The sequence below is a fragment of the Cupressus sempervirens genome, chromosome 3 (assembly GCF_028749045.1).
Source record: "Cupressus sempervirens isolate cs-2001-9-10 chromosome 3, ASM2874904v1, whole genome shotgun sequence".
NCBI lineage: Eukaryota > Viridiplantae > Streptophyta > Pinopsida > Cupressales > Cupressaceae > Cupressus > Cupressus sempervirens.
The window spans coordinates 657,654,311-657,776,206 of record NC_143120.1 but is presented as its reverse complement, the minus strand read 5'-3'; the positions used below and the strand labels follow the sequence as shown (position 1 = coordinate 657,776,206).

General features: G+C 35.9%; 1 protein-coding gene, 1 long non-coding RNA gene and 1 pseudogene across 4 annotated transcripts; 2 read left to right on the top strand and 1 right to left on the bottom strand.

Annotated features, from left to right (window-relative positions):
- Positions 1-2,522: 2,522 nt before the first annotated feature.
- LOC149568421 (calcineurin B-like protein 4) lies at positions 2,523-72,420 on the bottom strand. 3 transcript variants are annotated; one of them, XM_089821338.1, is made up of 9 exons: positions 72,202-72,420; positions 69,499-69,664; positions 68,117-68,199; positions 67,858-67,917; positions 48,873-48,981; positions 48,468-48,520; positions 47,171-47,251; positions 46,307-46,419; positions 2,523-2,915 (listed from the first exon to the last, which is right to left on the bottom strand). In XM_089821338.1, exons 2-9 carry the CDS (start codon positions 69,575-69,577, stop codon positions 2,849-2,851), a joined length of 645 nt encoding a protein of 214 aa, XP_089677464.1. In that variant the 5' UTR covers positions 69,578-69,664; positions 72,202-72,420; the 3' UTR covers positions 2,523-2,848. The 3 variants fall into 3 exon arrangements, with proteins under 3 accessions (XP_089677464.1, XP_089677465.1, XP_089677466.1); XM_089821339.1 differs by lacking the exon at positions 72,202-72,420 and adding an exon at positions 71,285-71,309; XM_089821340.1 differs by lacking the exon at positions 2,523-2,915 and having other exon boundaries at positions 46,303-46,419.
- LOC149568423 (uncharacterized) lies at positions 12,627-15,164 on the top strand. Its single transcript, XR_016362561.1, has 2 exons — positions 12,627-13,878; positions 14,447-15,164. It is a non-coding gene; the product is annotated as an uncharacterized LOC149568423 (long non-coding RNA).
- LOC149568422 (3-isopropylmalate dehydratase large subunit, chloroplastic pseudogene) lies at positions 15,904-16,665 on the top strand (annotated as a pseudogene).
- Positions 72,421-121,896: the final 49,476 nt, after the last annotated feature.

Genomic DNA, 121,896 nt, shown 5'->3' with positions numbered 1-121,896 from the left:
TATACACATGCAGAATTAAAAATATCACAGCATATGAATCATGTATACATATGTGTGTGTGTGTGTGTGTGTGTGTGTGTGTGTGTGTGTGTGTGTGTGTGTGTGTGTGTGTGTGTGTGTGTGTGTGTGCAAATTGACTATATATATATATATAAACTTTAGTTTTCAGAATTTCTCCATAAATCTTTGATCTCAAAATTTTCAATAATTAATCTAATGGGTTTGACTTATGAATCTCAACCTTAGCCCCGTGTTCTTTTCAGATCTATGCATATAAAATCCTCAAATAAATTAAACCACCCATATTAAGAATGCATACAATAAAAATATGAAATTCCTCAGAAGACATATGGAAGACACGAAAAAAACAGGGAATGCATGATGCGGAAATAGCATAAGTAAAATCACAAGAATCTACTCGGATTCTAATACTAATTCACTCTTCCTCAGAAAATCCACAGAGCAAGCTCCCTTCTTCAGAATTCTCGAATCCTCCAATGCTCCAATTGCACTCCAAACGCTATGTCTAAGCTTCTAAGAATACCTGAATATAAAGAACTCTCAGGAAACATCTAAAATGCCTCTAGAAACAGCTAGAAGGTGTCACCAACTAAGCATGGGTCTTTTCCAACCTTCTAGATGAGTCATAGGGTTGTAGACACCATGTGCTTAATTGATGCACTAACCCCCGTGTTGTTGACATATGAGAAATAGAAAAGGTGCGTTAACTCTCATGCAAACTTATAACTCCAATTCACTTTTTATATAATTTTCTATTTAAATATTTATAACTTTCATTTTAATTTTTATAACTTTTATTATTATTATTTATTTATTGCTTTATTATTATTAATTTTAATTTCTAATTTTCTTTTATTTAATTTTTTTTTCCTTAATTAATTCTCATTTAATTAACTATAATCAAAATATCAAATAACATGATATTTTATATTAATTTTCTCAAATAATTAATTTATTAATTAAATCTATTTATTAAAACTTAATTAATAGAAAATTCACCATAGACCTCCAAGATAAAATATGAAAACCCATCATAGAACAAATCACTCAAAATCAGTCTAAAGAGTTAAAATCACGAATTATGTCATCCGACACATTCGGTGGGTAAAATATACAGATACTTGTCCTACCTCACTAGGACAATTGGTTTAAAGGTTTGGGATTTGGACTTGAGAATTTATCTCCCTTCTCTTATCATTGAGATAGTGTAATAAGGTACGCTCATCTTGGCAATTCAGGGAAGTCAACACCCGATACCTACAACCTGCAGAAAAACCATGCATGTTCGTACAATATATATAAAGCTAAGCTTAACAGACAATGGCAGGAAGTGGTGCATCGTGTAGATCTCCACTAAGCAGGTGACTACGACTCATTTCCTTAACCACATCAGAAACGCCATACAATAAGAAAACACGCACACCATACACATGCAAGTATGGGGTAAGTATCCATAATAAAACACATGAGATAATAAACCATCTAACTAATCATCAACAATAACTGAAAGCAATGTAATGATTATCAGGTATGCATGAAATGTAAAGTCTAAATGATCTCATCACATAACCACTGAATCCATAACATAATGTCTGATAGTGTCAAAACAATACCACTAATTCATCAACCATAAAACTAATCTATCATAGTCTGATAATAACAACAACAATGTCTAGAAAAGATGTGAACGAGGGCAGGCACTACATTTCTGCAATGAGTGAGGCAAGAAATGAGAGGTTCCCTCGTAGAGATACCAAATTTGTCATATAACAGTTCAATTGTCAGTTATGAAAAGTGACGAAAAAATTACTATGGTAATGTTCTCAACGTATGAAAAGTACTTGTGGAAAAATGCTTAACAAATCCATTCAATTGACACAGACATCTGTACAAATGAGTGATTCGATAGCTTTTAGTATCTTCGCACTTCATGTTCCTGACATTATGATGATTTACCCTTGTCAAAGTTATCTTCTCATTTTTCTTTTCAATGCTCCTTGTGATAGATTGTTAGAGTTCTCTCACTAAGCTTTGACTGAAATTCAATACGCTGGTCCCAAGTATAAAGATGTAAAGACAAATTTCAGAGAGTTATCTTACAAATGTTAAATTCATTCTTTTCTGGAGAGCAAATTGTGTCAGATCCAAAACAAAAGGTTTTGAAGTTGAGGATAACTCAAAAAATTACGATGAATTTTCAATGTCTTTTACAATCAACAAAATTGATACCTATGTTTTCCATTGGTTTTTAAACACAAAGTCGACGAGAGAGGATCTACAAATTTCAATGGGCACTGTAACTAAGATAGTGTTACAAATGCTAAAAGCAAACATGAACCACAATGAATCTGTAATCTAGATTTTACCAAGTTATTTCAACTTTCACAATTTCACTAAAAGTTACCAGTTGTGGAAGATCAAGAACAGTGATTGGGCAAATTTTTTGCATGATCAAATAGAATTGTAAGAAAAAAATATAAAATGAATTTCATCCAGATACATGATATAAAATGCTGATTTTTTAATTATTTTTGCTGGAAAATCGTGCAAGACACCAACTTTGAGCACTAGATTTCATGAAAAATTCTGAACTTTACAATAGGATAAGTCTCTCAGAGAATAGTGTAAGAAAAAAAAATTATATTAGCAACATTTTAGACAAACACATTCCACAATTTATGCTTGAAGGTTTATATATATTTTTCCATAGAACACCTCAGAAGAAGAACAAGAAAGCTTTCCAAAAGTGCTCACAACTCTGGCGGCAAAAATGTCTATTGTTGGGCATGACTATCGTTGACTCATTTGGAATGAATGCCCCAAGAAACTACCAACTTTCAACCTCATCCACTTCAGACTTGAAGACAAAACTCGGAAAAGCAACCGTAATGCTTCTGCAAACAAAAATAGGTTGTCGTTATGGTGTTGTTAAGTTTGAATCAATAGTGATACTAAGAAATCAAAAAGGCAAGAAATTATTGTTGCAAACCAAAAGTAACCATTCCATTAATTAAAGACATGAAATCAAGTACATGATAATAGCTTTCAAAATTTCTCAAGTAGAATATGTAGACTTATTTTCTTTCTCAACATTTGGAATAGCTCTTCATCATCAGGATGAGGTAGAGAAAAGAGAGAGATGACTATATATATATATATATATATATATATATATATATATATATATATATATATATATATATATATATATATATATATATATATATATATATATATATATATATATATATGAAATATAAGTTGCCAGTTCAGATTTTGGTACTGGTTTAGGTTCAAGATTTGTGTTTGAAATTCGTTCAAATTTGTTGGGGTTGGGTTCGGATTCATTTTGGGTTCGTCCAAACAAGAATATATGTTTTAGATATATATGTGTGTGTGTACATAGATGCAATAGCAAATAAGTTTTTACACAACTATGCTAATATTAAACTAACATAGCAAAATATACCACCTTATCAATGTTTCAGTTCAAAAACAATAATGTCGACATTAATAATTAGCCATCATTGATCAAATATCATAAAAAACCATCAAGTAAATCATCATCTTTCTACTGTTGCAAATTAGAAGTACAAAAAGTAATGCTATAGGCCTATTTAAGGTCAAGGTTGTGATTTTTGCCACATTGTAAGCTTCACACATTAACTATCATACTGGATGATTCAAAGAAAGAAGGTTTGGAGCAAACTAAATGAAGCCAAGAAAGCAGGTTTTGCATCCAGAATTATCCACAATATAGATCTCTGTAGATTTTGTTCAATCCATCATTTTCTATACATGTTAGGCTATATGCACAAATTATGTTATTACCTACATTCCATAATAGATGTGTGACACGTTTATACATCTCGATTCCTCTTCTCAAGCAGCATTGAATTCAAATTAAATATGATTAGTAATTTGAGCCTAATTTGGCAAAAAAACTTTTCGAAAAAGTAAACAAAAGGGTGTATTTTGACCAAATTCTCTCAAAATTCAGCTAAACTCTATTTGGGTTCCTCTGTTGGAAACCAAAGTCGTTTAAATTCTGTCAAGAATCCTCTTAGAAAATTTCCAGCAAAATTTAGTCTCTGCAGCAGACTTTTGACAAAATCTGACAAGGACCAGACTTTTGAGAGAATTGAACCAGGAATTCCTAGGTCCCGGAGAGAATCTGGTAACTTGGTATGAAGTGAAGTATGAACAAGAAGAAATTTAAAAAATTAAAAATGCATACTTGTGAGAGAATTTTTATTACAAGAGGTTCAAGTAATTACTAATTAGAGCCTTCACCATGTGTGCACCAGCACTCATTAGCATCTTTTTATACTTGTCTCAAAATGTGCAAACATCATGATTCCTTGAAGATGTGACCAAACTCACTCAAAATAACACTTTGGATATCTACATTTAGAAATACTGTTCTAAATGCAGTCTTATAGCCTGTAGCAACATCTTCATCTCTATATGGTACCAGCATCCTCAACAATTGAAAATATCTCTTTGCTACAACACTCAAGCAAAGAAAATGCTAGGAGATGTAAGATCATGGTCATCTTGTTCCAACAATCAACAATGACTTTTTTCTTCTATCATGGTTTTTATTTTTTCAACCATGGAGTTCATGTCATCATAAATTTCACCCTAACATAGGTATAATATATAACACCTAATCATAACATGCACAAACTCACCTCCATACAACTTCAAAGATTGTTGATGTCCATAGCAATCAATCCATCTTACACCTTCACAATTCATTTCAAGATGATTGTGATGCAAATCAAGTTTTGGTAACCTACCCTAGTGTTTAAACACAAAATAAAATATTAAAAAACAGATGACATGTCATATATGCTTTTTAAACTGTTAAACTCCGCTGGTCCTAAGGGTTGGATCCCTAGGACTTTTAATTACCGTTATTCTGCTACTTTTTCTTTTTATGTAAATTGTTAAAGGTGTTTTGTGTGGTTGTCTATTGGTTGTTGGTTGGCTTTCTATTGGTTGTGCCACTATTGTTGTAATAGGCCAACCCCCTAGTTTTAGTTGCTTTTATATCAAAAACAATTAATATCAAAAATCAAAAAATAAATTTAACTACTTTTGATAATTCCAATTTGGAGGATGTCCTTAAGATGCATGAGAAATATGATGATTAGTCACAAACATTCAAATCTCCCTGACCTCCATATAAATTTCTTTGATCCACTCAATTTTTACTCCAATCTTTTGCAATATCAAATTCTGCGAGTGGACCACACATTTTGTCCAAAAAATGTGACCATATGTTCCCTCCACTAGAAATCAACTGCCATACAAATTTAGGATTGTCCATTGTGTGACTTGGACAACATTTTCAAGGCCCACCAATCACTATTTCATTGGATTCTATGAGAATATTGGCAATTAGAATTACATCTTTCACTTGCCCTGTTATAATCCATTATGTTTAGAGACATTGCCACTTTAGGGGCTGCTACAATAACAGTGACAAAATTGTCTATTTTTGCAATCTTTCCATTTATTAGAAATGATGGATGTTCCTATTAGGTAAAAATTTATCCTCGATTTCTCTCAATGATGCCTCTACTAAAACTTTTTTCTTTGCCAATCAGGTGATTCACACCATTTTAGACCCATGGCTAACATAATCTAAAGATATGTTGGTAATAGCTATCATCATATCCCACCCATATGGTAATTTTATGAGATTAAAAGGAATCCCACTACCATAAATACAACAAACAATTCTATCCTCCACAACCTCTCCTGCCAATTCTTGAGGCCTTTTCTAATGGGTCTCTTTTAGGTAAAACATTCTCTTCTTGACCCATTGAGTGAAAGTGCACAACCAGGACTCTTGGTCCGCAACTAGGACTCTTGGGGTTGTCTCATTCAATCATACAAATAACAAGGAAGCAAAGGTGCGCAAAATCACTTCCTACACTAATCTTTGAGAGAACAATTATGCAAATTCAACTAACTATTGCAGAGATCTCAAGAAATGCATAATAATATAACCAAAATAGTAATGAACGCATAACACAATGATTACTGTGGGGAAACCCTTCCAAGAGAAAAACTCCACCCTCCAAAACCCGCACAATGTGTTTTCAAATCAAGAACATTACAATACACTTGCAATGCAAGTTCTTACAAGAGCGCATCACCACAACTCAAACTTGGACTTGGACTCAGAGGGACTCCTTCTAGACCTAGTCTTGCAAACAAAAATTGATGATTCAAACACCTCCCCAAGCCCTCCTTTTATAGTGATTTACAACTTGGAAACCATTTGTGGTCTTACAAAACCATGGGCCAAAACCATGGGCCAAACAACCATGCCACATGTTACCCACTTGTCATTTGCGACTCCAAGAATAGCATTTTCGTCCATAATTTTGTCCTCTAGTTTAGACCCCCATTAAAGTCATATAATGAGTTGTTTATACTCTAAAAATAGTGCTCCTATATTGTACTAGAGACTAGACACATTTTAACAACTCATACACCATTTTCCAACTCATAAACATGTGGAAAACTACCACAAACAAATTCTAGAATTTTTTACAATTTTTCGGAAAAAGCTTTCAAGGTTGAGACAATTCTCAACATTCTCTCACTTGTTGAACACCTTGCAAGAGTCAAGGGATCCAAAGTGTCATGGACTTAATTACTAGGGGTCAAAAAGCCCATAGACTCCAAACCCCATCTGAACTTCTTTGTGCTCACAAGCTTAGTCAATGCATCAGCAACATTCGCCAAAGTCTCTACCTTCTCTAGCTTCACTTTGCCATCACCGACCATATCTCTCAGAAAATGATATTGTACATCAATGTGCTTAATCCTAGTATGAAATGTCAGGTTCTTTGCTAGGCAGATTGCACTTTGACTTTCACTATAAATTGTCACTGCACCCTGTTTGACCTCTATATCTAAACACAGTCTCTTTAACTAGATAGCTTCCTTGCAGGCATGAGTAGTTTCCATATACTCTGCTTCTATAGTGGACAAAGTGACCATAGCTTGTCACTTGTTCGTCCAACTGATTGCACCACCAAATAATGTAAACACATATGCATTAGTGGATCTTCTTCTATCAACATTGCCAGTCCAGTCTAAATCCACATAGCCTTGAATATCCAAGGAATGCTCATTTCCTGTTCCATGGAAACATATAGAGTACTCTAAGATACCCTGCAAGTATCTGAAAACTCTTTTTACTACATCCCAATGTGTTCTTCTTGGATTAGACATGTAACAGGAAAGTACTCCCACTGCTTGGGCAATGTCTGGTCTTGTATAGACCATAGCATACATCAAACTTCCAATAGCACTCTGATACGGTACTTGACTCATCTCTTCCATCTACAATGGGGATGTAGGACATTGTGAGCTAGAAAGCTTTGTTCCCATAGTAACAAGAACACTCAATGGTCTGGAATCCTACACATTGAATCTTCTCAGAATATTACCAACATACTTACTCTGACCTAGCCAAAGCTTTTTGTTTTGTCTATCTCTTATAATCTTCGTTCCCATAATGCATCTTGCTACACCAAGATCTTTGATTTCAAACTTTGTTGAGAGCTAAGATTTTAATTCTGCAATCAAATCTTTTCATTTGCCAATAAACAACATGTCATCAACATATAAGGCAATAACCAGGAAATAATTACCATTAGACTTGTATATACAATGACCAGATTTGGATCGCACAAATCTCAAACTCAATACATATGTACCAAACTTCTGGGTACCACATCCTAGGACTTTGTTTTAAACCATACAAGGATTTCTTCAATTTACAGACCAAATGACCTTTACCTTTCACCACAAAGTGCTCTAGTTGTGTCATATAAATTTCTTCCTCCAAATCTCCATGAAGGAAAGTTGTCTGCACATCCATCTGCTCAACTTCTAGATCATAAGCTGCTACAATAAAAAGTAAAAATTGAATGGTGTTATTTTTGCTACAGGAGAAAAAATTTCACCATAATCAATTCGTGCAACTTGGGAGTAACCTTTTGCAACCAATCGTGTAATATACTTCTCAATGTTTCCATCTGAAACCATCTTCCTTTTAAACACCCATTTACAACCAACAGGCTTTCATCCTTCAGGAAATGGTACAAAGTCCCATGTGTCATTCCTCTTAAGAGCTGCCATCTTTTCTTCCATGGCTATTTTCAAAGACTCTGAATCATTTATACCAAGAGCCTCTTCTACAGATTTCGGTTCATCAATATTAGCATTCAAAGCAAATATACACCTCCAATCATCAGGAGAATATCCATACCTTTCTGGTGCTTTTCTCTGTCTACTAGACCTTCAAACAAGATTTGGTTCAGGTTCAGGTTCATGATCAAGTTCTCCCTCTTCCTCTGATGATTCGGAACTCGTAGAGCTCTCTTCAACATCTCATCTTTCTAAGGGCCTTGATTCAACTTTCTCAAGTGTAGTAGGAAGTTGAATCACATTTTTCTTTTCTTCCATCTATTCTAGTTGTACTATAACAGAAGAAGGCTTAGTTTCTCTAAATATAACACTTCTGGAATAGAATACCTTTTGTGCATCAGGAATCACAAAGCTTGTATCCTTTTACACCATAACTATATCCGATGAAAATACATTTGTCAGCTTTGTGTCCATTTTTGTCCGCTTCTCCTTTGGCAGATGAGCATATACCTCACAACCAAAAACTCTCAGGTATCTAAGTGAAGGCTCGTGGCCCGACCATGCTTCCATTGGTGTCTTATCAACAAGAGCTGATGTAAGAGACATTTTTATCAAGTAGCAGGCAGTGGCTACAGCTTCAGCCCACAACTTTTGTTCTAGTCTAGCTCCACTCAACATACTCCTAGCCTTCTCCATCAAGGTCCTATTCATTCTTTCTGCAACTCCACTTTGTTGTGGGAAATACGAAGTTGTCTTCTCTCTTTAAATACCACAATCTTTACAAAATGTGTTGAAATCATTGAAGCAAAATTCACTGCCATTATCGGTTCTCAAACACTTTATCTTCTTTCCAGTCTGCAACTCAACCATTGCTTTAAATTCTTTGAAACAATAGAAAAATTCAGCTTTACTCCTAAGGAAATAAACCCATGTTCTTCTACTGAAATCATTAATGAAGGAAACATAAAAAACTGATCTACCAATAGAAGGAACATCAAATGGACCAAATACATCCGAATGAATTAGATCCAAAATACACGAGGATTTATGAGAACTTGAGTAAAACTAAACACGGTTTTGTTTACCATAGATACAATGCTCACAAGAATCAAACTCAAGATTGCAATCATTCAACCCATCAACAAGATTTTCACTTTTTAAGGTTTGTAGACCTTTCTCACCTATGTGGTCAAGTCTCCAATGCCATAACATAGTCTTCTCTATAGGCAACTTTGGTTCAGTAGATAGAGCACCCTTGGGTACCCAAAAGCCACGACCATCTATTGAAAGAGAAACCCTCTCCTTCTCTAACAAAGTAGTCCTCTTCACAATCTTATCAAAAGTACTATTGTACTCAACCGTGCATGCATCAAGCTCGTACAATGTATCCAATCTGCTTACTCTTGCTATTACCATAGCACCTCTCACCATTTTCACACCTGCTTCAAAAAATTGTACATGCACACCCACATCTATTAGTTTGCTAACAGATAACAAATTCTTCACTAGTCCTAGGATATGCAAGACACCATCAAATCTTCTAATTCTACCATCAAAAAATTTCACAATAATACTTCTACGACCAACAATATCAAGAACTAAGTTATCATCCAAATACACCTTACCATCATCAAACATTTCATACTTACTAAACCAATTTTTATTAGGACTCATGTGAAAAGATGCACCTAAGTCTATCAACCATGCATTGTCACCTGCATGAGTGGCCAAGGCTGCGATGAAAACATCTCCATCTTCCTTCTCGAACTCAGAATCAGAATCTTGCTTCTTTTTCTTTCCCTTCTCCTCTTTGCAGTCCTTTCAGAAGTCTCCAAGTTTGCCACAATTCCAGCAAATCGCCTTGGACTTAGCAGGAGATCTTGATCTCCCCTTATTCTTGGACTTAAAACGGTTATGTTGCTTTTTGTTCTTGCCTCTTTCTTTTGGTCTTCCTTGAACACTGAAATTCTCTTTGGCATTCAGAGAGACCTTCCTTCTCATCTCCTAAAAAAGTAGAGAACCAACAATGTCCTCCATTTTCAAGACAACTGAAGTGCTCCATATGGCCATGACAAGGCTGTCCCATGAGTCTGGTAACAAACATAGCAAGATTTGGCACCTTTCTTCTTCATCCATCGACACCCCAACTAAGGTCAATTGAGTCACCAACATATTAAAACTTTCAAGATGCTCAGAAATCCGTCCACCTTCTTCCATTCTCAAGGAATACAACTTCTTCCTCAAGAAAATCTTGTTCACAAGTGATTTCGCTTGATAGATCTCACTTAGCTTCTTCCAAAGCTTCTTCATGATAGGTTCTTCATGGACGTTAATCAGAATTGAGTCTACAAGACATAATTTGATTAGGCCTTTAGCTTATCTGTCTGTCTCATCATATTGTGCGACTAAAGTCAGATCTGCGGGCCTCAGCTTATTCTCATCAATCGCATCCCATAGATCCCAATCAATCAATAGATATTCCATCTTCAACTTCCACATCTCAAAGCTTGTGCCAGAAAACTTCTCTACATCAATCCTCCCTGATATGCTTGCCATCTTTGCAATCCTACAAAACAGAAATGAAAACCTCCACACAAGCTCCCACTCAAATCTTGATTAGCTCAGAAAACCCTGTACCCAACAAATAGAACCAAAACTGGTCAGGCTCTGATACTACTTGTAAGGAAGCAAAGGTGCGTGAAATCGCTTCCTACACTAATCTTTGAGAGGACAATTATGCAAATTCAACTAACTATTGCAGAGATCTCAAGAAATGCATAATAATATGACCAAAATAACAGTGAACGCATAACACAATGATTACCATGGGGAAACCTTTCGAGAGAAAAACCCCACCCTCCAAAACCTGCACAATGTATTCTCAAATCAAGAAGATTACAATACACTTGCAATGCAAGTTTTTATAGGAGTGCATCACCACAACTCGAACTCGGACTTGGACTCGAAGAGACTCCTAGCACCCAGTCTTGCAAACAGAACTCGATAATTCAAACACCTCACCAAAACCTCCTTTTATAGTGATTTACCACTTGGAAACTATTTGTGGTCTTAGAAAACCATGGGCCAAAAGCATCGGCAAAACAACCATGCTACATGTTACCCACTTGTCATTTGTAACTCCAAAAATAGCATTTTCGTCCATAATTTTGTCTTCTAGTTTAGACCACCATAAAAGTCATATAATGAGTTGTTTATATTCTAAAAATAGCCCTCCTATATTGTACTAGGGACTAGACATATTTTTAACAACTCATACACTTTTTTCCAACTCATAAACATATGAAAAACTACCACAAACAAATTCCAGAATTTTCTACAATTTTCTGGAAAAAGCTAGCAAGGTTGAGACACAATTCTCAACATCATATACATTGCAAAATTTATTGTTTCATTTGGAATACTAAGCATTCAATTCTGCATGATGAAGTGTTTATAAAACTCAAATTAACACCCTTCATGTTGCATCATTCTCTAAAATGGGAATAATTAAACCATTAATATTGGATGAACACATTAAATAGTACATCCTAAGCTATGAGAAAGTACATGTACATCTAAGTATGAGAAGCAATAGTAGAGCTAGCCTTATTACATCACTTTACCTTCATCTACAAATAGGGGCAAAGTGTCAAACACATCTACCCAATGCAACTAAGGCTAGGTAGTAAAACATCTACCCAATGCAACTAAGGATAGGGACTAACACATCTACCTAAGGTATTACATCATGACTGGATAGGGACAAACACATCTCTCCCATATCAAAGTCATGAACAAGGACACACATCTACTCACAAAAATTATAATTGGGGACAAAGACGTCCAATCATAGTCAGCAACTCTTGTGACTAGGGACAACCACTTCCAATCATAATCAACTACTCCTATGACTGGGAAAATACTTCTAAACACAACATCTTGTGAATGAAGACAAATACATCCTTTCACAAATAAATAGGCATTGTGATTGGGGACTTGCACATCCAACCACAACATACAAAGCTTGAGTAAGAATTCCTCGTTACATATGCAGCCACCATTACAAATCATTGCCATTCTAATCACAAATGATATGGGATAGTTAGCACTGCCACCTGGAAACCAATCTTGGCTTTGGTCATTTTGGCTCAAACAGTTTTGTCCCCAATGTAATTTCATGGCCCCATTGCTAGTGACTGACAAAAGATCGTTCAATATCTTCCAGCCTCATGTGCATTGATCCTCTAGTTGATTTGCAAATTACTCAACAAATTTGGATATTGAGGCCACCTCAACAGATTCAACAAAATTATCAAGGAAGTTGAGACTAGTCCCATAGGGAATTCTAAATTTTGATAAAAACAAGATCAATAGTTGTTTTGATGGCATCAATAGTTCTTTTGATGGCACAGGCAAAATGTATGCAATTATTAATAAAACCCAAGATAGAAATTTTGGCAAATTGATTTTCTCATTTTCCTGAACCCCTTTCAATGTAACCACAAGTGAATTTGGAAGAGTGTGATGGAGCCTAAATTTTTGGCCTCCATTTATGAAATGCTATTGGAGATAATCATAGATGTCAAAAGCCAAGGATAACATGGAACGAAGCTTCAATGAGTTCAATAAGATGGGTGAACACAACTCTGGAATTGATGTTGTTATTGATAACATATGAATTCTCAGGACATAGAAATCCCTGATCCAGTAAATCCACGGGATATTATTGCAGATATGGAAACTTGTTCATGCACCTTTGATTAGTTTGGCAAATAGACTTTTGCAAATGATACCACCAACATTGAGATTTATTTTAGATGGAGAGATGCCACATTACCTGCTTTCAAAGGACCTTATTTTGCAGATTATTGGTGGAATAACTATAGCTGGAGGAAAATATCGAGCAATGGAATTTACAGGTTCTGATGGAGCCCAGAAATTTGTTATTCTATTTATATGAACGATGTTGTGAATTGGTTTCTTTCTTATATCTTGGTGAAGCAATGATGTGTAAAAGAAGCAAGTTATTGATATTTAATCAGCCACTTATATGAACATTATATACGGAGTATGCAGCGAGGAAACTTATTTTATTGGTCTGAGAAGTTTCAAGTGTGTTCTGATTTGCTCATATATTTTTCTTCAAATAAGGAAATATTCGGTGTCTTTATTTAGTAGCGGCTGGGAGGGTTAGATCTTCTATAATATGATAAACTAGAATTGCAAAAGGTCTGCAAATGCCTTTCAAAGATAGAGACGATACCTTTTTCCAAGCTATTGATTATTTGCTGGTGAAGATACAGTGATGGAAATCATGAAATGAAATTTAAATAGAAACCATGAAGAGCCAACATACCATTTGATTGATTGAGGGACTGGATCAATACAGAGCATGATGGCAAGTATGCATAAATAGAAATATGTGATTATGAAGACAGGAAATTTTCAAAACCATGAGCTTCATTATCTTTGGGTCTGCAGATTGTACTCATACCGTATTGGGCATAACACAAACTGAAGAAGACCATGAATGACAGAGTTTTGTATTTTGGAGAGGCAATAGTAATAATACTGAAAAATAGCAATCTGCAGCACACGTTTTTCACTCCTGCAATCACATTGGAAGGACTGTTCGAATCCATCTCCATAAGGGACTGCTCTGAAGATTGAAATTACGCAGTATGCACTATAACAGACAAGAATTTTCATCTGGGCAATTAGTGAGAAGAACTTACCTTTTTGCATGCTTTAGAAAGTATTTTGGTGTCTGCGATAACCTCAGAAGCATACTTTTTCTTGTATCCCAATTGTCATGCTCTTTTCAAGGGAAATTCATTTCATTTGATTCAATTATTGTTTTAAATTTTAAATCTTTATTTGACATCGCTTTGGTTCTATTTCAAAATCATTCAGCACGTAAGAAGAAGCAAAATGCTTGTGAGAGGGAGTTTCATAGAAACAAAACTGATAATGATGGTCGGGCCAATGGAGGGTAAATTTTTTAACAAGTAGATTCTATTAATCGCTCCTGCGTGCTGTAGCGTAATCTACCCGATGGCATCGTGCGATGGAGGAATATGTGTTAAGTATGGCCTGAGAAAAGCAAAAGAAATCGGGCACATGCCGGAGATGCTTTCTATGCTGAAGAGTCTGGAAGTTTTCACACACAGAGAAGGCGCCCACATAGATTCGCAGTAAATGGGATATTTGTGACATACATCTTATGTTTGTTCGTTTTTTGTTGCAGGTATACGCACTCCATGAAGACCGGCTCTCAGTAGATAAAGAAGTGCTGCAGAAAAGGCCCACGGGAATTGAAGATGTCGTGTCTAATGTGCAAACCATGGAAGGAGCGATTGGAGTTTTTATGCGCAAGAGATCCAGTCTAAGCAATGAAGAAGAAGTCTGAATAGAGCAGGCACTGGAACATAAATGCCATCAAATTTAAATATTCAGAAATAAATATGAAGGCAGACAATGACGCCAGAAAGGAATCCATTAATACAGATTATTTATGCAACGATGTCCCATAACTCCATCGCATATCTGAGATGTCAAACAAACGCCTGATAAATTTTAGTTAGCGGTTGGAGTTTTTATGTATTGTTATGGGCGAATGTTAACTTCACAAATTGTTTGGTTAAAGCCCGATTAGGTAATGTGAAGGGAGGTGACCTTTTATAAGCACCTTTTCATCCTTTATAAATATAAAGCGTGGAAACTGAATAGGGACACATTGAGGCTGTTTTCATTGTAAACTAAAAAAAAATTTCATCAATACTGTGGAATCTTTCTTTCTAAAGGAGAAGTTGGAGATCTGAACAAAGCAAAGGAGATTCAGATTTTTGAGTATTAATTCCAGACATTGTATGAATCGTATTATGTTGAATAGAGCATCAAAAGATTGACTGTCTTCAACACAATCTGTCCAGCAATAAAATCAGTAAGAAATTTTATTTGTTTTAGAGTTGAAATATATAGAACCCGTCTTTTATGGTTTTGTTGTCCATTTGTTTATAATTTACTGATTCGATAAGTACATTAAATTGTTCATTGCTATTTAGATTTGACCAATACAAAAAATGCAGGATATAATTTCTTTTCCATTATTTGTAGCTATTGTGCCCACATGATGGTTAAATCATAATAGACTAATCTAAATACGCTAAAGTGTGGCAATTTGTGGCATCAAATTTATTAAGTTATTAACAAATATTATACCATAAATATTGTAAAGTTGTATGTAAGAAATGTATGTTTGATTCTATTACCCAATTAGAATTTGGCACTGATCATAAACCTGCTCATAAATTTTGATCCAATGCTGGCATTTCTCTATCTTTTTTCTTTGAAGATTTGATTTCATTTAGTAATTCGTTTTAACTTTTCTATTTCAGCAAAACACAAATTTAATAAAGTAATCAAAGTCGGAAGATAGATAATTATTAATCACAATCTAGAGAGTCTCCTTGATTTTTGCCTGTTGAGGAGTTTGTTTTATTGCTATAATCTGCTATAAATATATTTTGGATCTGAGTTTTATCATCCAGGATTTAGCTAAACAGGCCTTGGTCCAGGGGAACCAAAAGCGCAGAGGATTTGATTCAATCCTATTACGTTGGCCAAAATCAGTTAGATACCCACCATCGAGCAGGCAAGGCTCGTAAGTTTCTAACCAGCGATTTTGATAACCAACAAGTTCCACAGTTGAAAGATTGACTATGGAAGATGGAATGACATTGTACAACATGGTTGTTGAAGTGGAAGGGAAGAATGGTGTTGTTCCAGTAGATCAGATAACTTTTGATTATCTTGAGGGAAAGGCAACGTCCAGTTTTGAACCACAGTATAGTGATGAAGCAGCCAGATATTTCAAAGCATATAGGTTTGATGTTTTAGAACCCTTAGTTGCAAAGCCTCACTCGCCCAACAATTGTGCTTTAGCAAGGGAATGCAAGCATGTAAAGATAGACAGAGTCTACATTGGTTCGTGCACTGGTGGAAAAACAGAAGACTTTTTGGCTATTGCTAAACTTTTCTCTTCTGTGGGCAAAAAGGTCAAAGTGCCAACCTTTTTAGTACCTGGCACACAAAGGGTGTGGATGGATGTACCTGCCACACAAAGGGTGTGGATGGATCTTTACACTCTTCCTGTACCAAGAGCCAATGGCAAGACGTGTGACCAGATTTTTGAGGAAGCGGGTTGTAATACTCCAGCAAGTCCAAATTGTGGAGCTTGTCTCGGGGGGCCTAGAGATACATTTGCTCACATGAATGAACCTCAAGTTTGTGTTTCCACTACAAATCAGAACTTTCTTCGGAGAATGGGTCATAAAGAAGGTCAAATCTATTTGGCTTCTCCATACACAGCAGCGGCATCAGCTCTCACTGGATTTGTTACTGATCCAAGAGATTTCCTATAAATATAAATGAAATCTTTATTATACAGATGATTTTAATGTGTTTCAGCCACGAGATATAATTTAAGATGACTATAGTGATCATTAAAAATCAAAATGTTTATTTATATACAGTGACAAATGATTTGGACGGCAGAAGTTCCAGAATTCATGCACATCATTTATGTTGGAAATAAATACTTTGAGCCTTGATACATTTAAAAACAGAAATCTGGAGCCGCTGAGTATAGGAAGCCACGAAATAAGTGTGATGGTCGATTCCATAGCATGTACTGATATCAAAAAACCTAGTGATGAAATGTTGCGTTTAATATCTTACGCATTCATGGCAATGAGATATTTCGTATGGAACATACCCAAAAATAAATAAAATGATACTACAAAGGTCATATTTCACAAACCGTACTTGAGACATTACACATTATGGAGAGTTTATGCTTGACAGGATTCAGTAATGAAATTTTATTAAAAGAAAGCATGATTCACACAGTTTCATTTCCGACAGAAACAAGAGTTTTCAGATGCCTAATACGATTTTCCAGAAGATTTTATTGTCTCTTATCCACATCCAAGAAAGTTCAGTGCTTGAATGATTGAATCAAAACAACACTTGATGCCGTAAATATAAAAGGAGAGCTATTCATTTTGTGGAAGATATTCTAACATACACATCATATTCTTGGAAGAAGCATTTTTATATTTATATATTTTGTAAGGAGGAATAAGGGCTCAATATGACTTTGTAATGTAAATTCTATTATTTTATTTTTAAAATAAAATAAAATGTCTTTTGTTTATTTTTAAATGGCGTGGAGATTTAAACTACAAGCGAATCGTCCTTTGTAATTATTTTTGGAATTCTCTATACAATTTTGATATCAGAAAAGTGGACATGGTCAATTAGCATTTTAGATTTGATCATCATAGGTGTTGTGAAATATTAAATTGTTTTTGTGCCTCTGTCCAATTTGTCTCCTCAGCAGAGTTTTAAAATTCAATCTGGACTAATTTAAGATTGCATTATAATTGGTCTGTCGCATCTAGATTATTAAAATTGTTGGCAGTACAAGTGCATTGAACATTATTAAGTTGTATGTGAAAGTTCACCGAAGTTGACTTTATCGCCCAAATTAACAAAGCACTAGTCTTTTGTTATTAAAGTCAAAAAATTTAAAATATCCTTCTTACAAAAAATCAAATTCATTATTATTAAAATTTTATCCAAATACTCAGCATCCAGTTTCATTCTGATCAAGTTCAAGGACCTTGCCAGCTGAGGAACTCACAAAGTTTAAATTCGCTATAGAAAACCCTTGAATTGAGTACTCTATGTTAAGGTAAAGGTTTACCCACCAGGGTGTAGCGGAGCCCGAAGTGCAAGGGAATCAAAAAGTATTCTCATTCGTTGACTAGAACTGATTGAGAAGTCCTATTGGAGAAGTGGCAGACTCTTAGATTTCCAATCTACGGTTTTGGGAACCAACAAAGTGAACATTGACATCAAAGTTACAACATACTAAGAAAGCTAGCCAAGTGAGAAACGTGGCACAAAATGAAGTGGATTTAAAGTCATGAATGTGACCATCCACCTTACAAGGTCAAACTAAAATCATGTCAAGAGAAATTTGGAGCAAATTAACCCAAATAGTATATTTGTTTCAACCACGCCATCTTCATCAATGAAAACAAATGAAGGAGAAAGATTATAAGTGACTCAAAATAACTCATATCCAACTTTGGATTTTTATGTATAGCATATCATGAGTTTTGATATAGATTAAGGGATGAGGCGCCGCAAAACTGTTGCACTGTCATGAAAATCATTGTGTCAAATAACTTATCATTTTGCCTTCCAACACCATTTGAATTATTTCTACTACTGATCCACAACTTAATTTAAAAGCAAGTAAATGTTACAAAGATCAATATTTGTGCAAACACTACACAAAACCTCTCATTGTTCTTCCTTTAAAATGTTCTTGAAAATTTCCTAAATGGATACAAAAACATAAAATAAAATTTACTATACTCTCCTAAACTACCAACTACCCTACCTGCCAAAACTTACACCACAAACTCTCATCTTCCTAGGTATTCCCGTGAGGGAATTACACCCAGCCCTACTCCAACACCATATTAGAAAAATAGAAATAGGAAACAAGCACACAAATAATTATATATATTATTGTTCCCTCACATTTCGTTGAATACATCTTTATAGGATTTTTTAGAACCTATTTGGGAACAACTCTCCAAATATTAGTCATTTTAATAACTCGTATTAACTAAAGGAGGTGCAATGGTTGCACTGGATGTAGCATATAAGTAAATAATGTTAGAATGTATGGCTTAAAAATCACTTGGAATATGACTTAAAACACTAAGCATTGCAAATTTTATACATTTTCATAATATATTAGTTTTGGCATGCTCTTCAAATAATATGCACTCATTTTGGCTACTCTTGAGGTACTAAAGGCTGAACTTGCTCAAGTGTAGAATAATCTTATATGAAGTATATTATATTGAACATGTACGAAGTCTTTCCCAATAAATATATGCTCCTCTAATGAAGTTGGTCTTTTGGACATCCAATTTACAAGACTCAAGAAGCTTACCTTGTATAAAATTTGAAAATTTATACTCAGGAGCTGATTGTGCTTCTAGGTCTTGTACTTGGTAAGAAAAGTTTCAATTGCTCTATTGTTGGAATTATCTCCCTTAAAATATTCTCCTCATATTGCCCATTTTCTTTTTATTATTTGCATGTTTCTTTTCTAGATATATCTCTGTTATAAACTCTATAAGACTGCTTTGTTCTTTGTTAATAACCATCCAATATTTTACTAATTGTCCATCTAATATGGTATCATAGCGAGATTTTCAATTTTTCTTTTGAAATTTTTCTCATTTCTAAAATCTTTCTATTGGTGTAATTAAATAATACTAATTGCAGTTACTTAAGTTACTTCAGATAATGCATTTTCATATTAGTTTTCATGTAGACACATAGGAGTTGGCATTTTATTTGAGCACATGTTGTCTCACACCTCTCTATGTGATACACCTTTGTGTTCTTATCCTCTCATTGTTGTACATAATTTCATGTACAATGGAGGATAATCCACCTTCCTTCGGTGGACATGTGCTTAGTTCTTGTGCTTATCACTTGCATGACTCCTAGTTATCTTGTGTTTCCTATATATTCAAGCACATTTACTTGTATTGTATCCGATTATCTATTATTAATTATCTATCAATCAAGTCATTTGAGGATCATATCATTTTGTCTCTCTTGTGTTATCAAATGAGCTTCTAGATCTTAGCATTTTTATTCATTGCCTTACACAAATTCTTACATGGTATTAAAGCCAAAGGATTTTCATTACATAAGCCATTGGAGAGCATCAATTCACATTTTGGACGGTCACGATTCAGATTTAGCGTATCAGTGGTTATTGGGAGCATCTAGAGCAAGATTTGACCTCACCATTGCATCTGAGTGGTCATTTCTATGAATTTTGGCCATAAATTTGCTTATATTAGGTGAAAGTCAAAATTAAGGGAAATTTTTTTTGCAAATCGGACTTGGATGCCTGATTTGCAAAATTGGGTAACTATTTCCATTTTCAAAACTCATTTTTTTAGATCTAAAAACATTATTCAATTTTTTATTTTCGGAATATTTGTGTCAAAATATTTGAGACCTAGTTTTTATCAAATATTGGTCGGCGATATCATACCCAACACAACGGTCAAATTCTTTCTTCCATACTGGTGACAATTAGACAACTGGGACAAACACTAGCAGTCTACTTTATCTACACTGTTGATGCTCATTGTTTATAAAGAGTTTTAATATCTCCACATGAGGAATGTGGGATTAAATCCCACACCCCCCGCCCTCATCACTACATGTTTGCAACCCAATTCACCCACGTGTTCTATCACTTCACCCACAGGCCTGCTACGAAGGTGATGCCCACCCATATCTGGCATTCGCTGTAGTTTTGATTGCAGACATTTAGAGCTTCAAATGTAGCAACCCCAACATCAATCTCGCTAGCGAGATCATCTACATAAGATCTATTGTCTCATATTCCACGCGGTCGCACTAGTGAATCATTAAAACCCGATAGTGCAATTCATGCCCACAAAGGTCATTGTCGCTCTCCTTGATTTGAATTGATCTTCCCACATTGCAAGTGTCGATCCACAAATTGGGCATGATACATAGCCTTCCAAGAGGCATCCGCATTGCAATCCAAGCCCCATGCTCGACAATCTCAGCAACCCTTGACATTGTTGATATGCTGATTTGCAGCATCTGATTTGGCTTACATTCAATATTGCAGTTGTGATCATCAAATGTTACAGTGCATAAGCCATTGGTCATCACCCAGGACCTTGATCTCTGATCTTCAATCCCAAATCGGTGGCATCACTTATCTTCCTGATCGGCATTAAGCATGCAATCTCTATGATTTGAGCAGCGATTCAAACTTGAGCAGATATGGGTCTTCATTTCCACTCAGCATTCAAACTTGTCAAAATTTTCTCAGTGTGCCTAAGCAAACAATCCAGCTTGTTGAAGCCACACAAGCATTTGACTAGGCGATTCATCCAATAGATCCAACGTGTCAGATTTTCCCTTGCGACTTGTTTGGACTCTAACTTTAGTGACCTGATTGCCAGTGATCCGAATGCAACACAACTCAAGCCAATTTGATTCGAACTTGGCATTGAATCAACAAACAGAGATAAACATCAGGTTGGATATTGTTGCAAAAAGGCCACGTCAACATTTGAAAAGTCAAATGGGTATTTTTTCTTCTTTTTTTGCAATTTTTGCAGATTATTGCTCAGCTAAAGTTTGAAGACTATCTTAGTGTCTTTGGGTGCATTTTCTTTTTTGATTTGACGGGTTCCAAACTGTCGATTTTATTCTCCTAGTTTGTCAATGTCATCATCTATGCAACATTCCAACCCCTCACAAACTATATTTTCAATTTGTGAGGCTATTTTCAAATGCCCATAACTTGGTCGTATGAGCTTCAAATCAGGAACAATTTTTTTTTTTTTAACTTTGGCCTACATTTCCTGAATCTTTCAGTGGTGCTATTATTTTTTAAATTTGGTTGTTGGAAGTCTTATTGGGAAACAAGATACTGAGAGGGGGGGTGAATCAAGAACTATAAAACTTTTATCCTTCAAAACAACTTGACTGTATTCACCATATTAACCATCCTATCTCTAGTTTATGCATAACATCACATGAAATATCAAATGCTGAAATAAATCCAAGTATCACATCCATGAAACATAAACACAACATAAAAAGATTTGGTAACCCAAAAACCCTCCAAGGTGAAGGTAAAACTAGGGCGGAGATGACACCCACAAATCTTCACTATTGCACTAACAAAGTTAGCTTGTTATGACTACAATTTTGATCACTTCTAATGATCTACCCTATGAGGGGTCTGCTATGTTAAAAGCTTTACAAGACTGTTAGGTCTTACCTTGATTGAATGATTTTACACTTACAATGAAGTAAGGACTTAGTTAAGAGATATACAAAGGTCTGTTAAAACCATTCTAGTAAGGGATTTGCCCTAATTCAACCTATCAAAACTGATTTAGTAGTTGATCCTTTGATCTGCACTTACAATGCTGATTACGGATCTCCTCCTTCCAATCTTTGATCTAATATAGCTTTGCTCTATCCTTCACTGCCTCATTAGGTCGCTAACTCTGTTTCTTTCGCAAATTTCTCTTGCAGCATCTAAAACTTAACTCCTTCGCACATTTGCACTATCATCTCAATATCTCATTCCGTATATGTTGAAAATAAGGTTTGGATCTACCTATTTAAAGACATTTGTAGTCTTTTAGAATAAGATCAACGATCTAGATGTTTCCCTTTTTGCCACTTCATCTGATTGGTTGTTCATCCCCCATAGGGAACAGTGATCCACGTCAGAATGCGTAACAACCTTTATAACAAACTCTACAATCATTAAATGTTATTTACATGTCGGCTTGAAACGGTTTACCTTAAAGTTTGTACCATTCCAAATATTTTTGTTCACTCTGTGTTGCTTGGCACACACTGTCTCTAATGCTCAATCATAATTGTTCTACATGCCGTTGCTCGGCCTTAAGTAGCTCTGCTCCTTCTGTATGACTCAGCATCTATGTGCTCAATCTGCTCGGCATTAATTGTACTCGGCATAAACTGAAAGTACTCAGCGACCAAAGACTTGCCTGGGTCCTATAGAGCTTGGCTTATACATGATTATTTACAAGTCTTTACATGACTCAACCTATATAGAGTAGCTCGGTCACAGTAATGACCGACTGACTCTGCCTTATTTATGAATAAGTGTTTGACACTAATAGATAACAAAACTTAGACATAGGTTTCCAGATTTTGTAGAATCGACAAATTTTGATGATTGTGCTTATTCAATACTGGTTTTGGCAACTTCAGAGGCTTCATTCGGGCTCATAAGGACACATTTTCAAGTGCCATTTTTTTTTAAGTGCATGATTTTTTGTTTACTTTCCAAATATGAAACAATTTTGAGTAATTTTGAGTGTACATAGTACTTTTGGCATTTGGTCAATTTTGATCTATTTTGGCACATGTAATTGATTAGATCCTTGAGAGGTCTTGTATCTTATCTTATTGAGTCTACTATAGCTTCATATTTATGTTGTAATCATCAAAATCAAAAGTCCACTTTGGTTCATTTTGACAATAGGCTTCTATACATGCACTAAATATAAAGTGTCAAAGCATCTAGTTTAGGGGGGTTCTTTGATTGAGTGATTTGGTGGGGGGGTGTCTTGAGTGATTGCTCCTCTTTCTCTTAATTTTTTTCATTTTGCGCCATGGGGGCACCTAGATTTCTAATTTTAACTCCACATAGTTATGCTACATGGAAAATAAGAGCATGGAGTAAAATGATGGAAAAATGTTTAATTGGTTATATTGAAGTAACGAGACTCACCGCGACTCAGGCGAGTCCTTCGGATCAGCGAGTCAGGTTACTCTAGCTAGGTCAAAATGACTTGTAACCCTAGCCCGATAGGTCACCTTGGGTGAACCACGTGACCCTCCTAACTCGTGGGTCACATTTGTCATGACAAAGTCGCGGCTAGGCAAAACCGGATGCCAGAAAACATAAAATTTGCTCATTTTTTGTTTTTTTTATGGTTCTTTTCCTAATAACACTAAAAGGGCTTTCATAACACTCTTATGTGAGAAAAAGAAAGAAAGAGAGAGGAAGAAAGAGAAATAGAGTGTCATTGTTTTGCAACCAGCTGAAAGAAAGAGGACAAAAGCTTGCATTTGTGACATTGGAGCAGCTATGTACTTGCATTTAGATCATCAAGGAGTTTATAGGAGCTCTTTTCAACACTAATCAACTCATTTGAAAAAGGTAAGAGTTGATTTTTTGGATTTAAATGATTTTTTTCTCTATGTTTATGAATTTTTTGGATTAATTTTGTTTCTATGTTCATGGGTTTTCTTTTAGTTTCAATCTTCATAAAATACAATGCTTAAATAGTAATTTTTCGTTAAAAATGTCTTATTGCAGCAACCTTAACGCTTTCAAAAGATTTTTTCCTTACTCATAATGACTCCTCTAGCTAGAAAACCCAAGCTCTCTAAAGGCAATAAAAGAGATGAGTGTTGGAGGTACACCATAGACTTTCTGGGTAGAGGAAGAAATCAAACAAAATGCTTATTTTGTAAGACCATTAATAGTGGAGGGATAAATAGATTGAAATACCATATTGCTAGCATACGTGGACATGATGTTGAGCCTTGTATGTTGCAACTGTTGAGGCTAAACGTTTTTGTTATGTTGCCTTAGAAAAATATAAACAAGAAAAGGAATTAAAACAAAAACAATTAGCAGAGTTAGCTCAAATTGGTTCCACTTCCCGTCCACCCTCATCTGGAACTGCATATGTATCTAGTTTTACACCCCTAGGTTCAATAGGTTGTGTTGGAGAAGGTTTTTCCTTCATATCGTCTTAGTGCTTCTACTACTGCTATTGCTTCTACATCTATTCCTGGTAGTGGTGTTGCCCCTAATAGTAGTACTAGCATTACCTTTCTTCCTAGAATCAAAAAACCTAGGTTGAAAAAAAAAATTGTACCACATTCCACTCTTGGTGCACAGCCCTCACTTGAGAGCTTGGATTGGAACAACGAGATCTATGAAACTAGAAGAAGAGCAATTTGCAAGTTTTGGTTTTTCTGCAGCATTCCATTTATTGCAGCTAGGTAATTCATTTATATTTGATTGTTTTAACTTTCATTTTCAATTTTTAAATTAAACTTTGAAAATAAAATTTTATAATTTTAGCTTGATGTTGAAATATGTTAATTTAAATATTTTTATAAATGTAACAGGACTCCTTATTGGCAGGGCATGACTGATGTCGTTTCCCTCTGTGGTGCGGGGTTTAAAGCCCCCACTGAAGTTGAGTTGAGTGGCCCCCTCTTACTAGAAATGGTTAAGGAAATGAAACTTGAGTTGGAGGACCATAGAAAGATTTTGAACCAAAGGGGTTGCACCATTATGATAGATGGATGGACAAATAAGAGAAATAGGACTCTCCTATACTTATTCCTCTCCTATATTTTCTTGTTTCTAGCAGAGGTAATTCATCATCCTCTACTTCTCAAAGTCTAAAATTTAAGGTATTAAATTATTAATTGATTATTGAATAACTAAAATTTTGTATTATGGATTGGTCAATGATAATTATTTTGTATTAATTTCACTTTCAAGATCCACCATGTTTTTTAAGTTCTATAGATGCTTCCTCAAATGTCAAAAATGCGACATACTTATGTGAGGCTATTGAGGTCATAAGGGAGGTTAGGGAAGAGAATGTTGTCCAAGTGGGTGACTGATAATGCAGCTAATTTTGTTGTTGCAGGTAAAATTTGAACTTCTAAGTTTCTAAATTTTTAATTTTAGTATTTAAAAATGTTGCAGGAAAACTTTTGATGGAGAGACACAAGAGTCCTTTGGATTCTATGTGCGGCCCATTGCCTCGACCCAATGTTAGAGGATATTGGCAAGATTGAATGGGTGAAATCATGTGTTGATAAGGCCAAAAATCTTTGCAAGTTCATCTATAATCATCTTAGTTACCAGATTTGTCCAAACAGCGTCAGATCCAGATTCGGATCTGGATCCACGTATGGATCCGTGAGGATCCGGGGCAGCGGATCCTGACGGATCCACAGGCAAGATTACTGATCCTGCCCGGATCCTCGAGGATCCATGCACGAATCTACGCGAATCCGTTTCAGAGCCCAAATGAAGAAACAAAAAAGTGGGCCCAACAAGGCCCTAAACCCTAAAAACAACCCTCTAAATCACAATGCAAGTTCATTTACTTTCTATTTTGCTCTCTCATACTTGCTAGTTTGAAGTAAAGTGCTTGGATTCGAAGGGGATCAGTTGTGGAGCTCCAAATACCTTGCAAGAAGTGTTTAAGGTATGCATTTCAACCATATTCTTGAGTTCTTTCATAGATTATTGATTTATTTTTTATTTTTCCAAATTTTCAAGGTTTTGTGTAAGTGTGAAGCATGGTCTTTTATTTATTTTTTCTAGATTGCAAGAATAGAACAATAAGTAGTCAAGGCTCAGTGGGTGGGGGTGGAGCTACATCACCAAGCTTCAAAATTGGAGACACACAACAAAAGTCGCACAATGTCCTAGGGGTGGGACATACATATGGAAATGTAATTATTGCAATGTACAACATAGAAGCTCCTATTCTCGAGTGAAAATACATTTTTTGGGCCTTCCGGATGAAGGAATCAACATGTGTCAAGGTAGTGATAAGAAGGGATTACCAGTTGCACAAATAGCAGCATTAGCAAAAGAGCAAGAGGATGTTGATAGAGCAGTTGCAAAAGCAAAATGTGGTGCTTCCAAAAAAACAAATACACCAACACCATCATCCAATCAAACAAACACAAGAACACATCCTTTTTTGCCTATGCCAACTAAAAATTATGAAGATGAAGACCCATCTCCACTCACCCACAAGAGAGGCCCACTAGATAGGGCATTCCAAAATGAAAAGAGAGACATTGTTGATCACAAAATTGGATGTTGTTTAATTGCAAATGGTGTTTCATTTAATTTTGTGAGATCACCTTATTTTAGGGAGATGGTGGAAGCAATAAATGATGCACCCCATGGTTACAAACCGCCTGGTTATGAGAAGTTGCCCACTACCATATTACATAATGAGAGGAAATATGTAGAGGCTCAACTTCAACCAATAAGAGATTTTTGGGTTCAATCGGGTGTATCTATTATTTCGGATGGGTGGAAAGATTGTAGCAACCGTCCATTGATCAATGTTATTGATGTATGCCCTAAGGGGGCAATATTCTTGAAGGCAGTTAATTGTGAAGGGCAAGTAAAAGATGCAGAATTTATTTCACGCATTCTCATTGATACCATAGAGTTAGTGGGTCCTGATAATGTTGTCCAAATGGTCACGGGCAATGCAAAAGTTTGCAAGGCTGCAGGGATAATTGTAGAGTCTAGATATGAACATATCTTTTGGACACCATGCACCGTCCACTCTCTCAATTTAGTGATGAAAGCAATTGGCACCGAAATAGATTGGGTGAAAAGGATATATGAGGAAGCTGAAGAGATTCAAATGTTTGTGACAAATCATCACATGTCACAAGCAATTTTTAGGAGTTTCTCGAACTTGGAGTTATTGAAGGTAAATTTGTATATTTAATATATAACTGAATATTATTGGATTCCATAATTATTAATTTTTGTTGTTGTTTACATTAACATGTTTTAATTTTTAAATTTATTACTGACTTGAGTTTAACATGTTCTTAGATTGCTGAAACCCACTTTGCCTCTCACACAATCGTCTTCAGACGACTTGTGAAGGTAAAAAAAGCATTGAAACATATGGTCATTAGCCCCCAATGGGGCGTTTGGAAGAATTCCAATACAGCAAGGGCCATAAATGTGAGAAGAATGATACTAGATGAGGATTGGTGGGGTCTTGTGAGTTATGTGTTGGAAATCACCGATCCAATAATGGCAATGCTTCACTTCGCAGACAATGATGAGCCATGCCTTGGGGATATTTATGATTCCATAGATAGTATGCTGAAAAAAATTAAAATGGTAAGTTTTACGCTCTATTACAACAATTTTTTATTTGAGAGATATCTAGATTCTAAACTTTAAATTGAAATATTCACTAATTATAATTATTATTCATATTTCATATCCTAGGTCATACAAAGAAGGAAGAATGATCCTGAGGACACCCTTTACAAGAAGGTGGAAAAAATTGTTCATCATCGATGGAACAAGATGATCACACCTTTGCACCTCCGTGCATATGCTCTATCCCCGAGGTACTGCAGTTCTTATCAAATGCTTGTGCTTATTTTATCCAATGTTTGTGCTATTGATATTTGATAGTGTTCAATTGTCTTTTGTTATCCCCAGGTACTATAGTGTAGAGGTACTTCGCCTTCCAAGTAGAGTGCCACCATTTAGAGATGCATAGGTTGCAGATGGGTATAAGAGGGCACTAGCTAAGATATTCCAAGATCCAGAGATTGGTGCAATTGTGAGGAGTGAATTTACTGCCTTCAACTCAAGTGAGGATTTCCACCCTATTGCCATAGCAAACTGAAGTAGGTGGGTGCTATCAAATGGTGGTACCTTCATGGGCAAGCCTTCACGTACCTCCAACCTCTTGCCATAAAGGTCCTATCCCAAGTAAGTTTGTAAAATTAAGCTTAAGGTTAACACTCTCAATTCCTTGAATTTATTATTTAATTTATTTATCTTTATTGTTGTATTGATAATTTTTAATTTCTCTTTAGGTTGCCAACTATTCTGCAGTTGAGCAGAATTGGAGTACTTACTCCTTTATCCACTCAGTCAAATGCAACCGGTTGGCTCCAAAAAAAATCAGAAGACCTTGTGTTCATTCACAACAATTTTCACTTGATGTCACAGAAGGATCCTAAGTACAAGAAAGGGCCTGAAAAGCTTTGGGATGTAGCACCCGAGACTGCTGATTTAGATATGACCATCCAGGATCTTGCTAGATCCACTTTGATTGATGTGGATGATGAGGAGGGGGATTATGAGTTAACAATCCCCTCTACTAGTAGTACTGGTGGTTTGGGTTCCTCTACTGATATAGATGCAGCATTTGCAACTCATCAGTACCCCTCTGATACGGATTTTCTTGAAAATCCATTTGATGATTAAATCAAAAACTTTAGTCTTGACTCTTGACTCTTTTATGAGTAAATCATGTTACAAACTTTAAGTTTAATGATCTATATTTTGAATGTTACAAACTTTCACTTTCAGTAATTCAATGTGAATGTGTTGATTTTCTTTATAATCATGAAAATAGATTAATTATCAATGTCATTGATCAAGTATACTAGATTCATAGATGCATACTATGAAATGATTTAGTTTTAGAATTATGTATATTTCTCTTACTTTTTAGTATATATAATGCATATATATATTTTATATGTATTATATATATATATATATATATATATATATATATATATATATATATATATACATATATATATATATATATATATATATATATATATATATATGCACGAATCCTCCATGAATCATAATTGGGAAAAAAAAAATCCTGAATCCACGGATCCGATTCACATGCCCGAATCGGATTCATGTCACGAATCGGCAACTAAGATAATCATGCCTTGGTCCTCAACATTATGAGGGAATACATGGAGGGAAAGGAGTTGACTCGTCCTGGTATCACAAGATTTGCCTCTAATTTTATAACATTGAAATCCTTGCTGAATTCAACATTACCTTTGAGGTGCATGTTTGTTGGTCCACAATGGACTTCCTCATCCTATGCTACCACCCCTACAAGGATAGATGCAACAAAATGCATTTATGCTGAATAAGGTTTTTGGACCCCTTGTAAGAAGATTGTGGAGATAATTTGAAATCATAAAATTTATAAATTAATTTATGTAATGCATATTTTTGTTTTATTTTCATTGAGCAACTTTGCGAAGTTTCATATTTCAAATGATCGTATCATCATTCACTCAATTGTTTTTTTGTTTAATTGTTTTGTAGGTCATTAAGCCCCTTGTATCCCTTCTATGAGTTGCTGACAGGGAGAACCCTGCTACGCGCTACATATATGAGGGCATGGATAGGGCCAAAGAGGCCATTAGAGCCAAATATGTAGGAGTTGAGGACAAGTATGGGCCCATTTCGGACATGATTGATAGGAGATGGAAACATCAACTTCATAGACCCATCCATGCAACTACCTATTACCTCAATCTAACATTCCATTTTCGTAATGATTTCAAGGCAGATGAGGAGGTTCTTAGTGGCCTTTATATTTTGATATCGGAAATGGCCACTAATCTCACAAATATATTGCTTGAAATGAATGCCTATAATAATGCAACAAGGCCCATTTTTTCAGGCCAAATCTACAAAGGTGGTCGTACAAAATTGCAGCCAAGTAAAAATTGCAGCTTATGCACATTGCATATTAATTTTATTGTCTTGTTTCTAACTTTCTAGCTTTAAAGGTGGAAATGAGACTAATCTTTTTTTCTTTTCCCTTTTTTAGATAGATGGTGGAAAATGTTTGGCCTTCAACCAACAACCTTCAACAAATCACCATCCGCATATTGAGTCAGCCATGTAGTACTTTTGGATGTGAGCGCAACTAGAGCATGTTCGAGCACATCCACTTGAAGAGGCATAACAAGTTATCTATGAAGAAAATGAATAAACTAGTCTTTGTGCATTACAACCTACGCATTAGGACCAAAGAAATTTTGGATAGTGACACCTCTCTAATTACTCTAGAGGAGGTTGATCCAGAGTCTGAGTGGATTACTAAGGCTATTGATCCTATCTTTGATGATGAGGACCTAGAGTGGGTTGACGAGGTAGACAGAGAGGCTAAGGTCGTGGCTATGGCAGCAAAGGAGCAGAGAGCTACCGTTGATCCTGGTGGCACCTCACAGGCACTAGCAAAGACTATAGTAGTTGATCTTAGTGGTACCTCATAGGCAGAGGCTATGGCTAATTAGTCATCTAGGACCTACCTTAGACACCTTAGTAGGAGGCATATTATAGATTATTCTAACGATGAGGATGAGGACTAGGAGCTTTAGCTATAGACTTGTTTTAACTTTTTGTTTATCTTAACATATGTTTAAAACATTTGATGATGACTATTGATGTGATGGATTTCATAGATTTGGCATGCAATTTGATGGATTTTATATATCTATGTTTGTTATTTCCTTCAACTACAATTTAGTATTTACATTTGTACTTATCATTTATGTAATCATGTATGTTTATGTGATCAAATTAACTTCTATTTCATGATGTTATTGTATCTTTAAGCTTTATTCAATAATGGGTGCATGGAATGTTCTTTAAATCCTAAAAAATCTCTAAATTTCAAGGGTTTTGTCACTTTGCCAAATCACTGCCAAGTCACAGGCAAGTCTAAGCCGAGTCAAGGTCGGGTCTAAGTCTCATTACATTGGGTTATATTGATAGAACATGGTTGCACTATCTGATCCTGATAAACTAAAAGAATGGAATCATAACAATAATGTTGTTGTTGACTCTAAGGAATTATGTACATGATGATCTTATCTTCCATATTGAAAAGAATCAAGGAAGCATGGGATAAGTTTGCTAGCTTGTATGCAAAAGTAGACAAAGCTAGGGGATTTGAACTTGATGAAAATCTCATGACATTAGATCCTAAAGATTTTTGATGCAGGAGCATCCAATGGTGTAAGGGATATCCTGTATCACCCAAATATATGCTTAGTGTTAGTTTTTGTTTAATGTGTTTTCATTTTTAAATACCCATTTGGGTCAAATAAATATTCCAACTCTCATAGTTCCACTATTAGTTTTCTGGGTTAGAGTTTTTGAGCACCTTATGATACATGCCAATGCAAAAAATAGGTTATTCTGTAATTGAGCCATAATTAGAATGAGTTAGAGGGTGTAAGTTGGAGGGATGATTATACTTGTAATTTAAAGCACTCCAAAAAAAGAATTAGGTCAAAAGGCTTTACGTGAAAGTTATTGTAGTTTTAAATTGCCTGGACACCTCCTAAGAGCACTTCAAAATCAGATTTGAGGCACTAAACGGCCTCATACGAGCCCAAAAAATGGGGAACTAGCAAAGCTCATCTACAGGGCTATAGAGTGCTTCGAGAGCTTTCCAAAAATGTAAACGGTTCGTCAATCGGAGTCCCAGATCAAAATTTATGCCTTCCAGAAGTTGGACTACCATTTCTGGATTCTTCTAATTTTACACCGACTTCTGACGTGTTTTTTAAAACCTTTTATTCTGGCGGTGGATGTCAAATGGCATATTCTAAATTGGTTTACTTAAGGACATTTCAGGCATTGTAAAGGCAGGTTTCAATGGAGTTTGGGAGAGGGTACTATGAGAAGGGTTTTCTCTAGAATCTGATAACATTGTAAGCCCATAGGGCATGTCGTGGAGTCTATTTTCATTGTATTGAATGTAGTAGCATATCATTTCTAATAATAATATTTCCCCTTTCCTATTGTGTTCAATTTTGTCTCCCCATCAAGTGGTATCGGAGCGGGTTTTGATACAAGAAGATGCCTCCATGAAGGGAGCATGGTGGGAGGGCCAAAGTTGTTACTCTTGAGGTTAGAGCTCTCTAGAGACAAGTCCAGGCATTGTCGGAGGAGATTCATAGAGGGATGAATGTTGCCGTAGGTAACAAAAGTGAGGAAGAAAATGAAGAAGGAAATATTGGACGAGAAGGGGAAGGAGACGGAGAAGTCCTAAACCAGGTGGAGGAGAGGCTTTTTAAGGCCATTCCCAAGCTTGGAAAAAGACCTAAAACTAACATCGGCATGTTTTCGGGAAATCTAAACCCGGATGAGTTAATGAACTGGATCAATGAGCTAGAGGAATATTTTGAGTATGAGGATATTGGGGACCCTGATAGGGTTAAGTTTGCGAAGGACAAAATGAAAGGCCATGCCAAAATCTGGTGGCAAGAGATTCAATTGGAAAGAAATAGAAGAGGAAAGGAGAAAATCACAAGATGGGATCGCATGGTGGACAAACTAAAGAAGCAGTTCATTCCTGTTGATTACGAGCTTGATTTGTTCAAAAAGATGCAAGGGTCAAAGCAAGCAGGAAAATCTATCCAAGAATACACAGAGGAATTTTTCTGAGTCTTTATTAGGGCGAGGCATGCAGAAGCAAACAAGGAGAAGGTTGCTCGTTACCTTAGTGGGTTAAGACGTAGCATTCAAAAGGAGTTAAGTCTGATTAGAATGACTAGCATTGAAGAGGCATACCAGTTTGCCTTACGAGTTGAAAAGTTAAACAAAAAGTTTGATGGAAGGCAAAGAGGGCGCAGTCAAGGAGGAAGGGGCAGTGACAGGTCATGTGGAAGCCGAAATGAGAACCAGAAGTAAAATGAAGATGTGGGTACTAACCGAAATCAAAGGAACAAGGGTTTCAATCGCTCCCATGATCAAAACTTTAGAGATCAGAGAGGAAGAGGTAGAGAACATGGACAAGGTTCAGGAAGAGGAGGCTTGCACAGTCAAGGAGGAAGGGGCGGTGGTAGGTCATTTGGAAGCCGAAATGAGAACCAGAAGAAAAATGAAGATGTGGGTACTAGCCGAAATTAGAGGAATGAGGGTTTCAACTGCTCCTGTGATCAAAACTTTGGAGATCAAAGAGGAAGAAGTAGAGGACGTGGACAAGGTTCAAGAAGAGGAGGCTTTCATGCTACCTGTTTTCATTATAATGAAGAAGGTCATCGTGCCTTTGAATGCCCTCAGTGCCAAGGAAGGATAGATAGGAGAGTTGATGGTCAAGCAAGGGTTGCTCATGTGGATGATGATGCACAGTCATCACATTCAGAGGATGCAGAAAGAGGAGAGGTTCTAGTGAATGAAAGGGTCTTGCTGAGCGATGAGACTGACTAGACAAAGGAGTTTGTTTTGTACCAAGTGTAAGTGTGAGGGTAAATGTTGTGATGTGATTGTTGATGGTGGAAGCACTGACAACTTGGTGTCAGAGGAGATGGTCTCAAAGCTAAAGCTCAAGAGGGAGAAACACCCCCAAACCTATCGGATTGCTTGGTTGCAGGATGATCATAAGGTCCTGGTTAGTGAGCAATGTTTGGTAAAGTTCAAGATTGGGAGTTACCATGACGAGGCTCTCTGTGAAGTCATTCCAATGGATGTCTGCCATTTATTGTTGGGAAGGTCGTGGCAGTTTGATAGGCATGCTATACATGATGGTCATGCAAATACATACTCTATGACAAAGGATGGAGTTTGTCACAAATTGAAGCCCTTGATAAAGGAGGGTGAAAAGGTATGCATTAGTGCGAGGGTATGTCTTGTTGATGGAAGAAAATTTCTAGATGGCATGAAACATCAGCATATGTGTTATGCTTTAATTCCTAGAAAAGATAAGAAAGGTAGTAGTGAAATTCCACTTGAAGTTTCAAGTCTATTGAGTGAGTATGGAGATGTCATCTCTGATAATGTTCCAGAAGGGTTGTCGCCAACAAGGCAAATCAGTAATCGAATAGATTTAGTCCCTGGAGCTAGTTTGCCTAACAAGGTTGCTCATAGGATAACTCCTACTGAGACTAAGGAGCTAAACAGACAAGTTCAGGAGCTATTGAGGAAAGGTTTAATTTGAGAGAGTCTAAGTCCATGTGCAGTACCTGCAGTGTTGGCACCAAAGAAGGATGGAGAATGGAGAATGTGTACAAACTCTCAGGCTATAAATAGAATAACCATCAAGTATCGGTTTCCTTTGCCAAGAATGGATGATCTTATGGATTGTTTCAGTGGAGCTCAATACTTCACAAAGATAGATCTCAAGAGTGGCTATCACTAGATACGGATAGGAGAAGGAGATGATGGAAGACTACATTCAAGACCAAGGAGGGTCTATATGAGTGGTTAGTCATGCCCTTTTGATTGACCAATGCGACAAGCACCTTCATGCGGCTTATGAATGAGGTACTAAAGATATTTTTGGGAAAATTTGTTATTGTCTATCTAGATGATATTTTGATTTTCAATAAGTCTTTGGATGAACATTTATTGCACATTCGTAGAGTCCTTGAAAGGTTGAGGGAAGAGAAATTGTTGATTAATTTGAAGAAGTGTAGCTTTGTCAAAAGGGAGTTAGTCTATTTGGGGTTTGTTGTATCAGATGAGTGTCTCAAGATGGACTCAGGGAAGTTGAAGGTCATCTTGGAATGGCATACTCCAACGTCTGCCACTGAGGTGAGGTCATTCCATGGCCTGGCTAGTTTTTACAAGAAGTTCATTAGGAATTTCAGTAGTATATGTGCACCTCTAACTGAAACAATGAGAGGGGATAGAAAAGAGTTCAAGTGGACTACAGGAGCTGCAATGAGTTTTGAATTGCTGAAGAAGAAGGTGACAGAGCAACCAACATTGGCACTTCCTTATTTCAACAAAGTGTTCCAGGTGGATTGCGATGCTAGTGGCAGTGCTATTGGGGTTGTATTGAGCCAAGAAGGTAAACCTATTGCCTATTTTAGTGAAAAATTGAATGATGCAAAGAAGTATTCCGTTTATGATTAGGAGTTATATGCAATGGTTCAAGCCTTAAAGAAATGGAGGCACTATTTGTTGCCAAAAGAATTTTTCTTGTATACCGATCACTAGGCATTGCAGTACCTAAATAGCCAAGGTAAATTGAATCAGAGACATTTGAAATGGGTAGAGTTCATGCAAAGCTATACATTTGTATTGAAACATAGAAGCAGAAGGTCTAATAGGGTTGCAAATGCATTAAGTAGGAGACAGTTGTTGTTGCAGTAATGCAAGTTGAAGTCGTTGGGTTTGATGAACTCAAGAATCTGTACCCTAAGGATCTTGACTTTACAGGGCTTGGAAGGCTTGTAAAGAACCTGTTACTGTAGACAGGACCAGGTGGTTAGATTACATGATTCAGGATAGTATGTTGTTCAAGGGAAGTCAATTGTGTATCCCAAGAAGTTCCATAAGAGAGAACTTGATCAAGGAGAAGCATAGTGGAGGGATGGCAGGACACTTTGGTTGAAATAAGACCATTATCATTATTAGAGAACATTATTTTTGGCCTCAATTGTCACAAGATGTGAAGAACTTTGTCCAAAGTTGTCAAGTATGTCAAACAACCAAAGGATTTAGTCAAAATACTGGCTCTATCAGCCATTGCTTATTCCATCGAAGCCTTGGGAGGACATAAGTATGGATTTTGTTCTTGGATTGCCAAGGACACAAAGGGGTAATGACTCAGTATTTGTGGTGGTTGATAGGTTCTCCAAGATGGCACATTTCATTCCATGCCACAAGACTCATGATGCAGTGCATATTGCAGATTTGTTTTTTAGAGAGGTGGTGAGGCTACATGGTCTCCCAAAAAGTATTGTTTCTGACAGAGATACTAAATTTGTTGGGTATTTCTGGAGGACATTGTAGAAGAAGTTGAAGACAGAATTGAAGTTTAATTTTGCACATCACCTGTAGACTGATGGACAAACAGAAGTAGTGAATAGAAGTCTGGGTAATTTGCTGAGGTGTTTAGTAGGAGATAAGCCCAAGGGATGGGATTTGATTCTACCACAAACAGAATTTGCTTACAATAATTCTGTGAACAGGAGTATCAGTAGATCACCATTCCAAATTGTGTATGGGAGTAGTCCAAGGACGGCACCAGAGCTGAGGAAAATGGAGCGAGGAGAGAGGACAAGTGTTGAGGCAGAAGACTTTGCTGAACATGTCAAGAACCTACATGAGGAGGTGCGAGCACATATTACCAAGTTGAAACTACAATATAAGGCTAGGGCAGATCAAAAGAGGAGAAATAAGGAATTCCAAGTTGGAGATCAAGTTATGGTATACTTGAGGAAGGAACAATTTCCAATGGGTACCTACAACAAGTTGAAGATGAAAAAATTTGGCCCCTACAAAATTTTGAAGAAACATGATTCAGGAAATGCATATGAGGTGAATTTGCCAAATAGGACTCACATTTCTCCTATTTTCAATATTGCGGACTTAACAAAATATCATGATGATGGTGTAGATGAGGAGTTGATGTTGGAGCCATGTCCAATTCTTACCTCTACGAAGGAAGAGATTGAAGAAATTCTAGATAGTCGTGTGGGTCGAAGTACCAGAAACAAGTAGTATGAAGAATGCCTGGTGAAGTGGAAAGGATGACCAATAGAAGACTCAACTTGGATATCTACAATGGAGGTTGCCCATTTGGGTTTTCCTCTACTAGCTATAAAGTGACAGGGTCACTTTTCAATCTACCCTCGGTGTTTGATACAAGAGCATCCAGTGGTGTAAGGGCAATCCTGTATCACCCAAAAATATGCTTAGTGTTAGTTTTTGTTTAATGTGTTTTCATTTGTGGATACCCATTTGAGTCAAATAAAGAGTCCAACTCTCATAGTTCCACTATTGATTTTCTAGGTTAAGAGTTTTTGAGCACCTTAGGATATGTGCCAATGCAGAAAATAGGTTATTTTGTAATTGAGCCATAATGAGTTAGAGGGTGTAAGTTGGAGGGATGATTGTACTTGTAATTTAAAGCCCTCTAGAAAAAGAATTAGGTCAAAAAGCTTTAGGGTTTGAAATTTATTGCAGTTTTAAGTTGCCTGGAGACCACCTAAGAGCACTTGAATATCAGATTTGAGGCACTAAACGGCCTCGCATGGGCCCGAAAAACGGGGGACAAACAAAGCTCATAGATAAAGCTATAGAGCGCTTCGAGAGCTTTCTAAAAATATAAACGGTTTGTCAATCGGAGTCCCAAATCAAAAGTTATGCCTCTCGGAAGTTGGACTACCATTTCTAGATTCTTCTAATTTTACACAGACTTCTGACGTGTTTTCTAGAACCTTCTATTTTGGCGGTGGATGCCAAATGGCATATTCTAAAATGTATTCCTAACCCTAAACCTAATTTGGTTTACTTAAGGACATTTCTGGCATTGTAGAGGCAGTTTTTGGTGGAGTCTGGGAGAGGGTACTATGAGAAGGGTTTTCTCCAAAATCTAATAACATTGTAAGCCCATAGGGCATGTCATGGAGTTTATTTTCATTGTACTGAATGTAGTAGCATATCATTTCTGATAATAATATTTCCCCTTTCCTGTTGTGTTCAATTTTGTCTCCCCATCAATTTTGACACAATTCAAGACTATATCACCAAGGCACATGAGCTAAGGTCAATGGTTAAAGATTGTGGAATTACCATAGAGGATTAAAAATTGATCCACAATTAGATGAGAACTTCTTCCAGAGTATGCATCATTTGTTTCCAGCTTCAACACTCATAAGTTGACCTTTGGTTCATCATACACCATGTCTTCATTTGATGCTTTCACGAAGATGTTGATGGTAGAGCAATCAAACTTGATGAGCATGGGGATTCTCAAGTCTCCAAAGTATAAGCATTGGTAGCTAGTAAAGGGAATCAAGGAAAAGGGTCTAACAAGAAGCAAAAACCATGGCAACAAAAGACACAACAAGAGAAACAACACTCAACCTCCTCACCACGAGACAACTCCAATAACAAGGGGAAATCATCCAAGGAGGAGTTTCTCACTTGTGCATATTGCAAGAAGAGAGAACATGAAGAACATCATTGCTAAAAGAAGGAAATTGATGAACTCAAGAATATTCCTAAAAAGCATCATAGAAGTTAATCTTCAAGAAGGACTACTTCATCCTCTTCTTCACATTCAAATTTTGATAAAGGAAAGGATCACAAAAAGGATAAGGGAAAACATCAAACCTTCGTAGTTATTCATCATTTGATCCTTGTCATACTCCACATATCTTGATGGGCAATCCATGAATGTGACTAGGAAAGGCAATATTGATATGGGAGAGGGATACTTCAAAGATGTGTTGTACATACCTCGCCTAAGTCATAATCTTCTTTTCATCTATCAACTCACTCATGGGGATACAAGGAGGACTGTGGAATTCACACCTAATTCAATTTTTACCAGAAACTTGGAAACTAGAGAGATTCTTGCTACAGGGGTGGTTGACTACTTAGACTTTGCTCATGATGATGACATTGATTCTTCAGCAGATTTTGAGCACACTTCCAATGTTGATTCAAACTATGAGGAGAACTTCGACTACTTGAACTCGGATATGCTCACATGTGATCAAGTTCTTGAGGCATCCATTCTTCTCCTAATGATTTTGCATCTATAGTTGTTCCTAATGATGCTTGCATTCACACATCCATGGATTCAAGTGATTCAGTGCAGCAAGATATTTAATGTTTTCCAAACTCAGTTCCATGATATGACTACTTAACAAACATTGCAGGATTGTTTGTGGAGTCCTAAGTCCTACATTGTAGATTTGGGAGATATTATCAATGACATTCATCTTCTCTTTGGTGAAGATGATCCTTCTTCAGTTCTTGCAAGGGATCATGTTGACCCTCATCTTCATTCTCTACTTGATCATTCTTTCAAGGTTGACATGATGGTGGATACTTTGATACAACAGCTAGAAGAGGTCACTTTATCTTCAGAGGAGACTCTTGACTCTTTGACACATGTTCTATATTCATCTTCAGTTGCTCCTGACTTGTTTTTTCCAGCAAAGTGGCATAGTACACATGATTTGGAGGAGGCATCTTTCAATATTGACATGGGGACACTTGAGCAGGTTTTAGAGATTCCATACATTTTGAGGTTTCTTCCTACATATGGGGGAGGCTTCATTAGTGCACTTTTGGTTTTGTTTCTTCCTAAGGGGAGGAATATTTCTACACGTGGAGCAGTTTCTACATCAAGCCTAAAGCATCTACCATCAGTGTATATTCCACATTAGGGAGGGGTTATGTGGTCTCTCTTCCACTTCTTCTCTCCTATATGGGGATTCTTTATTTTGTATGCATGACGTATGGGTCTTGATTGTTCCATCCATTCATGCATCTTTTTTTTCTTCTTTCATCTCTCTTTTTGGGGAAGGGATTTTCCCTCTTTCTCCGCTTTATGGGAGATTGCATTATTCTTGCAAATTGTAGATTTGCAAATTGTAGATGGGTACATAAGATGGCCTAGTAACAAAGACCTATCATGTATTTTTGTCTAGCTTTTGTAAGCTTAAGTGCATTCCCCTAAGTTGCACTTAGGGGGGTTGATGTAATTAAATATTACTAATTACACTTTACATAAGTTTACTTAGGATACTGAATTTTGATATTAGTATTATGTAGACGCATAGGATTTTGCACTTTATTTGAGTACGTACATGTTGTCTCACACCTCTCTTTGTGCAATACACCTTTGCGCTCTCATCCTCTCATTGTTGCACATACTTCATGCACAATAGAGGATAATCCACCTTTGGTGGGCATGTGCTTAGGTGTTGTGCTTATCACTTGCATGACTCCCAGTTATCTTGTATTGCCTATACATTCAAACACATCTACTTGTATTGTATCAAATTATCTATTATTGATCATCTATGAATCAAGTCATTTGAGTAATATATCATTTTATCTGTCTTGTGCTATCAATTGAGCTTCTAGATCTTGGCATTTTCATTCTTTGCCTTAGGAAAATTCTTACACTTTACTTAGTAAATGCTTTTAGTAAATCTTTCAAAAAGAATTTTGTGGGTCTGCTCTCAGGAGAATTTTCCCACCCATGTTCATGTTTTCCACTTTTGCAACTTGCATACGGTTTTTGCAAGTCAGTTTGTGGGTCTTTCCAACTTCTTCAACCTTTCTTCATATGCTTTTTCTCTTGTTGACTAGTTGTTTTGATTTTTGGGCCGTGTTTTCTCAGCCGCAATCTTTCTCTATGGTATAATGATGCCATTTTTGCCCATTTTCTACACGCACTTGAACTTTCTAGTCATCATTTTTTTCTAAGCAACATTTTTGCTTGTTTCTTTCTACAATGTGTTGCATTTCTTCTTTGCAACCTGCCCAACATTTCCTCTCTATAGCGATGTGATCTTGTGGATATATCTTCCCCATTTTTAGGCTCTTTTTTTGTTTGCAAGCCCATTTTTCGTCTTTACAGGTTTCAAGAACTTTGTTAGCCATTTTCAACCATTTTCCTCAGTATTTGGACATTTTCAAGACAGCGTACTATGGTTTCTTTTGAATCCTTCATTTTTTGTTGGATTTTAAATTTGATTGGAGGTTCTTGATGGGTTTTTTAGAGCTTTTCTGGGTCTCTCTCCAAAAATTGGGTTGTTCAAAAATTTTGCCTTAGGATTCATGCCTAGAAATCAATTCTTCCTTCCCAAAATCAATACCTTTTTTCTGCCTCTATCTTACTCAGAACATAATTTTCACATGTTGATCATATTTTTCCTTAATATTCATGTCACCAACCAATCAACCATCTTTGACCTCATTATTTCACAATAGCATCTCTAATGAATATTCTGCTTAAGAAAAGCCAAAAATTCAACGATAGAAACTACAATACCTAGAAGCAGCATATAGCGACGATTTTTAATACATGTCTTTAACAAAATTGTTTTAGGCAAGACAAATTGTCCCGAGGAAGAAGCCAAAGAGAAGGATAAATTTATTGAGCAAAATCAAGAAATTGTTATGCTCATCAAACTCTCAATCACTGATGATCAACTCCCACACGTTCCTTTCAGCAAAACAACTACTGAAATTTGAATGCATCTTAAAAATTTATATGAAACCTCCAATAAGAGTCACGCGTTCTTCCTTAAGAACATGCTTTCAAAGTCATGATGGATGAACAAGTGTCCCTATAGGATCATCTTAATTACATCAAGGACATTTGAGATTAGTTGAAAGCCATTGGACACAAATGGAAGAAGGCATGGTGTTGATTACCTAAAAAGTCTTCTGTCTTCCCATGAGCACTTTGTTGAAACTCTCAATAATGTTTCCACTGATTCTGATGTTTCATTTCTCGATCTTTGCATAATGCTTCTACAACAAGAATGCTAGAAACAACAATTCAACAGAGGTACCAGCTTGTCTTCAAACACACAAGCTTTCTCAGCTAGCTCCATTCATAAGGACACAAGAAACTATCATCTCTTTGAGTCTTCTCAAAAGAATCCCTTTACTCGATCATCCAATGGCCCAAAGAAAAAAATATATTAAGTGCAACTAGTATCATAAGTTTGGTCATAAGAAGTTTGAGTGTCATTAATGCTTAGTTGCTCAATGACTTTCTTTTTATGCCTACATGGCTAAATGACCTGCAAATCATGTAAAATTATTTGCCTGGTACATTAATTCAGGTGTCTCCCACCACTTCACTCATCATCGAGATTGGTTCACAAAATTTCTATCCTTCTCAGATTCAATCATTTTTGGAGGAGAGTACACCATTGTTAGAAAAGACAATAAATAGATTCAGTTTGGAGAAAGGGGCCTAATTTTCCTTGATGTGTACTATGTTCTAGGAATGGAACTCAACCTTCTCTCAGTCAGTCAAATTCTAAGATATTTTCCTCCGCTAGACGTGACCTTCAGTTCACATCAATGCAGTATCATTGATTGAGAGACAATCTATTGTTGTCATAGGTGTTGAGGATCATGATCTTTTTAGACTTATTGACTAGTGATTTTTAAGAGCTTGTTATGGTAGCCCAACAATCCTCTATTAGTACACTCGAGTATCAACAAAATGGGCACTTGAATGTGCACTATCTTTTTCAGCTTGTTTGGAAAGATCTTGTCATTGGATTGTCGGAGATTCAAACCCAAAACCTTGTGTTGTGATGTGAAGCCTAATTAGACTTGGAGGTTAATGTTTCCCCACTTCATTTGGTGTGATCTCCCCCCATATTTTACTACAGAGATTTGGGGGTAGCATCCCCAAGCTCTATAGGTCAAGGGGCAACGCCCCTTGCGAGTTCCTAGGGCAACACCCCTTGCAGGGTCCTATGGTCAGTGGCTCTAGGCACGCTCCCTATCACGATACATGGTGGAGTCAAGGGGCAGGGCTCCTAAAGCCAAAAAATAAATTTAATATTGTAAAAGGCACTGAGATTTATATTTTTCTATTGGTCGTCTTATTCTAGCCCTAATTTTGTTAGCAGCAAAATCTTGTATAAAAGGATTAGTGTTAGGGATTTTATAATGTATGATGAGATTGTAGCTTCTTACAGCGGTATTGAGTTGTAAGGGATTATGAATTGTAATCAAGTTGTAATCACTGGATAATAAGAATATTGGACTTGTTGGTGGATGTAGCCCAGGGATTGGGTGAACCACGTTAAATCTTTTTATCTTGTGTTCTCTTCTATATGCTTTATTATTTTCTGATATTGGTTATATTTGCATGTAATTGTTATTTAAGTCTTATTAATCCTAACACCTTGGAGTTTGTAGAGCGTGTCAAACTAGAAAGAAGCATCACACTTGTTTTTTAGATAGTGACCCATGGAGAGCCTCTAAGGTATTACAATTGGTCCATGTCGATATCTGTGGACCTATGGCTACTCCCTTTGTTACAAGGTCCAAGCATTTTTTACTTTTTATTGATGATTTCATTCGTAAAATGTGGGTGTATTTCCTTCATTAAAAATCAAAGGTGTTTGTTTTGTTTATAGAAATGGGAGAAGGCAGAGGAACAAAATTCTCCCCCATTGCCTATTCTAAGAGTAACAATATGTGGACCAAACTCTTTTTCTACAAATGCTTTGAACTTTTGAGAAGTGACAATTAGCAACACCATACAACCTTCAACCAAATGGTGTCGTTGAGCATAGAAACTGCACGATCACTAAAATGACCTGGTCTATGCTTTTACACAAGTGCGTTCCAAAGAAATTTTTTGCTGATGTAAGCAACACTATCGTCTACCTTCTCAACTGCTTTCTTGCAGTGGTTGTCAAGAAGTAGACTTTAGAAAAGGCCTAGTCAAGTCGTAAGCCCAAAATCAGTCGTCTCAAACTTTTTGGCTCCACCGCCTTTGTCTAGATCCTTGATGATAAACATGCCAACTTAGATGCCAAGAGCTAGAAACTCATGCTAACCAACTACAGTGATAATCACAAAGCCTACCACCTAGTTGAGATTGAGATTAATCATCACATCTTTAGTCGAGATGTGATCTTTGATGAGGATCGAGGGCCATTTCATCTCTCCTTTAGTTATGGATTCCAAGGATCGGTCTCTTAAAGCTCAAAACTTGGGTGTTTGTCTTTTGTTAGGTCCCCCTAATGGAAGGGCTCCATCTATTCTTGTTCCTGCCTCTCCAACATTTCCTTCTCCTACAGGATCACCCAAACATGCAACTTCGCCACATGATTTCCCTTCGGACTAATTTGATCTTTTGTTTGATGATTATGATCTTGATGCACCTCTTGCTTTTGATGTTGGCACTTCTACTCTCAAGCCTCCATGATGATGAGCTCATCGAAGGTAGAACTACTTGGAAGAAGAGAAAACCTTTTGATTCTATAAATTTTGCTCTCATGGTTATCATTCACAATGTGTATGAGCCTCAAACATATGCAGAGGCGAAAGGTATATCTGAGTGGGAAGAAGCTATGAAGACTAAGCATCATAGCCAATTGAAAAATAACACGGGTTCTAAAAAATCTTCCCTCAAGAAAGAAACCCATCAAATGCAAATGGGTCCACAAAGTCAAATACAAGGTTTATGGTACTTTAGATAAGTACAAGGCCTGTCTCGTTGCCAAAGACTTTTCTCAATGTGAAGAGATTGAGTATGAGAAGACCTTTTCTCTAACAACAAAGATGAGGACCATCATTTTAGTTCTAGCCCTGGCAACTCAGTGTGACTAAAAGGTCCATCAAATGGACATCAAAAGTGCCTTCTTAAATGGTGATTTATAGGAAGAGGTGTACATGACACCTCCTAGATTCAAGGGTGCTAATAAAGAACACCAAGTACTCAAACTGATGAAAGCACTTTATGGCCTCAAATAGGCTACAGGTCAAGGTTTCTAGAGGCGTCCTTCTGACTCAAATCTGCATTTCAAGACTGTTGGCAATGACATCATCATTTTGGTTGTTTATGTTGACGATCTGATTATCACTGGCAACTTAACATCACTGATTCAAGAAATTAAACAAAATCTACGTCAATCTTTTGGCATGACCGACCTTGGGCTCTTGCACTACTACTTCGTGTCGAGGTTTGGTAGCAGTCATATGGCATCTCTATCCTTCAGTCTAATTATGCATGAGCTCTACTTGACATATTCAGAATGCAAGACTACAATCCTACACCTACTCCTATGGAGTTTGGTCTAAAGTTGTCTGCCAAATCTAGTTCTCTTGTTGAGAATGAATCCGCATTAAGGCAACTAGTGGGCAGTTTGATATATTCCATCACCACTAGACCTGATCTCAACTTTGCACTGAGCTACATATCTTGCTTCATGAAAGCTCCTACTTCAGATCATTAAGTTGCAGCGAAGCGCATCCTATGCTATGTCAAAGACACGTCAGACTTTGGTATCCTCTATGGACGAGCCAAAGATCCCCGACTCATCTGTAACACAAACTCAGATTGGGGAGGCTCTATTGATGACAAAAAATCCACTTCTAGGTACGTCTTCAATTCGGGTACAAGTTATATTACTTGGACCAATAAGAAGCAGCAAGCATACTCTCTTTCCTCAATCGGAGTTGAATATAGAGAAACTGTCAAAGCAGGTTGTGAGGTAGTTTGGCTTCGAAGGATACTTTCCAACATCCATATGTCACAGGCAGGCCTATTACTCCTCTTTTGTGACAATCAAGGGGTGCTCAAGCTTGCCAAAAATTTGGTCTTTCATGAGAAAACCAAGCATACTGACATTCATCACTTCATCTGACAGCTGGTTGAAGATGGATACGTGGATTTGCATTTCATTGCTACATCGGATCAGACTATTGATATTCTCACCAAGTTCCTACTTCCCAAGAAGTTTGTCAAATTCAGGGGGCAGTTTGGTGTCGTTAATAGGTTGACCATTAAGGAAGGGTATTAGAATCATATCTTGTCAGTTAGATTATTTCTATATTTAATGCTCACTTGTAGATATTGTAGATAGTTTGAATAATAGATTCTTTCTATTATTTGAATGTTTCTTTAAGAAACATATCTCTTGTAAACTCTATAAGAACATTTCATTCTTTGTTAATAATCATCCAATATTTTACTGATTGCCTATCTAATACTGACTGCAAACAAAAGCACCTTTAGGTTCACAATTCTTAAATAAACATGAAAATGTGTTCTCTTAAGTTAATACAACTAACTTCTCACTTTCATTTTCAGGACCAAATTAAACTATACATTAATTCAGTGTGTCTGAGGAAACAGGCATGAGTTAACCATGTTTCTTAAAATATAAAAAGAAATGCCATGTAAGGTAATCTGGTAATATCATAATTGCTACCTTTACTTATAGAGGATTGACTGTAGTTATGCACTATACTTCTAGTTCTCTTTTTTATGCCATGTTAAGTTAAAGCTTGCCAAACTTCAATTGAACAGAGCTCAAACAAGAAGCAACTTACTTCAGATAGGGTAGAGTCATGTTCTTCAACAGAGAGGGATTGCGCTTCACAAGATCTCGCCATTCATCTTTATCAATCTTTCCATCTCCATTTGCGTCTGCTTCCTCGAAGGTCTGTAAATACATAACAAGACTAACTTACATGCACCTAAACATATTGTTTCATAATCAGGAAAAATATGAAACATAGCCTAAAATAACACTACCACGGGAGAGAATAAAACAAGATTTCTTTCAGGAGACAACAAACATCCCAAATGCTAATTCACCTCACATATTTTTATTAAAAGGCTTGAAATATTTCAAGGCAATTGGTGATATTCAATAATTTATAATTATCTTTATCCCAACTGATCATATTTTTCTGTCCGTTCTATTTCTCTAGGATCTTTTAGCCACAATTATGGGCACACATGAATAAGAATTCCAAATTAAATTTGGCTTTCTCAAACATTTTCCTGGAGACATGGGAGTATGGACCCCAATACAGGGACAGGAAAGCCATCAATATGTAGGGGTGCATGAGTGAATAAATAAGAATACAGCTATGTGCACACATAAATTAGAATTCCAAATTAAAATTGACTTTCTGAAACATTTTCCTAGATACACAAGAGTATGGATACTAATAGAGGGACAGGGAAGCCATCACTAATTAGGATGCATGAGTGAATGAGTTCGAGTACAGCTATATCTCATATAGATGTAGTCACCATAAATTCAGAGTCTGGATGGACATGTGGTTTTCATTTGTATTCTATAGTTTCCCACTAATTGACTCTAAATACTCGTAGAGACAGCTTTGCCAAATTATTGTAACTACAAGATTAATTGACAGGGACAAACTTCATTAAAGACTATATACCTTATCCAAAATCATCTCAACAACATCATCTGAAATATTCATGTCTGATTCAGTTAGAAGAGCTATCACCATCTGTTTCACCTGTTATGATCAAGCATTCACATCAAAACAAGTTGATTGTGTCAGTGAGAAAGAAGAACAAGGCTTACACAGCACAACTAAAGAAAATATAAAATTCATTTGTGCCTTGAAAAAAAAGAAAGTCACTTGCTTGAAAATCTTTATGAGAACAAAGAACTTTAGCTATTCAATTTAAACATGTTTACCAAATGCAAAAAGAAAAGGCAATCTTGCCATTGTGTCTTTGGAAAATGCGGACATATGATTATAGGGCAAATTGCAGGTTTAAAACATTCAACAAAATGGTATCTCAACAGAAATGAATGGTTACTAGCAAAAGGTAGACCATAAGAATGTTGAAGAAATTTCTATCAGATTTCAGTTCAGTGACAAGGCGATCATACAACATGACAAAAATACAAATAGAAATATTGTGTACTGCATTTCAAACATAACAAGATAATCATGAAGACACCACACATACCAAGCCAGCTAAAACTTCTCTTAAGGAGAAAGGCAATATTAAAGACTTATTTGTTCTCAAACAATTGTACATGAAACACTGAGAAGATGCATTCATTACATGTTTTGAAAAATTGTAAGAGGGTAAGATTCGGCAGATCAAACCCCATGAGAGCCCTGATGCTGACAAAAAAAATTTAACACCAACCCACAAATAAATCATTTTTATAAACAATATGCAAAAGAAGTTTTTTTGCTTCAAGTTAACATTGAGACACCATAGGATCAGTTATCAAATATGAAACATACAAACCAAATCTATTAAACTTTCAAAAGGCTATGGATAAACAAAACAAATAGATGTCTCGATATTGAGGCCTGCAGTATGTCTTTATCACTTAGCTGAATAGATTTTCCATCTAGATAAGTTGACTCTAGTTGAGGACTGTACTAGAAAATATAATTATATCAACACATAAAAAGAGTATCCTAATTATAAATTAGAACATTTAATCATTAATGCTAAATGTGCACATCCAATACAAACATATTAAAATGTGTATACAAGAGAATAAAAGGGAATGCAATCACAAATGAATTAATGGACAATCAAAAGGTAGATTAAGCGGTGGCAATTGTCTTCTTTGACAGACAGAAAAAGGCGAAGATTCCAATGAGCAATGTCCATTTTCAATGAAACAATAATAGAAATCACATAGTTACAAGCTACAACTCCACTTGAAAATAAATAAACAATATCAAAGTGTCATCTTACCTCCTCACGCTCAATGTACCCAGTCTGTCTCAGGTCATACAGTTTAAATGCAACTGCAACCAATATTACAGAAATTAGCATTTGGTGTTCAAGCCCCTGTGGTCACATTGAATGTCATTTATATTGGTATTATATATTCATTCATCAAAAAGGTATTAGTAAAATTGACCAAAGCTGCTTTCGTTCTACATTAGGGCTTCCAAACACAAAGTGCCATCTAAATTTTATATTTGGAATTTTTGAAAACAAGGTAAGGCTTATGTTTGTCAGATAATAATTTAGCTTTACAAAGAAATAGCATGCATGGTGAAAATCCTTTCTAGATCTTACAAATATTATTACTATGATATTCTAATTAAACCTCCACTCAACACAAGAACAAGTAGCTAAAAAGAATCATCTTACACTCCATTTTCTCTTCCTTGGATGCATTTGGATGGAAAATACTCAATGCTCTGACAAATTCTCCAAATTCTATCACCCCATTACGCTTTTTGTCAAACAGATCAAATACCTGTGATGTCAATCAAAAAAATAAAAGCATTAGCCAGGACCTTTGTAGTAGAGAATAAAGTTATATTGTATTTGGCACTAGTTAAGCTTGAGCTGGTTGGGTAGTTAGTAAGTGAGGGAATGCATCGGTTGGTCTTCCCAACCAACTGACCCTTTTATAAGCACTTGGAATATTGATAATGTACTCATGATGTTTTGATATGAATAAAGAAAATCATTTCCTCGCCAACTTGGTATTGTGGTAATAAGGTACATTCAATATTATTGCTCTATATAGATATCTTCATTATTCTATGAACTTGAGTAGTATTTCCATTCTACATTTTTGGCGCCATTGCCTAAGTTCGAACTCGGAGGTCATTGGCAAGATAGGATGGAGTAATGGGAAGACCCTTCCTACCACGTATACAAGTAACAAATAGTAACAAAGAAGAGGATGAAATAACCAGAGAAGATCAGTTGACACACGATCTGGTGACAGCCTAGGAAGTTCCGGTCTATCAATACGTGCAAAGGGAAGCCCATGAGAGAACAGTTCCTGAGGGCACAGTACGCAATGAACTTTCGGTGCCAACAACGATGTACGATCTACTAGGACAGATTCCTCACCTGTTGGCATGAAACTTGTTACGGGTTGAGGAAGAACGAGCCAAGACAAAAAGGGAACGGAGGAGGCAACAAGTACTCCAGCAATTTGCTAAAAGGAGGCCAAGGGAACGCAACTTGGAGGAGCATGATAATCCTAGGAAGGTAAACAGACATGAAACCAATTGATGCCCCTGATTCCAAACGAATATCCAAAGCGGGTACCAAAGGAAGAAACTGAGGAAGTCGCCTGGAGGACACTACGTCTCCAGCAACAAGAGGAGAGACATCATAACTTAAGGGGACAGAGGGACCCCACCAGAATCCAAGAAGAGTTGATTCAGCATACAATCGAATGAATAGCCAATTTGGCTATCTTTGAGACACCGAGAAGGAAGTTAGGGTGCAGAAACCCAGAGACACCTGTACAGACAGAACTTTGACTGGAGCAAAACCCAAACACAGGAGAAGAAGATCCTTGCAGGTCAAGCAATCAAAAATCAAGTCTATCGAGAGGGAACTTCCAATAAGGAGAAAGTGTTCCATCAAGAGGGAGTGTTCCATTCAGCAGAAGGGTACCATCAAGGAGTATTCCATCAAGAGGAAGTGTTCCAACAACAAGAAGTGGTCCTTTGGGAGGGAGTGTTCCGTCAGGAGGGAGTGTCCCCATTAGAGGAAACATCCCGCTTGGAAGCAAATCGCTAGGAGGGGGTATTCCACCAAAAGGGAAATAGGGCAACATAATGGCAAGAGACAAACAAAAATTGCCTAGATTTACCGAGGACGATTCGGAGGACCCTGTGCGCCACTGTAAAACAAGCATAACCATATGGCAAGCTAACGAAGAGAATGATGTAGATGAGTGGCTAAAAGCATTCCCTGCCACACTAATAGGTATAGCCATTGACTGGTATACAAATTTGGAGGCAGGCAAGAAGAACACATGGAATAATATCCACACAACCTTTGAAGAAGAATTTAGACTCCTAAGGGATGTATGATGAAATAGTGATCGAGATTTACAACACAAGGCAAGGAAAGAGTGAATCTATTAAAGCCTACAGTATAAGGCTAAAAGAGTTGATAGGAAAACTTAACAACAAGCCTGCAAATGGACTAAAGAAAAGGTAGTTCATTGACGGACTTACATCATCGCTTAGGAAAAAGATGAAGATAGTTCCACCATCAACCTTTATCGATACGTGTACCCATGCAATGGACATGGAAAGTGAGAACAAAACCTCCAAGGCAAGAAGGCATAGAAGCATGAGTGAAAGTTCAGAAGAAAGTGAGGATGAATCCAAAACCATCCAAGCCCTTAGAAAGGACATGAGGCGATTAATGGAGGTAACGGGAAGTAAGGAAGAGAAAAAAGAAGGGAGGGAGCTATGGTGCACAGATTGTAAAAAGGAAGGCCATACAAAAGGGACATGCCCGAGAAAAGCATTTTGTGAGATTTGTCAAGTGTTGGGACACACAATCAAAGACTGTCCCTACAATCTAAAAACACGAAACGCTCAAATATTCTTTACACAAGGAGAGCAAACCACATCACCCTCCACCCCGCCAAAGAACACAAATACAGAAGCCTCACTAGGAGGATATAGAAATAATAGAAGAGGGAGTAATAATAGCAACAACAACAATAATAACAACACACCCCAGCGAGCAATCCAGTATGATTCTTAGGGAAGACCTAAGATCCAATGTAGGCGATGCAATGAATAGGGACATTTTGCACGAGATTGTCAAAATGGAGGACAGAATGGAGGAATGTTGTGTTAATGGTGTGGAACAAGCCATCACGACGATGGGAATTGTTTGAGACAAAAGGAGGTAAATATGTTAGACATTGAAGAACCAAAAAATGAAATCCTTGCCATCATGAGGAAGCAAGCCAAGAAACTCACTTACCCAGATGCTACTACGAAGAAGGAACGATTTCATGAAGCATGGAAAGGCATTCAAGATAACATGCAAGAGCAAGGGAAAGCAAGGCCATATAAACTTACTACGGACGGGGTGGTACCAAATATCGTAAGGCAAGTACTAGAGACCACCATCTCGGTGAAAATTGTTGATTTACTAGAAACATTACCTAAGCTGCAGGTAGTATTAACACAAGGGGCAAGTCTGAGAGAGATTCACTCTAAGGAAGAGAAGAAAGAAGAAAGACATGTCAAGACAGAAAACAATACCCTATTCACTATAGAAACGAGGACACTAGCAGTAGTAGAAATGGAAATATTAGGGTATAAACTCTCAAATACAATTGTTGACGGAGGTTCATGCGTAAATGTCTTATCTGAAGATACATGGAAGGCAATAGGGCAACCCACACTCTGAGCACCTACATTTCAACTAGTGGGAGTAGACCAGCACAGAATCAATCCGATAGGGACCCTGATGGGACAAAAAGTCGTAATCCATACACAACAATTTTTCCTTTATTTTTTCGTTATTACTTTGGGCCCCATTTGGTTGCTGGCATAGGAATAGAAAATTAGAATAGAAAAATGGAATGGGAATAGAAAAGGGCAATTCCAATCGTGTTTGGTGCACTTGGAATTCGACTGGGAATATGTTAAGCCATTGTTTGGTTGTACAAAAATGGAATAGGAATAAGGTTAAGTTTTGTATTTTTAAAAACATTTCCCCTAATTTATTTTTTAATTTATTATTTTTTTGGTTAATTCATTTTCTTTTTTTTAAACAAATAGATATAATTTTTAAAAATGTTATAAAAAAAAAATTCAAAAAAAAATAAAAATAAATAAATAAATAAATGGAAAATCAGAATGAGAATGGAAACAGCCTATTCCAATAACTGATATTTTTTGGCATAGACATGCTCATTTTAGAGGCAAAATTGGAATATGTCTTCCTATTCCCAATTCTGATTGAGCTTACCAAACAGTGAATATAAAACATATTCTAATTTCCTTTTCCTATTCCACTCATATTCCAGCAACCAAACGGGGCCTTAGAGAAAAAAGGGTATGATCCTTTATTGGGAAGAGGATGGATGGTTACAGTAAAAGCCACCCATAATTGGAAATGGAACACTCTATCCATTGAGTCAGAAGGAAGAAAGTACATCATAGACCTAAAGAACCAGTCAGTAAGTCATGACAGGGCTTTGGATTCAGAGGGAGAAGACCATAAAGGGATGGAACCGGACGAGGAAGGAGTGCTCAAACTGCAAGAACGCTCAGAAGATGAAACGAGTTCCCTTAATGGATTATTCTACTAGCAGATGGAAGATTATGAAGTTTTCTAAGCAGAATGTAATATGTTGCAAATCCAAGAATCGAAGTTGGAGGAAAGGTACCCAGAGGGGTATACGAAGTATAGAGAAGGTGCGGGAATCCTTAGCAAGATACCAGCACACATCTTTGAGAAAAAGGTAGAATACCAAGAAGCCAAACTCCAAACTTTAAACCTTGGGGAAGAGGACCAACCCAAGGAGATGATTGGGACACAGTGTTAAAGGCCGTAGCTTTTAGAATCGTTCTGGAGTACAAAGACGTCTTTGCTTGGACTTACAAGGACTTGAAAGGGGTGCCTTCGGAGCTCTGTGTCCATCGGATTCCATTGATACCTGGAGCAAGACCAGTATGGAAACGACCTTACAGAATGAATAAAAATTATGCAGCCAAGGTCTAGGAAGAAATCACAAAGACGTTGGAAGTAGGGATAATATTCAAAGTACAAACAAGTGAATGGGTATCCCCTATAGTCATATCATTTTTTAAAAAAAGATGGCAACCAAATTTGGATATGTGTGGACTTCAGATGTTTGAATGCGGTGACTATAAAAGATCCATTCCCCATCCCTTTTACTTATAGCATTTTAGAGGATGTGGCCGGCCATGAAATATACTCTTTCATGGACGGATTTTCAGGATATAATCAAATTAACATTGCGGAAGATAAGCTAAAGACTATGTTCATTGTTAAAGATGGGGTATATGCCTATAATCGGATGTCATTTGGGTTGTGCAATGCACTAGCCAGATTCCAAAGAATCATACTACACATCTTCAACGATATGCCAGTAGAAAATTTTAAAGCCTTTCTGGATGACTGGTTGATTTACAGTGGGAAGGAGCACCACCTCAAAATTACTAACAAATGCATGGACAGATGTTGAAGAGCAAGGTTGGCTCTGAATCCGAAAAAATGCAGGTCTATGGTTCCACAAGGAAGACTTCTTGGTCATATCGTATGCAAGGAAGGATTGAAGAAAGATCGTGACAAAATCAAGGTCATTCTAGAAATGGAAACTCTGTCAAATGTAACAAATGTCAAATAATGCAGCTCTCAGTACGGTCAGATTTCTGTATGAACAAATAGTAACCAGATTTGGGATTCCACTTTAGTTGACGAGTGATAGAGGGGTGCATTTTGTCAATCACACCATCAAGGTAATAACGAGTACAAAAAATTTCATTCCTTTTCCAGTCCCTATTATCCAAGAGCAAATGGCCAAGCGGAATCCACTAATAAAATACTAATAACAATTCTATATAAGAAATGCGGTATCAAAGGACAAGATTGGGAAGAACAGCTCCCAGCGGTGGTATGGACGTACAAAACTACTTATAAGGCTACCATTGGACACACTCCGTTTCATCTAATGTATGGGCAGGAAGCAATAATGTCAATGGAACATATAGTACCAAGTCTATGAGTAGCAAAACAGGTTGGGAGATGAGGAGAGTATAAAGGAAAGACTCCACACTTTGCTAAAATTGGACAAAAGGAGGACACTTGCTCAATGCACTACAGAAGCAGCCCAACAAAGGCCAAAATTTTGGCATGACAAGCACTTTAAAGTGATGAATTTCAAACCAGGCCAATTGGTAATCAAGTATAATGGAAAGAATAAGATAAAGTCAGGAAAATTTAAAATTCGGTGGTTGGGACCATATAGAATAGGAGACTCAAGCAATGGGTCAAAATTAAAGCCATATCAAGAAAGAGGGCAATGCATAGACACTTATTATATCAATATAAAGGACATTTCCAAACTAAAGAGGGCGAGAAAGTCAGATGACCTAAACCAAGTAAAGGAGGCATATAAAGTATGCACAAGAGAAAACACATTATTTCGCAACTATGGGAACAAGAAAACCAAAGGAAGCTAGAGATAGAAGGCACCCAGTACGGACAAAGTTGTACGCCCACAGGAAGGAGGAGTCGTCTGAAGGGGGCCACATGTGGCGTACGGACCAATGGCAACGAGAATGTACTGTTGAGAAGTCCGTACAAACAAGATCGTAAGGACAAGAAAGTTGTCAGGCAGCTGTACGAACGGCCGTACATGGGACAAGTCCTACGGAGAGATTACTGGAGAGTCGTTGTATGGGTTAGATGTACGAAGAAGGTAGAGGAGGCCGTACAGAGCAGGGTTGTACATATCAAGGCTGTATGGAGCAAAGGCGTATGGATAAGTTAGATTGGGCACAGGACGGTGGCAAAAGACAAAGTTGTAAAAGACTTCTCTAGTACAAAGGCAAAAGAAAGCTACGAGGAAGGGGTCGTACTAGAACAAACCGCCTATATTACAAAAGGGCCCTACACAAAGATTAAGGCAAGCCACGTATACAATAATTGTTGGAGTCAGAACCAACTTAAAGTCACAAGCATTACTCCTAAATACCACAAAATGGTCAAGTCTAGGAAATCCTAGCAAAGGAAAGATATTTGATTCAAAAAAGAACTCTGTACTACCTGTGAAGATGAAGGAGGTGCAAAAACCTACAAACTAGGAGGACAGAGGGGAGATCACAGGAAGGATCACGACTACCAACATTTCTTTTGAAAGCATCATGGGCAGCGAATGTCGCACTTGGTGGGAGTGTACAAAGGACAATCACCCTCTCAAGGAGGTGTTGAGGAAGGCCGAGGTAGACAAAATTATCTTCAAGCCAATATTTGATTTAAAGGAGTTGGAACCCATATTACAGAATATGGTGACAAGCTATGATAAATCATGCCATCAATTGGTAGTCCGGTATTTCCAGCATCCTGTCACAATTTCTTACTCAACCGAGGAAATAAATAAGGTTTTTGGAATCACCAACAGAGGACAAGAACTAGAAAAAACCCTAATGTCAGTGGAAAAAAGAAGAAATGGTTGAGGCTAATGTGCAGGAAGGACCTCACAAATCAGGAATGAGAAGGAATTCTGAAGAACAGTAGGGGTCTAAAGAAGATCTTCATTACCAATGATGAATGGCGGTGCACTGTGGACTTCGTAAAAAGTAAACTCACAGCAAGAAGTCGCACTTCAAATATTGCTCTCTGGATGTTACCTATAGTTGATGGATTGCACAAAGGGCAAGCATACAATTGGGCACAATTTCTTTCAGAAAGACTCTGAGAATTCATGGAATTAAAACAGAAAGTATTCTACATGCCCCGCCTTGCCATGGCTCTATTCCTCAAAGCAATGCGCAACTAGTTGGACAGTGAGCACAGAGGGGCATTGATTCCAACCAGCAGGGCGGAACCCTACAAGTCGGTTGTAACGTATTGGCTCCACGTGGATACCATGGGAGAAGGATCCGACATTGGAGAACCTCGGAAGAAGAAATCAAAAAAAGCAGCTACTATGGAGGAACAACAACAGGAGGCATCGGATGGAACCCAGGAGGAGGATGAGAGAGAAAGTTCGACTACCAATGATACTAATTCATCTTCTTCAAACTCCCAGGAAGCATAAATTTGCTTAAGTCACTTGAAGGGAACCCCAAAGGAAGTTACCTTCCTCCCACCCACAAGTGGGCCACCACCAAAAGGGATGTCAGAACCTGTTGAGATTTACCATAATGAGGGGAGTATAGAAGCCACAATTGGAGAGAAGAGTACGGCCCATACAGCACCAAAGGAGGACGTCCCCACACAAAATCTAGACAGAGAGTCGATAGTTGGAGAAAGCAATATGCATCGGCCACAAATTTTGCAATGGGGGGCCACCAGATTGTCATTGCCACAGGTTGCACAATTGGTTCCTGCAGATCCACACATTCGCACTAAGGTGATAGAATTGAGATGCCAGCTCAAATGCGCACATAAGGTGAAATTGCAAACACCATCAGGCCCTGAAGTAGTTCACTTGGTTGCTTTGGTAATACAATCAACAAAAACAGGGGATCCTTGCCACCGGCAGGAAGACGAGATTAATATGCCTATGGAAGATATAGTCTTGGAGGAGGCCGACAAATTACTTGAAGAAGGGATGGTATCTTCACCTACCTGCATGGTGCTCAAACAGGAGGAGTCGATCAAGATACAGAGTGCGAGGGTGGAACTATCAAACACATTCTCATTCACAGCCAAGGATGAACTATTCCTCGCTAAGGTGCAAGCTATGGAACGTTCCACCAAGGAGGTCATGAAACAGGCAAGATCTCAAAATATGGAAGCCATGCTAAAAGCAGCTAAATCATTGGCAGTATTTATGCATGATGGTTGTCGTATAGATTGGGAATTGTTACAGCAGAGTGGATATATACAGGAGGAAGTGGCCGCAGACTGGACAAACAGGTACATCATTCCCTCCATTTCCTCCACTGGGGAACAGCCACCTCTCATGGAGAACCTTGCCGACATGGAAGTTTCTTTTTGCAGAACCTGCTTGGAACTCCAACAGAAAAACAGTTTGGCTAAGGAGTGGGAGCTAGAACGGACTACTCTTCTAGGCAAATGGAAGGCTGAGAAAGCTGCCATGGAAGAAGCTTGGAAGATGGAGACAACCGACATGGAAAACAGGATCTCCACAGCAGAGGCAAAGAAGATGGATACCTTGCAGGTACTATAGGGAGTTCAAGCAAAGCAAAAGGTTTTTGAACACGACCTGCAACGACTCCATGGAGCTCCAAGTACAGGGATGTCTTCCCAACCCTCTTCTTAAAGACAAATTATGTTATAGTCTGTTTGGCAGTCGTCTGGAAGACGACTTCTTTTTTTGGGGAGGATAGATGTAGAGAATAAAGTTATATTGTATTTAGCACTTGTTAAGCTTGAGCGGGTTGGGTAGTTAGGAAATGAGGGAATGCGTCAATTGGTCTTCCCAACCAACCAACCCTTTTATAAGCACTTGGAATATTGATAATGTACTCATGACGTTTTGATATGAATAAAGAAAATCATTTCCTCGCCAACTTGGTATTGTGGTAATAAGGTGCATTCTATGTTATTGCTTTGTATACATATCTTTATTATTCTATGAACTTGAGTAGTATTTTCATTCTACAACCTTCAAAAGTCAACTGTCCAAGGAATATATTTATTGTATAACAGAGATCATTCCCTTTGATGCTGATGGACTAAATTGTTTAGTTTTAAGTTTTTAACTACCAACATCCTTCAGTTTTAGGCTGAGATTTACATATAAATGTTCTCATAACTATCTTGATTGATATTGAAATTCAAATTACTTGGTATTTAACTGCAGGCAGATGACAGATGGTATGATGCACCAATTTATAATGGCACAAAAATAACTATTCTGATTTCTTAACGTTCATGAATTTTCCAGACTAAAACTTAGGATTCTTGTTTTAAGTCATAAGTTGTATAATTAGTTCACATTTATAGGTCATAAACTTCAACACAAAGATAATGTGATTACATAAAATGCAAATTTTACTCTACACTGATAGCTACTGAATAAAGACTAAGATTTGTAACTAAGAAAGTTTAAAACTTAGGATTCTTGTTTTATGTCATAAGTTGTATAATTAGTTATTGTTTATAGGTCATGTACTTTAAAAAAAAGCTAATGTGGTTAGTTAAACATACATGAATGCAAATTATCTACACTAATAACTACTCAATACAGACTAAGATTTGTAGCCAGGAAAATTTGAAACTGTGTCATTTGTGAAGTTCATAAGACGAGATAACCTGTCATCTGTGCAGTTCCTCAGATGAGATAACTAAGTGACAATTCAAAACACGACATGAAGTTATTCTACAAACCAAGGGAGCTGATTTGTCTATTTGAAGGTGAGGAAAGAAGATTCTAAGGGAAAAGAATCAAGCTTTTCACTATCTGGGCATCAGGAGTAAGCAGGAAAGTACCCATGCTACCAAACTTTGTGACCTACTAACAAAACTCTTACAGGTCCTCCTCCTTTGAAGCAAGAAAAATTGGTACAGAAACAAATTTAAAAATGCAGATTTAAGACATCAACTTTACAGCCAAGTGCAAAAATTAATAAATGCCCTATACAGATTTGTGGTACCCACCTTCAATTCAAGAGATTTTTCTTTTGAAATCATGTTATTTGTAAGTTTACTGGATTCTCTTCAAACAAAATAATACTTAACAAAAGGTCGAGATATGTAATCAAAAGACATGTCCCATCATAAGCACTGTCAAAGTAGATTCTTTAGACTTTGGAAACTGACATCGATCATTCATACTTGAGTCAGAATCGAACTTTTGAAATATGAATTGCAATGCATTGGTGATGCCATAGATCATGTCAGCAAAGTTGCATACTTTACTACATTATTATGGGATTACGATACTTTGCTAGCTGTAGTTATGGGAAATCAGAAATTGACAAAAGTGAGGAACTTTGACAACTTGCTTTATGGCATCACCAATGCTTTCAAATTCATTTTTTAAAGTTGCAGACTTTACAACAGAAAGAAGAGTGCGACTCTTGCTAACTGTAATTGTATTTAATCAGAAGTTAGGAAAAGGCACAGACTGCCAGACATTTGACTTTGAATACTTCTTAAGCTCTATTCCTACAAATGTAGAGAATCTAACTTCCAACAGTCACATGGCCAACATTTCAAAATCAAAGATCATAAAGGAGGTGAATGATTAAAGCATATCCTTTACACACATAAATAAATATCAAATTTGATTGATGCCCTTCGCATGTGACAAATTACCATTTATGTACTGGTTTGTTATTAAAAAATCTAATAAACCAAAGGACTGCATTTAAGAAAAAAAGAATCCCAAAATGTAAGATGTACTTGGGGCATTCGAAGTTAAATTCCTGTACCTGCTAGAACACAGGTAGACAAGAGACTTCTTCCCAAATAAGGTTTACATGCTTACAATCCAAATCAAACACTACATTAATGGTGGGAACTAACCATTTTATTGGATCTGTAATGTCACAACCCCACATAAATTGAACAATCTGTCTCTCTCTCCCTCTGTGAATTCTAGTACAGTGGAGATGGTATGGATGGACTATGGCATAATGAAGATGATGCCTATACGGAAGATAAGGGGAAGCTGCTATAGTGGCCGTACGGTGGACTAGTCGGCCTTGAGATAGTCGTACAGTAACAGGGGGAGAGGAGGGAGTCCGTACAGATGTTTATGTGGAAGTCGTACGTTATGAAGTCAGGTTGTACGGCAGATATAAGGCAGGCTGTACGGTCAATAAGAAATGCTGTACGGTGGGTGTGGGTTATCTTGCGTACGTTGAAGAGTCCATACGGGAGTTATAGAAGCTGTACAAAATTTATGCCAAGCCTACAGATTATGGAATGAGTGTACGGTAGGGAAATCTGCCCAGGGAATACACTTTGTAATATGGAAATGGACGAACATACATTCAAATGCAAACCAACTTGATACCACTTAGAAATTGCAGAATGTAACATACACAGATTTCAGATGCAGAACCAAGAGATTCACCGACCGGTACTGATATTTCCACATACAATTAAGTCTTCAATTTGCCAGATAGACGGAATAGGGTGAGGGTTGAATCTCACTGAAACCGCACGAGCCAAATAGGGAAGATCTTTCACTTCCAAAATGGCGAACAACAGAGAATCCCCAATAAGAATTCGCAGTACAAAGAAATATAATCCAAAGCATGCCTACAAACTTCCTAAAAGCCATGCTTAAATACCCATCGAGAAAATCTTTCTGAGGGTGTGCAAAGATAGCCGACGACGACACAAACTACGAAACAAAAATAAAAATGGATCCGAGATCAAATAAATCAATCGGCCCATTACAAAGATTAAATTATTATTTATTTTATAACGGGAACATTACAGTCCTCCCGTCCCAAAATTTGCTTGTCCTCAAGCAAGTGCAATGCCGGGTGCTAGAGGATGTGCTCGCCTTCCCACGTTGCGTCGTCCAACGGTAAGTGTTGCCAGCGTACCAAGTATTCCTTCACAGTGTAGTTCCATAGGGCCTTTTCACGAACTTCGAGAATCTCAGCAGGTTCCAGAATGAGCTTCCCTTCCTCATTGAGTGGCAGAAGATCGGTAGCGACTGTGACGTTTTGCCCTATAGCCTTCTTCAAACAGGAAACATGGAAGACATTGTGAATGCGGCTACCCTCCAAAAGTTCCAATTTGTACGCTACCTCACCAACACAACGGATCACGCGATAGGGACCATAAAAGCGTGGCTTCAATTTCTCCTTACCTATTCCTTTTAATGAAGACTGTCGGTATGGCTGAAGCCAGAGATAGACCAAATCCCCTACTTCAAAACTCCTCTATATCCAATATCTGTCAGCGTACACCTTCTATCGATTTTGTGCCTGCTGCATGTTCTCTTTCAAGCTCCTCAGTACATCCTGCCCTTCCTGAAGCCAATCCTTTGCCCTTGGAGCGCGATTGTCACCCAGAACTGTGTCAATGAAGGAGAGGGGTTCGTGCCCGTATAGAGCTTTGAATGGCGCCATCCCAATAGACATGTGATACGTGGTATTGTAGCCTTCAAGCCATTTGTTCACAATCTCAGTTTGGTCGTCTGTCTGTGGGTGGTAAGTCGTGCTCGGTGATAATTCTGTCCCCGTCATCCGAAACAATTATGTCCAGAAAATACTGCCAAATTGTCCATCCTGATCACTGACGATGTTTCGGTGTTTACCATGCAGACGAAAGACTTCTTTGAAAAACAGATCGGCGACTTGTGCAGCCTAAAGGTCCAAGGGAATGGCAAAGAAGTGAGCATACTTTGTCAATTTTTCAACTACCACGAAGATGCAGTCCCTTCTGTTCACCTTGGGAAGAACTGTTATGAAGTCCATGGATATACTTTCCCACTTATGTTCAAGAATAGGCAAAGTCTGAAGCAGCCAGGTAGGAAGAGTGTGTTCGGACTTGTTTTGTTGGCAAACCGTACATTCTCTTACATGCTGCAACACGTCCCCTATCAGTCCCTTCCATGAAAATCTCTCCCAAATGCTTCTGTAAGTTTTAAGGAAGCCGGGATGTCCAACCAGAGGTGAGTTGTGTACTTCCTTCAGAATCTTCTGCTTCAATTTGGATTCTGGCACCAGGTATATCCGATCTTTATAGTAGATGATATCATCCACCACTCTGTACCGATCATCGTGGGTGTGGCCATCCATTATTTCACAAGCAAATGTATTCTTGGAATATTCTACTAACAGCTGCAGTTTCTAGTCAACTGAGATCTAGTCTAGTGAGCAGATGGTGGGTTTTCTGGATAAAGCATCTGCAACAACATTGTTCTTCCCTTTTACATATTCAATGTCGAAATCAAAAGATTGAACTTTGCTTACCCATTTTTGTTGTCATTCGTTCAAGTCCCGCTACTCCAGGAAATATTTCAGATTGTTGTGATCCGTATGGACGACAAACTTGGCACCTACCAGATACTGCCAGAACTTGGTTAGTGCATGTACGATGGCCAACATTTCTTTGTCGTAAATGGAATACAAGCATTCTGCTAGTGCAAGCTTCCTACTCTCATAGGCGATGGGGTGTCTATCCTGCATCAGAACTGCTCCAATGCCCTCCCCAAACACGTCAGGTTCCAAAATGAACGGTTGGGTGAAGTCAGGCAGTGCAAGAACCAGGCAAGTGCTCATGGCCTCTTTTAGCTTATCAAAGGTGAGTTGTGCTTCTTCGTTCCACTCGAGAGCCCCTTTCTTTGTCAGATCCGTTAAAGGTGAGCTAAACTGAGAAAAACCTTTGACAAATCTCCTGTAGTAATTGCACAATCCAAAGAACCCTCACAGATCCGTGAGTGATTTTGGGGGAGGCCAATCGAGGATAGCCTGAATCTTCTCCCGATGTACTTGAACCCCGTATTTACTAACAACATGCCCCAAGTACAATATCTTTGTCATACCAAACTCCCATTTGGACTACTTGGCGAACAAGGACTGTTCCTCCATGATACTCAGAACTTCATTCAAATGCTTCATGTGCTCCTCCCATGTCATGCTATAAATAAGATCATCAAAGAATACCCACAGATACGCAATTGTTTGTTGAAGATGTGGTTCATGCATGATTGAAATGTAGCAAGTGCGTTGGTCAATCCGAACGGCATGACCAGGAACTCATAGTGTCCGTAGTGGCAACAGAAAGCCGTATTCTCCACATCTTCTTCCCTCATTCGGATCTGATGGTATCCAGAGCAAAGATCTATTTTTGAAAAATAGACCGCACCATGTAGTTCATCCAACAGCTCATTTATCCGTAGGATGGGATACCTATTCTTTATTGTTCTTTTGTTTAGCGTGCGATAGTCCACACACATGCGCATCGTTCCGACCTTCTTTTTGACCAACACCATGGATGACGCGAACGAGCTAGAACTAGGACGGATCCATCCTTTCTCAAGCAATTCCTAAATCGTCTGTTCGATCTCATCCTTGAATTTCTTGGGGTGGCGGTACGGTGTGGTTATGACTAGTTTTGCCCCTAATTCCAACTCGATTGTGTGTTCAAACCCCCGGTGAGGTGGAATGCCAAGAGAAATATCCATGAAGACTTTTCCATGCCTACTTAAGATATCCTGGAGTTCATCATCCTGTGGAGGTGTTTGGTGCCCCTTTATAGGTTCCACCGAGATAAAACAATGCGCAGCCCACGCAACGTCATCGTGCCGCAAGATTGCCTCCATCCGATGCGCCAAAACTTCCTTCGACCCTCATTTGCCATCCCTCGGAGGACAACCTTCTTTCCGTCAACCACAAAAGTGAAGTCCATCTGTTTGAAACTCTAAGTGTACTCATCAAGAGTCTCCATCCATTATATGCCCAGAATGACTTCCATGTCAGCGAGGTCCACTATGAAAAAGTCCTCTGTCACCGTGTGATTCGCCATTGTGATGCTCAACTGAGGAACAAGGTGCGTGCAGGGCAGGAAAGTCCCTTCGGTAACCTTGACCTAAAAGCCTACATGTGCTTCCATAGGGAGACTTCTTCGCTTTACCAAGGATGAGTTTATGAAATTCAAAATAGTTCCGCTATCCAACATCATCATAACCTTTTGTCCTTGAAGGGTACCCCGCACATGGAAAAATGTGCACCTCGGATTGCCAACCAATGCAATGGATCCTCCGCGTTGTACCAAGGCGGCAATCCTCTCCGTATAGTTTAAACTGGCCATGTTGGTGTCAGTGTTAGGTTGGTCATCTTCAATGGGCATTTCTTCTTGTTTGTGTTCGTCTTCATCATCAAACACCACCTCGATGTAATGGATCTTTCCCTTCCCGAGGCATCGGTGGCCAGGCTCCCAAGGGCCCTTGCAATTGAAACACAATTTCTTCCTTCGAAGTTCCTGTCGGGTAGCTTCATCCAATGATGGCTTCTTGGCCAGAGGTTTGTCCCTCAGAAACATTGGCGGTTTCGGATGTGAGTGACTTGAAGAGGATGAGGTTGATGCCGATGACGATGCCATACTTCGTGCCTTACTGATTGCTTCCGACAGGGTAGACGGATTGAATCCCTTCACCCAACCCTTCAGTGGTTCTGCCAATCTGTCCATAAAGAGCACGACCTGCCTTCTTTCGGAGATGTCCATGACCAACACAGAAAGTCTCTGAAATTCCACAATGAATTGATATACTGATCTAGTTTGCCTCAGTTGCACCAGCTCTTTGAAATTGAGCTTAGGGTCTTTCCCATCAAATCGTCCAATTAATCTCTTTGTAAATTCTAAATAGGTCTTTATTTGATCATGCCCTAATGTGATGGTGCCATGGTGCCACCATTCGTGCGCAACTCCCTCCAAGTGCAACGCGGCAAATTTGATAGCTTCTTCTTCTAGCATAGGATTCAGTTGGAAGTAGGTATCGGCTTTCATCACCCACGCCTATGTTGAAATGGAACCCAATTTGTCAAATGGAGACAGATTCACCTCACTCAATTTTCTCCTAAGATCATCATTAAAGTATCCTCCTTTGTTTCCGCCTCCCTAGTATCTCATTCTCAGATCTACGTAATCTTTGTAGGAAATGTCTTCTTCAAGATTCGCATTCCTCCAGTCCTCTCTTATCTCTTTGAAAGTTGGTAATCTCTCTCCATGATGTGCTTCCGTTCGTGGCGGGACAATCAACATGGAAAGTCAAGACCGTGCTAGTTGAGGGTGTGCTTTACTCAATACTGAGTCTGTGCTGTGACCATTCTGTTTCCCAGATATTTTGTTCTCTGCCAACTTCTTGAGAGTTTCTTCCATAAGTCGCAACGTATCAGTGATCTGTGCCTGATTTTGGGCAAGTTCCCTCAGAAGTGCCACAAGTTCGGCGCCCGTCAGTTCCCGTTCGTCAACCATTCGATCAACGGAATGTGTCCTTCTCCTCTTTCGGCTATAAACTCTCATTCACCGTCCACAAGCTAGCAAGATCGAAGATCTCTGATACCATTGTAATGTCACAACCCCACACAACTTGAACAATCTGTCTCTCTCTGCGAATTCTGGTACAATGGAGATGGTATGGATGGACTACGGCATAATGAAGATGATGCCCATACGGAAGATAAGGGGAAGCTGCTACAGTGGCCGTACGGTGGACTGGCCAGCCTTGAGATAGTCGTACGGTAACAGGGGGAGAGGAGGGAGTCCATACGGATGTTTATGTAGAAGCCATACGTTATGAAGTCAGAGGTCGTACAACAGATATAAGGCAGGTCGTACAGTCAATAAGAAATGTCATACGATGGGTGTGGGTTATCTTGCATATAGTGAAGAGTCCATACAGGAGTTATAGAAGCCATACGGAATTTATGCCAAGCCTACAGATGATGGAATGAGTGGACGGTAGGGAAATCTGCCCAAGGAATACACTTTGTAATATGGAAATTGATGAACATACATTCAAATGCAAACCAACTTGATACCACTTAGAAATTGCAAAATGTAAGGTACACAGATTTCAGACGCAGAACCAAGAGATTCACCGACCGGTACTGATATTTCCACATACAATTAAGTCTTCAATTTATCAGAGAGACGAAATAGGGTGAGGGTTGAATCCCACTAAAACCGCACGAGCCAAATAGGGAAGATCTTTCACTTCCGAAATCGCGAACAACAGAGAATCCCCAACAGGAATTCGCGGTACAGAGAAATATAATCCAAAGCCGTGCTTAAATACCCATTGGGAAAATCTTTCCGAGGGTGTACAAAGATAGCCAACGGCGACACAAACTACGAAACAAAAATAAAAATGGGTTCGAGATAAAATAAATCAATTGGCCCATTGCAAAGATTAAATTATTATTTATTTTATAACGGGAACATTACAAGATCCTCATGTGAGGCAATACAATATTTCCACAAATCTCCCATTAGAGATCAAAGTTTCCAAGTTAGCATACCTTGCCATTCCTTATTATTTCCCTAATAGTACTAAAGCTCACTAAACGGTGATCCACCAATTATTTATGTACTGGTTTGTAATTAAAAAAATCTAATAAACCAAAGAACTACATTTACAAAAAAAAATCCCAAAACAAAAGATGTACTTGGGGCATTCAAAGTTAAATTCCTTTACCTGCTAGAACACAAGTAGACAAGAGACTCCTTCCCAAATAAGGTTTGCATGCTTACGATCCAAATCAAACACTACATTAATGGTGGGAACTAACCATTTTATTGGATCCTCGTGTGAGGCAATACAATATTTCCACAAATCTCCCACTAGAGATCAAAGTTTCCAAGTTAGCATACCTGGCCATTCCTTATTATTTCCCTACTAGTACTAAAGCTCAATAAATGGTGACTCCACCAACTTCCCAACTTTCTCCAAGTTTACAAACCTTATCATTTCAAAGAATATAATAAGGCAATAAAATATTCCATTCATGTAATGTTCCCTATATTCCTGCAATCTTGACACAGGAAAATAGCGACTGAACTTTGGCTTTGGAGGTGTCAAGTCTGTCTATATGGGTATATTAGTGACAGCCCTCAAGGTACCCAAGAATGTCTCTGATACTACTCTCTCATTAGATATTTTCATTATCATTGCTAAAAGATATTATATGCTCCACTCAACCGGGTCTCACCGTTTCAACACATTTCATGAGGACTTTGTCAACATCTGATGAGTTTGGATTTATGTTCCTATCTATTGGATGCATATCAGAGCCTTTTCAACAGCTTCAGTCTATAGATACTAGTCTCTGATAACTGTCTCATAACAGAGTTTGGTTATCATTGCTAACAGATATTATATACTCCACTGAACCAGGTCTCCCCATTTCAACACATTTCAGAAGGAATTTGGAAACATATGACAAGGTTGGATTTATGTTGCTATTTATTGGATGCATATTAAAGCCTTTTTGACAACTTCAGTATATAGACTCTATACTATATAGATATCTTGCCATCATTGTAATCCACGAAGCTACACTTTCTAACATCTCCTCTGCCAATGTTCTATTCTTGCAAGTGTGTATTCTTATTCAATCTATAAGCAACAATTATGCAAGCTCTTCATGCTTATTAGCATTTTCAGTTTGTTATTTGCACAGACCAGCTAAAATTTGCATTTTATCAGAAACAATATATTGGACGTCTCTAATGACTGCACATTTTGGAGATTAGGCATATGAAACTAAAGTGTAATGCAAGAGCAAAGGCCTTCAGCATTGTTTTCTTTTAGGAAAAAACACCAAATCATATTACAGACAGTTATTTGCTAGTATTTATTCTTATTCATTTTATAAGCAACCATTTAACAAGCTCTCCATGCTCATAAGTACTTTCAGTTTGATATTTTCAGAGCAATTAAAATTTCTTCTTTTTAAATTATAATATTTGACGGCTCTTATGGCTGCATAGTTTCAAAATTGGGCATATGAAAACAAAGAGCATTCCAAGAGCAAAGGCCTTCAGCATAGTTTTTTTTTCCTAGACAAAACCAAATTATTTTCCTTCTTGGATAAAACATTGAACATAACTAGCACAGTATGAGTGAAGGATTGCCTCCTCATGTGAACTTGAAACTAAGAAATCCAATCAATAAAAAGCAGAGCAATGAAGAAAGCATTTATTTAAAAGACATATTTACCCTGTCAGAAAAAAGGTTCTCCTTTTGAGGGCTTCTAAAGAGCGCCAGCTGAAATTCTTCCTGTCAAGACAAAAGTTACTAGCTGTTCATGATCATCGAGGTATTAACATAAGATTTGCTGATAGCATTCATACCATTCTCTTGTAGGAAAGGATCAACAACCAGATCCACAAAGCCCTGAGTAAGGAAAACCTCAATTTCTATAATAAAAATAAAGATTATAAGTTTAATCTTTAAAGTACTTGCATCTATTTCATACCTTGTGAATCAGCCCATCATCAATGATAGAACTACTTATTTTCTTGAATAGTTCGTATAAGGCCTGAACTTCACTCACACTAACTGCATGAAAAATTAGCAAATCAAATTATATCCAAACAAGAAATGCAAGAACCATTCATGTTCACTTCACAATCAAAACCAAGAAGAGAACATCGATAGGATCAAAAAACTTATTCAATGAATCCTTCCAAGGCATAACATAGCAATAAGTTTAGAAATACTATGAAAAATCAACACTAACCATGTTTTATAGAAATAGTAACATGTAAAGATAAAGATTATTCATAATACTCGAATATCAATTCAAATTTTAATTTGGAAGAGATGGAATGCAGTATAATAAATCCCCTAGTTTATATGCATGTTTTAAAATCTTAAAAACATGGTAGACCAACCTATCAAATATCAAAGGGGCCCAAGACATAGATATCAGCTATAAAGTTCACCACCAACACTTCACCAATCTCAGTCTGAATCGGAGAATAGATTAAAGTGCATAAGCTAAGAAAACAGACATATTAGTTATTAAATTTTACTGGATAATGATCAACTCAATCAGCTAAGACTTGGGTTTGATCAGTATGCCATTTTCAATTGATTGAGATTTCTGCTAGAATGATATTTGTGTTGCTGAAGCTTCCATTTGTAAATCCTTTATCATACATCTGGTTTGTATTCTCAATTGAAAAGCCTTCAGATGCTACAGATAAGAAGGTATTGAATAAATTACCAGAAATTGATATGGGGTCTTGCTGACATTAAATGAATACAAATGTGTATATTGACCAAAAATAATGTGTGTATTTCAGGTTCTTTTTTGTTCTATGGGTATCTTTGTATGTTTGAAGACTTGAGAGTTCTAGAAGTAAATTGAAAAAGTAGAGAGAGAAGAGTTCAATTAAAGAGACAGCAAAGCTGCCGAGGAAAACATGTCCAGAATAGAGTACTTATGGAGACTGTGTGACATGTAAGAATGCTCCCACTCAAAGAACACAGCGACCCAAATTTCTGTTATGAGCCCCTGAAAAGGTCAAGTTCACCAATCTGTGCAATAAAAGCCTGCTGAGAACCAAAATTGGAGATGTATCGAAAACTATCAAAAGAAGAGAATTCCTCAGATTTTTATGTCACAGATGTTGAAAGATGAAGAGAACAATGACTCAATTGGTAAGCATTTACAATGTTTCTTCTTTTTTCTGATTCCTTTTAGGACTTTGTAGAAACAGTTTCTAAACAATTGAACCTCAAAGTTGGAGGAGTTCCAGGGTCTTGTTGGCTTTCACAACATTGTTTATACTCTTTTCATAAGTCAAAAATTAACATTTAAATAATAAACAAGAACAGATAGAGTATGCTCACAGACTGTCTCTGCCGCAAGAAGAACAGGATCTTCATATCCAGGTGGCTCCTTAGCTCTCTTGGAACCAGCACAGCCCATACCAAGATCTATTGCATGATACAATCACACTGCATGTCAGAGTCAAGCTGACACAACACTTTGTAATATTCCGCAATTTCCTGCTTTCTGCACATTACAAAGTTCAGTTGCCTCAATCAGTTTCCTTATTTTGATTCCTTGAAAGAGTGCACCTATCCTACTTCACCAATTCACAATTTTGTAAAAACAAAATTAAATTATGTCTTCTAATGGTTTATAGATATAGCTCAAACATGCATCTGGTCCCACTGATATTAATGTTCAGCTCCTTAGAAACAATATAATAGTTAGCTCCTTAAAAGCATGGGTATTCAGGTCCCAGCGAGAATCAACCTTTAGCATTCACTTTGGAGATTTGAACTTGGTACTCTGCTATAAACATTAAAAGTTAAAGCCCAATAAACACTTGATCACAGCCTTTTAAACATTATTTTCAAACTTGGTAAGAAAACAAGAGGGGAAGCTAAAATGGCTACACTTCTTTATAGCTCACTTCCAATTTCAAAAACTCAGCAGCAGACAATGCCCCAGTTTCCTGTTTTTTTTTTTGAGAAATGGTGTTATGGAGAATAAGGCGCAATTAAGGCTCAATTCACAAGACAGGGGATACAGTCAGCCACTAATTTGTCAGTGTAGATTGTATTGACTATTGTTAGTCGCAAAATAGTCTTCTGAGACCTATCAGACTTACATCTACTTGCCTAGATGATTATTCTTTATCATTTAAATCTACAAGTTCTGTTTTATTCTCTTGACTTTAAAATCCATAGACTAAGCTTCGAGTACAATAGATAGTTCAGTTGTTTCTAAAATAATCATATAAGCACTTGGCATGGGTGGTTTAGGCAGGGGTTCTATGAGGGGGGCTTGGGCTCTATTTTTTAGGGAATAGAGGTCCTATGAGAAATTTTTTGGGGGTCTAGAGGATAATTTAGAATCTTTTCCTCCAAAATAGGAGCCCCTATTTTTTAGCCCTCTTAAATTGAGCGGGTGAAAAAGAGTGGGGCTGGAAATAGCCCACCAGCTTAGGGAAAAGTTATGCCACATGGCAAGTTGTGTTCATTCTTTCCCATTAATAACAAAAATTTTACTTTTTAAAAATCTTCTCAACTTCCACAAATTTAGGAGCTGAAATTTTTAAGCCACAACACATGGGACCACTCACCTTTAAACATTCGTAAAAACTCTCAGCGACCACCCACTCTAGTTTGAAGGAAGCCCCCCTCCATGGGACCCCAGCCTTAGTAAGGCTTCCCCTAAAAACTCTCAGCGACCACCCACTCTAGTTTGAAGGAAGCCCCCCTCCATGGGACCCCAGCCTTAGTAAGGCTTCCTCGGGAGATTTAAACCAGAAGGATAAAATTTGACTATTATATATAATGTAAAATGTTTCTCTTCTTCTTACAAGGGGAATCTAATACGTTATGTGACAACCTAGCTAAGGCAACACCTTTACCTTATATCTTCTCAGTGGAAAAATTTCTATGACAGTGTCATCTTCTCTTTCATCTAAGTTATAGCCCTACTTATTCTTTGTAAGCAAGGTGCTTTTGCAGAAGTCTATATCTGCACACATGTGCACGTGTGTTTGTGTATGTACGATAAAGAAAAAAGAAAATCTGTACCATCCTATGGGAGTTCTAATACTCCATTGGCATCTGGACTGATCATAATTCGCCTTCTATTACATGAAGTTATACACCTTACCAATTGCCTGTTATTAGGATGTTTATGGGTGCCTCTGTAGGTCTCTGCAGGAAAAGTAAGTCAAACAAAAATCCTCTTGCGAACCTTGACGGAGGAGTTCTTATACTTCAATTAAGTTTCCTGTAGAGACATAAAGACCATGGAAACAGAAATCCCCTAGCCCACCTTGGCGAAGTAGCTCTCATACTTTAATTTAGTGAAAAACTATAATTACCTCTAATTTCTATATTCAAAAATGTGTTTCAATTGGAAATGAACTTCACCACCTAAACAGTACACCAGCAGCGGATAATTACTCTAAAGTCTAGTCAAAAATCTCGGATATTCAAATCCTGATATAACACATGTACCATCATGGGAGACATCAATTCAGTGCACCAATGACTAATCAAACTAGAAACAACTCTTAAACCAAACAAACCTAGGTCTCTCACATCAGATAGCTGAAATTAATGAAAGTACACTAATCATATTTCATGAGCTATTAAGAAAAATCTGAACTAGAACGTCTTCAACTCCCTAGATTGAGAGGGGGGGCAAGATTTCTTGAAACATTTCCCGTAGGTGCAAAGTCTCATTTGTCAGCAGCGCGATATTGATATAACGTTTGAATTCCACAGATTGAATACAAGATATTCCAAAGAGATTAGAAATCAATTTTTAAAGAGAGCTCGTTACATTCCAGGCCTTAAATGGGTCAACTTGGATTCATATGAATGAATCATACTTTGCAGATCCATCCTTATTGAGCCCTCATTATTAGCATTTTGATTCCCTCAAGAATACAGTACGTGAGCGAATAAAAAACACACCCAGTACCACCAATAACAACCCCAAAAGAAAAAGGATTTCAGAAGAAGATTGAAACAGGCTAAAACAGATCGCAAGCACCATGAATGTGCTTGTAATCTTATTACCTGGTAATGTTGTGTATAATGATGGGCTTGTCTGAGAAGCAACGAATTCAATTGCTTCCTCCAAGTATTGTGCTTCCGATACTCTGATGAACGTAAACTATTTCTTCTCGACTTTAAATAGCTTATAACGTATTGACTTGTAAAACTCATGGGCAGTATTTCAAGGAGAGGATCGCACGGTGGTAAAAATACATTATAATAATTGAAAAGATCTCCAGGGGCTTGTGGGGTTTGCTCGGCCTCTTTTATATGGTCAAATGGCTAGATTTTCACGTTTGCCTAAGCCAACAACCTAGAATCTATGAACTTAATCCCCCCTACGACCTTTTTTAAGTAATTCAAACGTCTACCGATTTGAATTGAAACCGTGAAAAAGCCTATGATACGTATTGAAAGCCATTATACCTATAGAAGGAAAAACTGGTCTCAGCTTGAATTTTATCAACTTTTTTGGGTACACAATTTAAACAATTTAGACCTTTTCATTATCGATGAGCTGTCAATTTTTTTTTTAAGATTGTCACAATAAAGTCATTATATTTGTTCTTTTTTGTCGTATAGGTATTTTGTAAATTGTTATTATTATTATAATAAAGTCATCATATGTGTTCTTTTTCCTTTGATATGTAAATATTTTATAAATTATTTTAATTATTTTATTTTTGTTCTATTTATGACTATATTAAATAAATGGATATTCGAATATCTTTTCTTATTGTGTGTTTCATTTGAAATAAACATTATATCTTGAATCAAATCAATTTCATAATTTATGAATGTGCAAAATTAAATTGTAAAATCTTATTGAATAATATTTATGTCATAAAATTATGTGAATATTGATCAAAATCTACAACAAAAGAGTTGATAATGAAAATAACTTGAAAACTATTAATGAGGTTCAATAAAAACTCATTCATTCGAATTCTAATCTATTTAATCAAATACTATGCATACCCAAAATAAAATGATACAGTTTCTTTAAAATCAGCAAATATTCATTACAAACTATGTAAGGTTTACAATTGTATGTTGTGAAAAGTACATTATAATGATCTAGCAATAGAAAATGAAATCCAAAAATGCCTTGATTTTATGTTTCTTCCTCTTGATATAATCATTTAAAATGATGAGTGTTTATGTGATGTAATCACATCATTTAAAAAAACAAGTTTGTTTGGGAAAATTAATCAAACATATGACGCATGTTCTCTAATGTTCTTATATTTTACAAATTTGCTTGTTTTCTGAAAAACCCACTAGTATAATGTGAGCTTGATTATGAAGTTCTTCTTTCATCATCTCCATGTATTTTTCAATGAGGAAATATCATACAATTAATCAATAAATAAAAATGTACATAACTATGATATTGTTATCAAGATTCAACTGTGTAGCTTTTGACTCAAATTCATTGACCCATATTTCATGAGTAATGGTTTACACAAACCCATCTCTCATGATAATGAATGGAACACCTAACACACATTGGATCTAGGTGATGCTCACAGAGGTGAAGCACTCGGACTTCTCAGGAGGTCACCCATCCCAATACTACTCCAGCTCAAGGATGCTTAATTACAATGTTTCCTCAATGGTGAAAATGTCTTTATTTTTTAAATGGTTGTTAGATATGCACCTATAATTCTATCAAGATCCAAGGTCCCTTTACTGAATGACCTACCCCAATTTGCCCTTATCCATGATATAATTGTAGAAGTGATTCTTCTTATGGGTTTGGGAAACAAATTTGATTTGAAAGATACCTTCCCATTCATAGATAATCTTGATGAATTTACACCATATTTATTTGAGCATGACCTATTTGTGGTTCCATCAAGAAATTTTTTATTTCTCAAACTATGAATATTGAAAACCAAACCAAATTGTGGTATATCAAAGAGAAAGAAGGGGTGCAAGTTAGATGCAATGAAACTTTACATTAAAGGTGAGGAGACTATGGAGGATAGCTTTTAGTGGACTATGGATGTCCCCTCACACAAACTTCCCCTATCTCTCACACACAACCAAAATGTGGTTGATAAAAAAAGTGATGTTCATAAATAGATATTATTGTAAATTAATTTAAATTTTATGAAAAATATGAATCAATAATTTATTAATAGAAATATTTAAGTTTTGGTGGGACCAAACATAGGACATGTTAATTATCTTCAAACAAAAGTCATCATATCTATTATATATCAACTAACCAACAAAATTAAGTAATTCATTATGATCAACATATATAACTTTATTTAATTTAAAACTTAAAGATAATTACTCAAGACTCCATATCTAATATCACTTTAAGATTTGAACTTAGAATCTTCATAATAAGAGCCTAATACTTTTACCAATCTAACTTAAAAAAATATGTTGATATATAAATTATTAATAAAAGAGAATTTTAAAACTTAATTATCAATCAAATTTGACCCAAACTAAATCTAGACAGTTGATATTTATTTTTATTTTATCGATGGAGGGTTCAGACGTGCTAGGCAACCCAATGAGGCACAAAGCCTATGAGCTACCAACCAACAAAGGCCACTATAAAGACAATATATGAACCTGTACAGGCCCACTCATGCCTAAAACCTCTTTGGCTTATAACCAAGGACTGAGGGGCATCCACGCCATCAAAATCACCCTAGGCACAATCCTAGCCTCATCCCTTATGATGTCGAAGCCTTGCACTTAGCAAGACTTGATCCCTGGTGGGCTCTCTGTGAGCCATTCAACTTCAACAATAGACGAAGGGCCCATTGACGGTTATCGATATTTGAAATAAAAGGCAGTACAAAAGAATTAGACTTTTCATTTAATGTAAATAATGACATGAGACATACCATGTGAAAAAAAAAGTAAACTCTATATTAAATGAAAGCTATGAAAGGACATGTATCATATGAAAATGGACAATTTGTTATTATAATCAATAAAGGAAATGATATGACACATGATATAAAAAATGTTCATGAAAATTTAAAATATATTGTAAAAAATAAAATAAGAGACGTGGAATGTGAAAATTCAATATAAAAAGATGTAAAAGTCTTTTAAAGTGAATATCAGTAAATAAATGATGGTCACATTTAAATCAAAATAAGTTAGCCATGACTATTTATGATGCCATTGTTCACTTTCCAAGGTATGAAATTTCTCAAAGTTGCATAAACTTTTTATTGGAATTATTGTATAAAATGTTGTATATGTGTTTTAAGATTTTATGAATATATTTTTTATACTTATTATTTAATGGATGTATACAACTTTTTAAAGAGATTTATTAAAATTTTCTTTATTTAATGACTTGACGACATCAATTAATATACTTTAATATAGAAAAAAATCAACAAATTATTTTTCTATAAAAGAGATATCAATATAGAGCATACTATGGAAGGATAAATTCTCATTAAATAATTGATAATATTAATCTTTTCAAGTATATTTTTATCAAATCTGCAAGCTCTATTTTTAGGATGTTTCACTTTTTTTAGACCTCTAATTTTGATGAACTTAACAATTCTCACATGTATACATGTACTCTTAACTCTACAAAAATCCTTAGATAAAATAAAATAAAAATAAATTAAGGTTGAGAATGCAAAAAAAATTATAGTGTATTAAGAATATAAATTAGAAGTTGACACTTATTGAGCCTACTTATTAGAATAAAAGGAGAATATTTTTTACCCAAAACATCATGTTTCCTACCATAAATAAATAAAAATTATTAGTGATATGTTCTCATTCATATCTTTAAATATATGTTAGGATGTGTTTATATTATTGTAATAAAAAATGTTAACGTCTATTAGCAATGTAGTTGTATGGGTACGTTTAAATAATGTTCCACAAGTTTATAGAATATATTAAGATGTGATATCTTTTTTGTATGGAAACAACATTTTAGAGGTAAACAAAAATATTTGTTGTTTAGTCAATAACAATTTAAAGATAAGTCAACCAATAATAACCACGATTGGGTCAAAATTTGGGATTTACATCTAATTCTCAAAATCAACTTCTTTTGGTGGACCCTTCTTCATGTGAAAATTCTTACCCATGATGACTTAATTAAATGTGGTTTTAATCTAGCCAACTGATGTATTTTATGTAAAAAGGCAGATGAAGACATCAACCTTCTTTTTATCCACTATGAATTTACTTCTTTCATATGACAGTAGATCCTCAATAAACTAAAACTGACATGGGCCATGAATGAAGACATAAAAATGGACCTCTAGACACCCTCTCATCAATGGAAATTGATACCCACCCACCCCCCCCCCCCCCCTCCCCAAATCTATTGGGGGATCTCGAAGGAGATAACTAATAGGGTCTTCAAAAGAAAAGAAAGCACTCCCCAAACCACTCTCCCCCTAGGGCTACGCTTGTTGTCAAAGAATGTTTCTACTTGTAATTAGAAATGTGTGGACTCACCCCCCCTCACTTCTGAATTAAGAAATTGCTAAGGAATGAAACTTCGTGCAAGGATTTGACAAGTTTGACAACTCCAAAGGAGTGGCAAGAGCCACTATCAGATGATCTCCACCATCCCCAAGGTGGTGTAACCTCAACTTTGATGGAGTGGTTAGAAGTCATATGTAAGCAGGAGGAGGAATTATGTGGGACCATTAGGGGCAACTCATGGTAACTTATATGTTGGACCATTAAAGGATCATGTGGTCAACTAGTCAAATTGTATGGCCCTAATGTGGGGGTTGAATTTTTCCAACTCTATAGGAGTCACCAATTTTGAGGTGGAAGAAGACTCAAAAATTATTGTTGAGGTTGTCAAAGGCGTGGGTAGTGTGGGCAAGAAAGTTAACCCAATCCTCAATGACTTTGTCACCCTTCTACATCACTTCCAAAGCTACACAATAAGACATATATACTCAGAGGGTAATTTGTTGTTGCTAGCTCTATGGTTATGGCTAGGTTACAACTCAACGGTTTAAGATATTGGCGAATGGACAATCAATTGTAAAGGATACCTGAATCCTTTTAAAGAGGAAGACCATAATGCCAAAAATGTTAACTATGCAGGAAAATCAGTAATATAGTTAAAGGGAGCTTGTATAATAGTATTGATAACCATAGTGATATTTTCCCATCCTTTTAATGATGACTGCCCATTATGGTGACACTTGAGATGATTCAATGATGACCTGGAACATTTATGAAAAGGATCCTTTGTCAATTTTATATCAAATTTTTTTAATTGTGAAAAGGCATGTGTAGTGTGGGCATTGCAAAAGTAATTATTACAATGTCATTCACAAGGCTATAATTAATAAGAAAATTGGTGCTTGTATAAAAAATGATCATAATTTTGAAATTTCACAAATGTATGGTTGGATGGGACACATTATGAGGTTGTACTTTCCCAATGATCATTATTATAGTGAAAGTAGTGATTATGACAACCATCAAAAGGTGATTTTCAGATTTTTTTCATTTACATACACATTCAACTATGTTTTCCATCTCATTATCATTGGTGGATTCAAAATGTGTATGGATATGTGTAGGATCATGGTGTGCCAAAAATTGGTGATGTGAAAAAAGTGGAGTTTGAAAATGTCTAAAAGAATTTCAAAATCCACTCTAACTTTTTTCCACCCATCTTGATAACAAGGCTAAAAAGTTAGGACCAAGCCTTTTTAGGTATTCAATTGGTAATCGGGTATCCGATATGAAATTAGATACCCAAAAACCTGTAACATAGATTTTATTTTTAAAAACTCTCAAGATCTCTTTTTACATTGCATTTTTTTGTTTGATTGTTGACCTCCATTCGAGTATCGGATTTTCGAACGAGTATCAGATAAGGGTAAGTTTTTTTGTTTTTTTAATGTTTTGAATGAATATTATTATATATTAGTAATTTTAAATTAAATTTATTAAAAATTAGGTTTTTTAATAGAAATTGTTGAAATTTAGGTTGTTTTTAATAGAAATATGTTTTGCAATTTAATATGTATGGTTGACCCAAATGATGATATTGAGGTAGGAAACAATGTTCCTCGTAACTCTCCACCAAACAATCCAGTACCCCCTCAAAACCATCCACCAAATGATCCCCTACCCCTCAAAACCCTCCTCAAATTGAAGATTTGATGTTGAAAATCTCGCCGAACTAAGGGTTTTGCGAACCACATATAACACTATACTCACATTGGCCCCCATGTTATCCACTTGAAACACCATAATGGATAATATTGAAACACTTACCAATGAACAAAATGTTCCTCTTCACTAGCATGACCAAATGCATGCCATGTTTGATGATGGGTTGGACTATGATGAGGTTGCGACCCTAAATATAACTAAAAATGATATAATTAGCCTTTTTGTGGACCCAAAAATTGGTAAACAAGTAGAATGCACAAAGCCCAAACCATTAATTAAATGGTGAACAAATGAGGCTATGTGTGGGAACTTTTGGGATCATTGGTGGATGGTTTTTGACATCCCTCCACACAGCAATTTAGAGGTGTCATTTTATTTCATTAGAAAATTGTATGCCAAATTTGTGTTGCACCTCAAGATGAACTATTGGAGCATGAGGCCCAACATGGGTGTAGGAGGAGCTCCTCAAGATAGACCCTTTGCCCAGCAAAAGAAAGCTAGCACTTTTGTCCCCCCTATTGATGTCTCCCCCCTCCTCTAGTGCAACATCCTGATATCATTGCAGAGGCTAGCTCTTAGACTTTTAGAGTCACCTAATAGATTGAGTAGCCTATTGATATCCCAAGCTAGGTCAATTTTGTCTCCCCGTGTTGATGATACTAGCACGAGTTCATCATCAGTGAGCTCATCACATGTTTGTGTGCCCCATACTTGCATAACATGTAAGAATATTTGTCTAGGTCCCATAGGTGATCTTTTTGAGTATCAGTTTGTATTTGAGGAGAATACACCAGATGCACATACAGAGGCTACACACCTTAACATGAGAGAGGAGGGGCATGTAGAGGTATGGAATCCTTCTATATCGGTATGTGTAAACATTTTTTTTGTTATGACATACATGATTTAAAGTTAATCTTTTTAATAGAGTAATTTTAATTTTTAAACGATACTAACTATACATGTATGTGATCTTCATTTATGTTTAGTTGATGACTGAGGAGGAGCTCAAGCACGTTGATAATGTCACTCTCTCTGCTATTTCATTTGGCCTTGAGACATCTACAGTAAATTATGTTGTGTTCTTGTTGTTTTTTTCTATTTGATACAAGGATAACTTTAAGAAATCCCTGTTTGGAAAAAAGTATAAAATTTTGGCAAATTAAACATTAATTTCGGGGAAAGAAATTAATTTCTATTGGCAAATTTTTATTTTAAAGTAGGAATTTTTTAAATTTTTTTGGCAATTTTTTTCAATTGTATGGGAATTCTATAAAATCCTAGCAATTCCTTCATTATTGATGAAAATTACAAATATAAGTACACATACCTAGAAACCATGATTTTAGTATTATTATTATTATATGGATCCTAATTTATTGTCAAAATTTAAGGTTAAATTTAGCTCACTTCTATTGTTACAGTTTCCCTCCAAATTATTCATATCACTAAGGGGACAATGCCCCTATTATTTATAGCCATTGGATGATCCTAAATCAATGACTTATATCCTATTTCAAGCTAGACTTTTATAAGGATATCAAATTTTAAAGAAAATCCCCAAAATAAAGATACCTATCCCCAATTAAATCTATTTTGGACTAAAGTGAGAAACAATAATTTTTTTCATGAAAAGTCTTTGAAATAGAGACACATGTTAAATCTATAGACTTAATCTTTAAGCTAACATAATTTTTTTACCAAATATTAGCGAATATTACCGTTGATTAAGACAATCCTTGGAAATTATAGGCAAAAATATTTAATTTTTTGCATAGAAAAAATAGATTCTATTGGCCAAGTCATCACTAAAATAGAAATACTTATGTAATATTATTGGTGATTGGCCTAACCATGGCACCCAATTTTGGTAAAGTGTAGGTGACATGGACATCCCAAAAGTGTAAAAAAATTAGCCAAATTTGGGGTCCTTGATGAGTGAGATTAGCCAATTGGCGAATATTAGCCACTAAAGTTATCCTTGATTTGATATTGGAGCATATATGGTTTCTAATCTTTCTTTTCTCTTGCAGGTATCACCTGTCAGTGGGGGGCAGAGTGTGGGGGATGAGGCACAACCCATTGACAAGGGAAAGGTAATTAGGTACTTTTAAAGTGATTAAATATCGATGCATTCTTGTAAAATGTTTTTGGTAATGAAATTTAATTACATTCTTTATTGTATAGGGTGTGGCTACTGGTGATGAGTCTAGGCAGATTCCACATCACGGACCCTCTAGCATTTCCATTCATAGTGAGAGCCCCATTGTATGCATAAGTATCATTTATTTTTTATTTTCTTTATTTTCATAAATAAATTCAAAACTAATTTCCATGATATTAACAACTAGTACTTTGTATCTCATAGGAAACACCTAGTGCACAGGAGATTGGATGTTAGAGTTTTGTATCTTTGCTAATGCAGCCATTATATCTAGAGGAGGAGTCGACAGAGGTAAGTTGTAGTTTGAATTCTTGCTTATATGTTAGAAATTTAGCATGCTATGAATTATAATGTTATAGTTTAAGTTGTAGATTCATCTGACAAACATAATTGAACATACACAGGCCACAATCAATGAGGTTCAAGCATTACCGAGGACATATGAGAGGACTCTTGACTGGAGCAAGAGGTTGACGAGAAAGGTATTTATGATGAAAATTTAATACTATAAATCTTCACTAAAAAAAGGATCATTATGCATTTGATTAATTCAATGTTAGATACATAGAATCATATAAGTTTAGTAGTCTAACTTTGGGTTTTCCTTTTTTGTTTATGTAGGAGGCATCTGATCCACCTAGTGTAGCAAAGAGGCTACATTTTGATCAACCACCAGAAGCATAGGATAATATAGTTGTCATAGGATGCGTCATGAGACATTTTGAGATGGCATATGCCACATTGTATACAGAAACATTGATATTATACACATTTTGATGGCATGATTAGCCACATTTTGTATATGGATCCATGTATATATATATATATATATATATATATATATATATATATATATATATATATATATATATTTGCGTAATTTGTCTATGGATACATGAACTTTGATATATATTTGGATAATTTGTATATGGATACATGTTTTGATATATATTTTTGTCATTTATGTGCACAATGATATACATAATAATTTAGTATAATATTGTTCAATTTATCGTGGATCATGTGTATTGTTCATGTTTATGGAATATCATTCATTTTGATCCTATTTTTTATATTCGATTCAAATGCAATAATTTGTGAATAACATTTTAACAACCTTTATTATCAAATTTTGATGCAATGTTTCATTTGAAATGCTATCATATATGTTTAATTTGAAATAATCTATACAATCCCTTAAGATGTCACTATGGTTCACCTGCCCAAACACACTTAGAGCACATTGGAAATGAGATAGGTTATTGTAGGCCTCAGCATGACCATCTTATAGCATTCAACATTTCATAAATAGTCCCCACAAAATCTGAGTTACGACCCTTGGAAGATTGACCTCGAAACATACTAAGAGCACCTTGGAGACTCTTTAGTATGGGGTGGCCACGAACAATGGAGGCTCTCCATAGACTAAATAAGGGTGTCACTAGGGTTTACCTGCCCATCTGAAGCTAATGGAGCTAATGATTCGATGCCAAGATCAGCAATTTCAAAGTTATGCTGTGATGCACCTATGAACTGAGGCACACTGCGAGTTTTGGCATCGAGCGAGATTGTTGTGCTAAATCCAAACGGAATGTGATCTCTTGAAAATGAGATAGGTTATTTTAGGCCTTAGAATGACCATACTATAGCATTTTACATTTCATTGATAGCCCTCATGAGCTTTGAGTTACAACCCTCAAAAGATCAACCTCAAAATACGTTTAGAGCACCTTGGAGACTCTTCAGTACGGGGTGGCCGCAAATGATGGAGGCTCTCCAAGATCAAAACAAGGGTGTCACTAGGGTTAACCCATCCATCTAGAGCTAATGGCATTGAGGATTCAATGCCAAGATCAGTAGTTTCAAAGTTACGATTTGATGCACCTATGAACTGAGGCACACTATGAGTTTTGGCATGGAGCGAGATCGATGTGTCAAATCTGAATGAAATGTGAACTCTAAAAAATGAGATAGGTTATTTTAGGCCTTGGCATGACCATCTTGTAGCATTTGAAATTTTATCAATAACCCCCACGAGCTCCGAGTTACGACCTTCAAAATATTGACCTCGAAATGCACTTAGAGCACCTTGGAGACTCTTCAATATAGGGTGGCCACAAATGATGGAGACTCTGTGCGGCCGAAACAAGGGTGTCACTAGGGTTCACCTACCCATATGGAGCTAATGGCACTGATGATTTGATGCCAAGATTAGTGGTTTCAAAGTTACACTGTGACGCACCTATGAATTGAGGCACTTTCGAGTTTTGGCATTGAGCGAGATCGTTGTGTTGAATCCAAACAGAATGCGATCTCTCAAAAATGAGATAGGTTATTTTAGGCCTTGGCATGACCATCCTTTAGTATTTGACATTTCATCAATAACCCCCATGAGCTCTAAGTTACAACACTCGAAAGATCGACCTCAAAATGCACTTAGAGCACCTTGGAGACTCTTCAGTACAGGGTGGTCGAGAATGATGGAGGCTCTCTATGAGTGGAACAAGGGTGTCACTAGGGTTCACCTGCTCATCTGAAGCTAATGGTTTTGATGATTTGATGTCAATATCAATGGTTTCAAAGTTATGATGTGATGCACCTATGAACTGAGGCACACTGTGAGTTTTGGCAATGAGCAAGATCGTTGTCCCGAATCCAAATGGAATGTGATCTCTCAAAAATGAGATAGGTTATCTTAGGCCTTGATATGAATGTACTATTAAATTCAATGTTTCATTGATATGCCCCATGAGCTCTGATTCATGACCCTTGGAATATCAACCTCGAAATGTACTTAGAACACGTTGGAGACTCTTTGATATGAGGTGGTCACGAACGATGGAAGCTCTCTGCGGCCAGAACAATGGTGTCACTAGGGTTCACCTTCCCATCTAGAGCTAATGGAGCTAATGATTTGATGTTAAGATTAATAGTTCCAAAGTTACACTGTGATGCACCTATGAACTGAGGCACACTGTGAGTTTTGGCTTCAAGCAAGATTGTTGTGCCGAATCCAAACAAAATGTGATCGCTCAAAATGAGATAGGTTATTTTAGGTCTCAACATGAGCGATAGGTTATTTTAGGTCTCAACATGACTATCCTATAGCATTTGACATTTCATCAATAGCCCCCATGAGTTCTGAGTTACTACCCTCAGAAGATTGACCTCGAAACACACTTAGAGCATCTTAGAGACTCTTCGATACAGGGTAGTTGCGAACGATGGAGGCTCTCTATGGCTGGAACAAGGGTGTCACTAGGGTTCATCTACCCATTTGGAGCTAATGGTGCTGACAATTCGATGCCAAGATCAACAGTTTCAAAGTTACGTTGTGATGCACCTATGAATTAAGGCACACTGCAAGTTTTGGCATCGAGTGAGATCGTTGTGTCGAATCCAAACAGAATGTGATATCTTGAAAATGAGATAGATTATTTTATGCCTTGACATAATGGTTTTTTAGCATTTGACATTTTATTGATAGCCCCCATGAGCTCTGAGTTACAACCCTCAGAAGATTGACCTTGAAACACACTTAGAGCACCTTGGAGACTCTTCGGTACGGGGTGGCCACAAATGATGGATGCTCTCCGTAGATGGAACAAGGGTGTCACTAAGGTTCACCTACCCATCCAGAGATAATGGCCTTGATTTTTTGATGCCAAGATCAGTGGTTTCAAAGTTACGTTGTGATGCACCTATGAAACGAGACACTGCGAGTTTTGGCATTGAGCAAGATCATTGTGCTAAATACAAACAGAATGTGATCTCTCAAAAATGAGATAGGTTATTTTAAACATTAGCATGACCATCCTATGGAATTTCATATTTCATTGATAGCCCCCACAACCTCTAAGTTATGACCCTCGGAAGATCAACCTCGAAATGCACTTAGAGCACCTTGGAGACTCTTTGGTACAGGATGATCGCAAATGGTGGAAACTCTCTGCAGCTATAACAAGGGTGTCACTAGGATTAGTATTAAATAAAAACATTATTTTTTACCCCTCTCAAGCTTTTAGTATTGGGCACAATGCAAGTTTGGTGTTAGTATGTATTAAAATCATCATTTTTTAGGTCCCTCCACATAAATTGTGTTAAGTAAAATCATCTTTGTTTCTTACATTAAATCAAAAAGTTTACATTTACAATATCTCAAGTGTTTCATCATTATTACATCAATAAACAACTATAAAAAATTGTAGTGTCAAAAATAGTAGTGTCAAAAATCGTAGTGTCAAAAATCATAGTGTCAAAAATAGAATAGAATTTTCTTCATTCTACTCCTTATTCAGTTTTTTTATCTTCATGCATGGCTACTCTTCATGATGTACCTACATTCCAATATCATAAAAACTATTAGTAACTTATTGTATTAAACAAGATAATCATCGGTTCATCGAATCATTATGAACAAAATAACATAAGAAGTAAATATACCTACTCGAGTGTTCCAATAGAGTCCTCTCTCTATTTTAGGGTCTCCAATAGGGCTTCACAATCAGCATTAGTATTAGTAAAACATTCTTTTACTTTTGGTCCTCCTTGATGCTTCAACAATTTCACATTTGTTGCTATAATAAGATGCAAATATATGAGAATTGTTTTGTGCTTCTGATAATCTTTGAATGTAGGAATTTCGTTCCTTCTAAGCATCTATGTTCGCAACCATGTTCCAACAACAACCACTAAACCAGTAGGACATGTGAATCCATCATCATTTGTGATTGGTTGTGCAAGCTTTTTTTTACCTCTTACACAATGTGCTAACCAATAATTTGATTTCTCATCATTCCCCTATGGTGCAACCAATGCAAAGACATGTCTTGGCTAAAGAAGATATGATAGATGGTTATGCTCAAGTGAACTTTCCATGTCATCATTTTTGATAGAGGATATGATAGGCAATGGAGTAAGATAATGTGGAGCCCATGTGTTCACTCACTCACTCGACTCACAATGATCCTAATCACACTAAAAATAACTAGGACAAAAACAAGCAAGCTGTCGTGTTGAAATGGTCTATGTACTAGAATCAGAGCTCTAGAATAAATGCATTTTTTATGAGTCTCTCATTGTAGCACAATTTTATCTATCACCTATGGACCCTTCCTCAACCAACCAAAAGAACCTGTGTACTACTGAATCAAGAGTCCCCCTTATGATAATGTTGAACTACACCAATCAGCAATGCTACGATCATCAAAAAGCTCTACTCCTAAAATCTTCAATTGCTCCTTAACTAGAGATCTCTTCACACATGCCCCTTCTCCATCATGTTCCCCTCTCCCATGGCCAGGCTCAAAAAAACTCCAAATATGAGGTACTCCCCTCACTACGTGCATCCTACACAACTAATAAAACATGCAAGCATTCTTGAATTGACCTATGCAATTATCTAACCAAATGATATGTCTATCCATAACAATGTCATGCCCCTGTAAGAAATCAAAATAATTCTCAAAACAATTTGCACAAACTCATGAGAGTGAGATTTATCATCACTCATATAAAAATGGTACTCTCTAATAATCTTCTGATTATCTTCCCCACTATCAGGAGCATGTCTATATGTTATGTGGACAAAAATAGCAATCTGAATGGAGTTGTAATACTAAGTTTGTGTTTCATTTTGAGGTTGCAATGTGTAGTTCTTAGCAAAGTCAACAACTAATATAATAGTTCCAATGGGAAAAGTCTCTTTACACATTCTAAATTGTTGATCCAACCACTGAGACCTGTGACTATGTCTTGCATACTTGTAGAAAAGATTTGTCTTAAAATCTAAAATAAAACTAGCCACACAGATTTATTTTGCAACCATTTCACATCTAGAGCCCTCACCCCCACTCTTTAATATGTATTTCACCATTTCATATATCATTTTTTAAACTATTGTCTTCCCAAGATCTTATTTGTACCCCTCATGGAAACAAGTGTCAAACTTGGATAAGCTACCATATCCTAAACACTTCTCATTTAAGCAAGCATTTCTATAAAAGAAACAACCATCAACTCTACGACATAAAAATTGATCTAGCAAATCTCTTGATGATTTTGGAAGCCCACTAGGACTACAATTCTCCAACATTTCTTTACTATGCAAAGTAGAACGAATGGAGCATAATAGTTCATGGTGCATAGAAAACTCGACATGATATTTGCAACAACATGTATTTCAAATTTTAAGTGGCACACAATAAAATGGCTTCAAAGATTCAAAAGCCCTTTGTGATATATACAATCTTGGATGACTCTCTAAATTTTTTGAACAACATAGTTTGACTTACCTCCAAATAATATTTAGGATGTAGTGTGTGATCTCTGATGTTAATTCTCAACTTTAACACATCTTTAGCATTGGGTGATACTCTTGAGCTAGAGTGCCAAAATTGTGTAATTTCTTCCTTCACATCACTGGATAGCTTCTTATCAAAACATGGAAGTCTCACACCAAAAGCCCATGTTTCATTTTGAAGAGGATCATCAATTCTCTCTCATCTAGTAAATGCTCTTCTCAAAGTAGTATGATTTAGGTTCAAGTTAATACAAGTTTGTCTCATATATCTACCCTTTCTCAAATGATGGCTTTCCAAAGAGGTTGTAATAACCCTTCAAGAAACTCTCTTATCCTTCTCCCTACTACTTTTCTCATTGCTATTGGGAGCACTAAAAAGATTCTTCACAATAATGACATTTCTTTCCAATTTTTTATTAACACGAACCTTCAATTTGGAAAGCATAGGTCTCATCTTTTGCATCTTTAATTAGTGCATAAAAAGTTGACATTGCTCCACCACTATCTTATTGTTGGAAAACATCTTATATAGTCTTGAAGCCGATAACCAAATGGTTCTTTGTGATTTTTTTCCCTTCCAAATTGGTAATAATAGTTTCATCAATTTTAATTATCCATTTTGGTGTTCTAGAGCCTTCATGTCAATTATAATTAAAAGATATGTAACGTTCCTGTGCATTGCCATTTTCGACATGGTCAATCATGCAATTTACATTATGAACTAGTAAAATTTCATTCTCCAAATTTTCATTCTCTAAATTTTCAATCCCGACATTATCATTATCAATTGGTGCATTTTTATTCCCCAACTGTACATATTCATTATCTGACTCTATGATTTCACCTTCAATCAATACATTATCAACTTGACTCACATTTAACATACCTTTTCTCTTCCTTCGGTGATTTACCTTGTCCCTTTCCCTATATGCTGCAATGTCTTCATTCGATACCTTCCTTTGTGTTTAGCCTTTCAACGACTATTGGTCCCCATCCAAAAAACAATATCAGACACCTAATCATACATTATAGAACCTTTTTTGATTGTATGCAGTGTAGTGCCTGCCCCTAAGTCGCATTTCAGTCTTCATTGCCAAACTCTTTTAGGCCAGTTTTATACTTGATGTTTAGTAGCATTACTTTCAGATTATTAGATGTTGTTTTACACTCAATTTATTATATGATGAGATGACTTGGTACTCTATATTTCATGCATGTATGATGATTATTCAATGTTTTCAATTATCAATGATGATTAGTTATATGGTTTATTATCACACGTGCTTTCTTATGGATACTTACCCCATACTGCATGTGTATGGTGTGCGTGTTTGTTTTCTTTATGTATGGTGTTTCTGATGTGGTTAAGGAAAGGAGTCGTAGTCACCTGCTAGTCGGGATCTACACGATGCACCACTTCTTGCCATTGTCTGTTTAGCTTAGAATATTGTGTCTGTACATGCGTGAATTTTATGCAGGTTGCAGGTACCGAGTATCGACTTCCCTGAATTGCCAGGATGAGCGTACCCTATCGCATTATCTCAATGGTAAGAGAGGGGAGATAAACTCTTAAGTCCAAATCCTAAACCCTTTAGCCAATTGTCCTAATTGATAATTAGGACAAGTATCTGAGTTAAGTACCCTCCGAATGCATCAAATGATGTTATTTCGTGATTATAACCCTTTTTGTTTGATTTAGTATGTGTTCTTCTATGATGGGTTTTCATATGTTGCTTTATGAGTCCTTGATGTATTTTCTATTAATTAAGTTTAATTAAAAGGATTAATTAATGATTTAATTTAATAGAAAATTATTATGATATTTTAATATTTAATTATATTTAATTAATTGAGAAATTAATTAAATAAAAAGTATTAAATTTGGAAATAAAAGTTTTAGCTATAATTTTAGAATGTGATAATATTTATTTAATTTAATAATAATATATATTTAGAGTTCATTTTTAAATAAATGCTAAATATTATTATTAATTGAATTAATAAATATTTTATCAATTAAAGTTTCTTAAATAAATTAAAAGTGGAAAAGATATTAAATTATTAAAGGTTTCTAGATCGCATGATCTAAGCATGAGTTTAAATATAAAAGAAATTAATTAAAATGATTAATTAATGATTTAATTTAATAGAAGATTATTATGACATTTTAATATTTAATTATTATTTTTATTTAAATTGAGAAATTAATTAAATGAAAGGAATTAAATTTGGAGATAAAAGCTTTAAGTCTAAATTTAGAACGTGATAATATTTAGTTAATTTAATAATAATATATTTAGAGTTCATTTTTAAATAAAATGCTAAATATTATTATTATTTGAGTTAATAAATATTTTTATCAATTTAGTTTCTAAAATAATTTAAAAAGTGAAAATATAATTATTTAATAAAAGATTCTAGTTCGCATGACTTATGCATAAGATTAAATAAAAGAAATTTATTAAAAGATAAAATAAGTGAAAATAATAATGTTACTTTAATTTCATAAAGTGCGCATGAGATTAAAGTAATAAATTAATTTAAAATAGAAGTCAAGTGGAATATTAAATAAAGTTATTTAATAATTCAACTTAATGTGCATGAAAGTTGAATGCAAAAGAATAAGAAAAGATAATAAAGGTAATTTTAAAGCTAACTTTGGAGTTGAGTCTGGTAAGCACTAAGTTCTCCCGGGTAAACATATAGTTAGTTTCCCGATTCAAGGAGAGAGAACCCTATTTATTATCAATTGAAGGTTCATTTCTGGGGACATGAAGATTGGACACGAATTTTGGGGAGACGAATTTTAGGGACGAATCTGGATGCAAATTTGTGGAAGCGAATCTTCTCACAATTCTCGATTGGTTACGTGTTAGCATCAGATTGAGGTAGGATCTTGTGTTGTGATCACTGATTGAATTATGCAATTTGATATTCCTGTCTTCTTCGTGACTGTGCATCTGATTGTTTGTACTTCATTACAACGAATCTTTCAATCTTGTAAACTTGAATCCGGGCATGTATGTTGTTTTCGTCTGGTTACGAGATTATATATATATCGTTGCAATTCTCCCTCAGTCGAATTAGAATTGTAATTAAATCTAGGTGGGGTTTGAAAGAAAGAAAATGCTAAGATAGGAAAATTCGAATCGTTGATAGAAGTTCTCCTATTAGACTATATTTGTAAATGATATTATAAGTAATAATAATGACACATTTTACAAGAGAGGTTGTTTGAATTTAATTTAAAATATAATAAAGTATATGAATGAGGGATTGTTTTTGGTTAAAATTTTATTAAAAATAAATTTTTAAATTATATATATTTATTTGAGAGGATTGTTTTAAAAACTCCTAACATTAATTAATAACATTTTGAAACTAAATTTAATCTTATTAAACAAATAAAATTAATAATAAATAGCATGAAGCATATACGTGGGGAGACCCCACCCCCACCATTCACCTTCATTGTTGGCCGACGGCGTTAAAGTCGTGCTGCTTTAATGCAGCGACTGCACTAAATTAGGAGATGGGACCGCACGGCTTGTCATGTCGGCGGCCCCCCTTAACATAGTTTAGTTTAATGTAAATTTATTAATAATTTTTAACAAAGGTTCTAGTTAATATTTAATTTAGTTGTTATAAAATTAAATTTATATTGTTATGAGTTGTTAAATGTATATATATATATATATATATATATATATATATATATTTTACTAAATAAGTTTTTATAATTATTGCATATTAAATTATTGTTATGAATTGTTAATAAGTTTTAAAATTAATTTATTATTATTAATAAATTTTAATATTGATTTCATTATTATTTAATAGTATAATCGATAAGCGATAATATTATCATGTTTATTAGATGAGTTTCTAATTATTAATTCATTTAACGATTTATATATATATATAGTTTATAAAAGGATTTTGTGAATAGTTATTGATTATTAATCAATTAATAATTATAAATAATTATTAATTATTAATTTAATAACTAGGTTGAATTTAATGATAAGGATCATTTAATATGTTAATTAGATTTACTAGTAAAAATTTGAATATTAATGGAATTGAGATTATTTTTATTTAATAATCAATTATTATTATAACTTAAACAAATAATTGATTAGCCTCGAGTTATTCTTTCAGGAAAACGATTTTTATAATAAGGGTAATTTTATATATATAAATGAATGGGTTAGTGGGTGGATTAAACTAAGAATCTTTACACCTGAAATGAACGTTGAAATGCAAATTGAAGTTTAAACTTTATTGTTTTACTCAACTCTATATTTTTCAAATTAAACCAACTGAGTTACTTGATGTTTTCCATATGTTGTTTATGTTTTGGGGTTCTTGGGATTGTTTAGTTTTGACCAGTCTTAGGATGTTACCAGAGGCTCGAGGGTTATACGATTGTGATATTATGATGATTTGTTCTCGATCTTTCTAAACCCAACCATGCTGATGTGTGATATGCTCTATGATGGATGAATTTACTAATTGTTATTGCTTTCCAGTCTTCTTGTGTGAAGTTGAGGTGTATGCTTATGAGATACCTGACTTAATCATTTTTGAGTCTCGATCAGTTATACTTGGATTGCTTTTCGGTCGCTTGAGAGGACTGAAGTGTTTGTTATGTTCTTGATGATGTCATGTTTTGACTTGACCATTTTGGAGTCTTCGATCAGTATTGTAATTTACTATTGGGATACTTTTTGGTTGCTCATTGGAGAACCATTGGATTTTGTGATTTATCATTGATGCCTTCAGTTGTTGATAGAGAACTGTCGTGGTCATATGATTATTATTTGGTGCTTATCTGTTGCTCATGAAGAAATGATGTAAGTTTTGTGGCTTATCTTTTATGATGTCTTTTCAGTTGCTTGTATAGGACTGAGGTGGTTTTATTATGATTCTTTGATTTATGATTTCATGAGCCTAGGGTAGGTTATCTATGTGTAGTGTCGGGAAGTGGCTTGCAATGGGGATCGGGGCCCTAAGAGGCTGCCTGGAGTAACCCATTGTAAGTTGTTTTAATAAGTGAAAACATTTACACTAAATAAGGGAAAATGAACCTAATAAGATAATTGTATGTTCTCTCCCATGCCTTGAGTGCTAGTACAGACTAGGATGGGGTAGAGAGAACGCTTGGTTACGACCTTGCATTCCATAGTATGCCTTGTCAGTACGAGAGGATATTAGTGGCCGCAGGGATCAGTAGGGACCCGGGATTCCTAAGGGATTGCTCGGGTAACTTCTACGTGAATTTTGCGATGACACTTTCCCGCTTGCATATTAGGTTTCCTACGTGTCTTGTGGTACCTCTGGGATTTAGATGTCGATCTTTTTAGGAACCCTTGAGTTAGCATACTTATAGAATTTCCTGGACTTAGAGATTATTTATGATTATAGGTTTTGTTATCCTATTTGGGACTTGAGACTATCTCCTCAGCGCAGTGGGAGTGGACCATTTAGGTTCCACGCGGTCGGGTGGTAGTGCTTTTACTCTTACCATTGAGATCCGTTCCGTGGTCACCGTGGCTGGAGTTTTCGTGATTGGCATTTACCTTCACTATGTTCTTGGATTATTATGATGGATGGTTAGATTTTATGATAGATGTTTTATCATTATGGATGTATGGATGTATCAAGTATGGTGAATATTTTTGTATATATCTTTACTGTACTTTGTATCATGGATTCATGGAGGTTGATGTATTTCTATTATTACATATGTATATTCTTTTAAGCCTTTCATACCCTGTGACTTGTATAGTGGATGATTGAGCATTCCGAATTAATTTGCCGAGAGGCATTCGGAACAAATGTATATTATGGACATGGGACTTTCTGATTATTCTTTCATATGTATGTGATAGTTGTTAGACTTAGAATTAATTAAATTTAAACGTGACTCAACGTCTTGGGATCTTTAAGAAATGTAACTTACAATGTATGTTGTCAATGATTACATGTTATTGCTTCCGTTACTATGTGTTTGATGTGTACGTTATACTTCTTGTTAAAAAAATAAATGTTTAGCAAACTTAGTAAAACTTTAGGTTAATTCTTTTGGATCCCTTGGCGGGGCGTTACATGCAGGGCCCCAAGAAATCAATTTTCTCCAAATCCATGAAAATGGCCACCAAAAAATGTGATTGTCGAGTCTATAGTGATAGAGAATATTTTGGAAAAAGTATGCCAGTATTTTGGGTACTCGATCCCATATTGGGTACCCGAAATGGATGCCCAAATTTTAGAGGGAAGACAAAATTTGGTAAGTGTGGGAAATTTGTACATTATTATATATTAGAATTTTATTAAATATAATATTTGTATATAATTATTATTATGATTATTATTAAATATAATATAGTAATATATTATAATTATTATAATATTTAATAGGATACTATATATAATTATAATCCTATTAAATATAATTATTATATTTAATATGATTATTATTATTGTATATGATTATTATAATATATTATTATTATTTTTACTATTATTATTAAATATAATATAGTAATATATATTATTATTGTTGTTATTATTATTATTATGAATAATAATAATAATATTATTAATATTATTATTATGAATAATAATAATAATAATATTATTATTATTATTATTATGACCTATAAATGTAATATATTAATATATATGATTATTATTATTACATTTAATAGGATATTATATTTCATTCATTCGAATGCGTTGAAAGGGGTCATAGGTTGTCCTATGACCCTTTTCGACGCATTTGATGACAACATATGTCCCTAGGGATTATAGGATCCTTAGGGACCTATTTGGTTGGTTTGAATGCGTCGAAAGGGATCATAGGATAACCTATGACCCCTTTCGACGTATTTCATGACAACATATGTCCCTAGGGGCCCTAAGACTGTTGGTTCGAATGCATCGAAAGGGCCTTTCAATGCATTTCATGACAACATATGTCCCTAGGGGTCCAAGGACCCCTAGGGACCTATTTGGTTGGTTTGAATGTGTCAACAAATGCATTTCATGACAACATATGTCCCTAGGGGCCCTAGGACCCCTAGAGACCTATTTGGTTGGTTTGAATGCATCGAAAGGGGTCATAGGATAACTTATGACCCCTTTTGACACATTTGATGAAAACATATGTCCCTAGGGGCCTTAAGACCCTAGGGGCCTATTTGGTTGGTTCAAATGCATCAAAAGGGGTCATAGGTTTCAACACATTTCATGATAACACATGTCCCTAGGGGCCTTAGGACCCCTAGGTACCCATTTGGTTGGTTCGAATGCATCGATGATGCATTTCATGACAACACATGTCCCTACCATTTGGTTGGTTCAAATGAGTCGAAAGGGGTCATAGGTTATCCTATGACACCTTTCGACACATTTCATGCCAACATATGTCCTTAGGGGCCTATTTGGTTGGTTTGAATGCATCAAAAGGGGTCATAGGATAAGCTATGACCCCTTTCGATGCATTTGAACCAACCTATGACCCCTTTCGATGTATTTCATGACAACATATGTCCCTAGGGGCCTTGGGATCCCTAGGGGCTTATTTAGTTGGTTCAAATGCATCAAAAGGGGTCATAGGGTAACCCATGACCTCTTTTGATGCATTTCATAACAACATATGTCCCTAGGGGCCCTAGAACCCCTAGGGACCTATTTGGTTGGTTTGAATGTGTCGAAAGGGGTCATAGGATAACCTATGACCCCTTTCAATGTATATGATGACAACATATGTCCCTAGGGGCCCTAGGACCCCTAGGGACCTATTTGGTTGGTTTGAATGCGTCGAAAGGGGTCATAAGATAACATGTGACCCCTTTTGATGCATTTCATGAGAACATATGTCCCTAGGGGCCTTAGGACCCCCTTGGGACCTATTTGGTTGGTTTGAGTGCATTGAAAGGGGTCGTAGGAGAACCTCTGACCCATTTCGATGCATTTGATGACAACATATGTCCCTAGGGGCCCTAATGCCCCTAAGGACCTATTTAGTTGGTTTGAATGCATCAAAAGGGGTTATAGAATAACTTATGACCCTTTTGATGCATTTCATGACAACCTATGTCCCTAGGGGCCCTAGGACCCCTAGGGACCCATTTGGTTGGTTTCAATGCATCGAAAGGGGTCATAGGATAACTTATGACCCCTCTTGATGCATTTCATGACAACATATGTCTCTAGGGCCCCTAGGGACCCATTTGGTTGGTTTGAATGCGTAAAAAAGTCTTATAGGTCATCCTATGACCCCTTTTAACGTATTTCATGACAACATATGTCCCTAGGGGCACTAGGACCCTTAGGAACCCATTTGGTTGGTTCAAATGCGTCAAAAGTAGTCATAGGATAACCCATGACCCCTTTCGATGCATATCATGACAACATATGTCCTTAGGGGCCCTAGGACCCCTACAACCCTATTTGGTTGGTTTGAATGCATCAAAAGTGGTCATAGGATAACCCATGACCCTTTTTGATGCATTTCATGACAAAATATGTCCATAGGGGCCCCAGAACCCCTACGGGCCTATTTGGTTGGTTCAAATGCATCGAAAGGGGTCATAGGATAACCTATGACCCCTTTTGATACATTTCATGACAACATATGTCTCTAGGGGCCCTAAGACCCCTAGGGGCCTATTTGGTTGGTTTGAATGAGTCAAAAGGGATCATAGTATAACATATGACACCTTTCGATGCATTTCATGATAACATATGTCCCTGGGGGCCTATTTGGTTGGTTCGAATGCGTAGAAAGGGCTTTCAATGCATTTTATGACAACCTATGTCCCCTAACCCCTAAGGGATTATTTGGTTGGTTTGAATGCATTGAAAGGGGTCATAGGATAACACCCCATTTGGTTGGTTCAAATGTATTAAAAGGGGTATGATCCCTTTTGACCCATTTGGTTGGTCTGAATACGTTGAAAGGGGTCATAGGATGATGAATTTCATGACAAAATATGTCTCTAGGGACCTATTTGGTTGGTTTGAATGCGTCAAAAGGGGTCATAGGTCCTTTTGATGCATTTGATGACAACATATGTCCCTAGGGGCCCTAGAACCCCTAAGGACCTATTTGGCTAGTTCAAATGCATCGAAAGGGGTCATAGGTCTTTTCGATGCATTTCATAAGAACATATATCCCTAGGAGCCTTAGGATCCCTTTGAATGCGTTGAAAGGGGTCATAGGTCGATGCATTTGATGACAACATTAGTCCTTAGAGGCCTTAGGACCCCTAGGGACCTATTTGGTTGGTTCGAATGCGTTGAAAGGGGTCATAGGATAACCTGTGATCCCTTTTGACACATTTCATGACAATATATGTCCTTAGGGGCCCTAGGACCCCTAGGGGCCAATTTGGTTGGTTTGAATGCATTAAAAGGGGTCATAGGATAACCTATGACTCCTTTCAACACATTTCATGACAACATATGTCCCTAGGGGCCCTAGTACCCCTAGGGACCTATATAGTTGGTTCAAAACCCCTTTTGACATATTTCATGACAACATATGTCCCTAGGAACCTATTTGGTTAGTTCGAATGCGTCAAAAAGGGTTATAGGTTAACCTATGACCCCTTTCGATGCATTTCATGACAATATTATATTTAATAATAATAATCATATATATTACTATATTGTATTTAATACTATTAATCATAATAATAATTATATATATTACAATATAATATTTAATAATAATAATCATGATAATAATTATATATATTACTATATTATATTTAATAATAATAATGTACTATTGATTTATATAATAATCATAATCATATACAATAATAATAGTTAATAATAATAATGCCCACACTTCCCAAATTTTGGTTTCCTTCCAAAATTTTGAAAGAATTTTGGCCACCACTTTTTGCGTACCCGATCTAGTATTGGGTACCCGATTAGGCTTGGTATTTACCAAACTTGTTTGGTCAACTCAAAATGTATTTGAGAAAGGTTTCACTGACATTCATAATTCAAGTAGCCATATGACAATATTATTTTCATCAAAATTCAATAAAATGAAAAGGATTTTTTTATAACACTTAAGATTCCATCGATATAATTGTTGTGATATTGCTAACAAGATTTAACTGTGTGATTTTGAGTCAAACTCATTGACCCATGTTTCATGAGTAGTGATTCAACATGAATCCATCTCATGAGAATAAATGGAACACTTAGCACTCATTGGATCTAGGTGATGCTCACAAGGGTGAAGCACCGGGACTTCCTGGAAGATCACCCATCCCAGTACTACTCCAGCCTGAGTGTGCTTAACTATAGAGTTTCCTCCATAGTTAAACCCAAAGCTTGCAACCCCATTTGCAAAACCTTCACCAAGTGTTGTACCTTATGAACCATTAATTAGAAAGCCCTTTAAGATCATCAATTGATAAGTAGGAGATAATTTCCACAATATGTCAAATTGTGATATTGCTATCAGGATTTAACTGTGTGATTTTGAGTCAAACTCATTGACCCATGTTTCATGAGTAGTGATTCAACATGAATCCATCTCTCATGAGAATAAATGGAACACTTAGCACTCATTGGATCTAGGTGATGCTCATAGGGGTGAAGCACTGGGACTTCCCGAGAGGTCACCCATCCCAGTACTACTCCAACCTGAGTGTGCTTAACTACAATGTTTCCTACATAGTTAAACCCAAAGCTTACAACCCCATTTGCAAAACCTTCACAAAGTGTTGTGCCTTATGAACCATTCATTAGAAATCCCCTTAAGCTCATCAATTGATAAGTAGGAGATAATTTCCACAGTAAGTCAAATTGTGATATTGCTATCAGGACTTAACTGTGTGATTTTGAGTAAAACTCATTGACCCATGTTTCATGAGAAGTGATTCAACATGAATCCATCTCTCATGAGAATAAATGGAACACTTAGCACTCATTGGATCTAGGTGGATCTAGAATAAATTGGGTTGCAAGCTTTGGATTTAACTATAGAGGAAACTTCGTAGTTAAGCGCGCTCAGGCTAGAGTGGTACTAGGATGATGGGTGACCTCCGAGGAAGTCCTGGTGCTTCACCCCTATGAGCATCACCTAGATCCAATGAGTGCTAAGTGTTCCATTTATTCTCATGAGAGATGGATTCATGTTGAATCACTACTAATGAAACATGGCTCAATGAGTTTGACTCAAAATCACACAGTTAAATCCGAATAGCAATATCACAATTTGACTTACTATGGAAATTATCTCCTACTTATCAATTGATGAGCTTACGGGGATTTCTAATGAATGGTTCATAAGGCACAACACTTGGTGAAGGCTTTGCAAATGGGGTTGCAAGCTTTGGGTGTAACTATGGAGGAAACTCCATAGTTAAGCGCGCTCAGGCTGGAGTAGTACTGGGATGGGTGACCTCCCGAGAAGTCTCAATGCTTCACCCCTATGAGCATCACCTAGACCCAATGAGTGCTAAGTGTTTCATTTATTCTCATGAGAGATAGATTCATGTTGAATCACTACTCATGAAACATGGGTCAATGAGTTTGACTCAAAATCACATAGTTAAATCCTAATAGCAATATCACAATTTGACTTAGTGTGGAAATTATCTCCTACTTATCAATTGATGAGCTTAAGGGGCTTTCTAATGAATGGTTCATAAGGCACAACACTTGGTGAAGGTTTTGCAAATGGGGTTGCAAGCTTTGGGTTTAACTATGGAGGAAACTCCGTAGTTAAACGCGCTCAAGCTGGAGTAGTACTGGGATGGGTTACCTCTCGAGAAGTCCCAGTGCTTCACCCCTATGAGCATCACCTAGATCCAATGAGTGCTAAGTGTTCCATTTATTCTCATGAGAGACGGATTCATGTTGAATCACTACTCATGAAACATGGGTCAATGAGTTTGACTCAAAATCACAAAGTTAAATCTTGATAGCAATATCACAATTTGACTTACTGTGGAAATTATCTCCTACTTATCAATTGATGAGCTTAAAGGACTTTCTAATGAATTTTTCATAAGGCACAACACTTGGTGAAGGTTTTGCAACTGGGTTTGCAAGCTTTGGGTTTAACTATGGAGGAAACTTCGTAGTTAAGCGCGCTTAGGCTGGAGTAGTACTGGGATGGGTGACCTCTCGGGAAGTCTCGGTGCTTCACCCCTGTGAGCATCACCTAGATCCAATGAGTGCTAAGTGTTTCATTTATTCTCATGAGAGATGGATTCATATTGAATCACTACTCATGAAACATGGGTCAATGAGTTTGACTCAAAATCACACAGTTAAATCTTGATAGCAATATCACAATTTGACTTACCGTGGAAATTATCTCCTACTTATCAATTGATGAGCTTAAGGGGCTTTCTAATGAATGGTTCATAAGGCACAACACTTGGTGAAGGTTTTGAAAATGGGGTTGCAAGCTTTGGGTTTAACTATGGAGGAAACTCCGTAGTTAAGCACGCTCAGGCTGGAGTAGTACTAGGATGGGTGACCTCCCAGGAAGTCCTGGTGCTTCACCCCTATGAGCATCACCTAGATCCAATGAGTGCTAAGTGTTCCATTTATTCTCATGAGAGATGGATTCATGTTGAATCACTACTCATGAAACATGGGTCAATGAGTTTGACTCAAAATCACACAGTTAAATCCTGATAGCAATATCACAATTTGACTTACTGTGGAAATTATCTCCTACTTATCGATATAATTGTTGTCAAATTCTGAGTTTGATACTTGTATTTATTAATTAATTTTTAATGAAGATGTATGTAAAGTTTTGATTGACATACTGATTGAAAAATAGCTATAACTTTCAAATGATATAACAATTTTGAAATCCATAAGTTGTGTCACATTCTACGCTTCGCCTAGTATAAGGAAAAAATAAAAATTGGTAAAGTTTTCAATTAGTTAAGGTGGTCAGAAACGAGAGTTTTTTAATTCTAAAAAAGTTATAGTAGAAAATTCATATTTAATTATTTATTTGGAATAAAAATATCTAAAAATATGCACCACATTCGACCATGAGTCTACTTTTTTTTATCTAGGATTATACTAAAAGATATTATCATTTGATTTTGATTAAGGTTTTCATACATACACCTACTTTTTATTTTCACCCTAAAATTTTTGTAGTGTTACATTAAAATCCAAAATTTTAATCAAATTCTTTTTACTCTAGATAAGGCCTAGTAGTTTACAATTACATTCAATTTTCTACAAATTCTTTTCTTACAAAATTTTGATATAAAGCTCATAACTACTTTAAAATTACGTGTCAAGTTAACAAAACCTTGATTTGTTGGTTTTTCACTGCCACTTAAGGCCATAGTTTGGTTGACCATGATCCTGCACATACCTATATTGAGCCTAACAAAATTGATGACACCTTCAAGAATAGTCCGAAGATGATATTTGTCTGCGATGAAGGATGAATCCTACCCTTCATGGAGTGTATGATTGATGGACATGAAAAAATTGTTTCCAAACAATTTCTTTCTTCATGGTCTAAGAGAAGGGTTATGGTGTAGGGCATTAGCTTCAAGCTATAAGGTTATTGCAAAAGCTACTGGGCTCTCCATAGAAGGGTGGAAAAGGGACAAATGAGAAAAACATCGAATTATGATGCCCTCAACCAATTCTTCAGTCCCCAAGATGAAGAACCTATAAAAGGGCAGGGAGGGTTTACCAAGGAAGACCTTATAGGTATTGAGCCACAAATTTCCCACATTATCATGGAATACTTCATTCTAGAATGTAACTTTAATGTCTTCTACTTCTATTATCTCCCTTTCCTCAATCATTTACATAATAAAGACCTCATTTCCATTTCGTTCTTTTTGATCCACTCAATTGAGAGTAATATTGAGGCCATTCGTAAGGACAAAAAAAATGTTATTCTACTTCAGGGCCTTATGTTTAGGTTGTACTATTAACACTGTGCCTTGTGTCCCACTATTAATCAAGCTAACCCTCTTGGTTCTACCCCTCCTAGCTCTATCCATGACGTTGGTCCCTCTTAGGCCGATACCAGTAGGAAAAGGGCTAAAGCCAAGTCTTCCTCCTCCCCGAGTTTTAGTGAGAAAACTAGCACTAGACACACTAGGTCATCGAAAAAAATAAAAAAGAGGTTTTCACAGTTGACTTTAGAGACTACATTGAGACCCTTGGTGCTCATAGGTCTAATAGATTTGCCAAAGAAAAATACAAGAAGGCCCTAAAAATAATTAATCCACGGAGTTTGATAATTTTGTTGTTAAAGCCACAAATGAATCTTTCACCCACTCTTCCAACAAGACCCATGACTCGTTTTCCCCTGCTAATGAAAATGCCAGCCCCCCCCCCCCTCCTCATACTATCCCTTTGCAAAACCCAACCCCAAAGCCCACCCCTAACCCTACAACTTCCTTCCCCCCTCCCCCGTGCCCACACACACACACACACACACACACACACACACACATGTTTCTTTTTAGGAGGATACAAAGATGGGAGCTATTGACCCTAAGGTTGGTGGGATGCTAGGGAGCATAAAGTGATGCTTGAAGGTGTTGTTAAGGAGCTGAAGAAAGAGGTGGACGATTTCAACAGGCATATTGAAGACTCCAACAAATTTTCTAGCAAGGCCATGCATGTGTTTTCTATCACTCTCTGCATGATGTAGAAGAAAATTACTAGCATCAAGGCCAAGAGTGACGAGGACTACAAGGAATTGTTTGAGTTCTTTAAGGAGGAGTGGATTGCTACGTTGTTATCCAAGCGGCTAGGTCAAAGTGCTAAAAACCAGTTTTTATGGTTTATGATAATTTTTGTCTTTTGGTTTGCAAAACCCTGGATGAGTTTTTAAATTTTTTAATTAAGACTGTTAGTACTTGCCTTGCATGGTGAAGCGTTTATATTTACTTTCAATTTAAAGACTTCTATGTTGATGCCTTTAATACTCTCCACTATGATTCGTATTATGTTTTTGATAGAGATAAGAGTAGAGTTGCTTTATTTTGCAATGAATGTTCTAATTGCAATTAATGTATTATCAATGTGTCATTTCTATTATTCCACGGACTAACACTCTCTTACTACTTTTATTATCAAAAATAATTTAAAAATAAGTAACATTATTTATTATTTAGTAGTTAACATAACCATAAATTATACAAAATGATCTAATATTTTTTTTTTGAAAAAATCATCAATAATATATTCTAATTCAACTTCTTGGAATGTATTCATGTTAAATACAGTCATACATGGTATAATATTGTTAACGTTAAGCTTAAATAAATATGCTTAAACTCCATTACACAAATTTAGATGACTCATTTAAAATTGCACTAGGTTGTCTAAAAATCTCGTCCATTAATATAGTTTGAAATGCACCATCTAAAGAAAATCATTGTTTAAACGAAAACTAACTGAACTTGGAAATAGAATTGAATGTGTTATTCACGGGTTCTCCACCCTTTTTTCTGTCTCTTGAATACTTTTACCAGAGCAATCACGTTCTTCACCGCCTTACTCTAAAGTTTTTTATTGTCTTTCTCCACAAACAAAGCGATATTATAGTAAAGAAGGTAGCCGTACAAGCTATGAAGAATCCTGGATCAGAAAAGTGTTGAAGGCTAAAGACAAGACAAAGCAGGTAGAGATAAAATTAACACAGAGAACGAATCATTTTTGTTTCGATGAAAATCCACAATACACCATCTAAGTGGAATGATTTTTATTATTTATTATTTATTTCCCTTTCGGTTGATTATTACAAGAGTTGTCGAGCTGTATTGTACTTCTGAATTAACACAAGATTTGTTAACAAGCGATATACTATTTGTAGAAATAATCACAGAGAGCAAAACAATAATATTTATTTATTTGTTTACTCATCGATGATCTGGATCTACAAGTAAATAAAGCATTTGTTCTTTGGAATACGGCATGGTGATAGGTTTACACAAGAGCTTGGAATTCACATATTGCTATAAGTTAATATATTCTAATGTTACTTGGTCACTCAAATCTATAAGAATTTGAACCCAAGTTTAATTTGTATTAGGCGTCACCGTCACTATCATAGTTAAAGTTGAGTTTGCTCTCTACTATACATAGTTGATTAATAAGTCAATTTTGAGTTATAATTAAGTCAAAATTAAGCTTAAATTAAGTTTGTCAAAATGAGAATTACAATGATTTTTAAATTTTGATTTAAGACAAATTTATATAGAATAACAACTACATCAGGTAGCTAGAAGAGAGATAAATGGTTAATACAAATAAATAATGGCAAAACAATACAAATGGGACATGACAAACCGCTTGTAAAATAGGTCAACAATTGGCACAATTACAATGAAGGAACGTGACAAAACACTTTGTAAAGATTAACATGACAATCACTTTGACGTTGATTCACTTGGTCTTTAAGTTGTTGTAGATGTGCCATGACTGAAGGATTCCTTTTAGATAAATCTTAAACCTAAGACAACAAAAAAGTAGCCTAAAAAACTATATCAGAATAATTATTTGATTGATTAGTTGGTATTATGGTTGATATATGGATTCTTAGAAGTTTGGCTGAAATTTATGTTTTCTATATGAGAACTGTAATAATTTTTAATTTGTCATTGATATATAGAATCATGTCATTTGTTAACTAATTATACATAGATTAATTTAATAATATAATACTAGTATAATATTAAGAATTATTAGATGATATAGTGATATAGATATTGATTATTTTCCACAAGTTGAATTGTGATATTACTATCAAGATTCAATTGCTTAGTTTTTGAGTAAAAATCATTGACCCATGTTTCATGAGCGGTGGTTGACAAGAGCCCATATCTCATGAGAATGAATGGAACACTTAGCACTCCTTGCATCTAGGTAGACTCATAGATGTGAAGCATTGAACCTTCCCAAACTCAATGCTTCACTAAATATATCTAAAATACAAAACAATGTATATATTTTGTTTTCTGAAAAATTATTGTATTCTCTTTTATAATTATTAATATTATTTTATTTTAAAAAGATATTTTTTGGTAAGTCCTACCAAGAAGTAGTTTCAATATATAAAATAAAATAAAAAATACGGAGCTTCAATTGGATTGAGATATGGATCCCTCAACAACTTATAAAACGTCATTCCCTCACTAAATTCATAATTCCTCCCGATTCATATAGGAGAAACAAGTTCTTGTACTAACTAATGAAGCTTCTTTCAAGGTACCCAAAAATTTTCTCTCTAGGCTCTCACAATAAAAAAGAAGAGTTGGGGAGGACACTAAGATTCTCTTAACAATTGGCATCATATATTTAAACAATAAGTTGAGACACATTCTCTCTCTCTCTCTCTCTCTCTCACACACACACACACACACACACACACACACACACACACACACACACACACACACACCTCATTCTCTTCAAGTATAGTTCATGCCATATCTAGGAGATTGTCCACTGCAACTTTGGGCCCCATGTTCTTTGACTCATAATTTTAGCCATGCTTATACAACATATTCTTCATAAACATAATCATCACATGGAAATGACCAAATTGCTCTATTTATATTTTCCAATCATCTTTGTCATCATGTCTATGAAATCTTGCTTATAATTGGCCATGAACATATGCCTTATCTAATATTCCAACTTATTTTTTAGATAGGAACAACAAATCCCAAAAATGCTTGACATGGTAGAATTAATATCAACTTAGCAAAGAGACATATGCATAAGGGAAAAATAGTTGTCTGTATACTTTCATCTCAAGGAAGAGAGAAGACATTAGTGAAGTTTTGGAGTAGATATGATTGGATACTCACCCAAATGTGTAAAAAAATGGATAATAATTTGGACGTAAATAACATAAAACATCTCAATCTTTATCTTGCATTGTCCCCTAGGACTACATATGAACGAGTACCAAGAGTATCAATCCACCCACTTGTCAAGACACTCTTATCATTAAAGCATGTCTACTCATTGAAGATCATCCATCGAAGAAGAAACATCTTTTTTTATGATGGGATGTAGATCCACCCAAGTAGCCATGCCGATTAAAATTATCTCTAAGCATAGAAACAACACACACACACACACACACAAAAATCCCAAGGATTTTTTCACTCTATTATCCTCTATATTTAAAAGTTGACTTATTGTGAAATTTATCTCTCTTAGAAAATCCTATACTCCCAGTATTTGTTTCATCAATGTCTAATCAAGAGTAAATCTACTTTGTATCAAATTTAAATAAAATATCAAGTTACCTTCAATGTTTCTACAACTTGTATTTTTTCTCTTTGGATTCAACCACTTTAATGATAGAAACCTAAAGGGACATCATATCCAAGGTGAATCAATATGTATCAACTTCCACTGGTATTAAAAAGTAATTAGCATTTATAACTTCTCTAGGAATTCATCTTAACAAAACAAGGAAGCTCTAGAAAATGTCCTTAAGACGTAATAATTAAACATTGTGCATGAAAATACGCATTCATACACATGAACACTAAATATGCATTGCTACCTAATACATAAAGAATCGAAGCCTAGGAATAGCTTCTTGGATCTTCTACCTAAATTTAACGTAACAAAACAATAAATCAACTTACAATTATGAATTAGATACCAACATATCAAAAAAAATCCCCTAATATTATATTTGCAAGCAACAATATATGAGAGACACCAATCCCCCTTTCCTAGATTTGAGCATTGACTTAGTAACTAGGACATCAATATGAACAAGAACAAAAGATATTAAATAAGGACTTTCAACATTAAACTCCACTTTTACTTTATCTTGTCCATATTCAAAGAAATTTTCCACACAACAAATGATTTTATGATGATTTCTCACAATCGAAATGAAGATCAAATCATTTTCATCTTTCTACTCTTCAATTATCAACATATGCCGAACATTTTAATTCTCTCTCTCTCTCTCTCTCTCACACACACACACACACACACACACACACACACACACACACACACACACACACACACACACACACACACACACACATGCAATATAATTATAAGTATATTCACATGTTGGCCTAGATTATCATCAAAACAAGCACAAGTTGACTATACAATTTATTTTTTTGATTGGTAAGAGGCTGAAACCAAGATTAATTAATATGTGTTTTTGATTAATTATTATTATTATTAATTTATTTAATTCAAGTAGATGTGAACCCAAGACCTCATAGATGAGAGGATCATGGCTTATCATTGCATTGCAGGCTCTTGCCTAGTTGACTACACAAATTAATCTTAATGAAAAAATATAATTTAGGCCAATTATAATAACCCACATGAGTAAAAGCATATATCTATGTCACCTTTTAGGATACCAAAACTTGTTTTGGTCAAATCTCACTTCTCTATCAAAACATAATTATTTTCAAAAACTAAAAATACCCTTTTATAGATCTTGGATTCAATATCATCATTATATAAATTTCAAAGCCTTTTGATTCTAGTTATAATCTGTTATAATTTCAAAATATTATAAGTCAATATTTAACATTTCAACATATGCTCCCTCAAAAAAGGAAAAAAATAGTAAATCATATAAAAAAATTAAAATTTTATATTTATCTCTAGAGGAGAGAGTCTTCCTCATGAATATGTAATTTTTTTAAAAAATGTGTAGATTTGATAGGGAAGTTTTGATGGAAGGAAATAATGTTGGATTTTGATAAGGTCAACCTTGAGTACTTATAACAAAGAAAATATAAATCAAGAATAATTATTTCTTTTTTTGTTTCCTAGCTATACATGTCATCTATAAGATATTTTCAAATGAGAACAAAAAAAGATGATTTGCATATACTTGTTTAATGATAACGACACCTTATATTTTTTACAGTTGAAAAAGGGACTTAAATATTTTGAAAACTAAATAAATTCTTACTCAAATAATTTATAAAAATTATATGTGTAAAATTCATCCAATTCTAGACATTTCATCAGTTTACATCATCTTCAAGTTCTAAACACAAATACCATTTTTTTGTCATTAAAGTTGAACAGTTGCATTCTAATATACTTTTTTCTTTATAAAAGGCGACAAAGGGTTGTGCTTTTACCCACACCCTACTCCAAAATAAAGAAAATGTTATGGATTATGCAATGTATTCATATCTAGATCCAATTCCCATACACACACACTACCTCTAGAGTAACATGTTGCAAGTCTTTGCTAAATCAATTCAAAACTACTGCAAACCTAATAAGAAATCATAGTGACCCTTATGTCATTTTATACTTTCTACCTACTAAACACCAAACCTGAAACATTTTGATTATGATAAATCATGCATCAACATCTCTCCTTTCAAACCATAGATAATAACTCACAAATATGAAGTAAGGTCAATCATAATAAGGTGTCACTGCAAACTTACTATTTTTGTAAATTTCCTTGTAACCTCTAGATAACATTTAGGGATCACCTCAACTAGCTATCCTAGACACATGATGATATTACAAGTGTTATCCAATTGATTCTACTATCATGACAATATATAGTGCTAACACTACTTATTAAAACATTTTGACTACAACATGATAAATTTTCTTGAAACTTCTTTTCATTTCTCCTTAACATAAATGATGAAAAATTTCCAATTATCTATTGCCTTTTCATTAATGGAAAACAAAAACATATTGCTAGTACATGAAAATAAATCTAATATATCAAGATCAATAACCCCCCCTTCTTATACACATGGATCTTCTTAATATTGAAGCACTTTCCCATTCTCTTGCTTAGAATTTTAATTTCTATTTTCTCCCTTTAAAATAAATAAAAAAGGTTATCTACTTTTCCAAAAACTATTCTCCTAGACAAACTCTCCTCAAGTTCATACTACATTCATTCACTTGGTTTCTCTATGTTTATCCATTCATGTTTTGTAACATTGCAAGACCTCCAAGTCTCCTTATAGAAGGGAGACAACACTTCCCCTTATCATATATTTCCTCTTGATTCAAGGGGAAGAGAAGAGGGAGAAGCCACTACTAACTTTTATGAAAAATACTCAAAATTCATGTTAGGTAATGGTTTTGTAAAAATAGATCTTCAATTTATTTAGTAGTCTCAACACACTCTAACTTTACCTCATTTTTTACAGCCCTTTTGACTTAGAAGATGATACTTAACTATGACTTTTTTTCTTGAATGTATCACCAAATTATTTGAAATTTAATTGCATTTGTATTGTCAAATAGTTGAAATGAGCTTATCAAAGTCTACCTTCATCTCCTATTAATTGTGTGCCATCCATAATAACTTAGTATAGAAATAAGTTGTTTGAATGTATTTTTCTTTAATTTTATACAAATACATTGAGTCATACTTCTTACTCAACCATGACACATGATTGTCACAAACAAAACATGCTCCTCCACTTGTACTCTTTTGGTCATCTATACTTTTGGGCTAGTTTTATGTTGCCAAATTGAAGCTATCACTCTTATGATACCACAAATCAAAATCTATTATATCTTTTAAGTATTAAAAAATACATTTCACTTCATTGCCTTGAGTTTCTTTAGAATCTACTTGAAAACTAGTAACCATTTTAGTTGCTTGCATGATGTCAATCTAGATGCAATCACATATAATAAACTACCAATTATTGACCTATACAAAGTATAATTTATTAGAGTATAATCATCACCTTTTCTCAAATCACATCCAAAAATCATAGGTGCACCTATCATCTTGTACTCTTTTATCTTAAGCTTACTCAACATTTCCTTTATGTAACTGATCTAAGAAATAAATATAACTCATTGTAATTGAGAAATCTAAGAGATATTGGTAAACCACTAAGAATTGACATCTAAAACCTTTGCGCTACATTTTTAAATTGCCACCAAAGATAAAAGTATCATCCTACAAAGTTAGCACGCATAATTGATGGCTTTAGGACCCTTTAGATCTCATTTTATTGATTTATAGATACAAATATATTTATACTTTCTATCACACATCTTTTTTTCTCTCCCTGTAACATTTCAAACTTATCAAGATCCAAATCCACTTCAAAATTAATAATGTTAGGATTAGGTCAAATGAAGTTAGACTTGTCTTGGATAAGGTCAACCTATTTTGGCCTTGTCCCCAAGCATTGAAGTTAAGTGGGCTTCATGAACAATACCATGGTTTTTTCTTTATAATTTGTATTTGTGGTTGGCCTAATAATATTGAATCCCGGAATGAGTATTAAAGTACATAAAGCCTCTCATTTTGACATCAATGTTCTACGAGAAATCCATCATGCATGTTCATTTACCAAAGATTGGAATTGAGAAAATGATGTTAGAGTGGGGTTTTTATTGCACTAAAAGACCAATCTATCAATGCCTGATACAACCACTCAACTTATAGTACACAGGAGGTGGTTAATCCCTTGCCATGATTCCCGAGGGGAGCACTGAACAAATTTTCAACAATCTCCACCCACCCCCCCAACATTATCTAAGGGTCTGAGGATTCAAACCTATGACCAAGCTCTTATACCACTTATTAGAGTGTGGTTGTCATTGCACCAAAAGACTGATCTATGAATGCTCGATACAACCACTCAAATTATAGTACATAGGAGGTGGTTAAGCTTTTGTCATGAATCCCAAGGGGAGCACTGAACAACTTTCCAACAATTATGTGATTCTTTCTTTTTCAATCTAGATGATTCAATCTACTCTTTCAAATTTTGAATAAAATCTTGTGCATCTCTAAATTTTATCTTCAATTTATTTATTTCTTCTGTAACTATATCAAGTTCCTCAAGAGCTTCCTCAAGATTCCTTTTCAATTGATCCATATCCATAGAGATCTTACTCAAGCTACTAGGCCTCCTCTGGATAATTTTGACCTAATACCAATTGTTGGAAATACAAAATATTGGGGGGGGTGTGAATAAGTATTCCACAAACTTTTTCCCAATTATGGATATTATAAACAATCTTTAACCTTGCATATATGATCAAAATGAAAAGTAAACCTAACCATAACACAATGCAACTCATAACACCATTAATTGTTAACAAGGGAAATCCTAGCCAAGAGGAAATCCTGATGGAGATGGTACCCACAAAATGATCCACTAATAAAAAAGTATCTTGTGAAAGATATTGACCATGTTTGGAATCTATCACATTTGTATAGTGTATCTATTCTTGTTAGAGGACTAGTCCATGTTAGAAGACTCAACCCCATTAGGAGTTGGTACTACAATACAAAAGAGTGCAACAAGATCCCACCGCTCAAATATGCATATACTGATTTATAATGTTATCAAAAGAGATGGATACAAAAACCTTTACACAATGCTTATATATTCAATATCTGATCTTTCCTTTTGGTTCCTTCTTCAAAAATATCATACAACCTTAGATTTTCTTTGTACTAAAAATAAATTTGCATCTATACCGATCACAAAGTGTGCATATTTAAACATTATATCATTACAATATAATGCCACACTTTGCTAAAGAAAATGTTCTTTCTTTATACCTAAATCTTTATTCTATCAGCCTTGCTTCTTGATACTTTGCTAAGTCTTTTGAATTATATTTTTCCACATTTGAGTTAACATAAATGATGTCATCCCAATATTGTTAAGTAATTATTTTGGTAAGCCAAAATAATTCCTTAACCAAAATGCATTTATTCTGCCTTTTACTCTATTATGTCCTAGTAATCTATTACTAGTAAATCTTCCGTAAGTCCTTCTGTATATAGCCAAATATTTAGCTCTTTTACCCACATGTTGTATACACCATGTTCTTCCTTCCTATAAGTGCACATAAGCTTAAGTGTATCCAATGAAGTGTGCTAAATGAAATAAGCATATTGTTCTCTATTTCATTGATATGTACCTAGACAATTTTATGAGTATTATTCCTTCAAACTTATCCTTTCATTTTTCTATCTCAAAATAAGCTATATGTTTCCATAAATGACAAACTTGAGATATCAGCTTAGCCAAATTTCCAATAGGATATGATCAAATTGCTTCATTTAGTAAAACATCTTTTTAATTGCATATGTGATGTCTTTCTTATCATTATCATTGAACATATGACTTATATAATATCAAATTATTTTTTCTAAATTGAAATTAAAAATCCAAAAAATGATTGGCATGCTATAATTAATCATTATTTCAGTGATGAGACATATATGTACAAGGGAAAAATATCCATCTAGATGTATCATCATCTCAAGGAAGAGAGAAGACAGTAGAGAAATTTTGAAGTAGATATGGTTGGGTTACTCACCCAAATGTGTCAAAAAATGGAAAATAACTTAAAGGATTTATTAAATATGGAAAATAAGGTTGGGATATATTAAATTAAATTATTTATAAGGTTGATGGCACCAAAACCCTAATAAAATCCTCATTCATGTCCTTGACATGTAGATTATGTGATGTAAAAAATATCCATGCTACATCTAAAAAAGTATTTTGATTATTTAAGAATTTGAGGTATGTAGTAGGACGTTCAATACATATCTTGACAATCAAGGTGGATGATAGAAGAAGATTAAAAATAAAGTGAAAAAATATCTCATCAAATTTATAATCCTTTCTAGATACATGAGAGTAAGGACTACTAAATGGAATTGCATGCTAGATGGGAGAAAAATGGGAGACATCATATAAGATGCATGATCAGTGCTAATGATTGTAATAATAAATGAGATGTATGATCAATGATACTAAATTTATAATAATGTCTCTACTCATTGTGAGTAATATGTTGGATGGAAATAAGTTGCAAGATAAAAAGGGGATACAAATGACATCATTGAATGTTCTATCACAATTTTTTTTAGTAACACCCATGTATGTGCTATTACACATTAAAATGAATAGAAAAGTATGATTCTCAAAAGAAGAGAACATATCAATTCATGATTTCATATGATAAGGAGCTCTAGAATCAAGAAGCCACCTACTAAACCATAGATACATTGATGCAAAGAGATCATGTCCTTTTATCATCTTTTCCACACACCATAGAAGTTGACCTAGCAAGTGCAAGTAATGAAGTTGACCTAAATCTTGTGTATGAGAATATATAGTTGATTAACTAGATTAAAAATCTTCATGCCTTTGATTTTTTTTTTTTTTCTCTTTGTGGACAATTGCATAAATAAAGTCTATGATCTAGAAAGAGAAAATGAATCAAGTTGTATCAACTTGTCTTGTCGCTCTGTAATTTATTCATAAAACACCTTAGAAGGATAAGTAGAGAAGGTTGTAATTAAAGAATCCATAGTGGAATAAAATATGGAAGAAAAGAGCTAAAAGTTATATGTAATCTTAAACATAATTAGTAAGATCAACTCTTTGTTAGTCATGTACTTCCCACAACCTTGCAATGGTGAACTGTGAATTTGAATTTCTCTAGACAATCCTCAATGTTGGAGAATGCTTTAGGTATCAAGTATGTCAAACCTAAATCATGATAAAGTGCAAAAAAAATTTAATACCTACAAAAAAAATCCAAAACTTTGACCCATATATCTTGAGGATTTTCAATAGAATATTAAACTTTGATCGATGAATCCAAACTTTGACCCATGAATCCATCAAAATATATCTTGGGTCAAAATAAAAAAGGAATAGAATGCAAACATGGGAGGTGCTACATCCTCACCTAGTAGGTATAGAATCACTCTTGGAAGGCTATAAAAATATAAGGGTACAAATTTCTCAATTGTATGGTATCTTCCTAAGTTTTCCAAGTCTCATTATTTAGATCCCATGGACCCTTACCTTCTCTATAACCTGACCTATAAGGTTTAGCCTCTAATGATAAAGAATGTGGATTAAGTATAAAGAAAACTATCTTTTGTCTATCTATAAAATATCCAAATAAGGTACATGGGTCACATTGGGAATATACTGTCTCAAAATAGAAACATTGAAAACATTATGGATGCACGATAGACTAGGTGAAAATTCCAAGCAATAATAATAATAAAAAAACCTTTCTAGGATGTCAAAAGGTACAAAAAATGCAATGCTAACTTAAATCTTTCTCATAATGGAACTGGCTCTCCCATGGATGAACTCTCAAAAACACTTGATCATGACTAGAAAAGTCATGATCTAGGCTTAGGACATCTGCGCACTTCTTTTTCCAATCTTGGAAAGTAACCAAATTCTCTCTAATGTAAACAACCTGCTACTCCATACCTCAAAGCATATTAGGACCCAAAACTACTTGGTCCTCCAACCAATCCCAAAAAGTTCTACCATATAAGGCCTAAAATGGCAATTGCACCCTAGCATGATATATTTGGGTAGAGATACCTTTATTCCTAAGGTAGAACCCACCAACTTACAACTTCGTTCATTAACATTGTATAATTCTAATTCAATCAATATAGTTGTATCATATACAAATTAGAAGTTGGTCAAATAATCCCATTTTGTATTCTAAGACATTTATCATTGGGGGAAATATATTTATCTCTTAATACAAAGTATAAGATATCAATATCTATCAAAAATAGAGCCGGGGAAAGATGAGACCCTTATTTGATAGATCTAGAAAGGTCAAAAGATTCTTCCCCAATAAAATTTAATTCTACCCAAGACTCAATATTATTCATATATGTTTGAATCATTTAGAAAAATAATTTAGGGAAGCCCATTCTCTCCAACATCATTAACATAAAAACCCACTCTATTATATCATAAGTTTTTTCATAAGATAATAATATTATATATATTTATTATTATTATAATCTCTATCTCACTTCATGGTTTCCCAAAAAGAAAACATGTTTTCTAGAGTGCAACAACTCTTGAAAGAGTCTATTGTGTTGAATTAATCATGTTGGGAGAAATTTCCTCTAGCCTCTTTGCCCACACTTTGTCTAGTTAACTTTATGAGACATTAAAAAGTGTAATAGGTCTCTTGATGATATTCCTATCTCCTTCCTTTTGAATCAATTTAATTAGTACCTAGATATTTATTCTCAATGACTTCAAAATAGACTTGGCATATTTCCTCCTCTATCTACCTAATGTAGTTCTTATAAAACTCTATTGGAAGCCCATTAGGACTTGGGTCTTTTTCATTGTTGAGGGGAAGAATAGAATCTCAAAAATGTCCACGGTAACTTTCTTGGGTATAATGCTTGTATTTTTGTCTTTAGAACTCTCTATTTGATGATCCACATCCTACAAGGTGTCGAGTCTACTATAGAAGGAGGATAATGCCTTCAATATATCCTCTTGTTTAGAGATATCCTTCACATCTCTCTAGAGGAAATATATAATATCCTTAGCCTCTTTATGTTTGAGGATATAAAAAATACTTGGGACATTTATCCTGTTGGTTAATATAACTCAACCTAGCTCTAGTTTTACCCCCCAAACATTAATATTTTTTAGTTTCCTTAGAGAGACCCTAGTCTGAGTCAAAATTTCCTTTGCATCCTAGTTAATAGGATTGTTTGCCAAGGAATGTTAAAAGAATGATATTGAGAGAAAATACATCTTTTTTCCCTTTTGGCTCTAGGGGATTATCTTTGTGAATGAACATAGAATTTATCAATCTTTTTATAGATCCTCTTCTCTGAATTTTGATATTTACACCATAAACTAGATGCCTTTGTTCTCTTCCTTATTTCTAGCTAATGTAACCATCAACTCATATTTTTTAGCATTATATACTAATAAAGATTCTTTTTAATGGTTGTTGTTGCACCAAAGGATTACCTATTAACTATGGATACAACCACTAGACTCATAGAATCCATGAGAGGTGGCTATACCATGTTGTACATCCCATGATAGATACTAGCTTATTGTCAATAATCTCCCCAACATCATTTATTATAGGCTTGTATATGTATAAAAGAAAACCTAACCTATCAAGAGCATGTGTAAACAAGAAAACATTAGTTGTACATGTATATCAAAGATTCAAAACAAATCCAGATACAACTAATTCTATAGTTGATTTTTACAACTTAATACAACCGAAAAGAAAGAGTCCTCATGCAACTTTGGAGCAACTCAAAAAGGGCACCCATAAGAGGCCTTGTTGGTGTGCTCAATAGTGAGGGATGTGGATGTGCTATCCCAAACACAACTATTCAATGAATCCCATGATGATTGGAAATGAAATGTAAGATGTATGAGGCGAACTAGATGTGAAGAGAATGCTTCAAACAATGGTTATGTATACAACCATGTTCAAAGCATTCAAGGATGGTGAATATGGATGCAAGAAAATAAACTAAGTTATCAATGCAAGAAATGAAATCTAAAAACTACCAAAGAGTTAGCAACCATGCATGAAATCACTAAGAGCTCTAGAACTATACTAGCACAATAACAATGCAAATGAGGGAGATGAAGAATGCTTGAGACAAGGGCTCTATTTATAGGCTTGAGAGAGGCCTTGCCACTTGGGGAGGTAGGATCTATGTGATATCCACATAGGTACCATAAGGGAGACACATGGGCTAAGGATAAAAGCCATGCAAAGGTCAACATAAGCTTTTTTGCTGATTGAGATGGCTCAAGGTGTGCTCACACATGTGTGAGCAACCTTGGAGAAAGGAATGGGGACAAGTGTGTAAGATGCTTTTTGGATAAATTAATAAAATGGAGGATTTCTTGGATTTTGTGTTGCTCACACATGTGTGAGCAAGCACTTAGGGACTAAAAGGTGTTTAAGAAGGTGTTTAGGATAATTAAGTGGTATTAACTAGTGGATAGGCTTAGAAAGATGAGAGTGATGGGTGGTAGACTAGGTTTTAGGTGGGATTAGGATTAAATTAAATAGGATTTAACTTAATGACAAGATTATAGAATTTAATAAAGTGGATGGAATTAAATAAATTAGAATTTATTTAATATGGGAATTATGGAGCACTTTTCATTAAATAAATTTAGCACATTAGAGCGGATGCATTTAAATTAAATTTAAATACATTAGGGAAGTGAACCTATTTAATTAAATATGTAGAAGAATATGACAAATATAATTAATTCATAAATAATCAATTATAGTGTCAAGGGAAATATTATATAAATTAATATAGTGTTTGGGATGATTTTAAGTGTCTACATTTTGCCCCTCTTTGATGTGATGTCGAGACAACACTATATCAAAGAAAATAAAATATAGTTTGTCCAAGAGAGGAGAGGAGTCCTAGGAGTTACGTCATAGTGATGATAGGGGAGGAGGGTGCCCCCTCGCGAAAAAAGAGCAAAAAATAAATTTTGTGTGATTTTTGCGAATAAAACCCATGAAGAAAAGAAAGGGTAGGAAAAAGGCATAAATAAACATTTTGCATGATTTGGGGTTAAGCAAGGGTAGACAGGGCCAAGAAATGGGTATGAGCTCAAAATGGGACCTCAAAGGGCCTATATAAGCCTCCAAGGGGCTCTTGGAAGAGTCATTTGCACACCTAGAGAGCAGAGAACCAGAGTGAAGGGTGGATTCAATCAAGAGATTATTGCTTGGAGAGCGTGTTTAGGTGCACCAGAGACCAACTGACATGGGACCACCAGTAAGTCGACTATCCAAATTTGTCAAGTTTTCAATTACACTTTTAAATAATGCATTTTTTAGGGTAGGTCACTGGGGAAAAATTGGGTTAGGTGGAGATGATAGTTCTTTGCTCCATCATCTACAAAGATGACAAACGAGAGAAATGATCTATGTGGAGACGTCAATATACATCCCGTCATCTTTGATGATGATAGGATACATCCTGTCATCTACTGAGATAGAAGAAGAGAATTGGGATTGGGTCAGAGATGATGATCTCTGTGTTGTCATCTCTGACGATGACAAAATAGCAGTTGTTAATGTAAAAATTGATATCTGCAAAGCTGCCAAAGATGCTAGATCAATGTCTCCACATTTTAGTGTCTTCGCTAATACACATTTATGTGAATTTATGTCTTCACTGATTTGGACAAATCAGTAGACTCAGGTGATAGGGATGGGTGGGGGTGGATAGAGCATGATGCCCCATGCTTAGATAAAGAATGAGAGCAAGAAAACAAAGGTAGATTGATTATTGTAGGTCTATGTTGCAAGAGCCGATGGTGACATTTCGGTCATAGGAGTACTATCCATCAATGATGGTGCTAAGTGAGAGACTCTCAGAGGTGGAGTGGTGGGACATGTGGCTTTGTGGACTTGAGCATGTCCATGAGTAACTAGAATTGAGGGTGCACTCAATGCAACTTTTGACATTGGTGGAGTGGTGTAAAACACCAACTTTGAGCTTCCATATTCCTATAGGAGAGGTGATAGTGACCTTACTATATGTGTGGCAGATATTGTGAGTCTCGATCTATGGGAGATACCCAAAGTGCGTGCTAGAGGGAGCAGATCCATATCTATGAGAGTGCTTTGGATGGAGGAGACAATGATTATTGATTCAGTAGTTGTGACTGATATGGAGGGATGCGCTAGACTAGAGATTACCATAGCTAGTTCTTTACTTGGCCTCATTGATATGGAGGATGGTACTAAAAAATGTTGGGCATGGATTTTTGATAGGATTGGTGTGAGTGCTTAATACTCTACTATAGGATGACGATGCAGTTTTCTACTGGGGCCACACCATCTTGGCTCATCTGTACTATGATTTATACATGTGTGCCTATAGGAAAAAGAGGACCATATGCCCAGGGTTAACTCTACTAACAGTATGGTCATGGGAGCATATAAGTGTGACATGACCTATTACTCGACGAGAGACATGACAACCTAAAAAGTCGTACACATGTTGATACAAACCACCTATCTAGTACATGTCTATTGAGTTGATAGGATTCTGGTGATGGTATCTAGATGAGATCATCATGATCGATTAGACACCATACATAGATTGTGAGCATTGGGAAGCTATACTGCCTACAGGTGGAGAGGATGATGTTGAGGATCAACTCTACTTGTAGTATGCTTAGTCAGACTATTGGTTGATCAATTAGACAATGTACATTGTTATGCATTATATTCCCTCTAGGGCGCAAAGATAGTTTGGGTGGATCTAGGATGTTATGCTAGATAGGTTCCTGTATCTTGTGGTGTCCCGAGAGTATGGAAGACTATGGGTTTTTGGGACCACTATTAGACTAGTGAGGACTTCATGGCATGGCATGTAGCTAGTGCCATGGGTGCATGGGAAGGACTAGGGAGATGCTAGGATGAAACTAGCATACACATAATGGTGGGCTACTCATCAGCCATTGAGGCTGAAAATACCAGGGGCACCTCCACCAGCAGAGCAGGCATGAGGTGGGGGAGATGGGGCTGGAGGGGGAGATGGGGGACATGCACCAATAGGGTTAACACTAGTGCAGGGACCACAAGATGGTCCATAGGGATGGTGAGTTTGACAAAGTAGAGAGCAAGCACCATCAATGCCACCAGTAGCACAAGGGCCACAATTGACACCACATGTACCATAGGGGCCACCTCTAGTAGAGTAGGGAGATGCAGATATGATTAGGGCCAAGTGGGATAGCCTTTAGACAAAGGTTGCCCATCTATAGGAGAGGTATAGGTAGAGGTGGAAAAGTAGACAGTACACAGGAGGCCCTGGCAGCCTTGTAGGCGAGGATCGATGCTGGTGAGTTCAACAATCTCACTGTGCATGCAAATGCAGAGGAGATGGTAGAGTTAGACACTATGCGATAGGATGTGATCTCCCTTTGAGAGGATAGAGAGACCTTGTAGTGCCAAGTAGACAAGTATTGCGGGCCATGAGATATCATAAGGTAGATGGTTTAGGATAGGGGATGATTACTATTATGTAGGAGACCTTGATTACATGCCAGCATGAGACACGAGCCATGCGAGAGGTGAGCTACTATACAATATTGTATCATGATGTTGTGCCGGCAGAGTAGTGACAAGTAGATTTACAAGAGGTATCCTACTCATGGGCCATAGGTGGCTGACAAAGATCAAGGTCATCAGTTGGATAGGGGAGGCCTCCACAAGGAGGGGCAAGGCCCTCACAGCTAGGCACATGATCCCTAGAGCGATCAGTTTTGACATAGTGATGCATATGCAAAAAGTTTTTGATGATGTATCATGCATGATGTACTACATGATTCTTTTTGTATATGGACTATACATGGACACTTATTTTTTGATATATATGATGATATGATTTGATGATCCTAAATGTGTATGCATGATGGTGTTTTAATGGATGCTTATGATGTTTATGTTTATGAGGTATTATGAGTACTATATGTGATGCATGATGTTATGAAACTACTACTAACATTGGTGAGGCAAGATATGTGTGATGTGATGAAGTATTTCCTATGATGCATCTATGATGACTAATGTGTGGATGATGTAGGTCCTAGATGATGTCGGTGTATGAGATGTATGTATTTTTTGGTTTTATATGTATGGACACACTATATTATTTGTGTTAAATGTATCATGATGTGTATGTAACTAAATGTAATTATTGTAATGATGATACATAATGGATTAATGGAATGAACAAATAATGTAACCTAATGAAGAATAATGAATGAGGTGCATAATTGAGATGTAATGAATGTAATAGATGAATGTATCCTAAATGAAAGTTTTAGTAACATACTAATCATGAATGAGCTAAAAATACAAAATGAAATGATGTAAACACAAAGTGTAAATGTGAAACATGAAGATGTAATATGAATGAGACCTAATGGATGGACTTGTGTCAAATTGTAGTCCATAGGAATCAAGTAGCCTAGCATAGGAGGGGGGTGGAATAAAAAAAACCCTTGTCTCAAGTAGAGCATTATGAAATCCTATACTACATGAAACCTAACTACATGATACCAAGGGATCTAATTGTGTTTATATGGAAGAGAATACCCTAGTTTGATTTTGTAAATGGAGTTATGCACAAAATTCTATAGAAGCATAGATGACAAGATTCCTTTGAGTGGATCAGACTCTCAATAAAATAAAGACTTTAGGATGATAGATATAGTTTTCATAGTCATGATGGAACAAATGACATATACTCATTGGAGAGGTCTAGGCACACCCAAAGTTTTTTTAGGGATCTTGGTGGAAAGTGTGCTAACCTATTGCTCCTAGTGAGCAATGCATAACCATAACTTGAAACTGACATATATGTACTAAAGATTCAAAAATATATCATACCACAAATGATACATGTAGTTAGTTGGAACCATTAGGTGATACCAAGATATGGAAGATCGAGGCACACAGTAAAAGGCTACTACTAACACACAAAGATGAAATCAACCAAAAGAGACCGCATAACCAAGTTGTCATTCAGTCCATAGTTCCTGCCAGGAACATTAGTTCAAGAGTGAAGGTTGTAATGCCATGTGTAGGAAGGAGTCATCTTATGAATGTTTGTCTAAGTTATTGTCATGAGTGTTCATTGGCAATAATTATGAAAAGAACAAGTTTCTCAAATCGTTAAGTCTTAATGGGGATTTGTTTAAGTTCTGTTGTAGTCACTATTGTGGGAAAAAGCTTAGGATAATGGGAATAGGTTGTACATTTGATGGGAAAGTGCCTTGTGAACTAGAGGTCTATTGAAAGATGAAAATGGATGGAGGCCTCGCAAACAAGAGGTCTTTTATTGGAAGCATGAAAAACATGAGCCAGATAGGACTTCTACACAAAGATGGAATGAAATTGGGAAATGTGGTGAAGTGAGGTAAGCCTTATAGATAATGGACCTTATTGACAACAAAAATTTTTTAGGAACTTTTTTTCCCCCTTTTTTAGTCTTTTCTTCAGGAACATTTTACAAATGTTTTTGGAGTTTTTTTTATTTTCTATTCTTTTTTGGATTTTTGTGGAATGTTAACAATGTTGTACAGGAACTATGAAACTCAAGCATAGAACTGCTTGAGATGCTAGATATTTATATGCTTAGGGATCAGATCTCCCTCTGAAGTGGCAATTTGATATGCCCCAGAACCATATTTGGTTGTAATGATAAATAGACCAAGCCAATTAGCTTCAAATTTTCCTTTCTTTTCACGATTATGGAGATTTCTCATGTTATGTTGCAATACTAGGTCACCCACCTCAAATTCTTGAAGTTTGACTTTTTTGTGAAATTGGAGTTGAAGGCAATTTTGATACATACATAAGTGGTTTAAGGCATTGAGGCATCCCTCATCGAGGAGTTGCAACTCTTGCAATTTTTCAACTCAATATTCTTCTTCAGACATCAAGTTCTTGAGAGAGATTCTGAGGGAAGGGAGTTCAATTTCAATGGGTAATACAACCTCAGAACCATAAACAAGGGAAAATGGAGTGGCTTCTATGGGGGTATAGATGAAGGTGCAATAGGCCCAAAGGGGGGGAGAAGTTTGGACGTGTTAGTCATAGCCACCTGCATCAACGATTTTCTTTACGATTTTCAAAATGGTTTTATTAGTGGCTTCAGCTTGGCCACTTCCTCGATGGAGAAATGTTGGGTGATTCTGAATTTCCTATGCAATGTGGTGACCTCCTAATTTTTGTAAGGAGTCCCATTATTAGTTATTATGTCCTAGGGGATACCAAAATGATAGATGATGTAGTTCAACATGAACTTCGAAACCTATTTTTCAGTGGTATGGGTTAAAGGGATAGCCTTGACCCATTTTATGAAATACTCAGTGGCGAAAATAATATACTTGTGGCCATTTGTAGAATTTGGATATATTTGACCAACAAGATCAAAAACTCAATAGGAAAATGGCCATGGTGTGATGGTGGGTCAAAGGTCTTGGGCAGGAGTGTGTATCAAATCTCCATGTTGTTAACAAGGAACACATTGTTTCACAAAATGATAGGCTTCAACTTCCACAGTAGGCCAATAATAACATGTTCTGAAGAGATTTTTTGCTAACATAAGGCCACTGGAATGGGCAACACAAATTCCTTGGTGAACCTCTTCTAATGTCATTCTAGCTTCATTTGAATTGAGACATCAGAGGAGGGTTCAATCAAAGTGTTTTCGAAAAAGTGTGTC

Bases quoted from the DNA above. Each gene is read 5' to 3' on its own strand.
- LOC149568421 (XM_089821338.1), bottom strand. From the start codon at position 69,577: ATGGGCTGTGCTGGTTCCAAGAGAGCTAAGGAGCCACCTGGATATGAA. The intron at 48,982-67,857 runs GTAAATATGTCT...TTGACATCACAG, and splicing joins AGAACCTTTTTTCTGACAGG to GTATTTGATCTGTTTGACAA. The intron at 2,916-46,306 runs GTAAGTTGCTTC...TTTTGTTTGCAG, and splicing joins ATGACTCTACCCTATCTGAA to AAGCATTACGGTTGCTTTTC.